This window comes from Megalops cyprinoides, chromosome 18 (assembly GCF_013368585.1).
Source record: "Megalops cyprinoides isolate fMegCyp1 chromosome 18, fMegCyp1.pri, whole genome shotgun sequence".
NCBI classification, from domain to species: Eukaryota; Metazoa; Chordata; class Actinopteri; order Elopiformes; family Megalopidae; genus Megalops; species Megalops cyprinoides.
Window position 1 is genome coordinate 17,511,236 of NC_050600.1, and position 109,424 is coordinate 17,620,659.

The 109,424-nt window shown below is 42.8% G+C and overlaps 5 protein-coding genes across 6 annotated transcripts; 3 read left to right on the forward strand and 2 right to left on the reverse strand.

The window, feature by feature from the left end:
- Positions 1-6,040: 6,040 nt before the first annotated feature.
- Positions 6,041-13,660, forward strand: LOC118793698 (protein phosphatase methylesterase 1-like). The gene is made up of 15 exons (XM_036551951.1): positions 6,041-6,069; positions 6,520-6,619; positions 6,979-7,071; positions 7,436-7,493; positions 7,839-7,890; positions 8,033-8,187; positions 8,441-8,531; positions 8,808-8,873; positions 9,542-9,668; positions 10,403-10,526; positions 10,695-10,739; positions 11,770-11,834; positions 12,777-12,844; positions 13,328-13,361; positions 13,622-13,660. Exons 1-14 carry the CDS (start codon positions 6,041-6,043, stop codon positions 13,350-13,352), a joined length of 1,098 nt encoding a protein of 365 aa, XP_036407844.1. The 3' UTR covers positions 13,353-13,361; positions 13,622-13,660.
- A 564-nt stretch (positions 13,661-14,224) lies between these two features.
- Positions 14,225-43,979, reverse strand: tbc1d9 (TBC1 domain family, member 9 (with GRAM domain)). The gene is made up of 22 exons (XM_036551187.1): positions 43,581-43,979; positions 42,964-43,148; positions 35,153-35,263; positions 32,584-32,702; positions 32,104-32,332; positions 30,717-30,978; positions 30,357-30,564; positions 29,291-29,497; positions 28,711-28,881; positions 27,753-27,903; positions 25,729-25,943; positions 25,261-25,378; positions 24,516-24,801; positions 24,037-24,166; positions 21,953-22,051; positions 21,679-21,747; positions 20,162-20,402; positions 19,536-19,601; positions 18,204-18,290; positions 17,850-17,918; positions 15,907-16,010; positions 14,225-15,617 (listed from the first exon to the last, which is right to left on the reverse strand). The coding sequence occupies exons 2-22, from the start codon at positions 43,082-43,084 to the stop codon at positions 14,877-14,879; spliced, it is 3,804 nt and encodes a 1,267-aa protein (XP_036407080.1). The 5' UTR covers positions 43,085-43,148; positions 43,581-43,979; the 3' UTR covers positions 14,225-14,876.
- A 5,498-nt stretch (positions 43,980-49,477) lies between these two features.
- Positions 49,478-76,843, reverse strand: rnf150a (ring finger protein 150a). Its single transcript, XM_036550702.1, has 7 exons — positions 76,121-76,843; positions 66,662-66,912; positions 64,610-64,681; positions 63,924-64,006; positions 63,227-63,323; positions 62,514-62,721; positions 49,478-54,544 (listed from the first exon to the last, which is right to left on the reverse strand). The coding sequence occupies exons 1-7, from the start codon at positions 76,572-76,574 to the stop codon at positions 54,426-54,428; spliced, it is 1,284 nt and encodes a 427-aa protein (XP_036406595.1). The 5' UTR covers positions 76,575-76,843; the 3' UTR covers positions 49,478-54,425.
- On the forward strand, positions 76,364-84,184 carry znf330 (zinc finger protein 330). Of its 2 annotated transcripts, none has more exons than XM_036550704.1 (10): positions 76,364-76,430; positions 78,682-78,844; positions 79,704-79,723; positions 79,983-80,053; positions 80,483-80,559; positions 80,756-80,882; positions 81,569-81,673; positions 82,265-82,311; positions 82,509-82,626; positions 83,401-84,184. In XM_036550704.1, exons 2-10 carry the CDS (start codon positions 78,725-78,727, stop codon positions 83,685-83,687), a joined length of 972 nt encoding a protein of 323 aa, XP_036406597.1. In that variant the 5' UTR covers positions 76,364-76,430; positions 78,682-78,724; the 3' UTR covers positions 83,688-84,184. The 2 variants fall into 2 exon arrangements, with proteins under 2 accessions (XP_036406597.1, XP_036406596.1); XM_036550703.1 differs by lacking the exon at positions 76,364-76,430 and adding an exon at positions 77,571-77,639.
- Positions 84,185-85,909: 1,725 nt separating this feature from the next.
- il15 (interleukin 15) lies at positions 85,910-106,135 on the forward strand. The gene is made up of 7 exons (XM_036551870.1): positions 85,910-85,931; positions 87,380-87,411; positions 96,062-96,156; positions 96,758-96,845; positions 102,738-102,782; positions 103,533-103,646; positions 103,989-106,135. Exons 1-7 carry the CDS (start codon positions 85,910-85,912, stop codon positions 104,103-104,105), a joined length of 513 nt encoding a protein of 170 aa, XP_036407763.1. The 3' UTR covers positions 104,106-106,135.
- Positions 106,136-109,424: the final 3,289 nt, after the last annotated feature.

The following is a 109,424-nucleotide window of genomic DNA, read 5'->3' on the forward strand; positions in this document are numbered from 1 at the left end:
TCAGTGCTGAAGGTAGCAGTGTGTTTTGTACAGTTTGCAAAAGGTGTGTAGTAATGAAAAGACCAATGTATAAACTCAGTTCAGCATCCCAAACCAGTTCCAAATGCCAAATAATATACTGTTGTTTTCTCTGTGTACTGTCATAGTTACCAAGCTGAAGCTCCCTTGGCTGGATTGGAGCCAGAGATTCTTGCTGATTCCGTCACACCACAATGGCTCAGATGATACCAGTGTCCCCAGCTGCAGGGGCTCGACTTGCTGCAGCCAATAGAAGTGAAGGCGTGTGCTTAACCCATTAAAGGCAGGATGCTTTTAGGTCAGGGTAACTCTTCATCTTCTGCATAGATGGTTTCCTTGGGGTAATAGAAGTTTTTGTATTGACAATCAAATGCATTTCGAACATGATTATGACCCACATTTTAATGCTTGATGCTTTCATTTTGGTAGATGTTAAATTCATTATTAATTTTTCTCCCTTGTTTTTGGTTGGTTTGGTCAAATACTGGCCCAGTATATATGTATTGGTTTTTTTTTATATTTTATATATCCGTTACACTGTAGTACCTTTTGAACCCCAGGTTCTGCAAGCCTGTTTGGGGTTTGCAGACACATTGCTTGCAGGTATTGTTTTCAGAATCCAATGTAGTTCCTGGAATGGCTCCCTGCACAGGAAAAACCATGTCTTCATCTCACAAAACGGAAGAATTCTAAATTCAAGAGACTGACACAAAGGTTTTAATGTTCCCATCAAGGAGTCTCTTGGATATCTGCTTTTTAATGCTGAGACTGCTCACTAAAGTAGTTGTTAACAGTGAGTTCTAAACACCAGAAGCTAATTAGGAGACGATTCAGTAATTGTAATTACTGAGTGAATGTAAAATAGCTTAATTAATCACCCTATTCACTGTAATCTTCTGCTTCATTCAAGGACAACTGGTGTGCTCTGAAATCAATGCCATATATTACTATTATCAGTTTGTGACTGATTTGATTTAAAGTGAATATTTCCCTTTTAAAATAAGTCTTTGCGAAAATGTTTTGTCCCTTCCAGTGTGATTTATGTTGTCCAACAAATTACTTTTCCTGAGGGAATTTATGAAGCTCCTATTGATCATAGGTTATCGTTGAGGTAGAAAATTGTATCCATAGAGTTTTTCATGACACAGATGTGATAGTTGTGTGTTACTTTACATTGAGAGATATGAAACTGATTGTCATCAACTGCACTAGGGAGTATTGTATGGTGAAAATGTCATAAGAGCCTCTCAAAATGATCAGGATGAACAAGATACAGTACTGCCCAATGCAATTGTATGGTGAATATGTCATAATAAGAGCCTCTTTAAATTATCAGGATGAACAGGATACCACACTTCAGCCATCAATCACATACGAAAGTCTGCTTCAGTGGGTGGTTCCATTGCAGTTTAAGGGAGGGCATGATGTTTATGACCACAGTTCAAAGGAGCACAGATAACAGCGTTGCCTCACAATGGCCCTACATATTATGTAATACCTTCAAAATCTTGCAGTCAAAAGCAGGAATGCCCAAACTGCTAGTATCAGATGTGTCACACAACCAAAGTAATTCTCAAGGAGCAGAGGCAAAGTTGTCTATCATGATCTTTGTAAGAACCAGCGATGTATGTGCTAGTGTATGAGCTTAACACCCTATGACAGCAGTCAACAAGAAAATAGAGACAATTGCTGGAGTCCTTTGCTTGACAAATTCTGCATTTAAAGGAATGGTGGTGCTAGTCCCTTTTTTCCTGACCATTGAGCAAATGTCTCTGATTTGTCTTTGTATAAGTTCTCCTCCTGGAAGACAAAATTTACTAGGAAAGGAAGAACGACTTACACAGAAACCAGCCTCATTTTGCTTCACTAGTTTATTATTTGGTTACATCAGGCAAAAAAAAAAAAAAAAAACATGCCAATGCGTTTTGGCAGCAGCCTTCATCAGGTCGAGACGTTTCGCCTTGGCTCTGTGAGTTGCTGTCGAAATGAATTCGATCCCTTTTATTTTTCTCTGTCACGCTGCTCTGTTGTGCCCCGCGTCACACCTGATGGACCGAGAGCCGTGGTCGTCAGAGAGCCGAGCCAGTGACGGCAGTGGGGAAGGCTGGCACGCCGCTCATCCCACAGGGACGGCCTTATCAGTCTGCACAGGTTCACAGCAGCAGAGCGGGATAAGCTTTCTGTCGAGGCAGGGAAAAAAGAGTGCCAGATGACGAGAGCTGGTTAAGGATTACCCCTGGTTGTAAAAATAATAGGAAAGGATAGAACAGCACACAGTTAGCAGTCTAGAGGTTCTGTGAGTGACATTTGTTGGGAAGGAATGCACTATTTTCTACTGTATGTCATGGAACAATTGAGTTCTCATGCTTATATATGTGCATTCTTACAATGGTACTGTATAACAGATTCAATTATTACCATGTGTAAAATGCATGCTAAGTAGATTGTTTCCTTTTATTGCATGGGCCAAGTGAATGCAGTGAAACCTTTTGACCCAAGCATACTGTGCAGGGATGCATGATTATACAGTATCAGCCCTGCTGTAACTGTTAACCAGAAGTTGTGCAATATTACAGTGAACATCATGAACAGACAAAAAAACATCAAGATAAGAGCTTATATCAACCGCCCCACACACTAAAGCATTTTATATACTCTGCCAGGTCTGCTCTTGAATGGACCAGTTTTTTCCACATTACACAACGGCCCATTGATTAAACCAGCTGCAGAACTCTGAGTATGCAATATTCTCTGAACCTGGTTAGATTAGGTCATAAATTAGAGGTGTGATTAGTGTGAAGTTACGTGTTAGATTGAACATGACTGACACACTACATTGTAATGCTGATTGATAAATGTTCACCCAGACATCTCCCAGGATTAATTAGTGCCCTGTACATGCAGATGATGGTTACTGTAAGGACATCTCTCTCTAGTAACAGGAATATAAATTATGTTTCCCACATCTAGTGTCTTCTACCGAGGATAGCATCAGTGACAATGTCTGTTAAGCTAACTCCATGCCGGCCTCCATATCAATATCTTAGATCCACTGTAGAAGTGTGAGAAGCTCTTCAGCTGAGACACATTTAGAAATAATTTTAAAAATAAAAAAAAATAAAATAACAACAAAGTAGCAGCAATATCTTTGCAAGTTTCACATTAACAGTATCAAATCAAAATGTATGTGTACCTCATTATTCAGCTATTTTGTTAGTCACTAATTTTTATTAGTGTTGCCATGTTCCTTTACAATCCTTGAAAGTCTGTTCATCCTGGAAAGTCATGGTAAGTGATCCTATTGTCCTTAAGCAGTCACGGAATATTACCCAAATCTAAAATAAATCTATTCTTACTCTTTTTTCAGCATGAAAAATATGTTTTTATTTTTCTTGTCAACTTGTTTGCTTGGTGTCATTCCCTTGCAAGTCTATTAATATCAGTGATATTGCTGATAAATGAGGTAGCTCATTAGTTAGTACATTAATCCCAGTACAAAGAGAAATTTGTGACTAGCAATGGCTGCCAAGAATGGTCAAAAGTGTGTGTCCCCACAGGCCCCAAATATTTTGAAAGTAGTGTCTCAAAGTTAAATAAAACTCTTATCCCCCTTTGTAAATCCACTTTCAACACAGCCTAATACCACAGGAATTTTACTATTAAAAAAACATAATCCTTGCAAATATCACATTTAAAATACTGAAAAGGCATTGGGTATAGAAATCTGATTTGAGTGGGAAACCTGTTTTGTGCTGATAGGAATAACCTGTTCTTTTCAGAGGTGCGGGGTGGAGGGGAATGACGCACTTGGTTCATACAAACAAGGCAACCACCAGGGCCTACACCAGCTCCCATTGGCTGGCCTCACCCCAGCACTCCTCCTCCCCAGTAGATAGGTAGGTGAAAAACCGCTTCAAGATGACAAAGTGTATTCCACTGCATAATACTTTGGACCTGTGATGTACAGGTCAAAAGTGGTGGAGCTCTGCCAGGTTTAAAGCTGCCCTACTGCCACTTTACCACAGTACAGGACTTAGAGAACATTGTGGGAACTGTGTAATGAATACATATTTCACATCAATAAATAATCCTTTTTAGTGATTATATCCTCCCAGATAATTCCCAGTTCTTCTTTTTTTTTCTTTAACATTTTCGTGTGACAGAGAATAGTGCTTACAATCAAAGCTGTTACTGGTTCATTTTTAATGTGGTATCCTCTGTTTCTCCCGAAAATGTTTTTGTGCAAGGAACTAATCTAGATGGCCTAACCAGTCATCTTAAGAGGACAGCAGAAACATAGTTTATTGTATACTGTATATATACAAGCATAATGTACAAAGAAGATGTTAAACTCTCTTCAGGGGAATGTTTTCTGAACCATTTCAGCACTTACCACCAGCACAATGGAGAATTTTTATCACAATTGAAAAACCTTGGTCACTACTGTTTTAGGTACACAAACTGAAAAATATCTTGGCCTAGTGGCTTTTTTTGCTTTCTTGTTTATGTAAAAATGAGTGGTGGTATCTAAGAACAGATATGATCAAGGATGTTCAGCCATCAGACATCTTTTTAGCAAAGTTGAAGCATATATCATTCAGGTTTTGAAACAGAAGTTTTGATGTGACAATTCCTGTGAGTGTTGTATTACTTTATGTGGATAAAAGCTAAGCTTACCAAAGAAGCAAGTTCACAAGCTTGTCTGAACTAACAGGTACCTTAGGTAAACCACTGTATCACTCTCGCAGTTCTCGCAGTTCTCTCAGATCTCTCCTTGTCATTTTCATGGCTCTGGGGGCTGGGTTGGCGACTCTGTTTCCTGTTGTAGAGTACAGGCCGGGCCAGGTCCAGGTTTCCTGCCAGGTCCAGCTTATGTCAACCCCTGGGTGCGTTCCCAAGTCTCTCTGATAAACCACAGCACCATTGCTCTCAGGGAAATGTGTAACAGAGAGCGGCAGGAGAGGCAGCGGTGGCAGGTAAACACGACAAGATAAACATGACAAGATCTCATAATCGTGGAATCAATGTGGTAACCTTCACAGATCAGCTCATTAAACAGAATAGAAGGGAGGCGGTGTTAGACACCAATCAGCCGTGCGAATAATGGTAATGCTCGAGCGTGGATTTTCTCACGTTTTCGACAAAAGACTGGCCTAATCCATTTCACATTGTTTATAATGGGTTCAGTTGCTAGGAAACTAATAATGACTGTCACCGCCACCTGAGTCGACAGAGAGGGCTTGCAGAGGGCAGGGATCTGAGGTTGCAAACATTTGCCCCGTAACAAACTGCCCCTTGTCACAAGAACCTAGACCTAACACTCACCACAAAATTTCACAATTAGCTGCCAAACAAGAGATGCTTGATGTTTCCTGGTCATTTAAATCTAATAAATTCTGGGTAGGGATGCTTAAATTTCAGAAGGTAATTTTTGAGAGAAAAAAAAGCAAAAAGTAAACAAACGATGCATAGTGGATTTAGTATTTTTAGTGATTTGGATTTAAAGTTTATTTCATGTGTGACCTTTTTTATTTTTTCCAGAAAGTCCTTAATATGAAAGGGGAGAAAACGAGAGCAATGCAGTGCTGTAATGTTGTGCATGCGTAACAGAGGGAGTGTCTTTTTATGCATGGCAACAGCAGCACTGCAAGATTCCATTATGATTGCACAACTCCGCTAGCATAAAAGGATTATACTGATCTCTAAATCTGCTGGTGTCAGATGAATTGACTGAATATTTGCTCATATCACATCGTACACTTTGATACAATACCCCAGGGTGTCCCGCCATTGCACGCCTGACTGGCAGCTCTGAAACCAGCCAGCGGCCAATCCAGTGTCTTCGCCATGTTAACTGTCCGCTCCATCTGTCCGCTCTTTGTCCACACAGCCACTTGACATGTACTTAGGAGACGGGGGCTCTTAGCAGGTTTCACTTTTACATGGCATTTGGGTGCGCCTCAGTGGAAAGTGGTCTTGTTTGCCTGACTCTTGAATAGACTCTGTCTGCCTCCTGTTGAAGATGTGGGAAGAAAATTTTGACACAGAGAAGTAAGTGATTTCTTTATGTCCTACAGAACTACATATGCTGTTCATACGTAAGATATGACTGACCCCTGATCAGAGCGTTGAACTGTTTGAACTGCAAGGTGCGACATTGCAGATCAGATATTATTTTTACATAATACATGCAAGTACACATACAAAAATAGTCTTGTGTATTGAAGGATCTAAGACCTTCTGTTGTTGTTGTTATTCTTATTACTATTACTGGTGATATTACATGGTCTGACTGAATGTATTTTATACTTTAGTTTGAATGTTTGAATTGCATAAAAGTGGGAAAAAAGTGCTTTGCTGATTTGATCAATACCTTCACACAGTATAATATAATATGTGGAATTATTGATGAAGAATAATTGTTTCTGTTCAGTGTAAGGTTAAAACAAGGCGCCCGCATGAACAGCGGCTTCTCAATGTGTGGACTTGTTTCCCTGACAGTCACGGCGTTGGAAGAAAGCGGGACTACTCCCCCGTGTCCTGGAGTGAATACTTTGAGATGATGGATGATGTTGTCGTGGGATCGGCGGAAAACAAAGACATATCCTTCTTGTGGATCTGAGGCCGTCTCTCTCGCGCCTGTCCTGGTTTCACGTAGCCACTTCTGACAGATCTAAATTACAACAGGACCTCAAAATGTTTGACTTACACTTTCATTTCAAAACCCGATAATTACAGTAAACTGTATTTATTGCTGGTAGCGATTGCAGAATGTGCGGTACTTCAGGATTCATTTGCAAAGGTTTCACAAGGCAACAGTCGATGCAAAACATTGCATATTCTAGGATCATTCTAGAATGGCCTTTCACTTTTACATTGTAATTCAAGTTGCTTGCAGTTGATTATGTCATAGCAGTGACTGGCTGAGTCTGAATGGATTGCTCCTTAATGCACGGTCACATCTTCCGGGTGTATAAGAGCGGGGTGGATGGGCCACTGCTGGTTCTGCTCCATGGAGGGGGTCACTCTGCCCTGTCCTGGGCCGTCTTTACGGTACACCCGCTCTTAAGCCTCCCCGCTCTTTGTGCTCACTCTCTACACTGTTTGTAGTGCGTCGCAAACACAGCGAACTTGTCAGTTTTGATAGGCGTAGTCATTTTTGCCTGTAGATTGTATTTTTCATATTGACAATATTTGGAGTTTATCTTTATCTCAGCGCGTAGGTATGATCAATAAGAATGCTTCATATGGGTTTCCCAATGGCGTGTTCATAGAAACATACCCTGTGTTTATGATTACATCTTTAAAACTATGGTTACGTACTTAAGGACGTTAATGGCTGGAAGTTAAACCGTGATGAGACCACAGTGGCTTTTCGGTTGTGTTGAAATTAGTTAAAAATCCCTGTGTTCCCCAGGCTGCCATGACAAGCAGGGTAACCTGCAGGGTGTTAGCCATGGACCTGAGAGGTCACGGTAAGGGCAAATCTCCACAGGCAGCCTAGCACGCATTCACTGCAGTGTGTGTGGGACAGCCTCCAAGGCTGCACAAAGTGTAGCCCACTTTTTAATAGTTTGGCCCACAACATATGCCAGCTTGCTTTTCGTTTGTAGTTATTGTATTGCTTGCGATTGGATTAATTCAGTTCAAAGTTTTCTGAATAAGTATGAAGTTTATATTGCTTTATAGTGTCATTTTTACTCTTAAATTACACGTTGGACAGTGATATCTTACTACAGGTGTCCTAGAATCATCAGACGTTTGATAATTTCAGTGGTTTTTGGTACTTGTTGGTCTGTGTTTATGTCCTTGTGGCACAGGCGCCACTCAAGTCCGGCACTCAGATGACCTTTCAACACAGACAATGTCCAGGTAAGACCTGCAGCCCTCACCGGAATCATTCCCACACACCCTCCTCACTCTCCTGCTGTCTCATGCTGACAGTGCTTGAGGGAGGGCTCTAAAGCATGTGCCGTGTGTGTGTGTGTGTGTGTGTGTGTGTGTGTGCACACAGAGACGTGGCCAACGTGGTGCGGGCGACCTACGGAGAGATCCCACCTCCCGTGATCCTGGTGGGGCACAGCATGGGCGGGGCCATCGCTGTCCACACCGCCAGCAGCACCCTCCTCCCCTCTGTGGTGGGGCTGGTGGTCATCGATGTGGTGGAAGGTGACAAGAGCAATACCGTGGAAATGCTCACAGTCTCGTAATGCACGCTGCTTTGAGACAGCACCCATCCTATAATTCCAATGTAATCTGCTCTTGAATAGTCAAGTCATCATGACTAATACACACGCACATCCTTTCGAATGAAAACATTTTTCTTACACAATCATTTACTGTAAAACACATATCTTGTCATTTGGTGTCACTGGACTGCTTGTGGTTTGTATGACACATACATAAGCCCCTCCTCTTCCAGGAAGTGCCATGGATGTGCTGCACAGCATGCAGAACTTCCTGAGGGGGAGGCCCAAGTCTTTCAAGTCCATTGACCATGCCATTGAGTGGAGGTGCGTCCCATTGGTACTGGAACTGTAGTCTCAGCCACATGGTTTGGGCCTACATGTAGTGTTGGATTCTGTCACCTAGTGATGTATGGTTTTACACTCGGCTTCCATTGCCTAGCTGGGTTCTGGGAGTGTTGTTAGCCTGGTCTGACACGGTTGCTCATTCAACTTGAATGGATATATTTATGTTCTACTGTGCTGCAAGTTGCTCTGGGTAAGAGAGTCTGATTGATGAATGTAACGTAATGTGATGTTGTCACTGTTTCCCTTTTTTTTTAGTGTCAAAAGCGGGCAGATCAGAAACCTTGAGTCAGCAAAAGTGTCAATGGTTGGTCAAGTACGGAGGTACGCTATTTTATGTATATTCATTGCAGTATGTCTTATATGAAAAGTTTTGTGCTGGCCCCTGACCACTGGCACTTCTGAACAGATTATTAAGACTTACTAACACATGAACACATTTAGACTTAACCTAGAGCATTTGATTTATATAACAAAACAAATAAAACTAAACTTCCATAATGAAGTCATTAATTAAATAGTTAAGCTTTTCCAGCATAATTACCCTCCACGTCCTGAAATATCCAAACTTATAAAACTAAACTTAAATAATGAAATCATTAATTAAATAGTTAAGCTTTTCTAGCATAATTGTGCTCCACCTCCTGAAATATTCAAACACAACAGCAAAAGTTCATTAGGCCCACTCGGCACACGGATAGACTCCCTGGGTGTTTGCGAATGGGGGCGGCAGCCACAGATGCTGTCTGCCACGCTTCTCGCTAATGGCTTCATTTATTACACAAATTAAACTTAGTCCTGAGAGGAAGCTGCGGTGGCAAGTGACCACGCCAGCTATGAGCGTACACCACATGTTCAGTTAGAACCCGTTCGAGGCTGTAACGAGGACCGCTGAGTCGGATAATGACCAAGCGCCGCCGCGACCAAGCCGCTGGCGCGGGGACTCGCCGACGACTTGCGGCCCAGGCGTGCGGTGTCTGTCTCCCCCGCAGGTGCGAGGGGGAGGAGGGGGACTCCTCGGAGCAGGTCAGTCCCGTCAGCGACGTGGTTGCCGAGGGCCACGAGGAGTTTTATGACCTGAATTACGTCACCGATAAGGCCGAGAGTGCGGCATCAGAGGTGAGCCTCACTGAGCAGGAGGTAAGAACCCAAGATTTACTACACCTTCTACCTGTTGATCATCTATTGATGTATACAGTGGGGACAGTCAAGGAACTGTATTGATCGTACCTGATGAAAATGGCTCAGCTTGATAAAGTACATCGAAATGAAGCAGAACTAGATGGATAGGCAGGGAATGTGACCATGATATCTGATTTATTCTCTCAACAAGTTCATGATTGGAAGCTGAATTCAAAAAATACTGACTATATGGAATAACTTGAGCATTTTACAGGCATGCATGCTGAAAAACACTTCTCAGGATGACTTTATTTAGTATGGTGAAAGCCTGAATAGAAACGGCACCTAGCTCATAACCAGCCGGTTACGAAGTCATCCAGGGTTAAATAATCTCTAACCAATAATCTGTCCTGTGCAATAAATGTCTCCTGTGTAAGATTTAATAACTAACGTTAATGATTTATGCATTTATCCTGTTGACGAAAGATCAGATTATTGCACATAAATCATGCTTTCATTAATTAAATCTGACATATGTCTAACCTCTGTTTGTCTGCATCAATATTTTTGATGAATTTCACGTGTATGCTAAGTGTATGCTAAGCTGTGGAGAGCAGTCAGAGAGAACGGGACTGCAGCAAAATAGAGGGGATTTAAACAACCTTGACGGATATGGCAGCTTATTAATGCTGGTGAAGGATGAAATATTTGAAATGTGCTGCTGATCGTAGCCACTGAGTGTGTACAGCTGGAGGATTGACCTCTCCAAAGCAGAGAAGTACTGGGACGGCTGGTTCAGAGGAATCTCCAATCTCTTCCTTGGCTGTAACGTGCCAAAACTATTATTACTGGCAGGTATGTGATTTCTCTGTAATCAATACGGAGGTATGGCTGCAATTTTCTGTGACATTGCATGTGATTTTGTTACAACATCACAGGGGCATCAGCACATTTGTAATCATTATTAACCAATCCTGGTTTAGTTCATGCCAATATACTTACAAAGCATTTTATCTTTTGCAGGTATTGATCGCTTGGACAGAGACCTGACTATAGGCCAAATGCAAGGTAAGATGGTTTGCAGTGTGTGTGTGTGTGTGTGTGTGTAACATCGTGTGCTCGTGGGTATATATGAGTGTGTGTATGTGTGTGTGTTCGTGTGTGTGAGTGTGCACGTGGGTGTATGTGTGTGTGTATGTATGTGTGTGTGTGCTTGCAGATGTATGTGTGTGTGTGAGCGGCGTCGGGAGATGAGCAGTGTGCCCTCATTGCCACAGAGACAGTTGGCATCGCGCTGCGGTGGAGTACTCGCTGAGAGTCATCTGGCCCTGTCAGTCAGGACTCTGTGTTCCTGACGGCCCACAATGCCCCAGTGCCTCCCGGCTCCGCTGCTGTCTGACACTCTGGAAGTGACAGGCTGCAGTTCAGCTGGACAAGGTCTGTGCCCTTTGAAAAGGCTCAGCCGGTCTTCAAACACATTTTCTCAGTGGGAAAATATCCACAGTGCATTCATCATAGGATCATGCATGTAGAGGGGTTTTAAACATTATTCTTTGATCTGTTTCAGTTATTATTAAACATGCATATGATTGACAGCCACAGCCAAGTAACCACTGGAATATAAACATGCAAATGAAATTATATTAAATATTTTAATTATTTTAAGTATTGACTCTGTTAAAAGAACATTTTTGGTTAGCCCATTCTTATCAAGCCAAGCAGAGGAAACAGAAACCGCCAGACCACAGTCAACCTTTGCAGAAAGCTGATTACTTTTTCCCTTGGCAGCTTTAGGTCTTATTTTTAAGCTGATTGGAATAAACAGATTGCATACTTGTGTTCTTGTTCTAACGTGCAATTTTGTCATCTAGCAATTTTTTTGTTCTAGTAACAGCGCATCCTTGATTTTGTTTGATGTTAATTACCATCCCATACAGGGCAAGTCACCTCAGAATTTGAATGCCTGCTAAATTTGATCATGATAATAACAGTGAAGATGAGGATGTAAAGTATGCAGTGTAATTATATGACTGGCTGTAATGTTGTGTTAAAGCAGCGCTGCGGCAGTGGCCTGACGACTGACATGTCTGGTTTGCAGGAAAATTCATGATGCAGGTGCTGCCCCCTTGTGGCCATGCTGTTCATGAGGACACACCAGACAAAGTAAGCTTCCTGACTGCCTTTAGGCTTTGATGTCTGTGTATATGAATGCGACGTAAATGCAGCATAAAGGGTTTTTGTCCCACCCTGGTTCAATCTGATCAACACGTTGTTCTTGGCCTCTGGTTTTTGTCAGGCTGAAAAACTCTCCCAGAAAGGAATACAATGATCACTTTATAGGTACACAGTCAGTGCAGAATTAAAGGCCATCCTTTGCTATTTTGAGAAAATGTCAAATCCTTTTACCTTCTAGCTTAACTGTCTTTGTTCAGAGTAAATCCAAAAGAAAAAAAAATGTTGGCATGTGACAGATTGTAATGTTGTAAATACAGTCAAAGGGTACGGATGAATGGAGTGGCTTTGCATTAGAACTGTCCTGAAAAGAAGGTCATAAAATTTACTAAAGGTCCGTAGTGCTGTTGGAAAAAATCCATAATTTTTCATAATGTCTGAAATTGAATGAAAATCCAGACCTTATTATTTGTACTGTAAAGCTATACCCACTTCCTTGTCAGCTTGATATTAGTGTAATTAAATTGTGAATCCCACCATTATGTGAAAATGGCACAGAAGATAATAAGGTGATATTACCTGATATTACTCCGATATAAGACAATAGCCCTTATCAGCACCAGGTCGAAAAAGGGTTGCTCTTTTAAACTCCTAAAATGTGAGAATTCTTTTTGAATGTTGGCCATTAATATGTAATATGTGGGGCGATAATGCTTTTGCGCGCCATTGGAGAGATCTAGACACCTACACTAAGTAAGCAGTTTAAATGTGTAGCGCATGCGCAGCTTACATTTCTAATGGAGAAGCTGTTGCAGCGTGTTTGCTGAGATCTCATGCCTGCTCAGACCACACTGGGTAACACGCGCACCGCATCAGCTGTGTGGCAAAGTCTTGTACCCACCTCTCGGCGCCTCCTCTCTCTCTCGGGTTTAGGTGGCAGACGCACTGGCGAGCTTCATGATCAGACACAAATTCGCAGAAGCGAGGAGTGAAACCAAGAGGTGCGTGCTCTCTTCCTCTTTAGCCAACTCTTCACCTTTAGCAAAGGCTAAACCCTGTCCGCTCTGCAGTCCTGACCACAGCTATTTGTACCCCATTCCTTAACAACTCCCAGTCTTGCAGGACTCTTAGCAGGACTCTTCCAGCACATTCCTTCTGCACATGAAAGCATCTTTGAATTCAGAGATTCTGGGTGACATCATGAATTGTGCATAGTATGAGAGATTTATATAATCATTACAACTGATAGTGGGACAACTTTGATAATTAAAAATATAGTAAAGAGGTCTGGACTGGATAACCGTCAAAAGAAACAGCCTAACCATGCCTTAGGGCAAATGCATTTTGTGCTTAACTGGAGAGTGTACAGTATGCCCAGACTTCAGTGATTTCCGAAATCATCCAAACTCCCTCTGAATGAAGTTGTGAAAATCACCAGTTATGATTCATGCTGGAATCTTGCTGTTTTTTTTTCTCGTTCCCAGCTCCTCCTATCCTTTCATGCGGTGAAACACCCAGGTGAGGTAGCGTTTCCTGTGAAGTCACACATTTCTACTTCTCTATCAACACTTCACACCACTCAGTTTAACTGAAGCGCACTCTGTGGTTGACACTGAGTGGCAAACTTCAGCAAGTGTCATGTTTTTTTCTTAGACATTATACTAAAGTTAATGAAGCATGCCAGAGGCAAAAAAATGTGCAAAATCCAATACTCAGATGTGCACTGTGGTTACATGCATTTATACATTATTTTAAACAACTTTGATTTCTGTTTTAAGGTCCTGCCAACATCACCCTCACCTCATCGTCCAACCAGCTGCTCCGAGATTTCAACCAAAATGGGTTTCTTCACCTTGGTTTCAAAGTTCTTATAGCTAAATTTTCTTGAGTTGTTGAAGAAGAACTTACATTGTTAAAAGTAGTAGTTCTGTAAGTATGTTTGGGGCTTTGCATTTAGACTGTGTGCTGTATTCTCTGGCCAAGTTCAGAGACAAATGATGTTTGTTAAAGCATTACTGTACACATAACCATGACTGCTTAAACAATTATAACATGGAATTTTTTTTTTTTAATTCAACACCAAGAACAAAAACTCTGGACGCCATTTTGTAGATGTAGCATTGAATCATTCCTTCTACATTCTTTAATTAGTTGAAGAGGTTTTAAAACCATATACATGTTTAAAATATTCACAACAGAACAAAAACAACAGCTTAAAATACAGCAAAAAAGACCAGCTGATTTCACTATGAGTGTACAGATTTGGAATAAAAGTCTGAAATTGAAACGACAAGCAAAGCAATCGTCTTTCAGAGGCATAATAAAAAGAGAGAAATGTAAACCTTTTCTGATGAAAAAAAAAACTGTGAATCAAAGTGCAGGTGCTCCAGTTTAAAACAGAACATTTCAGTTGACGGCTAACACATTAAATCTATACAAAGTAGATATGTAGTCAAATCACAGAAGTACATTTCACATTAGATGCAGCTGTGAACATCATTACAGGTTTGTATCTTTGCAGTTAAGAGTAAGTGTAGATCACAACGACAGAATACATAGCCGGACATGTTCAAAGAGGTTATTAGTATTGGACTGTACATTACTCCATATAAAGTAGAGCAAGCTCAATTAGTATAGTGAAGACACATTTAAAAGGATTGCACTTCCAGCTCTAAGTCAACAACAAACCCTTTTTCTACTCTATGGCTATGTGTCCAACTGCTGGGTCCTTCATGTGAAACTTTAACAGTCTAAGAATAAAACTGCTATCTCACACACTTGATCAAGTAGAGAATCAAACCTTTTGTTCCTCTTGTTATAATTCTATGGAAATAAGTGAATTCCACATGACTATATATACATATATATAGTCCTCCTACGACCAGACAGTCGGATGAGATGCAACATGGTACACTTACACAAACAAATCACATTGTTTAGAGCTGACCTGCGTAAAGTTCTAACAGGTCTACAGGTCGAACGGAATGCAAGAAAATGCAGCTTCTAGTTTGATTTCGGAGCGAGGGCCTTCTTTTAGCCGGACAGGGAGGAGATCTCGTAGTCGCTGGCGGACATGAGGGGCCCCGCCTTCCGCATGTTCTTGGCGTTGGTGATGCGGGCGGCCACCTCCACGGGCTTCTCAAAGTAGAGGACCAGGGCCTGCTCGGTGAGCACCGAGGCCAGGAACTGCTCGAAGGTGATGGCCCAGTCCTTGTCGATACTGGCGCTGTGCGGGAGGCCGTCGCCGTGGTGACCGCTGCGCACCAGCACCGTGTCGTCGGCGATGTCCTCGCACTGCAGCTTGTCGTCCAGCTCGTGGGAGCCGGCGCTCAGCACCGAGTAGGAGGACATGGAGGTGTCGTCCTTGGTCTCGTCGTCGGAGATGAGCATGGCGGAGGACACGCCCGTCTCCTTCGGGGACGAGTCCTCCAGCTTGATGTCCTCCATCTGTGAGCAGGGGAGCTGCTCCCTGCCGGACCCCCCGCCACCCTCCTCCCCGACCCCCAGCCCCTGCAGGAAGGGGTCCCCCTGGCCCCCCTTCTGCGGGAAGGCGGCGCGCTCCTTCCCCTGGCCTCGGCCGCTCTCTCGGGCTCGGCCCTCCTCTTCCTCCTCCTCCTCCTCGTCCTTGCTGCTGGGGCTGCAGAAGAGTTTGCCCACCTCCCCCATCTCCAGCAGCAGGCTGGTGACGGTGGCTGTGGCGTGGTACAGCTCCTGCTCACTGGGGTCCTCACTGAACATGTTGTACAGAGTCTTACACAGCTCGATGAACTGGCCCTGAGAACACACACACACACAAACAGTTACCATTTTGAAACAAAGAGTAAAAAAGCCATCCATCCTGGACATCCTACAGTACTGAAAAAGTGGGTGTTTTTTAGTTGCAAAGGTATCCCTTGCCCAGTGCTTCTTCAAAGTAATACTTTGCTTCAAACAGATGTTCACTGCTTCAACGCTTCAGCCATAAAAACTTTACTTTACTTTACAATGTCGGCACCAAATTCTCAGACCACAGTCCCCACAGAAAAGGGAGAGGAGGAGGAAGGTGAGCGGGCTCAGAATTTACCTGGTTGAGTTTCGGCAGCTCCTTCATGTTCTCCAGCTTCGTCTTGGTCTCCTGGTTCCACAGGCGCAAGTAGGTGCGGTAGTCAGGAGTGTGCATCTTCTTCACTGTAGCGAGGAGCGAGAAACAGCATTCAAGCACAGGCGTTTCACGGCACAGACGTGGGACACAGCGACAAATCCCATACGATATGTAACTGTAAGAAAATATATAACACTGTATGTTGCAGGTTACACTGATATCTGTTGTGTGTTTCCTCTTGTCCCCCAGACCGATGAATTGCATCAATGCGGGAGTACAAACATGTTGGTTGGGTCATGTACTGTATCGTATTACCCATTTCAGAACCTCAACACGTTCCAACACTGGAAAAGTCACATGTGTTGAATTAAAAAGAAGCCCTAAAGAGATAAGCCACATCCTATCTACTGTCATCTAGTCAATTATATAATTTGCAGCACTTCACCACAAACATTATTTGAATTAGCTCAGACCCTTGGCTCCTGTCTTTACCCATATATGGGTTTTTGCTGGTAAACAGTCGGTTCCTAAGACAGGATTTCCTGTAAGGTGAATGCCTGTGAACTAAAGCGGCATGCCAGAGCATGTGCTAGGGTATTGGAAATATTAAGTGCTTTTGGTGTTTGGCAAAGGAACAAAAGCAACACTTTATATAAGCTGTGTGTTAGCAGTGAGGCTATTTTATAGACTTTTATAGAAAATGGCCTCAATAGTTTAGAAAGCTTTATATCTTTATCGGCAAGCTGTGTCCCTAACTCCTTGCAATTAGGGGTAATTAAGTCTGTTTTGACGGAACTGCATCTAGGCCCTTAGAAACTACTTGATTTTATAATCAATCTATCTCTTTTGAAATTCATATAAAAATACAAAAAAACCCCATTATATTCTGAGCTATTTTCACCTAAAAAACAAGTGAGGCCTTTCTTCTCTCTAGAAAGATGCAGAAAAACATCCATGGTATTGTTACATCACAGTGCCTGAATCAGTTCAAGGTCGCTGTCAATTCCCTGCAATGTGAACAAAATGAATTCTGCGAGGGTCCAAACCGAAACAAAAAAACACAATACCAACACCGCTTCTAGAACCGCTTCACTGGCTACTAATAAAGTGCTGGACTCATTTCAAACCGCTGGTCTTAATGTATAAAGCTGTAAATGGGCTTGCCCCAGCTTATTCACCAGATCTCCTAATCCTCTACAATCCCCTTTGATTGTTTCATTCACAAGTGGTTGGCTATTCGACTCTAAAAATAGAAAAAAATCAATCTGGCAGCAGAGCATTCCTATAGAGAGCTCCACTACTATAGAATAGCTCACCAAATGTTGCCTGGGCATCATATCTCTACCTATTAAAAACTTACCTGTAAAACTGGGTGCTGAGATGGCAGGTAGGTTCTGTTCCTGCCCTGTTTCCCTACTCTATGTGCCTGCCCACTGCTCTAGTTGGATCCCACTCTTGAAGGGGAGGGACAGTCCTGGACAGCCTTCATGTTCATGGTCACAGGTCCTATCCTTCTTCTCATCTGTTCTCTGTGCTGAACATAGTCAACTCCTGCTGAGGTTATGAAGTGTCTTTACTTCCTGCTATGTGCTGTGCTCTTCTGCCTTGCGATCTGATGCTTACCAGTCTCTCTCTCTCTCGGTCTCTACCCACCATGCCATCTGAGCAACAAATACACCTGCAACCCCGCTCCAGCTACCTGGTCCCAGATGTATCCATGAACATCATTAACCCTGCATTATAGTACCGCCCTGCATCACTGAATAGGGCACTCAGGCTATCATTGGATAGGAAGACCTTCACATCCCTTGCACAGTGAATGTAGGATAGAAAAACGCTGCCCTTCGCCCAATGTATCTCACCTGCAACCATTCAGTTAAGTCAGTGCAGTTTTATTTTGCAAGTGTGAAGGCCCTAGAGCTTACCTTTTTCAGTCTTGAAGGTGACTCTGACAAAACCATCGTCCTTATCGTTCTTTGACTTGGAATCAAGCCCTAGAGGAATGAGAAACAGAATTAGTAACTTGCACTGTGCAAGAGCAAACTGGGCTGCAATAAAAAAAGCTTTACCTTAAGGTCGTAATAACATGTCAGTTTGGAACTAAAATCAAATACATACCCCTGCATGGTATACATAACCTCATACAGGTAAAGTGGCCTTTCAAATCAAGCACTATCCTCTAGTACCCTTTTTGAAAGAACTACTCAAAGTGCCCTTGAAAACAGCTCTAGGGACATAACTTCTGGACATTATAAACTGCTGTCTTGTTCGAAACCCACCATGGGATGTCTCCGGGGTGATGTCCTCAAAGAAGTACTGGGTGGCTTCAAAGGCAGAGTCGGGTTCATCCTGTTCATGCGTCACCTCTGAATTCACACAGACATTTAACAGCGATTACATGGCCGTCCACACACCCATCAACTGCACGTGATTTGGTGAGCAGTGGCATGATTGTGTGTGTTGTGCAGGCAGCTGTGTATGTGTGTGTGTGTGTGTGTGTGTGTGTGCGTGCCCATGTTTTTATGTAGCCCTGACTGTACAGTGATTCTCACATGAGGCACCACACTAATGAGCTCTACTCTGAAAGTCCACTCCCTTCCAGCAGTGTTATCCTTTAGCCAGTCAATAGTAGCACAGTTCCCTTTCTCAGTTGTGCCCCCACCCAGTGTTAACGCCCGATAGATGTCTCCTGACCGCAGCAGTGCCTAGTTCCTCTTCTCCCTGATTGGGCAGCACTGCAGAGCAGCGGTCTCTAGGGGGCATGGGGCACTGCCCTGGTAAAATTCAAAGCTGCATGTAGAATATGTAAGATCTAACTTATGAACACGAACCATCCATAGATAAAGGCATCTTGCTAATTAATTACATACTGTATTAGAATAAATGAGATGGGCAGCAAGAGGAGCAGTCTAAAGCCAGCGATCATTAGAACATGAGAAGCACTCGTTCTCTTTGAGGGTCTCTTTGAGTGTCTGTAAAATATAGCCCACAGCACTGTGCTCTGAAACATGGAGACCCATCTCCACAAGCAGCTCATCTTTAAAGATCTGAGAGAATAATACAGACCTGGAAGGCCCAGATTCTGTAATGAAAGGGAAGGGTGTAACAGTCTGAACATGAAATGTCTAGCTGCAAGGGAACTGGGATGGCAGTTGATATAAAAAAAACGTATGACAAAAATAGCAGGGAAATTATTTGCACACTCTTTTTAAGAGTATTTCAGAGGAAAATACCATTTCTAAAATGTGGAACAGAATTTCATGCCATACCTAATTTCTTGTTCTAGGTCACAAGCTGCTTCTGAATCAATGGTGGTCATGAAATGTGCAAATACTGAGTAAAAAAAATTTCCTCACTAAGTTCTGAAAAAGAAATGACTTGTTTCGCTGACACCCGCAGTGTTGGAAGGGGAACCGTGCTCGTTCTGCTTAAGTAAAGCCGATTTTAAAAAAAAAACCTTCTCGTTTCTGTTTTCAGAGCCAAAGTCAGTCGTCTGTGCCTTAGAAACGTTGAGTGCACTGAGACACGGCGCGAATTAACACAATCCTGTTACCCATGTTCACCAGGGCCGGCAGAAAAAACCGCCATCAGCATGGCTGTCACGTACTTACCAGGCAACACATGCATCTTGTAGAGAAATTTCAGCTTCTCTGTCAGGTCTCCATGACAAAGCACACCTGCAAAACAAAACACGTCAAGGTAAGGCTCGCAGTGCTGTTTGGCATACTGGTCAGCGGCATGCCTATCTCAGAATAAATACAGTCCACATGGTTTAATGGGATAACGGAACACAGGCTGTGCGTCTTACAGCCCATTCTCTGCATTACCATGCAGAGAGGCTTTCCTGAGCTATAGCTCTATGTGTTTCACACATAAAAATTGGGAGCACTTGCACCACTGACAATGGAAACAGCTGGCACTGCAGTGTTGGCTGTTGAGAGGGGACTGTGTGCTCTGAGGGACAGCGATATTCCAGGCTACATCTGACCAGCTGACCAACACTAAAAGGAACAGAGAGCTGACACTTGCACTGCCATGTCTGATACTGGACCCTGCCCCATCGTCTATGTCCTCTGGGACGACCTCACACCTACACATATTCCACCCCCCTGTTAAGACTACTGAGGCCTCACTGCTGACTGCAAGGCTATCTCAGCAAGGCAGGCCTGAAGCGTGTCTGGCAGGTGTGGTTAAACCTCCACGCCGACCCTGGCACCGAGGAGGCCGTGGCACGTACTCAGTCCGGTGACGAACTCCCGGAAGTTGATGAGCGAGTCGCCGTTATGGTCCAGGAGTCGGAAGAAGCGCAGGGCCAGCGTGTCGGAGTTGGCGCCGCAGGCCCAGGGGAAGAGCAGGCTGAAGAGGGCCTTGAACTGCTCTAGGTCGATGCGGTACTGCTCCAGGTAGGGCAGGCTGGGGTCGTGCCTGTCCGTGGGGTTGCTGTTCCCGCCCCAGTAGCAGCTCGTCAGGTGCTCGGCCTGTGGCGTGAACACCAGCAGCGTTGAGACAGGAATTAGACTCTCTAAAACGCTGAGGGTAGAGACTGGGAGATTACGTTTCTATAGTAACAGCATGCCTTAGGCCAAAATACAAAATATATTCAATAACTATTCAGGCCAAGGAAAGAAGCAAGAGAAAACCATTGATAGAATAAAATCTGAATTATTTATTTACAACTGCCTGCCACATTTGTGGAATGTTTGCTCATTAATTGCTTGCTAGATTAGATAAACGCAAGTTAGAGGGTACCATTACAAAGCATTGTGTAGCCTATATAATTCCAGCAAAGCAAGATGGTGCATAACCTTCCCATATTGCTATTCATAAAGATCATTAATGTTTACTGTAGGTCATGCATTATTAATCTGGAGGCAATGTGCAGCTGTCGCAAGGTGCACATAAAGAGTATGTATACCTCCGAATAATGATACCCTTTAACTTAAGTGCCACGCAGTGCTGCATGGTCCTATTCACACGTACGCAGCAGCAGGAGGCAGAGAGTTTGCGCAGCGGGGCCGACGCGCTGAAACATGATCGCAGGCAGACGCAGCTCCCCGGCTCAGCTAATGAGGTAAAAGCACAGCGTATCGATCCTCTCCCAGACTGACAGATGGTGCAGGGAGAGCAAGTGCTTCCCAGCTCCCTCTCTCTGTAATCCCCTCCCACTGGCAGTGATCTGAGCAGCACCGCAACACACCCACAAAGACCCGCAGCCCCGGAGCGCCGGGCCGAACTGCCGGGCCGGCATCGGGGGCGTCTGAGGTTGTTTTCTGAATATTAAACCCGGGGGAAATATTTTGCTCTGCGTACTGAGCGATCACCAGTCAGCGCAGTGCAGGACACCAGAGACTGTACTGTGAGATATGAATCTCACATCTGAAGCAATCATGCTATGTGATGATTATTATGGTAATACAGCAATACTCAAGGTGATTTCTGAATGAGAAATGCTTCTTAGCGGCACTTAGAACCATTAAAAGGCATGTTATCCACTGGGGAAATTTTTAATATTTGTCCCATATTCTTAGGAGTGCTGTTCACACAGGCTTCCAATTAAGGACTGCATTACGATTAAACAATGTACTGTAAAGCTGACGTTGTCCTTTGAAAACAGTCAGACATCTCTCCCGGCGGTGTCGGATTTCACCCGCGGGTCAGCTCCCAAACCCTCCCCCACAACAAAGGTTTCAGGCCATGGGCCTGTCAGGCCGACTGGAAGTAACATCACACCGATGACCCACCCCCTCCGCTCACCTTAAACAGAACATAGAGCTCCTCAAGCTCGTCTATGCTGAAGGCCGTCTCAGTCACTATGGTCCGAACCTGCAGAAGAAACACAAATTGTTGTTGTGAGGCTACAAACCGATCAGGGCCTTTTTACCATCTGATGTTTGTTTACGACTGACATCACACTGATGATGTGTTAGAGCTGAAACTCGAACGAGTCCCTACGGGATCAGTGTACAGCTGTAAGTTCAGCTGTGTGACTCTTTCCTGTTTGGAGCTCAGAAAGGGCGCGGGTCTTTACCACGTTGCGTTTCGTAGTGTCTTCAATGGTCTGGATCACCCGCAGCCTCTGTTTGAAGCGCATCTGCTCGATAACATCCGCCCTGATGCTGCCAAATTTCTGCCAAAGAGTCAACATTAGACCAGATGAGCACAGGGACCCAGATGAACCACATTTCCTTTTAGAAAACGAAGAAAAGTGCAAAGCAAAACCAGCCAAGCTTGAACCACTTAGGGGGTAGCGGTATAGCATAGTGGTAAGAAGCAGAGATTGTAACCAAAAGGTTGCTGGTTCAATTCCCCACTGGGGCACTGCTGCTATGCCCTTGGGCAAGGTAGTTAACCCACAATTGCCTCAGTAAATATCCAGTTGTATAAACAGATGTGTAAAACCTGTAGCATATGCAAGTCACCCTGGATAAGAGCATCTGTTAAATGACAATAATGCAATGTAATGTAATCTTCTGAGTGAGAGGAAATCAAAAGAGTTTTACACCAAAGATGCAAATGGGCCATCTACAGGAAGTGACCACAAGACATCTCCTTCTCAGCAACCTTACTGAGTGGCATTAATGGGAGAATCTTATTGCTTTGCACAATTTCAAGGCCTAATTAGCCTAAAAAAACACAACAAAAGAGTCTTTAGCTATAAATACCTTCCAGTAGTAATTACACTGTGTGTGAATGCAGGGCTACATCACACTACCACGCTGTGCACAGAATGTTGCTGTCTGCACTGGAGGACAATAAAAGGAAATCCTCTACTGGCATGTGGAAATATGCGCCACGCACTGTGAGAGTTGATCAAAAAACCTTCACTTCCCCCACAATACCTCTGACCACTGTTAGAGCTACAGGAGAATTTTTGCCCTTTGTGATGGTCTAACAGCTGCAAAGCACCTTATGTAACAGGACGGCAAGGGCTTTGGCATGTGACTCATTAAATGAAAAGGGGGATATTACAGTACCACTGTGATCATGATTAGCAGCTTTGTCGCACTGTAAGTGTTTTACATGCATGACATCAGCCTAAATGTGGAAAAAACTGTACAAATCGGATAGAATGAAATACTCTAAGTCCCAGCTAAGCAGCCACACAGTATAATATGGTACCTAGTAAAATAATTCATGTCCTTCATTTGCTTATTCATTACAAATACACAGTGCTATTACTAAGCTATTACACAACTGAAGCTAAACAAAGTCAATCAATAAACAAATATTTGACTATATTAATATTAAATGTCTTCCGTACTTAATATTCTGGTGTTTGGAATTCTTTTCTTGGCAGCTTTATTTGGGGAGGATGATGTGGGACATTAGTGAACATTAATAACTTCATTTATGTTTATTTTCTGGAATATATTATAGTTACACAGTTAGTGAATAGCTGCATGCAAACTGACAGCATTCATAAATCATATTTTATGTACTGTAAATGTCACGACTGCCTCTGAATTACATGGTCCTTTACTAATGTCATTCCAGCTTGATGCTGTATGGAACAGCATGCCATTCCATCCGAGAAGTTATTTCATTTTAAAATCGACTTTGCTGATTACTGAAGAACCCAGTGAGGTGTGCAAACTGGAGGGAGCCCGAAAACAGCGCTCTCTGTGTTCATCAGTACAATAAATCAAGCACCATTTTGTTGTTCTTCTGTTCGTTCAGGCAACCACTGAGGTGTATGACATTGTTTCTTTGTCAGGAATGTCAATGTGATTCAGCACAACCTTGAGCATCTAAAGCAAAGCAGAATAATGAAGATTTTACAAAGCGGCCTCTACCCAGGCAGTCAATGGAGTCAAAAAAAAAAAAAAACTGTTACTGACCCACAGTGCCCTGTAAGCAAGTTATTCCACAAAGGATTCTGTGGAAGACTAATGGATAAAGACTTGAATTTAATAATACGACATCAAGAATGCTACTTAAAGAGATGTTAAACAACATAGGGATGAAGGCTATAAACTGATACAGGGATGAGGGCTATAAACAACAGGCCTAAAGTATCAATTTACCCCTGTGGAAAGCTCAGTCCAGGTCCGTCTTAACTAGCACAACAGTGTGGATATGGTGATCAGACTGTGGTGCAGGGCAATGGCGTACCTCGTAGGAGCTGCGGACCAGTTTGAAGATGTCCACCTCTGGGTGGGGCTCTCTGTCGTCTGTGAGCAGGGAGTGCAGGTGTGGGATCGGCGGCAAAGTGCTGTCTTTGTTAGTCACGCTGTCCAGGTACCTATGACACACAACACACACCCCAGAGGGTTACAGCTACAAGTCTGCTACTAGAAACCAAGGATTACCCCTTAAAATTTATACGGAAAACCAAAGGAGTATTGTTGTATGTCTATGTCTACTGTACATAGATACTGAAAGTTTTACTGCAACAACTCTACATGGGACCAATTCAGGAACTCAGACTCTGTTTGATAGTTCAGCAGTCTGGTTCAGCAACTTTAAGAGCTGTGATGTAGCATAACTTAATAGAAACACTAGAATTATTCAGCAGCATGTCCATATTTATAACAAATGTGCACATCACAGTTCCTCAGACACACGTCAGACACTCAAAAACCAGCTCTCACCTGCCCAGGACAGTCATGGCCTCCCCGTCATCTTTGCAGTTGAGCAGCTTCTCGATGTTGGCGTCGAGCACGGACAGGGCCAGCTGGAAGATCACCTTGATGCCCTCGTAGAAGAAGCAGTCGACCACGACCACGGCGCTCTCGAACGGCATGACGCTGAGGAAGAGCGTGAGGAACCAGGACAGCGAGATGGTGGAGATGACGCCCAGGTCCTGCATGCAGTCGTACAGCTGCGGCACGTACTCCCGGGCCAGCTCCTCGAACACGCCCTGGTCCACCAGCGCACCTGGGGGCGGCACGGACGACACAGCCAAAAACACACACACGCACACACACACACGCACAGGGACACACACACACGACACACAGTCACATATGCACACATAAGGCACACATTGAAAGAGGCATACACACACATGCACATGGAGGTACAGATATACATACACATTAAGAGGCGTGCGTACATAGACACGGGTACACAGACGCACAGACGCACAGATGCACGCGTGCACACACACACACACACACACACACACAGAAAGACGCACATAATGAGCACAGGCAGGGGAAATACACCTTTACAATAACAATCCTCCACTGACTGACTGGCCAGGATTTTTCACTGCTCTACTGAGATACTCCTTCTATTAAAATCTATTACACATAACAGCACATAATATGTTATGGCACATTAGCGCTTTTAATGCGTCTCTCTGGAGTGTCTCTCCCGGAACGCAGCACTGACCTACGACCCTGGTGTTGTAGTAGTCTGGCAGCATCCGCTCACACAGGGCCACCAGCAGCCAGAAAGCCTCCTCCTCTTTGGCATACAGCAGCAGCACGGAGGTGACGATGTTCATGGCCTGGTGGGCAGAGGACACTGTGATATTGAGCCTCACAGATCTCAGAAAACATACCGTAATTAGTTTTAGTTCTAATTGTTAATTGTACTTATTACCCCTTAAATCACTGCTTTACTGTACAGAAAATGCATTCGAATGCTGTAATCTTCTTTCAAATGAGGGCCTAACATCTGAAACATAGTTGTGGTAAACAGAACGACACCATAATTATCATATCATTTTCATTATTATCATTACTAAACAATGTGAAATGCATTTGCTTTCCGTGTTAACAAGAAAGCAATAATGCAGGACATTTTTTGGGTGTTGCACGCCCCCATCCTGAAGCCCCGCGTCCTGAGCCGCGGTACCTGGCAGTAGCCGATGTTGGGGTTGCGGAAGGCGTAGGCGGTGAGCACCCGCCGCAGGGCGGCGATGCCCATCTCGTTCTGGAAGGCAGGGTGCTCGGGCAGGGAGCGGTGCAGGTCCCTCTCGATCTCCTCCGTGGCCAGGTTGTACTTGCCCATGGACTTCTCCACCAGGTCCTCGTAGTACCCCGGGTGAGTGGTCATCTCATTGATGGCTCCTGGGGAAAGGATCATCATGATCAGCGCCACGGCTGGAATGTGTGCACCGTGACGACAGCACCGCGTCTTCAGTACACGAGCTGTGATGACATCACCCCACATTTTCAGTACACGAGACATGATGACATCACATCTGGGGTACTTGTACTGACTGCCCATTTATCATCATTCTTGTGAGAGCCGATTATGCAGTGAGTGTCCAGCACCCCCAGCTGAACATCCCTAGTATTCATTTTCACATAGTTTAAGAGCTTCTTCCTGGAGGGTTATAGTATCTGAGGCCTCATCAGGATATACTATTTATTTTAAATGAATCACTAAGGCTTTTTTATAGAACAACCCCATGAGTTCAATTGGAACACAGGCTGCATACTGTTTTCAGCTATTACAATAATATAAAATTGTTACGCACTGCTAGATTTAAGAAATTCATTTGGGTGCGGCATCCTAGACAAGTCACAAACTGGCAGGGAATATCTAAGAGAAAAAATCCCATTGAGAAAAAGATCACTGTCTCCCACGGTATCAGCTTACTTTAGGCAAAGCCTCCTTTAATGTCTGCTACGGTTACTCTGTGCTTCCATAATAGTGAAGTCACCATGAACCCCCATAGTGTTTCTTATTGCAAACTGCACAAAAAAATAAGCAAGAAATTATGAGAAAGCAGCATTTATTCGGGCTCATTTTTTGGTGCATGAAGTGCAGATGGAACGGTGAATGGAGGATAACCAACAAAGCGATCTGTGAACGAGCTTGCGATCTTGGGAAATCGGAGAAAACATGCTCTCTGCGTGAGTCCTGAAATACGGCCGAGGTTTTATTAAAAACAACAAGAGTCGCGCGCTTCCTGCCTGACAAAGGAGACAGGTGCTGTCAAGCTCCGTTAATCAAGCGCCGCTTCTCATGTGGCTTGTGGCATAAAAGGCAGTGAATTACTCCTCTTCTCTGTCGAACAATGCTCCGCTTTGAGGCCCTCCGCGCTCCCCCCAGCTGTGGAGTGGTGCGCGTGAGCCCTGAAACGGCAGCGGGAGACTCGCGCTCACTCTGCTGCTGCTGCTGCCTGAAGCGCGGACTAGAAAGTCAGCAGCTTTGCAAAATGCACAGGCGGTGTCGTTTAACAGGCAGCGCCCAATACAGAGGCAAGACCAGAGAGACCAGGCACTCCTTACTATCATATATTGCATTGTTATTTATCTTGCCTGGACCAGACAAAAGATAGATGAAAAAAGGAAATTTTACTGGTTCTAAATGGCCATGGAAGAAGCACAAACAGGACAATGAGGGAGTAGTGATATAAATCTTGTGTCATAAGTGTAAGTCTAAGCAGAACAATAAACGCCAGACTCACGGTGAGACTGCAGTGTTAGAGGATGTAAGCTGGGCGTCTGAGACCACACAGAGAGAGCTCAGTAATCTCACAGTGACACCTGCGAACCACACACCTCCGGCTGCAAACAGGAAGCCGCAGTATTGAGCGAACACAGCCGCGTGGCTCTGTGCGTTCGCCCTCCGAGCGGCTGCGCGTTTCAAATCAATCTGTGAAAATGGCCTTCGCGACAGCAAGCCGTGCTGCCTGTCTTCCTCTTGGACACTGTCTGTGCTGATCCGCCTTAAACGCGGTGGACTGGCGTATATTTAGAGGAAAAGAAGAGGATCGATGTTTAAGTGAAACCCCCGAGGTCAGCATTGTTCCGAGCGCTCCCTGACTGAAATCCGATCACGCCCGACACCGGATCCCTGACCAAATCGCAGGGGAGGTGGGGCGAAGGTACAGTGTACAGTGAGCGCCTGTGCTCCACGCAGCTCACCTGAGAACAGCAGCCAGAGCTCCCCCCTCATGTTCTCTGGGATGCCCTTCAGCACCAGCTCCTTGGTCTTCTGCGTGCGGTACATGCACACGCCCTGGCCGTACTCAGTGAAGTGGTTCCTCCACGCCTGCTCCTTCAGGAACTCTTTCGCCTACGGGGTCAAGGAGAAGCAGGGACCCCCGTAAGCACATTAAAAGCACTGTCAAGCTCCCTTCAGAGCTGGCAGAGTAAGACCTTTAACTATGAAGGGTAGTAGAATGAAGTAAGGCAGACATGTGTACTTTCAAATGGAGATCATCATAACACTCTGAGCCAGGGCAAACAGTAAAGTTCATGCAAAGTGCAAAACAGCACTCCACTGAACTCATTTTCGAGAAAACAATATCACCTCACAAAGAGGAAACATAGCTGATTGGCCTATATTAAGGCACTAGGATGCTTTTAAAACTTACTTTAGCATGTAAAAATGGGGGGAAGCAAGTCTGACCAGCTCAGAAAACAGGTTGATATACATACTAGGCCCCACTGCTGGATAACATACTGTAAATGAGAACTCGTCTGACTCGTCTCCCACATATTTACTACCATTATTCAGTCATTCATGAGAAACCACAAACATGTGAGGCACTCATGTGACACAACTGTCATTCCTACAACAGAACTATTGGAAGGATTATGTCTCTATTCCGATCAAAAGAAAACAGAATACTCATGTGCAAGTGAAGCATTGCTTTGTCTGAAGGCAGAAATGCTATTGGCTCTGCTGAGATTCAGTTGTCCGAGAATGTTAAGTAACTACTGTATGGCCCTGTGAATACTGCTCCATATGCCACACAGCATAAAACTGATCCAATAACAAACCCTTGCAACAAAAAGGGAACGATGTATGCTGAAAAGGTTGGACTCAGACTCTCTGCAGGGGTTCCCAGCCCCGGTGCACTCTGGGTCGGCTCTTTACCAGCTTGGGGTTGAACTCCTCGGGAGACCGCCTGCGGTACATGGTCATGAGCGCCTGGCTGGCGGTGGGGACGCTGTTGTGGTTGAGGTTGAAGTGACGGTCCCCCTCGGCGTCGGAGACCAGGCTGGCCTGGGGGCTGCAGGAGAGGAGGCTGCTGTGTCGGGAGTAGGCCTGGGGGAATGGAGACGTCACTGACAGGACTGGGTACACAGTGCACCTCCACTCAAATGCACACTTCCTTTCCTTCACCTCAGTCAGGATGGCAACACTCTGCACTTATCATGCATTGCACAATAACCTTGTATGCTACTTATTAGTGTAAACAAACAGGTCGTACAAGATAAGATGATAGCTACCTGACTCATTTGACCAATTACTTTATCTCAAAACTCACTACTAACAGTGTGAACACACTGGACAACTGCTGTCGTTCACAGTTTCACCTGCTGACGACCTGCTTTTATCTTATGAGGGACGTGCATTTTCAATGTAACAGTACGATGGCCTTAAAATGGGACTTTTCCAGAGGACTTCCCTGGCTTGGGAACATTAAGCATGACTGGTGAATCGGTGTTTGTACCTCCTCGTCAGAGCTGTTGAAGCTCCCCGTCAGCTCCCTTTCACAGTAGATCTTGGACGTGGTCTGCTGCAGGAAGTCCGAAATCCTCTGCACCAAGAAGTCCCGGTCTTTGAGGTTGGCGAAGAGGAAGGTCATTCTGTTTTTGGTGCTGATGGACAGGGGACTGGGAAGGACGTTGGAACTGTCTGCCTTCTCTACAATTGTCACCTGAGAGACAAGAGACAAACCACTTTTAAAAGCTGAACAAGCTGTTGTCATTCGTTAAAAATGGCATGGCAATAAAAATCATGCCAATCAGAAAACAAATTCCAGTGGTGGAACCTAAATGCTTGCATTGTCATTGATTATAAAAGGAATTGCGTTGAAATGTCTGTTTAATCCAGTTATAGTGATATCCCTTTAAGTATAAAGGGATATCACTACTTATCACTACAAATGCCCAGGACCAACTATGGTAAGTACCAGCCATGCCTGTCTCTGGGCAATGGATTTGCTTTGCAACCTGTGCAGGGCACATTGCTATTTGTAACCATCGCTGAAGCGGTTAAATCATTCAAACGGACTTCATATCTAGAAACTTGTGATGGCGGTCGTGGTGCGCGCAGACGAATGCGTTTCTTAGCAACCCCGGCAGTGACTAAAGCAGATTAAATGTGACAGCCTCAGCCTGGGCCGGTTTAATCAGCCTCTGCTCTTTCTGACTCCTACCCACGGTTCCCAGGGTCTTGGGCTCCTCTCTCCAACAGCGCAACGCGCTTCACGTTGCATTCCAAGTCAGAAAACATCTACCAGTAATACATCATGATCCCACGAACAGGACTGATAATAAGCTGCGAGATTGTTTTTCCAAGCACTCTGAAATAAGATCAATGTGCCTAAATATAGCTTGCTGCTCTGGTATTTTTCTTCTGTTTAACCCCGTGCTGATATCCAGCTGTATACTGTCTATATAGGACAGCAGTATTTGTTGTGTTGTTTTTGTCTTCATGCACAAGGCACTCGTTTATGACTGGCCCAGACACTTCACCTGGGACTTTGGGTGTTTAGAGTGCCCAAGGTTTCTTACCTCTCTCAGTGGGATGATGAGGCTGCACAGGGTCTCCTCTTTACTGGTGAAGCAGATGTAGTTGGTGGACACAAACATCTGGCCCACGATGTGCGTCTTGTTGAAGGGCGTCCAGAGGGTGCAATCTGTGTGTCCATCCAGCTTCTCGTCCTTCGGAAGCCTGAAGAGGGCTCTGTATCTCTCGCTCTTTGCTCGGGCGTCCAAGTCCCTGCCAGAACAAAATTACAGTTTGAGAAAAACAATCGAGTTCCAGTTTGACCTCTGCCTCCTGCGATGGATCAGTGGGCCTACAGCAGGGGAGGGGAGCACGGACACTGAAATAAGGTGAGAAACGTGCTTAGAGTAAACCAAGGGGCTTGCCTTTTCAGAGCAGACACTTTCTTGGGAGACTTCTTCTTGAGCTTGGGCAGAGAGCGGTCCTGCTCAAAGCCCTTGTTGTCCAGCAGCTGCCGCATAGCGATGTTGGCCAGCTGCTCCATCAGCTTGAAGGTCTCGTTGATGTTGAGGAAGACAGAGAAGACGTGCTCGTGAGACCTGGTGCTCACTTTAATGATGTCGGGCAGCAGCATGGTGCCGTTCTTCTCCAGCTGGGTGATGTCCGCCCACCGGATCACCAGTTTGGCTGAAACACAGAGGCAAAGGAACCATTCGGAGACTCATAGGGCATGAGGACACACTGTTTTTTCCACTGCTCTTTGAGCACCCCAGTCCCTGCGTGTATTATTAAAAGTTACAGAGGGAATCTCATTACCGGCTGACTTGTTCTGCTTCACTGATTCTAAAAAGGGAAATGTCGTTATGTTTTGTCCAAGCAAGCAGTTCCAATCTTTGCACACAAAGAGAAGAATTTTACTTGCACTTTGCTAAAAAGTGTTTATGGGGGGAAAACATATTCAGTTTTCCAGCACTTTAATCTCTGCTGATGCTGTTAAATTTGCTTTTTATGTAAAATCACCAAAGCACAGACTCATTCAAAGGTCGATTAGGTAGGCCTTTTTTCTCTTCAAGGAAAAAACGCTTTTTTCTCCATTCTGAACTGCAGTATACAATCTACCAGCCTGCAAGCAATCTACTGGCAAACAATGTTTGGTGAACTAGCCACTGAGGTATTCTAAGAACTGAGAGACAAATTCACCATCAGATAAACACTACTATAATTTAGCTTGCAAACTTGCTAATTAGCCTTCACTAGTTACAGATCTTGCTGGTCAACTACATGTATGAGATATTAACCATTGCTAACCAAAACTTTTACTGCTTACATGAAGTGATTGGACCTCATTTAGCTTTCTTAATCTAAGCTCTGTCTAATTCTAAAAAGATCACCTTACACGCACATTAGTTGTGCATATCTGCTTATTCATATTTACTTTTGCCCTTACTACTCGCCCTGAATCTGATTGGTTTCCTTCTTTTAGAAGCAATAGTTTCTCCCATACTTTCACTGGAAGTATATTATAAAGACATTTTTTCATTTTTATGATAAATTCAAATGATACAAGAACAGAAGGAAAATCTGAATAGTGTTGCTTTCTTACAGGAACAGATTCACTAATTTTACGGAGCTTGCCAAAATCAACAGTTTTTCTCCTCAACAGTCGTTAAATTAGGCAAATCTATGGATGTAAGTATTTGCATTTCAGCCCTAGCTGTAAATAGCCCTTGATGAGGCTGCCCCCGGAGAACTATAGATGAGGGAGCGCATCACTCGAGCATGTCTGTGTGTGGGCGAGTCCCTGGCCGTTACCTTCTTTGCCCAGCAGGAAGGAGTAGAAGCACAGGTGGTTGATGCTGAGGTAGACCCATCCCTGTCTGGGCACCTTGCCCTTCCAGTAGCTGCAGGAGTAGTAGTTCACCAGCTTCTCCTCCTCGGGCATTCCAAAGAGCTTGCGGAACTTGGCGATGGCCTCCTTGAATTTGTCCGTGTCGTCGTCCTCCTTGATGTCGTGGTTCTTGTTATACTCTGCAATGATACCCTAAGGAGAGAGGGCACGCCATGCTTACTTGCAAACTCTTTGCTGTGTTTAAATGCTAGAATAAGCTTCAGAGCCAACACAGAGGCATACAGTGCATAAAACATCACACTTCAGCTGACAAGATCCACCGCAGCTAGCTAAATCCCGAATGTATTTTGTCTAAACCTGTCTTCAAATGAAATTTGAGAACGTTTTTCAGTGAAACGCAGAAATGCATCCTTGAGGTACTGCAGAGAGATGCCACAACATACCTGAATCTTGCCCTTGACGAAGGTGGTGATGTCGTTCTCGTTCTCAAAGATGGAGAGCGTCTGCAGCAGGTTCTGCTCCAGCCACTCCCAGTGCTCTGTGATCTCCTTGCGGGAGCCTCCTGAGACAGACAACAGGGGGAAATGTCAGTTCACTGCGGCTGGAGCCCTGGGAGACCGCTGAGGAGGGGCGGGCTTAAGCCTCACAGACAGGCCAAATCCACACTTATGTCATCATTACTGTTTTAAATGGTACACACCCTTTTCTAGGGTAAGACTGGGACTATTAATACATCCTGATCTGCAACAGCAAAGCACTGATTAATTTATCAAGTAAAATGAAATCAATCAACACCCTTATGTACATGTTTTATTTCCATTTTTGATTTGCAGTACACAACAATGAAATGAGCAAACAGCTAGATGAAAGCTTGTGATTAATTTAAGATATTACAGAAAAAGCATGATTTTGGTTGTGCTAATGATTGTAAATTCATGCTATCTGCATTTGGCAGTTACAGATACCTTGCTTTCTAATTATGTATAAAGGACGTTAACTCTTTTCAATGAAAATTGAAGACTTAGTTCTCATGACATTAATGTACTTGTTGTGGCTGAGCTTGTCTCAGCCATCCCAGCCACATATTCATGGCACATACATGGTCTCTGCCTTTTTCCATTCATGTGTTACAAATGCACTTCATGTAAAATTAATTGTTATTACAAAGCTGAAATGGAGTTTCAGTGGAAGTATATTCAAGGAGCTTCCTCAACAGAAACAAACAGAAACAGAAAAATAGAGGTGAGAATGATACAATTTGTATAGAGATGCAGCTTCCTTTCTTTCTTCCCATCTCTGCAAGTACAAATTCTATCACTTAAACTAAACAAACACACAAAACAAAATGATTTTCAGTTTTTACACTGATGTTTTAAAATTCGGTGCACTGATTGATCACTGTATTTTCCCCAGCCTTAACACAGGCCAACTATCGCCATCTGTACCACAAGCTGTCTCTGTGTACGACCCCCGTCTTCCCCCCAGGACTACGCTACAGAGCCCTTTTGACTGCACTGTCAAAAATAAACGGGAAGCATATTGGTTAAAGAACTGGGCTCCAAACAACATGTCAGCTTAGATTTCCAGGTGGGGAACTGACACTGCGCCCTTGAGCGGGGGTTTTTTAACGAAAATTGTTTCAGTGAACATCCAACCGTGTGGATATTAGGTAAAAATGTAAGAAATGTCAGCAGCCCTGTGATAAGGGCATCTGCTAAGCATATTAATAATGCAACACAAACATCTACAGAGCTTCATTTATGCATTTACCTCCAGGGCCGGCATGCTTCACAATGTCAAATAACCATGACAAAATTACATTCCAAATATAATAATGCCTTTAATATAAAAGGGTACACTCCAATTCTACAGTATGATTTTAATACTGCAATGATCATATAAGCTAAACTGGTAATATGCCAGTAGGCATAAATACTTCCATTCTGTAAAGCAAGAAAATGGTAAATGAAAGGACAGTATTTACAAAAGTGAATTGCACATTTTTGCCCGTCGATTCTTGGTTTTCATTACAATAAACGGCACGGGTTACAGTACAGCAGACTGAAGAAAAACCCCCACCGCCCTGATCTATTTGCGCCTCCTTCCTAATCTCTGGCCCTCGGCCCACCGGAGAGTGACCATGCATTTAGCTGCATTAGCTATGCCCCCTCGCCCTGCAGGAGAGAGCTCAGCCTCCATTTTCAGCCTGACAGGGCCGCACAGGCACACACTCCTCAGCCTCCATCTGGGTCTGTGTGTGTGTGTGTATGTGTGCGTGTCTGCGCGTGTGTCTGAAAGAGGTCAAACGGGGAGCTCACACCAGCTGCACATCCATAAAGATACTGTACACTCACACAGGCCCCCAAGATGGCCTCCGTAATGCAGCCTTGCCGTATGTACTGAAAGTAGACCACAGGGGTGTTTAAAATCGCAAGACATGTCCCCCCTTAAAGGCTACCACCCCCACACAGGGACAGTGGCCATTTGAAAAGGTTTTACACTTTAATATAGCAATATTCCCATGATAACGGGACTCCTATGTACTGAAAAGGTATGTGCAGGAGACTGACCTTTAGTGACCTGACAGGGACAATAAAAGGAACCTGCATATTAGCAATGTGAGAATGTAGCCAGGGTGGAGCAGTTAAGTGAAAGACTTCATTAGGGCACACCCCTGCAATAAAGCTGTGTGACAACAGGCTTCCTCTTACTGGGGATTCATATAAAGATCATTTCTTTCCCATCCAGCGTGGCTTGATTGAGTTGACACAAAGGACAAGGCAAACAGTGTCAGGTAAAACTAGGAGAGGGGCACATTCAGTGCTGTGGGACGAGAACAGTTTTTCCTGTCATTTCCCCAACTGCATGGAATCCAGTTTCAGGAACTTGAGTCATGCTCATATTCCGCTTTGAGACTGTTGGCATATGATGTCATGTTTTTCATTCTCAACGGGGAAAAGGACAGCCCGGATGTGGGAGCTTGGTGGGTGGGGTTATGTAAGCGATACCCACCGTGGGCAATTGTCCAGTACACCAGGGAGTCGGGGGACTGGTACAGGATTCTGTAAGGAGCGACCCGGGCGCTGGAGTCCAGCACGACGTCGAGCGTTCCCACAAGCAGCCCTGGAGGAGAAACAGACAACACACTCAGTCACTTTCAGTCAGTTTACTCAGTTACTTTGCCTACATGCAGTAAATCATGACACGAAAGACCTTCTAACACCACTCCCAAATCAAAACCTGCCCGCAAAGACTCATTTATGATAGCCATAATTATTGAACCGTGCTTGACCTGACTAGAATTGCGCCGATCATGTGAATTTGCAGCAAGGGGTGATTGTTTGAGCAGCTACTTGCTTTCCTACCTCGGTTGGGTAGAAATTGCACTGAGCTGGGCGATCACGCAGAAGAGAAGAAGTCATGTGGAGATGGCGGGGGCGGCGCAGAAGACTCTACTGACTGCAACGGAATGCAATTGTACCTTTTTTTAAACCCTGCGAAAATCGCCTGTTGCTGCGGAAAGCACGTAATCCATTTTGAAACCTTAGGCACACAAGGCATTGCCGAGACAAGACGAGGACTCTCTCACTCCAGCTTTGATGCTCTCCATTTTGGCAATCATGAGGGCCGACTCGCCACCTGCTCCCCTTGGCTGTCCCGTTGGTGAGGGTCAGACCCAGAGGAGTCAGAGAGTCATGGGTCTATAGTAAACCACTTAAACCACACAAGATTATGAAACAGACAATGCTTTCTGGGAGAATTCAAACCACCTTCTTTTTCAATAAATATTATCTTATTACTGTCAAGCACTTGTTTGCCAGATATGATACTTGCAACACACTTACTTCCACACATAACAGGCGTGCGCTGGCATAACAACACATTAAAAATGTTAAAATAACAGGGATGAAAGCGATCTGCAGCACACCTCAGCTCGGTGACAGAGTGCCAGTCTGCAGGATCAAGACGCAGCCTGCGTGACTAACTCTGGGTGAAACAAGATCAAAAGATGACTAAAAAGAATAAATTGGGCCTGTGCCTTTATGGAAATGGCCTGCTTACAAGATTTCCCATCTAAGAGAGGGAGGTCCTCCACGGCCTGAAAACAAGCTGATGCTATCTTCACCAGAGGACATAAAAACACACAGACTGCCCGGTTTAATTGCAGGGCCTACAGAATAAATCTACGCATGGTCTCCAGTTCCCTTAAAGTACATAAAATCAATAGACTGTTTGAGTTATTCATCTCCTAGAGTGAGGAGTAAAAGTGTGCTGCTACTGGCATTGCACTCACATATCCCTGTCCAGTTGGTACACCAGACAGGAAAGCTGAGTATTATAAAAATGATTCTTATTCTTCTTCTTTCCACCATGCTGGCTTGAAGAAAAGACTTCCAGGCTTAACAGAAAAATACATTTAATCTCTCCAGTACTGATACGAAATACATATTTCAAATGCAATAATGCGGAGCACTGTCATTCCCACTGTTCTGTTCCCAAAACTTCGCCCCCGGATGCGGTCGGACAGGCTTCAGTGGCTGACAAGGCCCTGCACATGTGACACAGACTCCTCCAGCTCTGTTGAGGCGAGAGGTGTCCCCTCACAGACCGCTTGAGCTTCCAACGTGTCGATGAAATTCAAATCAGACGCTAACACGGGCCTGATTGCAGCTACACCTGACCGCGGCTGGGGCCGCTACGGCACTCACACACGGCAAGTGTACCTGTCCACAGGTGATGAAGATTCCCCCAGCTCAGTCTGCAATATGACACTGACTGTGGCCAGGCAGACGCGGGCATGTTTGTGATACTTTGGATTTTTACTTTGCACATGCCATCCACAAGCAAACAGTGCAGTAAACACGTGCCTAGTTTTTGCTTGACTGCATGACGGGGAGAAATTTTGCTCTAATAAAAATGGCCAGGCAAAGTTCTTGGTTGCTTTGGGAAAAGGAGAGGGGGTAACTGCCCTCATTAATACCCAACAGAGGAGTGGGCAAAATTATGGAGACAAACATCACATTATTGGAATTTAGCAGATGCTCTTATCCAGCACAACTTACAAGTTGTTTTTTTTTTTTACACATTACCCATTTAGACAGCTGGATATTTCCTGAGGCAATTCTGAGTTAAGTACCTTGCCCAAGGGTACAGCAGCAGTGTCCCAGAGGAGAATCGAACTGGCAACCTTTTTGGTTACAAGTCCTGCTCCTTACCACTGTGCTACACTGCCACCCACAGCAGGGCATTGGTGTTTATTTTGTCTCCTGTTTCGTTCGTGTAGATGCTAGTTTCTGCACACATACAATTGTGAGTTGTATGCAGGAATGGACAAAATAAAAAGAAATTCGTAAGCATCAGTCTATCACGCCTTTTAAACAGCCGGCATGTAAGGCCAGCATGATGGACAGCTGATCCTTCACACTTATATAAATCGCTATCACATATATATAACTCCTGCTGGAACTGGGCAGGAGTTATATATATGAGATAGCGATTTACATTTTCCCTCAAGTACTATACCTGAGGAAAATTTAAATCACTATGCTGAGCAGCCTCAGGCTAACACTGCGTACCCCACACACACTTGAATGTAGCCTGCAAGAAGGAGGCAAAAATCTCACAAAAGGTCGCCTGGGCTGACATTTGCAATGCTGGAAACTACTGAGACCGGCTCAGAATATTGATTGGGAGATGGTCCATCTCTTGCACCTACACCCACTGTCCTACAAAGCTGATGGAGTTCGAGTCTCCTCAGAGTTTGTGCAAAGAGACCCGAGCTGTCTTCACCATATCATGACTCACCCGAAGGTGCTATTTTTGACTCACATCCTCTTGGAAGTAACAACATCCACTTCTGCATTTAAACGCAGAGAGCCTCATCCAGGCTTATTGTTCCGACAACCACAGGCATGCAAAATACACCGAGTAAAAACACACAATCTCATTTGTGCATCACAATGGAATTTACCTTCTGAAACAGAGAATCCCAGCTTGGAGACGAAAAACTCCAGCATTGGGACACAATACTAGTAGCTTGCACACCTACATAGCCATTAGCCATGTGAACTTGATGATGTACAAGATGCCACTCCTCAAACTCAGCAGCAGAAGAGTATTTGTGGGGGTGGGGGTGCAGATTTTTAATTATTAAATATGCATTGCGTGGATGTGAAAAAAGTGGATGCGAAAAACAAAGGACACTTGGCAAAGAAATCACATTTATAATGCCTGTGTTGACATGAAACAAATATTTAACAAAGTCAATCTTTAGGTAGCCCTGGAAAAGAGCCGAGCTGAACATACTGAGTGCTTTATGGAAACACAAGATTAAATTAAGCAGGCCTGCAGGCCAAAGCATGGGAGAGCATCACTACAACTCATGTCCTTATATTTTATAAAATGGTGTGTCTATGAGTGCCACAGTTTTGCCAAAAACAAAGTTTAGAACCCCCGCTTTATAATAATCTTAAAAGTCAACTTAAGTTGGCCTTGAGATTGGATTGGATTGTGATGACTCAGAATGTCTTTCGGACATTGTTGATATTAGGTGTTTCTCTGGATGACAAAAAATGCAAGTGTACTGTACTTTTCTAAACCAAAACTGCAGCATGTATTGCATTTCTACATACCTTCACCAAAATGTAGGTTGGTTTTAGGAAATCAGAGGCCACATGCAACAAGCCTGCTGTTTCCACCCTCCGCAGTGTGGTTGCATGTGGAACGGGCCTTTCTCTCCATTGCGCTCAGCACACAAACACAGCTCGCTTGCTGCGGTCTGAGGGCTATGAGCTGTAACCCACTTTCTCTCCAGACCAGCAAGATAAACAGCTAAGATGAACGGCTCACTTTGGCCGCCCATTCTTGACCCCCCCTCCCCTTCCCCCCCGCACAGACACGCTCAAAAAACTTTTCGGGGGGGAGTCTTCAGACCTCGACCGCGTCATCTCGCACCTGAACCGCTCACGGTGATAAACAGGAAGAGGAGGGGACCTGTCTGAGCCTAACAGCGACGCATGCAGGTCAGCGTTTTTGGAAAACAGCAGCAGCTAATAAAGCTCTCACCCTCTGCCTCAACACACTCACAAACCGCACAGAGGGCAACCTCTATCTCCGCCGCCCACAGCTGACCTTATTCATGCACTTCTAATGTTAAAAAACACACTGAACGCAGATGCACCATCTCTATCAAAACAAGCAATGAACTTGACAAAGAGAGGCCGTGTTGGTTGTACTGTACCTGCAAAAAACTGTTTGTATTCTACATGTGAAGCATTAAGTCATGTTTTTTTGCATTCCAAAGTTAATTTCACTACATCTGACTGTAAGCATTCTACATACATGAAATCAAAGCAGCTCCAACGGGAATCTCTTTGGTAAGAGCAGAAATCCCTGACATGTCATCTGACATCTAATAACAAAAAAAGGTAAGCACAGGAGGAAGTTTGTATTCAAACAAGCAGAGCCGAAAGGATTGCTTCTCCTTTTTTTCCCCTGCAGATACGAGTTCTGTCAAGAGAAACTGAGAGTGAACCGTCGTCGTCTTACGGGATGGGAAACAATGGAGCCATGGGGTCCAGGAAACAGAGCACCTCTTTCCTTAAGGTTGCCAGCACCTCAGGGCAAACAGTAGGCAAACAGGCCTCTAAAATCCATTTTGCTTCCACAAGTGGCAGGGGACTCTAGATGGAAATGGACTTTGCAGAATTTCCTCATCATAAACGTGGATAAAATGAGTGTAACTGGCAACGCATCTTGGCTCACCAATATCACTGAATCATGACTATGAATCCTGACGATATTGACTTGCTAACAAAATTTGTGGTGCCGTCTACAGTTGTCTACTACTGATTCACCTGAAATGCAGGCTACAGTTTTGGGTTGTATTTCTTGCAAATAGGCATACAGTTTAGGTTAAGATCTCCAACTACATTTTTTCAGCTTGATTATTTCTATAAAACCATAACAGTCCACAACACAACAAATCATGTGGTCTTGGGTTGTTTTCGGTTGACTAATATCATCTCCCACATGGGATCATACTCCATGCATGTCATAAGTCTTGAAGCTTTGCATTACAAGGGTTTCACAGCATGCGCCTGACCATTCAGGCTAGTCACCTAGTTCCTTGTTCTTTTGGTTTTTAAGAAAAAAAGAAACTGGATACTAATGAGCAAGGATCACAGGGGAAGCAGGACTCAAATAGAGAAGTACATGAAAAACTCTCCTTTGGTTAAGTAAGACAATACAACACAACCGGAGCGAAAAACATGTACAAACAACAGGATGTACACTATAACTTTTCTGTACAAGGGGTCAAGTTGCAGCTATACATTCTAGTTGGCAAACATACAGGCTGTGCTTCATTTCCTCTATGACAGGACAACTGAGTCAAAGTGCAAAACAACAGTTAGATGCTTGATTGCTTCTTTTCTTTTAATTTGCAGCCTGTTTTGTCTCTATTTCATACTGCCTGGTTTGGTGTTACACTGGCTGTTGTCGTTACAGCAGAGTACAAAGGTCATACAGGCAGACCTTTAGGGAGAGACAAGTTAAGGACAGAAGCCCAGCGTACGTGCTGCATTAGAGGCTTGCCAACCATTGCTCAACTCTGTAACTCTCTTGTTGTCACAGATTCATGAGATGCTTTCTGAAATAGAACCACCTTCCCACCCTTCCCCCTACTGATACATACGTCTCTGAGCAAATGGATAGATTGTTCACGTTATCGTTATCACAATGTCGTCAAAAACATGAACAATGTTTCAGTGAATTAAGAAAAAAATTCACATTCGAAAAGAACCACTTCAGGCTAATTGGACTTGTCTAGGTAAGGCATCTTGTACAAGGAGACAAAGCCAGACTCAGTGTAAACACTCTACTGAGGACCAGGCCAGAACACTCTCCGATATTCAGGGTTGTGCTCCAGTGAATTGTTTCAGCCAGAGATAACCCCATAACCCAGCATTCAAAAATCTCACTGTGGCACTGGCAGGTCCCATAAGGTGAATCCAACAAAAATATCATTGTTGTTTCCTTTGCCATAAACAAACCCATTGATGGGCTAACGAGCGCTCACAGTGCAGAATTTCCCAGGCTGCTTCTCTGCGTTTTGGTCAGTACCAGTGTCCCCTGCAGCCTCCACTCTCTCCAGAGCAAAGCTGGCATGCTGATACTGCTGCGCCCTGTGCCCAGACAGCCTGGGCCACATTTACATAACCATTACATCATCCACAGCGCTGTGCCATGCTCTACAGCTAGTGCCGGGCCCTCGTGAACACGCTGGACAAAAAAAACCCCTACGAGTCACGCTCAAAATTCCATCTTTTCCCTCAGAGGCTCCTGGGAAATGAAATAGCTGGCCTTTGAACATGACCTGTCAAATGTCAATAGGCACAACTTCTATCTAATGAATATACGCGCCCACTGCCATGCAGTACATTGGTCAACTTGGCGGGTGGGAGGCAAAACCGTTGTTTTTGTTTTGGGTCCTGCTCCCCAACACTGACCATACAAGCACATGAGATGGCAGACTCAGACACCTTCCATAACAACAGTGACCCAGAGAGGACAGCAGATGAATCAGGGCGATAAGAATGACTCTGCATGGTCACATGGTCTTCTACTGATGCCAGGTTGCAAATGCAAGTCAGCATAACAATGGCTTGCAAACAAAGCCTGAAGACTACACTCCCATGGAGAGGCCTATATGCATTGGGAAATAGACCATCTGAGCAAGCATGCGCATCCTACCTATGCACAGATTACTGCATAGTGTAATTATTACTCTTGACCTAATAGCTTCCATCTGCTTTTCTTTGCTCACCATTTTATTGAGTGATACATTTACATTTATTCATTTGGTAGACGCTTTTATTCAAAGGGACAAGTGAGGCAGACTACAACACAAGCGAAATACACACATAGAGTCGCAATATTAGACATGCTGCATGACCAAGTTTCAATAGTTGGCCAATCTGGCGATGCAATGATACATCTTCCTCTAGTATTTTCTTGATTCTAGCCACTACTGAATACTCCAACCATGCATTTGTCCTTCAAAAAAGAATCAACTCAAGTGCTTTGTCTTGGTTCATTGCAGACTAGTCATTGTTTACATGTGTCTTCACTGAATGTTTACACACATTTTTGGTAAATTTCCAGTGGGCCTTCAAGGTTTCAAATGTAAAGCATTAAATTACCTTCCTTATACAAAACTGCTGAGGAAGACAATCCTTCATAACAGAACAACCTTCCACAATGATTACTCTCACAAAGTTCAATGCCCCAATTTCGCCGTAATTTCATCAATAGGTAGTGAGTCTTCCTGACGCATACAATGAAAATGAGGTTGTTCACATGAACGAATGGCACTCACAACGCGAGCCAAAACGTCATTTGCCATTACAGTTCCTTGTCATAATCTACCTGATCGACGTTGTCAATACACGTGTTACGCTTCAATTGCGGCCAGCAAGCTGGAATTGACTTGCTCCAGCGCCAGTTATAGATGAGCCTGTTTGACAACAATTCATAAGGAAGCAATAGCTGCGGGCATATCAGGCATCACAAGCTTGTGACATTGAAATTAGCAACCCGACACCGCAATTATCCGGTAAAACGCAGAGCAACAATCCCGGGATGTTATCATCACATGGCTCTTGACACCTTTCACTTCCTGACACCTTGATATCAAGCAGCAGCGTATCCGAAATGGGTGTGTATATAACAGCAAGCAATAGTGTTTTTATAGGACATTAGCTAGCTACTTGCATAAGTTGGCATCATTAAATAATTAATGCGCAGAGGCCGTTTGTACTCACCCGCGAGCCCTCCACCTCCATCTCCATGTCCCTTCCTCTTCTGAAGGATGAAATAGGGATTTGCTCTTTCCGTGATCCACAGCGCGCTGGCCAACAAAACCTCCTCCGGGTTGACCCACATCTTCACATTAATTTCGTTAGGAGGACATCAAAGACAGGTCACTCATCCACCGTTCAGTTAATCACTGCCAGGGACAATAAGGATACATCAGTGATGGAAACGGAGCTAGCTGCCTAGTATTTTTCATCATGATGAGGAGATTTCAGCAAGGCATCGCCCGATTCGGGTTATCCAATCGTTAGCTACAACTAGCTAGCTGTCAACCTGCTACCTGACTAAGCGGGACGTAATGCATTTAAAGCAATTGCAGTTAGCCTGCCAGCTATCTTTCCTAATGCATTAACCAGGCACTGCAGAAATACACCAAGTGTGCATTGACTGCAGCCAACTTCGAGGTGTTAACAACGTCGTTAGCTAGCTAGATAGCCAGCTGTCTAACTCGCTAGTCAGATAGATAGCCATCTCGCTACACCGTATGCGAAGGAGCTTGAATCCCAGTTGTCAGTTCTAATCCCAGCCGCTAGCTAGCCATTTTACGTAAAATTATAGCACCCACCTTTTTAAGACTCGGCACTATGGAAGTAGTACCGAGATGCTATTTCTTTAAAAATACGCTAATACGCTCCGCGAACATCTGAACGATGTGTCGGCGATGTAAGGCTAACAAAATCCGGAACGTTTCCCACAATAGAGCAGCACGATGGAGCAGCGCTGTTGTTGATTCTGCGCTGGGAAGAGATGTCAGGTGTGACACGACGCTGTCTCGGCTTTGCTGGCAGAACAATCACTAGTTAAGACATTACACGATGATCGTTAAAATAATGTTAATCCACCTGCATTCTCCGTTCATTGTTCCGTGTAGACCAGTCCACCGCTAAAGCTACTTTCCAAAGCAATAGAAAACCACACAAAGCAATCCTGGCTATTACAACACAATGCGACCCACTCAGCAGCGCCGCACAGTCGCGCAATATCAACAACAAGCGTCATGGGGAGGGCAGATCGTTCCGTCACCATTGTGGGAGGTATAGTGTAGAAGGTGGGTGGACGAGACAACCAAGAGTAGAGTAGCAAGGTGTCTTTTACCTTCAGCTCGATATCTAACACGCCAGTGGACAGAAATATGAAAATCGCTACGTAGCGTTTAAATCCCAAACAGGTTCCTTGACCCATTAACTTCTTTCCAAAACATGCTTTTTCCCCATTTTTTTTATTTCTGTTAAATTTTTAGATCCTCATACATTACATGTTTCAAGCAAGCCTGGATAGTGGCATACAGTAAATTCTACATTGTTTTATGGATTTGGAGAAATATATATGGAGAAATATGGAGAAATTTCTACAAATCCCCCAAACATAGGTTACCTCTCGTATCCTTATTCTAAGCAAAACTCCCCCCTCCACCAAAAATACAGAAATGATAGTTCCATTTTCCAGACCAAAAAAAATGTCAATGACTCAAGTGGAAAGAACCAAATAAAAACAGGGAAAGCTAGTGGCCTCGTACTCATACAATCGTTAAAAATCTGCCATGTTCATCTCATGATTTGAGAGTGTCTTTCTGCAGCACATATCGAACTGAATGAGGTCATGCAGAATATCATTGAGAAATAAAGAGACCTGCGGCTGGATTGTGATTCAAAAAGATGGTGATAATGAATGGTGAATTGGAGATGAATATATTAGCATTAAATTAAACCTGGGCCAACTGCAATACAATACCTACAAAGCCCATCTTTTGTACACAGACATGTTGAATGATGTTCACGTGTCAGTCGACCACCACTCTGTGTTTTTAACAGGTAGGACCACACAGATCCATGTTCATTGATTATACTCTTGCATAAAGCTGTTTGTGTGACTTAGTATTTATGAAAGGATGAGAAGAGGTCAAATATACAATGAGGAATGCAAAGTACTGCCATGACACTGTAGAAACATAGGGTAGAACCAAACATATATGGTTTCACATTGACAAAGGTCCTGTGTAGCAAGGGGATCTCCCCCGGCATGCACTTTTACCATTCAAAATACAATACCACAAGCAGGGGGTTTTGTTTACTTGAAAAATGGTTTGATCTGAAACTTTCCAAGGGGACTGTACTTTTGGTGATACATTTTGAAAGATGACTCACTTTCTGCTGGTTTCAATTTATATGGAAGGGCAGCTGAGACCACAGTGTTGCTCCATGCATATTGTGTCCCCAAGTGCTAAACTAGGATCCGCTAACTCTATCTGTGAAATAACTTGCACATCAGACTGAACCATAGGTAGTGCTGAGACACATTAACTCTGAGGCTCCTTAAAATCTCATGGGCAGCCTTTACCACTCTTACTAGTAATTTCGCATAGCATGAAAAAGGTCACTGTTGCCTACAGCATTCATTCTCTCAAACCTCACCGTACAGAGGTTTTTTTCTTCCTGGGCTCTACTGTGTCTGGAAAACCTTCTAGATTGTAAATTAGCAACATCTCCATGCTAAATAAACCACAGACCGTACATATTGAAGCTATACAGTTTACTGCTGTTTCAGCACTTGAAAACACAAACCTGTGTTGTGGATCAAACCAGTGACTTGGTGTGAATCCTAAAAGGTGTTGCACCAAACCACAAAGCAGCATTTTTGTCACTAGCTGTTTCAGGAGCTCGGAGGCAAACACAGAACTGTGTGGGTTTATCCTCTAGACTTTCCTCTGAACAGTGAGACACAATATCACACTGGTCTCAGTGTCCATGCTAGTGCACACCTTCGCCGGTTGATTCTGCAGTGTACACAACAGATAGCACAACACTTTTAGTCATTTTCCATTTTCTGCTCAGCATCTGTAATGTTAGTAAATTTGATATGCAGCATCTTGTAACACATTACCTCAGAGGGAGCTATTTATAAATAGACAGGCAATGTGTTGTAGTTAACCAGAGAAGACAACTTGCATTTATTTATAAAGTTACACATTAGCTGGACCAGTTAACCAGGTTATCAAGGGTAGTGCCCCACCTGGGAGTCACCTACTTTTCCTGCCTGATGGTCTTGCAGACTCCTCTCTCTGTGAAGGTTTGCCTTCTGTGTGGAATGTGAGACCATTCACTGGTTAATTGTGTCTCACACTGAGGACAGACCCATAGGAAAGCCAATAGAATAAAAGTGTGGAAAAATAAGCCTATGGTAAGAAGTGGTTTGCACTGACCCCTGCTGATGATAAGAACAGCTGCATGCGGGTGTCATACTTTCCTCTTCTGGCTGTGTTCACATACCAGGAACTCATTGGAAGCTGGATATCATGTGACCACAGCCATGTCTCATTCATATGTTGTGCATCTTTGCATGCATGAAACACCCACCCCCTCCTCCCACCAACACCACCACCACCACCGCCACCACCACTTCAGATTTTCTTGCTGTAAAACAGGACAATCCTGTTCCGATCTCATTGAAAAGCATTCAGCCCATCCTTACAAACAGGAGTCTTTTGTTTGGATGTCTCTGAGGTAAAGACAGGGTACTGTAGCTGCTCTTTGGTGGCTAACAACTTGTGCTCATCAATTGTTTGACAGTTATCCCCTATTATCAACTTTTGTAGTTTAGATTATATGTTTCAATATGATTACCACCAAATATTATTACAATGTTATACATCAAATGTTTAGTGATGTCTTGGCATTGTTCTCTTGCTTTTTGTTTAGTAATTTCATTACTGTTTATTACTGTTGTGGCAATTATGAGAAAATACAAGGGGAAAAGAATCAGGTCGTATGCTATCATATCTTTGATCATTATTCACAGGTTATCCCATGGCCACCAGACGGCACTGTTAGGCTTCCTCCTCCATGAACATAAATTCAGTGCTTGTCTTCCAAGAACTAATATTTAGTTTTTGAAAATTGCCTACCTTTATTTTTCAGCCATAACATAGAATTCCTACTAACATACCTACTTACAATGTTACACAATACCTAATTTGCAATACAGAGATTTATTCTGAGCTTTCATGTGTGTTCAGCAGCTTTGAGCAACTGGGAAATATATGCGCTAATCAAGACACAGAATTATGGACAGTGGGCTTCTGATGTCACGTACAGTACAGTGTCATGCTGACAGAGTCCTCCGTCTACAATGACCACATATTTTGACAAAGGCATTTTTCCTGCACTTTGGGAATAATTAACAGGTCACAACTGGGGTTTATTTCTGACTCTGTAATCATGTACTCTCTGGTCTAAATGAAGGGTCATGTTAATCCGTGCATGCAACACAATGGGCCAGTGGTCACGTTCATTTCCTCCACATCCCAGCTGGTCTCTCCGTTGAGTTACAGACGATTGTACTGGATACCCTTTAGACTAGTGCTTATGCCACCCCCCCCCCCCCCCAAACTGAGCTGAGACCCAGAGACTCATGGATCCATGGGCCATTGTTCTCGCCTGTACAATGACACCCCAGTGTGTTGCGGTTTATGACCCACACCAACAGCTGTGTTGTCAGTGCAGTGGCCAGGTGGCACGCACTTCCCCGGCTACCGCAGCGCTCCCGCCCACCGGTCGCCAGGGCAACCGGACATCTCAGCCCGATGGGGTCGGTTCAAATGGCGCAGACCCAAACACATGTCGCAGGGGCCAGTTTCTGAGAAGTCTGTGCAATATTACACCGGGGTGGCACTGACTGCATGGAAACGTTGACATAACCGCTGGCCCGGCTGTGTTTGATTTAGACAGGAGCCATAAAACGGCAACTTACATAATGCGTGGGTTGCTCGCAAATATTTGGAACATGGTGCCTCTAATAAACTATGAAACCCGAGCAGAAATGTACCAGACAACAGAGAGTCAACAGTACCAGTGATGACCATTCTCTTCGTGGCTAATGTCAGTATTTGTTGCCTCCGAAATCAACTTGATACAAATGCACATTGTGATACAGTACGATCACACCACTAATTTCTTACCTTGGTAAGCAAATGTAGCAGGACAAACGTTGCTGGATTTCCCCCCTCCCCAAATTAAGCATTGACATACTTGTTCAAACCACTCCCCTTTGTCAAGCCAGAGGGGGCAATAAATAAAACAGACCCAGGTATGAAAAACTTGCAATAAAATTTATTGTAACTCACAGTCATTGTTTGAGTCATACACGTGCAACATTGTACTATAACAGTAGATCAACACGGCTGCACATTATTTACAGGTTCTTCTATGTAACAAAATAGCAATATAACTCTGCTGGATAGTGTACTTAACGTTAACATTAGTAACAACCCCCCCCACCAAGACCCAATTTGGATAAACACAGAGGACAGGCTCTTTGTATCCACCATTACCCCGGCTGTGTTAGCTGGGAAGCAAATGAAAAGCGGTGCATTCTGCAGCCTGCCCCCTTTAACACGCAGTAACATTCTCCAAAATGATTGAGTTTTTTTTTTTTTCCTTTTACTTTTTGTCTGCTTTCCTCTTTCAAGGTATAAAGTGCATTATGGGAAGGTGTGTACAACCAGTTTAAAAAAGAATGCAAAAGAAAAAAAAAAAAAAAGAAAGATGGGTCAAAGGACAAGCTGAAATGCGTTTTCTTTTTTAGGAACTGAAATAATTTAATACTTTACAAAAATCAATACTGGGAAGAACACACACCCTAGAAGACAGACAAGTGCATTAGCTAAGCCGAGTGTTTGTTTAGCAGCAGATGAAATGCTAAATTATCCAACATCAAAGTCACTTAGAAACATCTCTGTCACTTAAATAACCAGTTTTCACTAAACTATATATCTGCACACATTTGTTTAGTCCTATTAAAAATGAGCACTATATACTTCTCCAAGTGTGATTTGGCTAAGCTAAGCAAAGGTTAACTCGGGTTATTTAAATTAGGAACACAGATACCAAGGTACGGCAAGCCAACGAGCTTAAAAAGCATTGACAAAATTCACTCGCCTCAACTGACATCATTCAGATCCCACTTCTCTTGGCTGCGCCGTTATACAGGGCAGCACACTAAGATGAACAGATCTGTAGGCCACTGACGGACATTTCCTCTAATGTCATTATAAAATGAACACAAGTTCAGATAACAGCACAGAGAACGCAGCGATGAAATTACAGAGCAAGGAGGTTTTTTCCCCCCTAATAAATGAAGGAGCTGTCAAAGGAGTGAAATAAATATGACCCATGTGTTTTGTATAAATACTTGAAAACCTCTCTGTTTTCTCAGTTCTTTATCCAAACAACCTGTGGTCTATCTGGCAGATAACCAGATTATAAAAAATACAAATGATTCCTAAACATGCTGGGTATAATTATTTCATCTTCCCCGCGTGCAGTGAAACAGAGTAGTCCATCAGGAGGAGAGATTGATGACACAAGATAACCTGAGGCTCCAGAGCAAGGCTACTCAATTCCCAGGTTTTCCAGTTTTCTGTAAACCGCTGCCAATCTCAACCAATTAAGCTCGGGAGAGGTTGAATTAGCTGGATAATTGCTTGGCTTGGATGAAAGCCTCCAAACACTGCAGCCCCCGGGGACCAGGGTTGAGTATCCCTGCATTAAAGCCATCAAATAGTCATCAAAACTTCTTCACCTATGAATATTAACGGCACAGGAATCCACACAGACGAACCCTGCCATCTTTGCATTGCTGCTCTTGCCTGAGAACCCTCTTACAGTACTTTGGGGGAGGCATCCCTTGGGGGGTGCTCTCTACTAGCTCCGGTGAGTCTTGCCTCAAACACACACCGGACAACTAGGGGAGGCAAAGCTCATTTTACATGGTCACCTCATTTGTACCACAATGCCATGTTAGTGTCGGTCACGCAAGCTCCTAGATATAACCTGCGAGGAAAAGGCCAGCTCTGCTCTGTCCCCTCTCTGATTAACCGCTCATCAGGATTCAGCACCTTTCATTGGCACGTGTCGCTACAGTGCACATCTACAGGACCACAGAGAAGGGAGATTCATTCCGCAGTATCGGTTTCAGGAGGGTTTGTATTTTTGGACCAGCTTTTGCACTGCTCACAAAATTACTTTCTAGAATGAATGGAATTGGCCGGGTTCAAGATGTAATTTGTGTGGGCGAGGGAAAAAAGGGAAAACAGATCATTAATCTACCTTTACCTATCTTTAGCAAAACTTGCAGTTCCCTATAATCCACTAAGACCACCCAGTAAAATCAAGATGTACGCTGTTAGTGTTATGGTAGAAGAGAGGTCTGCCTGGAAATGCATGGCATTCTTATACGCTGCAGCCAGAGACAGGAGGAGAAGGAAGAGAGAGAGGACTGCACATGGCAAACGTGGGAGTGAGACTTTAAACAAAGCCAAAAGGCAACTTAAAACACAAAGAAAAAAAAAATCGATACTGATACTGTGCTTGTGTTTCAAGTGGGTGCTCCCCGCAAGGAAGAAGGAAACGTCAATAAATATGTGCTTCATTGGTCGGAAATTCCATTAAATGCTCTCAGGTATACACAGGCAGATTCATTGAAGAGTTTTGCTTTGATCAAGCAAAGTTCAGCTAGGCCAAAGGGGGACAGACTTGACAGAGGCAGGGTCTTCACCCTATCACCACTCTTCAAAAAAACTGAAGGGCCTTCGAGTGAGTCCACACAAGAGAATATGATAAGAAATAGCTTTTAAATGTAAACAAGGGGGGGGGGGGGGTAACTCCTACAGTCAGGACTACAGTCAGGAAGGATAGCCTTGATCTGGAACCTGCAAACTAACGTAATATACGCATGAATGAAAGTTTATTTACTAAGCAAAGTAAACAACATCTAGACCATAATGTAGTCTAAGACCACACTGCGGTCAAAGCATTCTCAATGTGTTTGCTCACATGTAAAAGTCACTCACTGGGAGCCTTTTATCAGTGGGCAGGTACGGTTTCATTTTTTATTAGCAGAAAAAAAAACAGCGGCTAAGCTTGTATCTATTGAGTAAGACTGTGGAAACTCACACCCCCAGAGTGGTACTCTCTGGAAGGACAGAAAGGGTAGGCCCAGCAAACAGAAGGAATAAAAACAACCTATACATATAAATGTTATATGGAAACAGCATGACTGCTCGTTCTGGATAAGAACAGCACTAAAACATCTTGGACTGAAGGTTCAAGCTCAAATCTAGCCGATCTTTTAGGCGCTGATGGAGATGCACCTGCATATATGAGCCATGACCTTTATCAGCCACGTGATGCAGTTCATGTAGTTAGCCTCATTCTAACAGACAGGCCAGCCTTCACTGCAGTGGCTGCTGTTCAGGGCAGACCTTGAAGAGTGACAGGACAAATGTCACTCTGCACTCCTTATCTGAACTGAACTGTGTATCTGTGTGGTTCATTCCGTTATCTCACAACTTTGTCTCTGGTACAACTGAGCATGTTCAAATAACAACAACAGAAAATGAATTACCAAGTACACTACATTAAAATATGTAAAAATGCATAAACTACTACTAATGAGAATAAATATCTAATGTAGGAGAAAGAAAGGTTTAGCTTTGGTTAGTGTATTCAGCATTCTCCAGACATTCTCATCTTTAATGGTAGCATTTACCCCCCAGCGCTCTTACCAAGGACAGCATAAGGAAGAATGTGTGTGTATACAGTACACAACCAGCGTGCTGAACCAGCACAGAAGAAACCCCACGGTTTTTTAAAGAATCACAAGGAAATGAGACAGAATCAAATCATTTGATGAGCCATTTCTAATGCTGTTGGGAAAACAAATGATCTGTGTGTTTAAGCTGCACGCACATCATTGCATTGACTTAGGCAAATCACATCTTTTCTAAGCATTCTGGTGATCGCTCAAATAAAATCTGTATTTACACAACTGGAAATGTGCCAGAATGAATGGTTCGGTTGAGGAACGTGATCTGAAATGGGAAGACAGTCTGCTGTCAATGTGTCAAATTAATATCATGGCGAGGGCGAGAAAAATATAGTTGAAGCTAGTTGCAATGCATCACCTTAGAAGTGTGTTTCCTAGCAACCAAATATAAGGCAAAGAGTGCCTGTGGTGTATATGACTGTACAGAAAGCTAGCTTTACTGCAAATTTCAGCTACATCTTGTGAAATATTACAGTCTGTGCTGTATGCGGTGCATGGATTTTTTTCCTGGAAAGTGTCAAAAGAGGCTCTGCTACAAAACTGCAAGACTGCAATGTACTGTCCTTCTCTGAGGGGCTTTCCACCAAATTAGAATTGATGTCGTCCATACTAAACTAACATAAAACTGGCAAATTAAGATTTTTCTTTTGCTGAAACTACACGAGTATTTTTGACCCCTGACCTCACTTTGATGACTAGGGTCACTACAAAAAAATGTTTCATATCTTCAAATCATGCACTGTAAACTACTTCTTTGGTAATGTGCACAAAAAGACAATGGGGGGAGGGGGTAAAGTACAAAAAGTGTTTTCATTTACAGATGACCCCTAAATACACTAATAGGATTCACTTTACCAAATTGTTCTGTGACTGCATATACAATAGTCCTCCTCTTTCTTTACAAAAATAAAACTCCGTACTAAAATAAATGTCATCTGTCTGCTTCTTCCCTGACTCATACAGGATGTAACGTGCAGAGACCGGCCATTTCTACACACTACATTTTCTTTAGTCAAATTTCTTCCCAAATGCAATGCATGAGGACCATTTAAACATGATGCTCATCAAGGCCCAAGAGTCCAATATTATGACTCTCGATTCTTCCTTTTAAAAAAAAAAAAATAAAGTAAAAATCTGCAGATGTCAGTAAAATGTATTAAAAAAAATTTAGTTCTGTAACCGGGGTAAGTCGAGTTGTCACAATTTCAACAAATTTGAGAGAAGATCGAACTGAAAACTCAGCTTCCATGAACACATATTGAACCAAAAAATTGTGACGTGACATACTTCTAAATACAGATTGATGCCTCTACGGTTCAAATTGCAATGGGGGATGTCTCTCTGATTTTATATGCATCCAATAATCTAACATCTTTTGTTTGTATCTTTATAAAACGACCTTAATTTGATATCTGAGGGGCGTTCACCCAAACCCAATACCTCATAACCCAACACCCTAATAACTTATTCAACTTACTCCCACAACCACAACTGGACTCCTTAAACTGCATGGCAGCCATCTTGATGCAGCTGTCATTAAAATCTTAAAATTCAGTAAGGATTACTCTTCATCATTCTTAAAGGAGAGAAGAAAGCTCGGTATTTATGTGGCCACTAGAACCTCGTCTCCAGGCACACGCACCCTCTGGGAATGGCACAGGACTCTCGTGACTTCCCTTTCATTTTCAGAGGGAAATCTCCACGCTAGCCATTCAATCCACCACATGGAAGCTGCTGACCTCACAGAGTGCTCTGTGAATTACAGCTGCGCACACTGTGGGTTCTCTCTCCCACTGGCTCTGACAGCCGGCCTGGTTTAGGGTTGTCTGGTTTTGTTTGCTGGACATTAGAATAATGGACACAGGAGCAAGGAGTAATGACTGGACAGTATTGAACAAAACACCCATGAATGATGAGGGCACTGACCACCAAATAGGGCTCTGACAGGTTCTTAAATGGGTCAGGACAAGCAAGGAAAAATAAAAAAAACTGAATTTTGTTTTCACACTAAATAAAATAGAGGAATAGGCTATAGCTCACAAGGTGCACTTTAACTTTGAGGGCCTGTATTTTCTGTCAGAATTAGAAATGAACGGGAAAGCAGACTGGTGAACCAAGGGTCAGGGATTGTTGGACAGTAGTGTGTATAGAAACAGTTCAAAGTCTACAAAGCACTGTTGAAAGCCAAAAGAAACACGTGTGGTATAATACCGCGGCTCCCGCAGGTCAGTGAACACCAGAAGCCATCTGTAATCCTAACGCTTGGAATTTGCTGATGCTGGTATACACAGGCACTCATTTTGACACTCAAAGCAAATACTGTGTACAGAAAGAGTCGAGTTTTTCGATCTGGAACATTTTGGCAGTGACGTTTCGGATAAGGAAATCGAAACGATTGCGTTTCCATGCCGACAAGGGAGGAAAAGTGGAAATAAATGACACCAAGAGCTCAGAACTACAGTCCCCCTTCGAGGAACTAAACAATCTCCTTTTCTTCTGTCCACAATGTCCAGTCGGTAGAGGAAAGCTTGAAAACAAAAGGAGAAATCAGGCATGGTTGAAGTCAGACATACTGTGTGCAATTCCAGTGAGGACAGAGCTAAGGTATCTCATTGCTGCAGAGGCCATGATGAAAGAAATAATATAGCACTGTGTTTCTATTGCTTTTCCCAGTCCAGAGGGCGCTGTTGAGTTCACAGCCACCCCTTTCCTTTGTGATAACATACACCGCCCTCACGTAAACAATGTCTCGCTCCCACTCACGGACGGGCTGGGGAGGCCCGGCTCCGCCCGGCCCAATTCGGCCTGCTCAGGACTTCACCTCCTCGTGGGCGTGGTCCGAGGACAGCTCCACGTCAGACAGTCCCACGTCCACCGGCAGGATGAGGGAGGTGCTGGAGTCGCTGCTTGCTGTGGGTTGCAGATCACCTGGGGACACAAAGTAGCAGGGCAGAGACAGGGGAAGAGACTATAAGTACACACACGCCCAGACACACACATGCTCGCGCGCATGTACATATGCAGATACTGACACAAACAGATACACAAACATACATAAACACATTGAGACAGACACACACACACACACATACATGCAAACACACAGACAAGAATACTACCAGCGCACACACACACGCACACATAAACACATACACATACAATAGATCCTATAAGCACAGATGACCAGATCATCAGCAAAGACAGACAAACACACCAACAACACAGAGAAGCAAACAGTCAGCAAGACCAGACTATCAGCTCCCAGTGAGCCACAAAGCATGATGGGACTATCAGCACACAGAGAGACAGACAGACTGCAGGACCAGACAATCAGCACATGGGTCCTGCTGGGATGTGACTGAAAAGATTCTCTCCTGAAAGAAAAGGTATTGTGACTGTTGTCAGCACGCACATGCACACTACACACTGTTCGGAAACACAGCAGCCATTTCCTCAAATTTTCTCTGTTACCATAAAACATGATAAGGCCTCTGTTGGTCTGGCTCGCAGCTGCCAGTGAATAAAAACACCAAACTAGACGACTGCTGTGGCAGTCCACAGATACAATATAAGTAGGTGTCTATCAAACAGAACGCTTGAATGTGTTAAGTGGGGGAGCTGCATTTGAGGGGGTCAAATCGTTCAAACTTTCCAGTGAAAGTATGCGGACAGCGGTGCAGTTCTACATCAAACACACTCACTGTGGTAATTCCAGAACTAACGGCCGTCATTCCATGTGTATCTTTCAAGCTGGAATTCCATACTGATTGTGACTGTGCTTGATCATCACATTATGAGTAATTACATGCATTCCACTGAGTAATTATATTTTCATACATACAGGAGAACCTGACTTTTTTTAAAAGGGCGAGGAGAGTGATTAACATGGGAAGCAGGCTGCCCAGCCCTGTGAAAGTCAATGCATACAGAGAGCCTCTGTTCTGGCTTAAGGCTGATGAGGGACCATCAGCACAGCGCCGTGCAGGAGAGATCCTAAGGATATCTGCACTCTCCGGGTCACTCCAACTCACCTCCACCTCCTAATATTTATTTTTCTTTTGACGGTTGGCAGCCCGTGCCTACACTCTGTGATAACCCTACACAATCTGCACACAGATCAACAGCAAAGCCACGCAGCAACGAGATTTCCCTAATGTGCACTTCACAGCAAGCGCCGAAATACGTCTCAACCGATTAGACTCAAGCAAGATGTACCATGGACAACTCACAGCATGCTTTAAAAAAAAAAAAAAAAAACTCTGATGCACCTTCATTGATAAACAGCTTATACTTAAATACTGCCAGCTGTTCACCCTGAAAATTCACTCAGATCCAGAGGACTGACTTGATTCTCCAGACATCCTTTCTGGACATTCTGTGCCTGAGATCTCCATCTCGGTGAGGGTAGTGTGGAGAATCGGGTGAAGATGTCAAGGGGTTATCACATGGTCGAGGTTGGAAGGAATGGCATCTAATCATGTGGGGGGTTTATGAGTTTTACAATGTGGAAGGGGAGAGCAGGCATTATACACTTAATGTTTGATGTAAAGCTAAGAAAGAATTAGCATTCAAGAATTATTTGATGCCAATGCTTCTTGGAAAAGATATCTTTATTGAATTGATTTTCTTCAGATTATTTCAGAAAGACTTTATCTGCCATTTGGTCAGGAGCAGAATGACAGACTGCCACACGTGAGAAACCCAGGCAGCGCACACTAAGGGCAGGAGTGAGAAACAGAGACACTAACACACACATGTGCTATAGAGAGGAGGGGGGCTTCACAAAGAGGTTTTTAATGGCTTACGAAATTGGTAACCATGTTTGTAGACAGGGAATACATCAATGCCAATACGGAGCAGGGGTTTACAGGAAGAAAGCAATTACAGTTCACCTTTTTTTAGAAGAAACAAAACGGATAATAAAAGGTACACGTGTTATTTTCAGGCGCGGGAACGCTATTATGTTATACTGACAATTCAATTTGCTGATGCCCCTTACATAATGCAGGTCCCTTTGTGGTCGCCTAATGCTAGTATTTTTGTTGCGTTTACATTCAGGATCTGAAAGGTTACAGATTAGCGTGGGTGCAAATGTCACTCGCTTCCATTACTGTGAATTACAGCTAGATATTGTTTAAAATGTGATTGTTATTTGAGTGCAGCGCCCGTGTTTTGAATTACGAGCCGGCTCCGTTTGACAGAGGCAATTCTCAGGGAGCTGCGGTTCTGGGACTAATTAGGGGTCAAGGGAGAGGAGACAGAGTGACAAAGTGGGGGAGGCGAGGGGAAGAGGGGGAGGAGCTAACAGAGGTGCTTGTGAAAGGATGGGGAGGGGCCGATGAAACGAGAGATGTGGAGGAAGAGGAGGGCTGAGTGGAGAACTCGCTGCCTTTCTCCTCATGCGCAGCTTTGACTCATCTGAACAGTTGTTGATGTGATGCCTGAGGGGTTTAACCCAGCATAAGTAGACTGTGCATTGTCACCAACACGCGAAACTGACACGCTGAAACTAACACATCCAGACATGTGCCATTTCAATAATACGATGTCACCCATTACATTACATGGATTTAGCAGACACTCTTATCTAGTGTATCTATTCAAATTAAAGATGTAACCCAATCATTTCCCCAACTGTTTAGTTGTATTTTTGATAACCTACAAAGGCTAGACTTGCATTCATTTGTGCTTTCTGGCAGAAAAAATGTAACTGATATCACCAATATTTCACTGACGGCTGTATGTGGACACTGAGTAGACTGAATACAGCTGTGTATTAGACTTCATGTTTTTTTTTTTTTTTGCTGTTGTCAGCTAATTAAAAATGCATTCGAGTGTAACCTGAGAGATTGATTACAACAGTCAACGCAGAGTATCTGTGTTGTTAACCATTTGTCTTAATCTGAACCATGCAGTGTCGTTAAAGGACTGGGACCAAACACACTTCACACATACTTGCTACTGTGAACAACTAAATGCTGAAACATCAGAATGCTTATAATCAGCTTGAAACTGTTGTCTATGCTGTGCACACATAACCATGAGAGACCCAAGTAAACTGTTTACAAATCACACCAAGGAGACCACTGAAAATGAAACCTGATCAGAGAAACTAGTTCAGTCTTTGCATGGCTGCACACCAGTTTCCTCACTCGATGACACCCGCGTTAATTTCAGACAAAAGCCATTTTTCATGCTCGCTATCGAGCGCGCATTGTACCTGTCAATACTGTCTCGTTCCGCTGCGCTGATAGCTCTCTCTCCTCATTTACCTCACTGTGCTGGTTAGCAATCATGCTAATAGAGGAAGATTCAATCTGACAGCAAGACGAAAATCCCCAATTAGCGATGCCCGCTACAGTGTAGCTGCACCAACTGTGTGGCACCAACAATTGTTCCTCCCTGTACCTGACTCTATCTGAGTTCGGTTACAGACTGTGCTGCACAACTGGAGAATATAAACCCAAAGATCATCTTTCATACATACTAACAGGGCCAACTTGCCGTGCACTTTAACTACTTCCAGTTAGCTAGTTACCAAGCTAACTACACTAAGACAGCTAGCAAGCAACAAATGTATAGCTGGGAAGATGAAAGTTGAAGGATGTTACAAATTTAGAAAATATTTTTTCATTGCTAGTTTTGTGGTCTAATTTTTCCATTCTCTGCTTTTACTCCAAAGACCATTACTGCTGCTTATCTGCTTATTAAATAAAGTACTGGTATTTTATATCTGCATATGAATATATATTTTTTTCATTTCTTGTGCTGTTCATCTGGCCTGTTACAAAGGCTTGTGTACACATTTTTCTGAACTGAAGTTTCAGTGCAAGTATACTCCAGGGGCTTATTTCTAACTCCAAACACAGTCATTTCAATAAACACAACTGTAACCAGCCCTTGACATTAGAAGGTATGATTTGTGTGGTGTTCTTTAAGCAACACAAATCATACTCTCCAGTGTCATGGGCAGTTTACAGTTGTGTTTGTTGAAATGACCTTTTCATTTAGCCCCCCAGTTGGAGTACGATTTTGGGTTTACTTACAAAAATAAATAAATGAAAATTGATGTTTGGCGCATGGATGGTTTTTGAATTTTGATTTACTGATGGGAATGCATTTTGCCTCAGCCCTAAAAATGTTATCAATTCATGTGACATTAAAAGGACCATGACTGATGATAAGCAGATCCAGCGATATTGCATATCTTAAATAATAGATGTTAGAATCACATTTTAAAAGCCCATCTGGCTTTCCCTCAAAGGCTCCAAATTACCCTTTGTGTGATAATTTGAGGACCCTACACATCTCATAATTAGTTTATTATGAATACCATTAAAATAATATGAATGAAATGTTAGGTAAATGCACTTTGAAAATGCCTTCTTACATTAAAAAATGTTTGATTTGGTCAGACCTCCTGTTGTCTCAGCTTCTACCGCCTGCCCTGACTCCACAGGCGCCCGGGCCTCTGCGGAACGCCCCTTCAGCAATGTCAGACCAGCTGATACAAATGATATTAAAGGGGGGCTCCGACCACGTGGCTTTGCAGTAATTACAGTCCCTCTCTCCTGGCGCCGGAGTCAGTGGGTGCGTTGCCATGGCAACCGTTCCAGATGGCGGGAGTTAGGTTGAGTCCGGCGGGCCGATGGCGGCAGGAGCGGTTCTCGACCGTTCAGAGGGTCTCCATTAAGTGGCGTGATCTCCCGGTGGGAACGCACCGGCCTGGTGCTCCCTCTCTTGTGACCTCGGTCGAGAGCCGCAATCACGTTGTGCAAAGGCCGCGGCCATGTGAGGCCTTACTCTGTGCGATATCCGTCAAAGGGCAGCTCTAAAGACCCTTCCAGAGCACATCGTGGTACGAATATTCTCGTTTTCTAATCGCTCCCATTTCTAAAAGCGGGACAGCCGGTGCCGTGTCGGTCCACCGGGATGTCATGGCCACTAGGTGTCGCTGTGACAGCAATTTCTTCCTCCGCTGCTTGTAGCACGTCTTGTAAACACTGCCAACAGCACGACCTCTGACAGTTAGCAAAGGCACAGAAACACACCACATCGTTCTACTGGATTTGCTTAACAAAGGCATGATATATCCACCACCCATTTCAACTACCAGACACGTTAATCATACGCTGATTCACTTTTGCATGACAGGATTATATTTCCTGTAGCCGCTGGCAGCGCAACAGAACCACTATTGATGGCTGTCACATCAGAAAAAATTCCCAGTAACATCTATCGGCTTTGCTGCTTATTCGGTTGATTAATAAGGAAATGGAGCTGCAGCAACGGTCACAGCCACAACAGAGATAGCGATTGGCTGGAACAGCAGCTGATCATTATCGTGCTGGTGAACAACAGCAACAGCAGCACCCTGAGGCAGGGGCCAGCGGAGGGAGGGAGCTTCCTCCAGACCCCTGACCTCTGACCCTAGTCACAGGCAGCAACCAGAACATCAAAGCTACCATCGTCGGACCACCTTGGTTCAATCTGCCACAGGCAGCCTAGACATCTAATAACGGTCTTTCTTTGAGTTTTAAGGCCATAGCCTGAATGCAATACGACCAATGAGTTAAACACAGCTGAACAGGAAAATTTATTCATTCAGTCTAAGTACTTCTGCAGTACAAACTCTATACACATATTTGAAATGCAGCTTCATACAAAATATATTTCACACAAGCACTGCAGTAAATATACAGGGGTACCAGTACTGCAGTAAATATACAGGGGTACTAGTACTGCAGTAAATATACAGGGGTACTAGTACTAGTACGTGTTTGGACATGTTTGCTTGTGCGTTTGTTCATCCTGAGAATGTAAGGTTGAGCTACATGTTAAACAACAAACGAACACCCTCGAACACGGTTCAAATCGGACTTCCTCTGACAGTTCTGGACGCAGTTCAGACAAACAGCTCAGGGCTAATATTTAGCATAAGGTTGGAGCTACAAAGATTAGTTAGCTGGCCGAAGATTACTCTGCCGGATTACATCTTTGCCATGTAAACAAAAATACAGGCGAGTGTATAACAGGAGAATTACACAAGAGCATTAGTGCTGCGCGGAGCCTGCGTAAGGTCAGGGAGGCTGCATTCTGTCTCAGGTGTCGCTGAGCTGTACTGCAAGGACAAGATCTGGTCCCCAGGGCTGGGACATCCATGCATCTCTGGGCTTCCACAACTGCTGCTGCAGCAGCCCTGCTTCAAGTCCAGAGGTTTTATGCACATAAGCAGCACCAGTGGTACAACTGAGCAGATATTCAGTATGATTCTGCATATCAAGCAAAGGCAAAATAGCATGCCGTGCAGTTTTTTTTTTTTTTTTAATTCCCAGAAGTACAAAGCCATTGCCTTCTGTCAGGCGTTATATCCATTTGATCATTTTAAATGGGACGCTGAAATGCAAAGTACGCCTTTCTGCCAAAGACCATTTGTGCATGTGTTCAAATACCTGTGAAAAATCCATTCAAATATTTATGAAAACTATCTGGGGGATGGGAAAGCCTTGAATGTAGCAAAATGCTAAATGCTGGGTTATTTGCTTTGATGGGCACGGGAATAATTAACGACAAGTTACTGACACGAATGGGTGGAATTAACACTACATTTGAGAGAGCTGGGGTTGACATTGCAAAATAATTTTTTTTACATTACTATTAATATCCAATTTCAAGCACAGATTTCAACAGGCACACATATTTCTTAGTATGGTATTGACATCCAAAGACACATTACCCACTGCCCTGAAGTGTGCTCAAACAAGAGAAAGCTGTCAATTCATACTTTACAAACACTGTTGAAGCTTGTTAACCCTAAAATGCATGGCATGGTTCTATGGCTCATGTCTTTCAAACAGCGCAAATTAACGAACACCTCTCTGAGAGGACGGCTCTGGATCGGAGAGAAAATTGACTGCGCTCACAAAACCTGCCTTTACTTTTTCCATTGGCTGAATGTTCCCCAAGAAATCATACCGCAAGCGATAGTCCAAGACCCGCTGGAATTTCAGCTCAGGCACCAGGAAATGGGCTGTGCCAAAATAAATACTTCACTGCCATTTGCCAAAATAATGTACCTGTATCATAGCTCTGATGAGGTCTGTAGAGCAGCGTGCCCACTGCCCTCTCGAAACAAGCCTGTAATCTACAGAGCACAGTGCCATGTGAAATGCTAAAATTAAATGCGTAAGTAAGCAGGCAACAACCAACAAGGATTTCCTTGCAGAAAAACAAGCTAATCCCTCAAAAAAACAAAACAAAAATGCCCCAGTAAATGTAGCCAATATCTGGATTTACCTGCAACCTGCAAACCAACAAATTTAATTTGCAGAAGCCTTGTTGCCAGAGAAATACTGCAGCTGGGGACACTGAGCAGGTGACTACAGCACACCGAAAAGGCAGGGAGTGGCCTTTACTGCACATAACGAGCTGGAGACGATGGCACACTGCTGAGTGCCTGCGTGCGTCGCTGATGCACGGGTACACACACACACACACACACACACACACACAGGCACGCTCAAACAAACAAACACACACACACACACACACACAGGCACGCTCAAACACACACACACACACACACACACACACACAGGCACGCTCAAACAAACACACACATACACACACACAGGTACGCTCAAACACACACACACACACACACACACACAGGCACGCTCAAACAAACACACACATACACACACACACAGGTACGCTCAAACACACACACACACACACACACACACACACACACACACACACACACACACGGGTACGCTCAAACACACACACACACAGGCACGCTCAAACAAACACACACACACACACACACACACACACACACACAGGTACGCTAAAACACACACACACAAGCACACACACGTTCTCTCTCCCTTACTGTCCATGTTGTGGCTCTCTCTTGCCGGGGCCAGGCTCTCTGCGTCTGGAAACACCTGAGGAAGAGCCACCATGCGCAGGGCTGAGTCCAGCACCAGCGAGCTCTCGTTCACCGTGATGTCGCTGGCTCCTGTCACCGCGTTGGTGGGCGGGCCCCCGATGGAGACCTCGTAGTCCGGCGGGATGTCGTCGATACAGTCCGCGTTGGGCTGCGAAGAGCGGACAGTAACCAACCGCACGTGTTCAGATGCTCGGGTGGGGGGGGGGGGGCATGGGGCTGCAGGAATGCCAGCCGCTGAGGGGTCACATTGTCAGCTGTTCACCAGCATCGACAGGCTGCCAGCAAAACCGCAAACTAAGATCATCCACAGCAGTGGTCCGCTGCTTGCAGTGATCTCTGAGCACCAATGCACTGGATATAAAAACTGGAGGAGACTCAGTCATGACGGCTGAACAATGCTACAGAATCAGGCCCAGAAAGTAAAGCATGCCCCCAGTAACGAAAAAGTATATGCTGCAGTTAGGTTTTCACTGGAATTTGACCTGACATGCGACAGTTCTGTAGTAAATTCTGTATTTTCATTCAGTATTGAGTTTCACCTCGGTGTAATTTAACTACCAATTATATTCTATCGTATTATCCTTTGATTTTATTGTGTTTCTCTGACATGTTCGGCAGTGAAAGGCGCTATACTGATGCGGGCAGACACTTACCGGGATACCCAGCGCTTTCAGAATGTTCATCTTGCACATGGGACACGTCCGATGGTCCAGCAGCCAGGGGTCCACGCAGATCTTGTGGAAGAGGTGTCTGGCACAAACAACACACAGCAAACATGAAGAGACGCTCCACAAAGCACCCCTCCTGCATGTCACTATTATTACCATAAACAACAGGTGCTTCACACTGAAAAGCTGTACAAATTACTATGCAGTGTGATGTTTTAAGGGGATATGAGACCACTTGAATACCGAACTTACAGGATCAATTTCCAATTACCAGCCATTGTGCAGAAAGGCCGTATCATACCGTGTGATCTTTTGTGGGTATAGAGCATAAACAGTCAAATATAGGTCAGCTGACACAATTCTGATATAGGGCAGCACATGGCCAATCGATTACACCACTGCTCCAACATGTATCCAGCGGTGAAAATGCATTATAGAATGTGCAAAGCGAAAAAAAGGTCTTCCAAGATACTGAAACCTGCCAAGCAAATAAATATTTTTATTAGTAGTAATATTTCCAACTCAAATAAATATCTTATGCAAACCGAATGAATTATAGTTGTATAACCCCACTGGAGTCCCCGCAAGTCTCAAGGCAGAAAAATTTGCCAGGATACACATCGGCCCTCTGAGATGCAGAGCGAAGTGTCGAAGCATACAGAAATAATCACTCCTGTCTTACCTGCATGGTAAAATTCGGACAACATCGTTGGGCTTATAGCCTTCAATGCAAACAGCACAGTTGTCAAAATCTGACTCAGTTTCCTAAAAGAATGCACAAAAGGTACAATATCAACAGAAAAGAAGGTGTATAAAATCACAGTATAAAACCTGATTAACACACTTAATCACATTTCCACACAGTAGATCTGCTCATTCTTTGTCATTCAAACACAACATGAGAAAAAACATCAATACTTCAAATACAACAACTTCTAAGCATCAATTCTAAATACATGCTTAACGTTCTCTTGAAACAATACGGTCATTGAATTTGCTTATTTTTTCTGGACACTTTACAACAAAGTCCACGAGACTCACTTACACTACCTCACCAATTGATTAATGCTGCATGAAATACATGTGATATGCAGATTAAAATGTAAACCTAACTGTTCAACTGAAACAACAGAAATGACACACTGTTAGCTACGTTCTGTTTCGAGAAGATTACGAAAAGCTCATATGGCTCTGGTGAATTCACATGTAACTGGACAAAAGCACATTCACTGCAGCGTCATCTTGGAAGCGATGAGTCTGGTCAGTGCACATTTTGGGAAACCCGGTGTTTCTGGCTGCCGCTGGAGCCTTTGGCCCTGGCTGCGGCTCGGGGTGTCTGGAAGCGTTGCGCTGTGCCCGCTGCTCTACCTTGTCTCCTTTCCTGATGGTTCGCACTTGCAGCTTGCTGATGGCTTTCTTGGCCGCGTCTCCGAGGCGTCTCTGCAAAGACAGGACGAGAGCGAGCGGTAAACACGGCTGGCGATACGCAGAGTCTTTTTGCGGGCCGCGTATAACGCAGCGGCGGCGATCGATTGCTAACGGCAAACACTCCTTGACACAAATGCACGGGCACATACACACTGACACGGATGCGCCCATAATACTACTTTACGACTTCTTCCATATTTGGATCTAGGTCAATGGTGTTTCCATGTGACTGAATGTTTGAGCCTGAGACATGCCCGCAATGTCTTTTAATCAATGCTAACTTGCTGCTGGGGTCTTCTCTGACATTTGCCATTCCGAAGCACAAAGCAAGGCATGTCTGACCAGCTCGCTCGCACAGTGAATGTGACCGTGTGAATGCAGAGGCATTTACATCCTGTTAAACGCAGAAGTGGGGTAGCCCTGAAGGAAGCCCCCGCAGGAGCTGGCAGAGGGAGAGAGAGGGACTGTGGAAGTGCCGCTTGGGCAAAAAATCAACACCCAGCGATTTACCATTAATTACAAAGGTGTTTTCTGATCGATCTCTGGAGAAGGCTTTATTGAGATTATTGACTCTGGGCTGTTTGCCAAATTTATTCAGAAAACACAGTTAATAAAAGGCGGAGCTACACTGTTTGCTTACAGTCGCATGGAGCCCTTTTCATATTTTTTAACCAACAGTGACTTCACAATTCAAGATCCTACATTGATGATCCTAATATTGATGACTCTGGGAGGTTAACTTCTTACAGCAGCAGGTTAAACAAGCTAAGCAAGAGGCTTGATAAGTTTTAGCATGAAAACTCTTTCAATTACAGCTGCCTCACGGTTCATCGTCTCCAAGACCTTAAGTTAGATCACGTTTCAAATCTCAGGACTGCTTCCCGGACGGGTTCCAGCGCAGTCCTACCTCTCCTGGCCGTGCCGCCCCTTGCGTGACTTGCATTTTGGAGCAGCCTCTGCGAGCACTGTTTAAATAGCATTCTGGATTTTTTGTTATTTTTGTTGGGGTGTGTTTCCAAACGTGCCATAACCGTGGTATAATTTCGACTATGAAAAGATGCAACTTGGCGTAACACAAGATTTGCTGAAGACGGGTTCATGGTTTGAGTGACAGCGATCTTTTTAAAACACCACCTGTGCACATCATTGTATCCAAGTCAGTGCAAAATGCATTTTCAGACAAGAAAAATGAGTCACCGCTGAAATGAATCCCAGATGTGGCAGGTTCATATCTATGCAGTGCAAACTGCTTAAAAGCGTCTTTATGTGCCTCATTTTGTAGGATAAAGCAGAACGTCTTTCTGTGCATAATGAATGTGTGATTCTGGGACACATATAGACGCATTTTGTATCATGACAGACGGAGAAAGACGCTGTTGTTGCAGTTTGGTAGGAGGAAACACTGGCTGTGTTGGCCACAGGCACAGAGACCCTGGCTGCGAGGGGGTCAGGAATGCCCCTGAGGCAGTCCCACGCACGCCATCACCACCACACAGCTGCGAGAAAACCCCGAGATGAAGCCCTCGGGGCTGACAAGTCACACTCTGTGGTCAGCTCTCAACACAGCCATAGTTTCCTGTTCCCATGGTCAGGGACGTGTTCCCATGCCGCTGCAGTTTCCAGCTGAGCCCTGCTTGCAGGAACACAGGAAGTGTAATGATGAGGGCAGGCCATTCAGCCCAACCGGGGTCATCATTTCACCCACAGTCTGTCTGTGCATCAATCCGAGCATCCAAAGGAGCTCTAAAGGTCTCTGCTTCCACTATAAATCCTGGTAAACTATTCCATGTATTTTTGCTCTGAAATAATACTCCCTATGAGCAGTGTGATATTCACCTTTAACTAAATTCTCCCCATGGCCTCTCACTGTGCTGACAGAATGTGATCACCATGTGCTGTTTTCTGTTACCGCAGGGTGATTGTGTCCCTCAGAGCTGACGAGGAAGGGGGGGGGGGGGGGCGATGGGGGAGCACAGACTGACCGAGCCGTACCTGGTTCCTATCCCGCGCGTTGGCGTAGCGGAACCTCTGGATGTAGTAGAAGACCAGCCAGGCGAGGGAGATGATCATCAGCACGATGAAGGAGATGGAGACGAAGACCACGGAGGTGCGGCTGACGTACTTCTGCAGGTTGCGTGTGCCGATGGTGATGTGCATGGTGACCGTGATGTTGCGCTCTAGCAGGGCTACCACCTCCCGGCCCTTGGGCTCCGGGATCATGATGGCCACAATGTCCCCGGCACCTGTGGTCAGGGGAAGGGGGGGGGGGGTCATTTACTTCCTGTGGGACACCACAGTCTGACCGCTCCTCCTCTGAGGTCAACACCAGTCTCCGCGACCATTAAAAAGGGACTGGACATCTAAATAGGCCACAGATGAACTGACCCAAATCTAACAGCTGATATGTGGATCCATCACCTGTACCCTCTCTGCGATCTGAAAGTAGGTCTGTCTGGAAGATAGTTTTAAGGTATTTTATGTTATTACATGAAAGATTTCACTTCTAATTTAACAGTCCAGCATAGCTTGTTACTGTGTGTCAATCCACTGTGTGTCAATCCTTTTTTTTCCCCCCTCTCCCTTCCCCTGCTCTTCACACAAGCACCACACTGACCAATCGGCCTTTTCTTCCCACTGACACTCCCGCAGCACAATTGGCCCCCAAATTCACAGTTGGCTCTCCTGCTACACGAGTCACCGGCTCTGAGTCACTCGGCCACGGTGTGGCAGCTGTAGCTGGCGCATCCGTGACGGAGACTAACAGCAGGCCGGCTACCGGGCTCATCACCCCGGTTCTGGAGCGCTGCGGAATGAGAGCACGACGCCTGCATGACCGAGTCCACCTATCAATTAGGTCAGCAGCTACGCTGTCTTGTGACTCAGACATCTGACTGGTGGCTGGGGCAGTGTGTGATGCACTCCCGCGACGCAACCTGGAGCAAGCTGCGCGCAGAACACTCCCAGACTGCAGGGAACCGGCCTCTTAAAGGGACAGGAGCAACGCACTATACATTTCGGGGGAACAGGTTTCTTGAAGGGACAGTCACTCTGATCTTATACACTGCAGGGGACCCAGTCTCTCAAAAAAACCGTAACTGTGCTCATACATGTTGCAGGACACAACAGCTAACGAGCTATGGCTACTTACATTACACTACACTATTATAACATTATTGGCATTTAGCAGACACTCTTGTCCAGAGCGATTGTCCAGTTTCTTACAAGGTTATCCATTTATATAGCTGGATATTTACTGAGGAAATTGATGGTTAAGTACCTTGCCCAAGGGTACAGCAGCAGTGCCCCAATGGGGAATCCAACCGCAGTCACGAGTTCTGCTCCTTAACCACTATGCTACACTGCCTTGCCATCTTACATCAGTTGCAACAGCTGTACACGTATGAAATGCACGGCATGCAACCTGTGACTTGACGATTATAATGGTCCAGATTCAGACTGCAGGAAACCATCTGTAAAACTACAATCAATTGCAAATAATAGACAATCCTGAATAGGTGAGTTTGCAGACACACTTCAGAGTGTCTAAGTATCTATGCACTTGAGATAAATGCATTAATGCATGGAGCTGCTGAGAAAATTAGTGACCCATAAAGGTTGACATTTACCAACACGCCAAGATGGAAAATTAGTCTTGGTATGCCATAGGCCTACATGCAATTAGGCTATTTGTGTCCTCTGTAACAACAACAAAGACAAATAGGAGGTAGGTGGCTACAAAAGGTAGTTACAATATTGAACCACCAAGTTGAAATGTACTAAAATGTTGCTTCAACATTTTTTTTTACTTTGTCAATAGAACAACACCTTAATGGGCCATTATATAAGACTGAGATGGGCATCAACGGCTTGGAAAGCCCTAGGAGTGCCTTTGGCGCCTGTACTGCGCATTGATTTTATGGCCACATGGTAACACTTTGCATTCTAGACTACCTCTTACAGTGGCCTCAGCAAGGAGCCCAGGAATTCAAGGACCAGGCGAGCGCTGAAAGACCGAGCGCTCCCTCTCCTTCACCCACTGAGTCACTCATTCGCTCGCTCTCCCACCTACCCACCCACTCACTCATTCACTCTTCCACCCACCCACTCACTCACTCACTCATTCACTCACTCACTCACTACCCCCCCCCCCCCTTTTCTCTTGCTGAGGAGTGTTTCTGTGTTCCTCCGGGCACGCGGCCAGATTCCCTGCCTCCAGGCCGCCACCCTCCCCCTTGTGGCCGGAGCCATTAGCCCCGACCCCGCACCCCTCCTCCGGTGTGCCTAACATCCCCGACGCCTTACACCGTCCGGAATGCTGCGGGCCGCAGGAAAAACAGGCGAACAAATAGCGTGGTAAATGATGTGATTGTCGAGCGTCGGGGCGGCCGAAAGGATTCCAGGGCGTCTGGAACAGATTATTAGGCTGTGTTGCTGCTATTTCAGCGCACGCCCTCAGCCAGCACCACTTACACGGGTCTGCATTTCTACGCAGCAGGGCAGCAGCGTGGCGGTAAGGAGCAGGGCTCATAAACAAAAGGCTGCTGGTTCAATTCCCTACTGGGGGACTGCTGATGTACCCTAGGGCAAGGTACTTAACTGCTCACAACTGCTTCTGTAAATACCTGGTTGTATAAAAGGATAAAAATTGTAACCTATGCAAGTCACTGTGGATAAGTACTCACTGACAGTAATGTAATGTAATGTACATGGTGTCCATCTACACAGTTCCAAGTTAGGTTGAGCGCCTTGCTCAAGGGCATAGCAGTGGTACTGATTCTGACTTGAACCAGTAACCGTCTGGTGCTCTGACAGTCCTGAAATGGAATGCATAGAAAGCAGAGGGAAGAGGGGAAAGGAAGAAACAGCCACTGACACAGTTAACAGGAAAGGCTTTTTCCCCCCGGCACAGGGACTGAGGTAGGTGTCACTAATCTTCCGAGTGTCTGACAGTGGCCTGGAATCTATATTTAAGCACTACGGGGACATTGCGGCTTGATCCCCTTGGTAACGGCAGGGCTAGGTCCGAAAGCCACCGGTCCGCCGCCTGCGCGCAGCAGGGATGACTCCAGGCGCCACGCCGCACGCTGCCGCCCCCGCGCCGCACGCCGCCATCTTCATTAACCCCCAAACAGCAGGCTAAAGATGGGGGCAGGAGGGATGGCCTCAGCCACCTGCCTGCTCAGCAAAACACCACATTCCCTTTTAATGTTTTGCAGAGAACTGTTCATAAGGGTGACAAAGGTGCGGCCTGCTATAGGCTCCTGTGCACTTGGGAACGAACAGATGTCATGACCACAACACAGGCCCCGGCGCTAACACCCCTTCTGGATGTCAGCCAACCAATCACAGAGCAGCCTGGACCCTCCTGTGTCATGATTCTGATCATGTTACTGTAAACAACATGACCAAGCTGTGCACTGAGCCCCTCCCCCTCTAATGTAATTCCACAAATAACTGCAATCGTATCAATTCTACTTGTCTAGTATTTACCATCCACTGTGGCTGATTCTCATGAAGGCTTTCAATCCTTCTGGTGCAAAAATCATAAAAGCACTCTAACATAATGCAAATAAAATACCAACTTTCATCACACTAGGTGGTAGAAATGACCCAAGTCAACACAAGCTCTTTGCAAAAGCCATTGCACCGGGCCATGTTCCTGTGCAAGATTAATCTCACGCCTACTGAGTATTCCATTTACGGAGCTAGTGCTGTCATAGTAGCGTGCCACAAGCAGCACTGAGGGCCCCACCCAAGATCTATCCCATAACCCTCTGGGGCAGGGTTCAGACCTCTGAGAAGCTACCTTTACCACACAGCACAGGGCCCCGATCAGCACAGACTGCCCACACAGCACAGAGCTCTCATCAGCATAGGCTGGTCACAGAGCTCTGTATAAATCTGGTACAGCATCAGGTAAAACCATGTACAGCACAAAGCACCACAAACAGAACACAAAGACCTAATCCAGGCAGGGGATAAATGCCTAGAGTAACTATGGCATCTTATGTAACAGTTGCTGTTCCGTGTGTTTTGTTGTTAGCTTCTGAAGGGGACTCCAAACCAAACCAGCTGGAGAAGCGGTATCTGCAGCAGGCAAGATTTCCGTCGGTTAACAGAATCAGAAATAACCATTTCCTTTAGGCTTTCCCCGGACCTACAGCGCACACAAACACAGATTCTACCCTCTGTTCTTTGGGGATCAATAACGATGGATCAAAACCAAACTGAAGATGTATAAAAATAATACTCTAAAAAATAAGATTCCCTGATGTGTGATACTTTCTCTCAGATGCTTCCATTTTCTCACTATATGCATCCAGCTAACTTAAAAATCAGGATTAAGCCCCCCATTGAGAAATCCCTTCTGCACTGAGGTAATTCAGGCTGCAGTGTAGCCCTCTCTATTTTATATTACAACGCACCCAACAGCGGCTTTGCCTTTAACGTATTAAAAACCTAAAGCAGCATAGATTAAATGTTCTTACTAATGTGCCCATCTGGTGCACTCTGAGGGATTACTTTGGGGTGAAAACCTATGGCCAACAGAAAACCCCTATACAAGCGTAACCATTGTTTTTCAATTACCCTTACATCTCGAGGGAATTTTCCATCCTAGAAGTCGTGTATACGATCGACACAATATATTCAGAACCCCATTACCATGACTACTCAAGATTGGCCAGCATTTGGGTGGCCAGGTAAATGTACGAAAGCACGTGAAACCAAAAGCCAGAAATCACCACCCGTAGCCAAATAGTTTGCTCCTTGACAGGAAACATACACACAATGGAGCCTCATTACAGCCTCTGTCAAAACGAAAAAATGTTTAAAACCAACAAAGGCTGCGAGTCATTTTCCACATCTTCTGACTTTTCCAAGACGTTTTTTTTTTTTCCCCAAGGATTTTCAAGGCTGGTGGGGAGAGCATTGTGGGCTGCTATGTTAGCATTTCTCAGCACAGGTGACACCTGCGAGGCAGCTGCTGCGTTTTGAATTAAAAACCTGCAGCTCAACTAACCTCTACCGTCTTCCCAAAGCGCTGCGGCAGGCAGAGGTGCAGCATGAGCGACACGCGGCCCAATGCTTTCACTACACATCTTGCCAGTCCGGGCCCATGCGAGTGGGAATTGACAATGCAGTTAATTTTGGAAGTGGATTAGCACTTTACTGCTGAGCGCTGTCTTTTTCTGGCAGGCTGCGGGGCACGGGCACTGCACAGCCCAGCAGAGGCTGCAGGGAAGTTGAATTATACAGTTTCAGTCTTTCGGTGCTCGGCTGCACCAAGATGGCCAACTGCTCAGAGGCTGCAAAGCAGCCCCTTGCACGTGGTCCCTGTCTGAGCTAAGATGGCTGTATTCTTCACTACCTACCATCACGCTGCAGTGGTTTACATGCCTGACCTGAAGAACGTAAGAAAGCCAATTACGTATATAACTTCTAAAGTATCTGCCTGTGCTAAACATAAAGGACGATCTTTAAAACAAGATGAGAGATATTCATAAAACGCTGCCTTGAAAATGTCTGTGCCTTTGCATAATGTCATACATTATGGACGCTTCCAAAATTAGCCATCAAACAAGCTTTTGGTAGAATCACCGTGTACTTTTGCTGAGTTTTGGGAAAGAATGGGCAAAGTTTTTGAGGTAATGGATGCTTGGTGTTCCATTAACCACAGTATCTTGAGGATTCGTAACACACTGTGGTTGATGAGAGAGCCGTATATTGCCAAATTTACAATTTACAAAAATGCCTCTGGAGAACGAATCGTTGACTGGAGGGTTTCAGGTTTTAGAACTGACCGAACTCACAATTATTAGCCAATGTTGTGAAATCATAAATGCACATGAGAGTAGAAATCTGAAATCTTGGAACAGATTTCTAGCATCTTCAGATTAAGAATCTCAAACTGACCTATTAACCTACAGGCTCATTTTGCCATGAAGAGCCACTATAGGCAAAATTGAACAGCATTTTCATTGGAAGTTCATTTCCATTTGGCATTGCTTTGTTTGCAGTGTAGTATGCACTTCCTAGAATAAAGAACTTAAAAAAAGACCTACTCCTACCCAATTTTATTTGTCACACAATGTTATTAGCTGGTCGCAAGAAAGTGAACAACACTTGATTATATTTGTTACTCAAAGTGAAGCACAATCGCATTGTTGGTTAGCTTGTGGAGGCCCCAGTGTTTTCCTGAGTTCTGAACCATTCAGTGAGGAACCTGCATTCCACAGGAGCGCTTAACTCTGGGGTTCTGCTGTTAAATGCAGCAGCGGATTGAAGGGAGTAAATCCCAAGGTTACTCCCAAAGAGGTGGGGAGGGAGCCAGCTGGTTTCCATCACCATTAAACACGCCATGTTCCTTTCCCACTGTCTCCTGCGGCGGGCCCAGGCTTCACCTACCACAACTCCTGAAACTGGGCCTCTGCTACAAAATAAAAATGATACAGGCTGAGACAACTCAAGGAACTAACAACTCAATGGCACAAAACTAAAAAAAAAAAAAACCAAACCCAACAAATTGGCAGGAAAAAAGTACTAAACATGTGCAGGGGCTTAGAAATCTATGCCAAAAATGGAAACCAATGGCTTAGCTACAAACGCAATTTGTTCTATAAATCTTAAGAATAACAGTGAGTGACCATGGGGAGGTACTGGTACATCTTCAAGGGCACCTGGGGTTGCTCATGAAAAAACATGCAGCCTGTAATTAAATGCATCAACAAAGTAACAATCAGCTTTCCAAAGAGTATCTACTCTATGTAAGGTGTGCTTGGTGTTCTCGGTTGTTCAAACTTTTTAAACGTACTTTTTCCAAGAATTTAAAACTAAGTTAAATTAAGCCTTCATGCATAATGGTAAAGCTGACTATTGCTAACATTACTGAGAAAAACAGCTTCGAAGCACCGTAGTCACAGCATGTCTTGACTCATTACCACACTGTGGCATCTAAATTTCCCCAGGACACTACAGTATGTCCAGTCTTCAACCAAGATTATACCTTTTCCATTATACTCATTTGCTACCATGTCTATTGGCATTTCTCTCCTCTCTACCATGAGGCTTTGCCACCACAGCAATAGCAAAGACATACTCTGTCATACAGTAAGCGTCAAAGCACACAAACCTCATGGGTTTTACCAATCGTTTATGCACTCTATGTCAGCAAACACACACTGAACACAATACTATTCTGAGAAGAGCTGCATTTGTCTTCGAGTGAATTAGGATGTGCTGATGCGAGGCAAAGAACTCAAACCTCTTGATCATTCTGTGAGAGTAATCTAATACGGACCACTGCATCTCAGATCTCTCAGTTAATACTCAACACAGACCTGCCCATGTGACACACTCCCCTGTGCATGCTCTCATTGAGTACCCTTCCATACAATGTAAAGCACGGGCTCTTGCTTGTCTTTGGCCCATGTGTTGTTTTATATCCATCAAACATTATTTTCTATGGTAACATCACTACAGAGGAATTAAAGCACAATCTGTACTACTGCTATGTATAGTGGGATAAATTTCAGTTTCAGTGTGTAATTCTGAGGCAACAACTTCCCGTATTAAATGTCTCATTGGCAGAGTTGCACTAAGTGTGATGTCATTCTCTTAACTCAGAACAGGGCTGTTTTTGCTCAAGAAAATGGGGCTCTTGACCAGATGGAATTTGTGCTGGTGTTACACTCTGAAATTATCTACATTCGAACAGGACCTGCTGCCTGCTACTTCATTATGCTGTCACATCAGTTGCTACAACTATGGCATTCTCAGCTATACGGTATTCCTATCGAAACATAAATAAGAACCTGACATACCAAAATCTGAGTAAAAAAAAACAACCCTAAGAGAAAACACTATGATAATAAGTGACAGCTATACTATCAGAGTCAAGATCTTTTGACGCGCCAGCCAAGTTCACTGAACTATTTCTGAACCCTATATAGACCACAGATGGTAAATGGTCAGACCTCACAAACACAGCCAAGAGGCGCATATGTTACCACCAACTCACACAAAACCACACCTACTTGCAAAAGATGACAAATAAGTGTGCTATATACTAAACAACACCACAGGGACAGAGTTAAGGAGGAGAAGCCAGTATGAATGTCCATCTCAAGCCTTGACATCAGACATGAGGTCAGGTTAAAAATAAGAGCCAGCTTAAAAGGCATGTCCAAAATACAGCGGCATGCACTTCAATTTCCCCAAAAATAGCCAGGCGAGAAAACAATCACAGCGAAGTATGGCATTTGTGTGTGCTTTAGAAATAGCCATGCACAGCCGCCACCCAACACACACACACACATTTTAAATATGAATCAAACAAGATCACTGTATGCAATACAGTTTCATAACCAATGTTAGAGTGTGAAATATGTGTGACATCAATTTTACATTATAATTTAGTTATTAAGAAATAATTTTGTGCGCTTGGTGCATTAGTGCAATCTGCTACAACTATCTGCACAATAAACAGACCAACAGAACTCCCAAAGGGTTTCAGGCATGCCTGTTGTGGAGACATTGGAATGTTAGTATGCAATCAGCAATACAATGGAATTTCCACGTAATTTATTGCATTTTAAACACTAGATATAAACATAAACATTACACACATATACAGACACAGGGACAACTGTTGCTGAGTCGTAACAACTAGGTGTAAGAAAACTAGTTTTACATGTTGCAACAAGAACACAAGTAATGTATGGGTTTGGCCTTCGAAGGACGTATACTGTTATTACAATTACGTGCAAGTGTATACTTGTCTGAGCCACACAGCCAAGGAACAGCACAGAAAGAATCACTAGTTAACACAAGCGTACACCTTAACATAGCTTACATAAACTGCGAGGGAAACGTCACTAGCTAAAATCTAAATATACATAACCGCCCACCCCCCAATTAGTGGGGTGTCGTGCCAACGATGACGTTGGGAAAACACACGTTGAATTCATTTCTTAAAGCTTAAATCAGTGCGGCCAGTGTTTTCACAGACAGTAAATTTAGCAAAAGTGGGTCCTGCAACAGGTACAGCTATCGTAGCTAGCTAGCTGTCTGTGCTTTGGTTATGATGTCACCACAGGGCCCCATCCCCCCGCGCTTAAAATTGATACAATGTTATGTTTGACCTGGTTAGCTATAACGAATTGCTTTTCTCTCAGTCTGACTGCAGTGCAAAACTGGCGGTTGCTTCTAAATACAATTAAAACAAACAAAAACAACATGGACATGGAACGAAGCACCTAGCTATCTAGATATTATATGTTGATAGCAAGCTACCTATCAGTAAAGGCCCTGGTGCCAGAGCAGAGGACATTGTGCCTGCTAGCTAGCTTGCAACAACTTCGTTTAAACGATATAAAGACACCTAAGATTTCTTGGTAGCTACGCTGGTAGTATAAATTGTGGTACCTAGCTAGCTAATGGTGTGGTACTTACCTTGATGGGGCATTGTGATCGTTTCATTGGCATTACTGGAGCCCACGTTAAATATGACCACCGCAGACGCATTTTGGATAGCAGCGTGACGAATTTTCTCTTTGTACGTGCAGTTCCCCTTTGTTATTAAAGCTATCCATGAACTAGCATTAGCAGGGATGGCAAATCTAGTGTTCGGGTCGCACGCCTGTCTGTCGTGCAAAAAATAGGGCATTACCACTACCCCCTTGGCATCCTGCTTCAGTGAGTGTTCGCCATAGCGGCCACACTCGGTCTTCTCTGTTTTGATTTCTGAAGTCACAGGATCTAGGTAAGTAATGTTCACAAATGCGGTGTACCACTCCTCTTTTTCCGCGACGGTAAAGTCCAGGCATAGCAAATGTACAAAACAAAAAGACAGCAGCCATGTTGACAGAGCCAGGCTGCGGCAGGCTTGAATAAGGGACATAGCCATATCAATTCCGAGGCTGTCGGATGTTCCCCTCTCTGCCGAGCAGACTCCTGCTCCGTTGTCTCGGTTTGTTTTCCTTGTCTCTCTGTGTACTCCTTTTTTCCAGGTAATGTAGTTCTGCGTTTTCAAAAAAGACACTGAATAGATCAATAATGTTACTGAATAGTAAGCTAAAACAAGCAAGTGCCGCGAATGTCTGTTTCCCTCATGAGACGTTATTTCTGAACTGCTGATTGCGCAGGAGGTGCTTTGTGGTGTCGGTGCTAGCTTGCTACTGTCTTGTGTGTTTGGCCTGCAATGGTGCGAGCCTGTACGGATAACGATTTTTTAAAAAAATATTGATAGAATAGCGCCATCTTCTGGATCTCTTGTTTCTCTGAAGTCGAACGGTTCCAGACATTGAAAAAAAAAATCCTCGGTCTAGTTCACTGTAAGCCCCACTTATTTTACTGTTCCAATCTTTCGCTTAACAAAAGGTTAATCGAGGTGCAACCGAAAATGATCTAGCTAATCATGGGATAGTCGTCAACTTTATTTTCTTAATTTACATTTTTGCTGTCGTTAGTCATGATAAACTAACTAGATTTAGACTAACTAGCTATGCGTTGAATGAAAGAATATATATTATATATCCTGAAATGTAACATTTCTTCCAGATAAATTATAGCGCTTCCCACACGAGCCACGAGGACTCCTATAGACATTGACCGCTAGCCAAACGACCAATTAACAATTATAGATGAAAGTCTTAAGATCCTAACTTAAACTAACTTTAAGACAGCATTTGCGTAATCTTGACCGCACAAAATGCAGGTTACTGCAATATGTTGCCATCTACAAAACTTTAACATTTGTTCGACGATGTGCCGTGTGTACAAAATATTTTCATGGCTTTTCCATGACTTGCTAACTAACGGGACCAGCAACAAGTACCCGTATGATATTTTGGTATGGCCACTGTGTAGGTAGGAACCAAAGTGTGTAAATTATTTGTCAGGCCGGAACGTGTTTAAATCGGACCGGACATCTATAACGCGATTCACTTCGTTGATGATCTCAGCTTGCCGGGTATGGGTCAACTTGAATAATTGGCAATAGTTAGCTACCTAGGTATTATGATGTTTATTTATTAGAGAGACGATTTTATGCAAGATGATTCATTGATTTTCTGTGGCTAAATTGCTACAAGCTCAGAGGTATAGATTACGTCGATAATTTAGTTGCTAGCTGGCTCGTCTAGCACATTACAGCCAGCTAACAGCGGTAAGATCGTACACAGTTATGCAGAAGTAAAGTCTTAAAGTTTCAGGACAGTCACCTAACAATACAGATCAGTTTCTGGAATGTCACGGGAGTTGGTGCGGTTATAATTTTACATTACTAGCAAACAGGATTATTCCACCTATGAGGGATCGTGTCATGGTAGAGGGGAGAGACAGCCAGCGTTGAAAAAGCGGAGGGCATGTGCAGGGTGTGGACAAACCGAAAATAACGAAGCACCGATGTAATATGCTTGCATAGAATATAGTGTAACATAATGAGCTGGTTACTTATGGTAACTAGCGGAGACCAGCTAAATTAACTACACATAGCCCGCTCGCCAGCGCCGAATTGGATAGATAAATGACCAATAAGTGTGCTGTATACTGAATAAAAATATATGCATAATGCACAACACTGCTAAAATCGCTTCAAGTCAAAATGTTGTTTAAGTAAGTCTGCCTCATCCTTTTGTACATCCATCACCGTATGGAAAGGCAACATGTACGGTAACGCATGTCTCCGTGCGACTTGTATAACTGCAGATCATAAAATCTTGCTCCTCCGGGCATTTACGCTACCATTTCTTGTTTCAATAAAAAAACTGTACTAATCTAGCACATGCCATTTACAAGCATGTTAGTCCTGACAAATAACCCCTGTCTTACCAAGGAACACAATGTATTTTAATTAAGAGGTCATTCCAAGTGACGTTGGAAAAACTGAGTAGGCGACGATGCCTGCATAGCTCCTTAACCTAAGCGCATCGCACTTAGAATAAGTAGAGGCATAAAAATGTGGAGAGCACAAATATTCCATCCACTAATTCTTCTGTCTGTTTTTTAAACAGGAGTAGACTCTCTGTGCCGAAGGGCTTTGTGCAGCATTGAGAGATGCCCAAAAAGAAGACAGGAGCTCGCAAGAAAGCGGAAAACCGCAAGGAGAGAGAGAAGCAGAGTCGTGCCAACAGGGAACATGTGGATGTCGCAAAGCACCCTTGCAATGCTGCCATGGTACACTTTACTCCATTTATAGAATACCTTTAAGACAGCTTACCCAAGTTAACAGTCAAATTAATGTCACTCACAGTTCCTGAATGCTGTGAATGTAAGTGTGATGTCAGGTGCTTTAGTTACCAGGACATACTCCAAACTGCTTCAGTGACATTACAGCATCACAAAAGCATTAGAACTGAGGTTGCAAGAATCTGTAGGCTTAGGTGGTATTGGTGTTTTACACATCCAGTCCATTTGGTTATCTACCTTGATCAACCCATGTAGGAGGCGAACCTGGTATTGATATGGCGTTCGGCTAAGCTGATGTGACAGTTCAATCACACAGTTCAGCAATTTTGTTGGATTTGGAGTTAACTGTAAATATTTCCCGCTGTAATGGCTGACCCACATGTGTGCATTTAGATGCACAGTGGATTTCAGCACAGACACGTCCTCTAGCTTCTGTCAAAAAATTACAGCACCAGTTATTTCACTCTTTTCCAGTTTCTATAATACTTATTGTCATAGCATATGATGGTAACGTTCATTTTTTAGATATAGCCACAAATGTAGTTATTTTATTGTCCGCATTTCAGAAGATTATCATTTTGTGCAGATAATATACTTTTCATATACTGCATATATCAGATGAAGATGGGTTGTGTATAAAAATTGGTCAGTGTATCCATTGACCAATTTGTGTGTGTGTCTATGTGAGCCATCTCTACAGTTGCAGAATTCTTGTATTAGGTTTATACTCAGACACAGTCTGAGCTTTGAATGCTGGGCAAGCGTAATGTAAATCTTTTTCATGCTGGTGGAGAAGTTGAATTTAATGTTAAATCATTATGGTAACAGACAGCATTTTGTTTTACAGGAATGTGACAAGTGCCTAAGGTAAGCATTGGTTTGGAGATTCATTTTAAATTTCATATTGTGTAATATGATGAGAAGGATTGCAAGATGGAATATATTTTGTGCGTAATGTCACCAGGTTCCTGGAATGTAGCTTGTATTAACTGTAGGTCTGTGTCCTTATTGTGAGGTGGCTGCATTAAATGAAGAGAGTAATAAAATTCACTGTTCAGTGTAAGCTTCATTGTTTCACAACTAAACATTCTCTCCCTGACTTTTTGTTTCTTTGTGTGACACACAGACGCCAGAAGAACAGAGCCTTCTGCTACTTCTGTGCTGCTGTGCAGAAGCTACCCATGTGTGCACAATGTGGTGAGGCTTTGTCACCTGGATTTTATCCTCAGAGCTAATATTTTGCACCCACACTTATCTTTGCGTTTATTGATATATCTGTTATGGTCTTCAGAAGCATTACTGTATATTTACAAAGGGAAAAACCAACCTCTGCACATTTTTGACAATTTTTTTTTGCTTTACTTTCAGTTTTCTCTTTTTCCTTTTTACATTACAATTCTGCCTGTTCCAGCCAAACATTGCCTTTCCAAGCTGTAATAATTCATTAGTAAATTTCTTTAAAACCAGTAGAACACTATATAACAGATAATATGTGCTCTGCATGAAACCTCTGAAACCTGAAAATGATGCAAGCAATTGTTGAGTGAATGTCATGACATATCAAACATATTTGTTTGTTTGGGGCTGTTAACCATTATTTCTGTGTGATTCTGTATTTTTCAAAAGGAAAAACAAAGTGTATGAAGGCTTCTGACTGCGTGATTAAGCACCCTGGGGTCCATAGCACTGGTCTGGCCATGGTGGTAAGACATCATACTGGATAGCCTTCAAATAATGAGAAAACGTGGAAAAGGAAAGAAACTGAAAATTTCTGTAATATATTGAGTGTGATAGACATATGTGTTCACATCAGTCGATCCGAGTCTGACTATCTTAAAGTTTGAACTACTTTGGGTTGATGTGTATGTTATTGTTTGCACTTCCATGTTTTTCCATCAGGGGGCGGTATGTGACTTTTGTGAAGCCTGGGTCTGCCATGGGAGGAAGTGCCTGAGCACCCACGCCTGCACATGCCCTCTTTCAGATGCAGACTGCATTGAGTGTGAAAGGAGTGTCTGGGAGCATGGTAAGGGATGAACGGAAAGATGTCAGGAAATCTGAGGAGAAACTCAGCAGCCTACCCAGGCTGATGTTCTGTGCATCATGTTTTTGTTCGTGCGGGACAAACTGAATATCGTGAATGGTGTGAATGATTGCTTTGTCTGATGTAATGGAAAATGAAGAAAACTGAGGATGGCTGCCATGTGATCTGTGATGTCAAAATGAGCTTCTTTTCCTTACAAAAATTAAAATCTGGACAAAGTTTTTAATAAATGCTACTTCATCATAATTACTCTCTCACAGGAGCTTAATAACAGCCAGTCGCAGAACAACAGATACTGAGAACTAACATTATCCACATTTTCACTGTTTTCTGAATACTGAACATTACTGTATCAATAATATTAAACCTCCACTGCTAGGACCCTGCTAGGTTTATAATTGTTTTTCATCTAGGTACAACAAAAGACTTGTCTTTTTACAGATGTAATTACTCTGTGACAACTAAAGTGGCAGTGCCTTCTCCTCTTGTACTGGCTAACTCTACTGTGTATCTCTGCAGAAAGCAGGAAAACAATGAATATTGCTATTGCTGCCAGCCTTGCTATGTGGCACCAGCCAGATGCAGCCCTTGCATTAGTATAGCATGCATTTCCCCTAAGCACCTTATCCACATTCCTCATCTGTTTGTTATTGTATTATTTCCTGCAGGGGGACGGATATTCCGCTGCTCTTTCTGTCACAACTTTTTGTGTGAGGACGATCAGTTTGAGCATCAAGCTAGCTGTCAGGTTTTGGAGGCGGAGACGTTCAAATGTAAGTGGCATAGACTGCTTTGTCACTGCTAAGCTGTCATTGCTCTTGTGACTACTACTGAGCCCTTTAGCAATAAATCTTACTTTTGGTAACTGATGGTTTATGACATTAATACATTTTGGGACTCAGATTTAGGCAAGCACTGTCAACCACTTTATCAAAACACCACAGAGGTGTGAAATAAAGAATGTTATCACTAGAGGTTGGTTGGTGTTTTTACTTTAACTAAGTACTATTACTCTTTAATTAAGAAATGGCGAGCTTAGTTGGGCCGAATGGCCTGTTCTTGTCTTATATTCTTATGTTCTTTACAAATCAGCTGTGTGCTTTCATAACATAGTCATTATATTGTTGTGCATATTTCAGTAAATTCAGTAAGATCAGTCTGTAAGTTGAACTTATATTTGTTCAGTTTTCCTAGGCACTTTCCTTTTGATATGATTGAAGTATCAATAGCTTTCAAACTGTCACAAAAACACGAGAAATTATTACCTTATATGGCATTTCATTGACCCAATATGAGTTCTGTTGTGGAATGCAAGACTTGGGAAATATTGTGGAAATGCAGAAAATGCAATCTCATCTTTACAGGCATCTCCTGCAACCGCCTAGGACAACACTCTTGTCTCCGCTGCAAGGTTAGTGATAGTAAATGACATAGTAAATAGTTCTAAACAAATTTTCTAGTAAATGTCTTAATTGGGGCAACCCCTCTGCATATTCTGTGTAAGAGAGCCAAAGTTTGTGACTTGTTGTTTTTGAGGTACGCTGGCTGTGGTCACACCATGGTCATGCTATGGCCATGTGATGATTGCCTTCCTTTGTTTCTCCCTAGGCATGCTTTTGTGATGACCACACTCGAAGTAAAGTCTTCAAACAGGAAAAGGGCAAAGCGCCTCCCTGCCCAAAATGTGGCCATGAAACCCAGGAAACCAAAGACCTCAGCATGTCCAGTAAGTTTCTGTTGGAAGACTGTTAGAGGATCTTCTGGTCCTCCTTTGTAAAGGAATCCATGTTCAGTCCATGTGTACAAGTAAAGCAAGTGTAGGGTAGGCCATGTTGCTGTTGTAGCAGTGCATTGAGGAACTTTTGGACCATCTGTATATGTTACCAGTGTACCACTGAACAAGCAAAAAATGGCCTCTGCTTCAGTCTACCATTAGTCCTTTTCAGAGTTTGTTAAAATTAGCACAGTTAGCTCCACTCTCCAGATTGCAAGGTAACATTTGAATTATTCGCTGGATTTGTGGATTATTTATTTTTAATATTGGACTTAAGAATAATAAGTTATGGATGGAAGTGTGCAAATAACATGCAGCCAAATAAATACAAAAAGATTTGGATTTATTGTATGAAAGACAGCCTGAACATACTTTTAAAGCAGACAATATATGCATTGAACCGTACCAGAGAGTAACAAAAAGCTGTTAGACTGATGGGGTTTTCAGGAATTTGTCAGATGGGAATTTGCTCATTGTTCTACAGTGCATTCTGTCTTAGAAATAATTTAGATGGATGATGTTCTGAAACCTCCGCTATTTACACTGCAAAAAAATTCCAAGCAGGTTAACTAATCTTTATCCTGTGTGGATATCCAGATGTGGTGGGCTTTGTTGAATGGGACAATCCATGCAGGAGATGTGAATCTGTGCAGACTATTGCACAGCACAGTGTCTGCCTGTTGGTTCTGTGATGGGCTGATGTGCTGTTCTCTTTTCGCCCCGCAGCCCGCTCTGTGAAGTTCGGCCGTCAGAGCGGCGCAGACGAGGGTGATGGAGCCTCTGGGTACCACTCCTACTGGAAGAGCATCGCGTCCGGAGGAGGCGGGGAGCAGGAAGACGAATATGGAGATGAAGAGGACGACGAGGATGAGGAGGAGGAGGAGGAGGAGGAGGAGGAGGAAGACGAGGAGGAGGATGAAGAAGAGGACGTAGACACCGAGGTGGCTGGGTCCATCTCTGATCTCAGTCTGGGGAGGACCGCAGCCACTGGTCACTCTCCCTGTGGAGAATAAACAGTGGAAGGGCATTGGTTTGGTTTGCTTGGCAGTGGTTTTCAGCATTTTAAACCCAGATGTCATAAACACTGTAAGAGTAGGCAAACCATATAACTCACAGTGGTGTCCGTATATGTATGTTACCAGAATATATTTTAACTCATCAGTTATTTTGCGTCATGCTGTTTGGAGGACGAAGTCTTGTTCAGAAGTACTGCACTACTGCATAGTAAGTATCCATTCCAATGGAGTAGTCAGCTTTCTCAAAGTAATCGTAGTAGAATTCATTCATGGAAGTGGCATTGTGCTACTTGTTTTATTTGACAGGAATGATACCTGATTAAGGTCAGCAGCAGATAGAAGTCTGTGTGATGGGTCATACTCTGTAATCCAGCAATTTAAAACCAGCTCACCCGATCAGGGAACATGACTGAAAAACAGTGTAGTCCAAATCTGGAGTGATATGACTTCTGTTCAGCCACTTGTACCTAGATTTTTTTTTTGCTATGGGTCTATGGGAGTTATAGCATATAGAGTAGTAATATTATCAACAACTATTACTACTAATAATAATCATAATAATTATAATAATTGTATAACTTCCATCCATTATTGTATAATAATAATTGTATGTAGTAACAATAGCAATTGCTTTTATTATACATATATTTATGTATAATAAAAACAATTGTAATTGCTTTCCAGTTTCTTTAAAAAAAAAAAATTGGATTGTTCATTTTACAACGGTGAAAACTGGGTAAAATCTGTTTTTGAAATGAAAATGTAAAAGTACATGACAAAATTGGGCTTTGTCATGGAAAACCAGATGTATGCAATTCCCTTTCCTGTTGTAGTACTGACACATAAAACCAGCCAGTGGATGGTTGCAATACAGTAGTTACAGTAATTAGGACCTAGATAAGCCACTCTTGCTGTTTGCCTGTGCGACACATAAAAATGGAGAGCATACTTGCGTAATGGAAATGATCCTGAATTCCTAGTTTGCCCTTCAAGTTTTATTTGAATTGTATAAACAGCAGTCATTTTATCATTTATGGAAAATACAAAAAAATATTACAACTGTTTTTTTGCTTTATTTTGCTTTATTTTTCTTTTGATGATTACATTTTCCAGTAACAGTTTGTTTAAACTGAAAACGATTGGGTTTAAAGATACTCCACTCGGTTTAAACCGACTTCATGAAATGGCATTTCTGGTTTAGGTGTCCTAACCTAAAGTAACCACCCATGGAGTAACTACCCATCTATGACATATGTTTGATTTGTCATAATTTATGATGGCATGCTTCAGAAGGTTAATGTAAATGACCATCTTTGTTTCCTTCTCCACAAGAGGACTGCGTACCACCCAGGAAACGGGTGTCTCTCCCCCCAGAAAGGTATATGAATACATCAATAATGAAATTGGCAGAAATACTGTTTCATGCAGCCAGTGTAAGACTTTCTGCGAAGACTCGAGTTTCATTCTCACTGCTTAACTAAACAACCTGCTGTCATGTTCATGTACACAGAGGAACTTCTCAGTAGAGATTTGATACCTGAAGTGTGATTTTTTTTCTTTCTAACTGCACAAGCATAAGGAAACTGTCACCAAATGTAAAACTTTAACTATTTTGTCACCACTGAAGTGTCAGTAAATTAAATTCATAAGTACTTGTTGTGATTTATTTCAATTTTAGCGGCCATCAAATAAAATTCTAAAATTCAAACTATTCAGAATAGGCAGTGGTTTGGCTATCATAATCATTTACATTTTACATTTATTCATTTAGCATACGCCTTTATCCAAAGCGACGTACAAAAGTGCATATAGTGGGCAAACAACAGGCACAGGGACAAGATGTGTACAGATCATACAATGAATATAATGTGATGATATAATAATATAATGAATATAACATATAGCCATGAATTCATGGTTGAAATTAGAGATGTCTTTTCAACTTTAACTTTGCAACCAAATTTAGACGTCTTTTTATAAACGTCTTTTCACCTTTCACTTTTCAACCAAATCTCACCGTCGTTGAGACGCCTGGCAAAGTTGTCTTTTCAACGAGTTTAGGTGAGATACAGTAGTCAGGACAACATTTACAACATTACAGTTTTTCTTTTCCTGAGCTTGTCAGTAGAGGGAGCAACTGTGAGTACAGCGCGAATAGTCAGTTGTAGCTCATTGCCGTGCGTCATCATGCATTTGGTTCGGCTGTGCCAGAGTAGACCATGTCAGTCCGGAGTCGGCAGAGTCCGCAAGTGCACACAGCGTTGTGGAATTTATGAAGGAACGGTGTTTTTGCGTAGAGAAAGTATTACTGTAATGGAAACTTATCTTATGCGCGCAGTTGTTATTGATATACTTGTGGAACGACAAAGTTGTTCAAATGTGAGTCCTTAAAGCTTGTCGTTATCTAATGGTGGAGTAAACAATATTTTCGGATGAGCGCATTTTTGATATTGTTGGCCCTCATTTTCTTAAAGCTTTGCATCTGGAACCGGCATTCTAAAGACAAGGTAGGCTAATGATCTGGTAATGCTTTGTTCACCTGTGGTTATGTTTTACCTAGCTCACTGTCTACCGTGTACCGAACAGGTTTTTGTCCGGGTAGATCTAGCCAACAAGTTGTAAAACAGTCAAGGTGGCCAGTTCGAGTCTTTCCTCGTATTTAAATTAGGCTAAGTGCTACGTCAGTTCAGTAGAAATTTGCTCTAAATCATGTGTCGCTGATGGTTAGTTCACTTAGCTAGCTGGTTAGTTCACTCCATTGGCTTCAAACGCCAGATGTTTTTAATGTGAATTTTAGCGAGACAATTCATGGTGTAATTGCTACATCTACAATCAGCTTGCGAGTGCGTATGATCGAGTGACATTTCTCATCTGGAAATATTTCCCATGCAGACGATATTCTCGCTGTCTGTAAAACATAATGCAGATGTATATGATTCATCTATCGAATCAATTTGTGGAACCACTGTACTTTTAAGTTAAGGAAAAAAACAAAAACAAAACCGAGATACAAACCCCTCTAAAGGATGCAACCCTCAAAACAATTCTCCATCGGATAGGGTGTGTCTTGTACGACAATATAGCTCACTTGTGTCAAATCGCTATATTGTTTGAGATGTGATACCAGACTTACTTCTGGCATATTGCTAGGTGTAGGTACTTGCTTGCATGTTGTTGGTTCTCTAATCAGCACTCTGATATAATGATTTTCTCTCGCAATACGTTGACTAGGACAAGGCCATGGACCAAACAGAAACAAACATTTCGGATTTGCTTCACACGCCTTTCCTTTCTGACACGTGCTGTACTGGCATTACGCAAGGAGCCGTCCTTTCCAAACAGTTTTCACTTGCCTGTGCAGTAGCTATGTAGCTAACGCAGTCATTTCTGTCTGATTAGACTGCCGGGATAGCCACTTCAAACCTTTAGGCAGTCATGCGTATTTTACTGTGCAACTACGTCCTTGTGTTGTTACTGTCAGTTTGCGCATTGTATACAGTGTAGCCAGTTATGATGTTTTTGTTGCCAGCACTGGAATGTGATTTCCCCGATTTCCGGGAAAAGAAAGTAGTTAACACGTTTGACATCAGCTGACAGGGCAAAAGCAAAAGTAACTGTATATCTCTTTGAGCGGAACGAGATATAAGAACTGGAGCCAACTGAATCACCGAACTTCATTTGAATCGGAGCCGAGGGAATACCGAGCAGTTCGATTTTTCAGGTAATAGTTCAGTGGTCAGTAATTTCTTTTTCCTTGGCAACGGCGACAGTAGTTTTAGTACCTATCCAATACTGGACCTTTGCTAAATAAAGTAGGTTCAGTTTGATTCGTGTTTCATTTTGATGCACAGCAGTTGGCGAACTGAAACGCTGTAAAAGCTGCCGTTTTTAATTGGTTTGTAAGACACCGTTTCCGCAATTGGCTAGACAGAAAGACAACGAATTTAAAGTGAAAAAATTCTCTGTTCAGAATTTTCATCAACTGCCTGTAAGAGCAGTATGTTAATAAAGAACAGAATCAAGTGCGTAATTTTGAGTTGAACAAAAGGGGGGGGGGGGGGGGAGTTGAGGTCTCCACCCATGTAGGGGGATCCGGGGGCATGCCCCCGAAGGAGATTTTTTTTTTTTTTTTTTCAAAAAGGCTGATAAATGGCTGTTTCGCATGAATTTTAAGCGGAAGAGGCATACCAAAACAACATGATCTACATATCCCAAGTAGTGCAGTGGAATAGCATTAAAATCATTAACTTTGTGATAAAAGCACCAAATTTGTAACACATCAATTTGTTGTTCCAGTATTAGTAAAATGGATATTTATAACTTTCGGAACTAGGGTTGGGACGATGGACGTGATTTAAACATCCCCTCCCCCTCCCCTGTCCACACAGACAGCGGGGCGCACCCTGCTGCACACACACTATAATTCCAGTGTCTCTGCTATAACGTAGAATAATATATTTATTACTTATTTGCAGGGATTTCCCGGGGACGAAATTGAGCCGTAGAACTGATTAATATATTTCAAGGAGTGTCAGCCAGAGAGCGCAAAAATGAAGGATGGGTTATTCTTATTATTATATTAGCTCCTTGCGCCTGATTTAAAGGAAAAACAGCTTATTTAATCACGCTATACCGCCCGGTGAAAGCATGTTTTAATTTAGGCACAAACATAAAAATTATTTTTGTATCTACCTGGATTGCACCTGCTGCAGGGGCGAGTCTTCATTTGTATCGCAAAACTGAGGATTAAAATTGACCTACAGAGCGAACTCTCCCGTTCTCTCCTATACCTGTCTTAAATAATTCCTAATCGTTATATTGCTATTAACCCTTTTTCACCATGTCTCGCTTTGCACATTTAACTATGTTTCATGTTTAGGAAAAATATAATCAAAGACTTTGTTTCACTAGACATAGTGACATAGTGATAATTATTGCAACATTGATAGCTGTCAAGACCCTGGCAGCTGTCACACCCACCCTTCCTTTGCACCGTTATGTATTCATGTAAAAAACAGTCTCAAAGCTTTAAAGATGAATCAACTGTATTGACATCACAACTATACAAGACTTGCAAGCACAACAATTCATTACAACACATTAGGCTACATGACAATACACATTACATTTCATTATGATTCAAATAAACATACAGGACGGTAGACTGGACTGAACAGGGTTCTAATTACAGGTCAGGCCCTCCCCAAAGACAGGCTCAATGACAGGCCAGCATAATGGAACTTCCCTTTAACCCCTTAACAATAGAAAATTACAGAAAGCCACGTTAGATACTAACATTAGTTCAGTCAAGGTATCTTTATGTAACGTCAACTAACTAGGTTTGCTGGCTAACATAACTTAATTCAGTACATGAATATCTGTGTAAGTTAGCTAGGTTAGCAATTTCTTTAGTTGTAAAATAGGCTACATTAGTTATATCTTCTCTCTATCTGCTATCGCTGTTGTTAACAATCACAAGAATTACTCCCTAACAAAAAAAGTTTATACTTCATTTATTCTTTGTTGAGGCTTAATTACCTTATCGATGGCTTGCAACTTGCTTATCCGAGTCGATGGTTGTAACTACCATCCTGAGTTGACAGTACAGAGAAATATCCAATCAGCTGTTTGGTTAGCTTGGCGATGAGCATCTGTCACACACCAATCACAGAAACGTTCGTCCAAACACTGATTGTTGATTGGCAGGTCATTCCTGTTGCCAGTTTCCATTGAGATCAAGCCACCTTGCCGTTTTTTTTAGTCAGCGCATAAAACTTTCACCGTTGTTTTTACATTCATTCTGATATGTCGCCTAAATGCCTTTTTACCTTCATTAGGCTTAAGGCGCTCCGCAAAACCACTTAGGCGCAGCGCCTAAGCCTTTCTATCATAGGGAAAACCCTGCACTTGTCAACCTGAAAGTAAAAACAGGCTGTTTGCATCAGCACTTTTGTCTCTAGCTTCCTGTGTGTGAAGCAGAGTGCTGGAATCTCCCTCATATGTACTTGAGTTTCCTGAAACTTATTGACTACTAGACGAGGTCCCTGGAGTCTGTCTTGAGCAGGTGGAAGCTTGCAGTCCTGTACTGTATTCCATTGTGAGAGTTCTTACACTTGTTTGATATTGGCACTCATTTTCACTTTCATTTTCACCATTTTTGTTTTGTATTGTAAGGTGGGGCCACTTCTCTGTTTTCCTAAATGGAAAAGGAAGTTTGGTGTGCAGTTCCACAATCACAGAAAAGCAGGCGCCCGAGTAGTATGCAGAATGTGCTGGATTAGTCCAGTTGAGCTGGTTTACAGTCATGAAGTCTGAAGACTTCTGATATTTGTAAAAAGAAGTTCTAGTCATGGTACAGTGATGTCAACCTGTTAAATTATGTGGCTGGATTTAGCGCAACTTCAGTCAGCCTCTGGCAGCTAAAGATCACCTCGGGGGTTTGCAGTTTATTCTTTGTTATTTTGACAAATTGAATTACATGAACTATATTATCAACAGTCCTGCTTGGAGGAAGATCCAAATATTGTGTTAAGTTAATATGCTGAAGATGATAGATCTCTGTGCTCTCTGTGTGTATTCACAACCCTGATTAGCTAGTAGTCACAAAGACATGATACAACAGAAACACATTCATTCACACTCCCATAGCTTAAGCATTATAATGTAATAATTGTATAAATAAATAATTAAATAAATGTATAATTATAATGTAAATCCTCCTCTTGCATCTATCAAACCTGCAGCTACCTGTAGAGTTTTGTGAGGTTCTGGATCTTCTGAAGGGCAGTCATTGACCATGGCCTCCTGACAGAATTGCTCTAGGTTCTTCAGATATTTTGGTTGGAATTACAAATGGCAGGTGGGATCAAGGCCCGGAAATTAGGATGAACAGCTGTGACCATTTTTGTGTTCAGCTGTGTTTTTTAGGAGGTCTCAAACTATTGCCTTTGAATTTATGGCTGCTCCCTGAACCATTCCCTGAACACTGAATGACAAAAATGGGAAGGGCTCTGTATGATGAGAGTGTCCATAAACCCTCTGTTTGTCTTAGTGTTCCTGCAAGGTCTGAGAAATTAAAGAACAGTCCCACCTGTCTGTCAAAGACAGTACCCACAGATATTTGTTTAGCCAATAGTTACTTTTTGGTTCATCTGGAGAGTGCCTTGCACTGTATTCTGATCATAGGGATAATATGAAATGCCTCCTGCAGAGATATGCTTTCTTATTTCATGATGCACTTGGTGTGTCATCTCATTTAGTTCATAGTGTAGATACTACTCCTATTAGTCATATAAATCTTGATAAACTGGCTTAGATCACAGTGCCAGAACCTAACGTGCCATTGATCTTATACATACATTATGGGAAGGTCAAGTCAGTAACCAGAAATGATCCATCATCTGTTCTGATCTTGGCAGATTGTGTTGACAGGGCTGATGCTGCTGCCAAACACATATTCATTTTTGATGTTATGCCAGATCAAGCCAAGGATCAGCTATATTATCTCCAGATGGTTCATTGTAAAGTTTCATTTTCTGTTTGGTTTGAAAAATAAATTGAGCCTTGTCTGAGAGGCTTATGAAACAACTTGCTGCTGATGTGAAAAAAAAAACAGGTGGTCTGTCACAAGACCCAGCACTGTGGCAACCCAGATGACACTACGGCATCACTGCATTCTCCAAGATTTGCTCATCTGCTGATGTCACTGGAGCTATGAGAAGGTGCAGGATCTTGTTGTAAACAGCTGCTGTTAGTGTTTTCCTGTGTCCCAGTATGTCTTTATACTCATCCTTAAAAACATCAAACATACGACATGATTGATTTTTACTGCAGTTGATCTTTTGAGTTACACACTCTATATATTATATATCATTTTTTGCTGTTCCCATGAAATTCTTGACATTTTTGTGTTTTATATTGGTTTGCCCAAATATATAAAAGCCAAAACAGTCTTTCTGAGGAATTTGCTGGTAGGGATTCAGAAATGATTTTTTTTTTTTTACGTGTCCATTCCGTCATAGATTTGAAAGTTCCTCAAAAGGTTTCAGTTTGCAAGGACATGTGGAATATCTGAAACAAGCCTTCTTCGGGCAAAGAAGTGCTGTTTTACTGACTGGATCTTCACTTAGCTGTTTATTGACTGGGATAGCCTTCATGATGACAATGATTCTATTTCCATGTCTTAAAATGAAGAGACCTGCAGAGTGAATTAACTGAGTAGAATGGTCTGGAGCAGAGTAAAGTCAGCCATAATTGAGGACCAATGTACTTGATATTTTAAAATCTGTAAACAAAAATTGAATGCATTATCTAATATTCTTTCATTTGACATGTTGTCTGATGGTGGTCTGTCTTTACAACCATGATCCAAGAGTAGTTACTAAATTGTAACTCTTGGAAAATCCCCTTGTAAATATTTATTCTTCATGTCTGTCTGTGTACAGAAAAGAAATGCTGACACTAAACACAAAGGAAGATATGGGTGGCAGTGTAGCATACGGTAAGGAGCAGGACTTGTGACCGAAAGGTTGCCGGTCCAATTCCCTGCTGGGGCACTGCTGTTGTACCCTTGGGCAGGTTACCCAAGAATTGTCTCAATAAATATCCAGCTATATAAATGGATAACATGCAAAAACATGCAACTATATAAGTTGCTCTGGATAAGACCGTCTGCTAAAAATGTCATTAATAAGATATGCTGGGAAAACCGTGCTATGGTTTATACTGAATCATTTTCAAAGAAAGGGGGACATTATATGAAATTATTAAAAAAGTTCAACCGATCACATAGACATACTTGAATTGAGAAACACATTGGTGTTTAGTATTGGAACAGTCCATGCAGGTCCATGCAATGCATGTTAAAACATTGATTGTATGTGTAAGACTATCCAGTAAATTCTGAGAATAAAGGTTTCTGTGCCAGCCTTTTTTGTCTCACAGGACAGTAATAAGGGTCTTGTTTTCAATAAATTGCTTGTAAGGAACAGTTTGTTCTTGTAAGAATTCCAGCTTGCAAGACAAAAGCGTGGTTGTGGTATAACAAAGTTTCATTGCAAAACAAAAGCAGAATAGCTTAGATTGCATACTGTAGCGAAGGGCGAGAGCGGTCACCCCACCCGGCCTCAAACCCAGGTCTACGGGGTACCAAGCATGCGACTTCGACTACAGCGCCAAAGAGTCTGGCTCGTTGGTATGGCAGTCAGAGCGCATACTCAACCATAGTGACGGCACTCCGTCACACATACCCAAAGCAAAAATAGAATAGCTTTGATAGAAATCATGACCGCTCCAGGACGCTCACAACTAAAAATGGAATTTGTCAGCTCTCATGTTCATTCCTTTGGTGGGTCCTGCTTTGGAGAATTGGGATCTAACAAAATATGCCAGAAGCTGGGTGCTGAGAAGAGGGTCAGCTGATCACCTAGCATGCAGAAAAAGGAATAATGTATCAGAGAGTTCATCATTTCAACCTATTTTGAAATAATTTTGAGTTGAGACACTGATGTTGTTGTGTTAATTTATTTTACCTTCCCAACTACTATACCTTTCCAGGTCTCATGGTTTCCCCACCTCCCAATACCCAGTATAACCCCTGACGGTAATGACCACATTAGGAAGTCATTCTCAGTCTGCCCAAAAAGTGTTTAGAAAAAGCTCCTGTGCAAACCACCAGACAAAGAGGGAGGCAGGGAATAAGCTGGCTTATTCACTAGGGTCTCCTACAGTACACTGATTGAATACTAGTATACAAAACTCCACTGCTCAACACTTTACTACAAGGTCATTTTGTGTATAGGCATGCTTTTCTGTAGTTTTCACAGATTAAAATTAACTAAGGTTGATGGTTCTCTTAATGGTTAATAGGTTAAGGTTAATATTTTCTTTTTCCCCCACAACTGTTGGGACAAAGCCAGTTTTGTCCTATCAGCTGCCAGCTCCCAGTCATAAGGGGGTATTTTAATAAGCGCTGAATTACTACATGGCTTGTCAAAATGTCTGTGTGCAAAGGGTTCTCACTTTAGTGGGACATTTACTAACAGTACTGATGTATATGAAGATATGAAAATATATTACAAATGGTTCAATTGCTGCTAATGGTAGAATTTTGCAATCTTCGCTGGGTTCAGAATGGATGTCAGGAAATGGGAGCGTAAGGGGTAGACACAGTTAGCCATGTAAACCATATTAGTACAGACACGTAAATAAAGACTGCTGTGAAAGGAACAAGAGCACAAAAGAGGAACCCCCCCCCCCCATGCATTGTACAATGTAATGATTACACAGCATTTTTCATGAAAACATTTACCAAACAGTCAGTCTTCCATATAGAACCTTGTCTCTCACCTTTGAAAATTAATGGTGGTTCCTGGAGGCATGTACAAATAACCTGCACATTCATGATGTGGGTGTGCTTCAGGGTTCTCTTTTCATTTATTTACTAGCCTACTCTCTTCTCAATGTTCTGTGGTCTCGTATTGGGACCCCGCCCCCAAAACACAAATGCAATATGTGTCAGTTTAGGACATATGCTTTACACCCCCTGCTAATGTTGTCCCCAGAAAACAGAATCTGGGCTATTTTAAAAACTATATAAGTAATTTTACTTATAAATAAGTAAAAAATAAATGTTTTTTACTGGGGATTTTTGTGACATTTGTTATATTTTGAAGTTAAAACCTTGCAGAGGTGTCTTTTTTTATCCCCAGAAAGTTCTTGTCACAAAAGTAATTCTTTCTCAAACTGTCTGTATATGCATAGCAATCATGTTCAGTGCATAGCATAAATTAGTGTGTTTAAAGGTATCGGGTACTCAACATTTTAGATTGTACGATGGCATATGATAAAAAAATAATCACGATGAAAAGGATGCAGCTTACCAGAGAACTGGTGGGTCTCAAAAATGAAAACCAACATTGTGAACACATCACTACAACCTACCTGTTATGACAGTGTTTAGTGAGGCAGGGAAGAGTATTTAACATCTCTATATTCTCTACATTCTTACCTAGGAATGAGCTGTGTCACTGTTGAAACTGGTGTTTCTGGATAGTTTAGTGCTCATAGGGTATTCTTCTGGAAAATCATCCTGTTTCATCCCACCATGGTAATTTTATATTTATGTGTAATTAGGGGTTCGCAATTTCCTTTAACAGTAAGTGTTGGAAGATTGAGCTCAAAAAATGTGCTTGGTAGAATACACTTAAGTATGTAATTTGTATATGCTTTGCACATCCAGTGATACACTAGGTTTTTCTTTTCTCTGTATATTCAATGCTTGTGAATTCATTTTATCCATGTGCAGTTTAGTGAGCTTGATGCTCTCTATGGTAATCAGAGACAGGACAAAATTATGTGGTTTTTGCTGCTAGGAATGACGGTTGATGACTTAACCCTCTATGGTATGCATTATGATATATAAAAGATGGGATATTTTTTAGAAAATTGTATACAACTCTAGAGTCAGTTTCATAAGTTCTATTTTCATATTTGTAGGTAACCATGATGAGCAAAGTCCCATACATGACAGTGCCATAAGGCGTCTTTTTTTTTCTTTAAAACTCAATATATAACGGTATGTAAAAATGCATTTTTCCAGCCAAGAAAGTGATTTCATAGACATGAAATTCGTTTTCTGGTATTAATATAAACCTATTATGGCTGAGATAAAATTCAAAGCTCTGGTTCTGTATTATGAGGCATTACATTACATTATTGGCATTTGGCAGACACTTTATCCAGGTTACAGTTTTTACATGTTATCCATTTATATAGCTGGATATTCACTGAGGAAATTCAAGGCTAAGTACCTTGCCCCGGAGCAGTACCCGAGCAGGGAATCAAACTAGCAACCTTTCAGTTACAAGTCCTGCTCCTTATCAAAATGCTACACTGCCACCACAGGAGCAGTTATAAGAACAACACCTTCATAGATATCGTTAAATCCTACTCTCCCGTCAGACTCCTCTACCTTTGATCATGTAGTTGCCCTTTCTCGGAAAGGGTGCTCATCTCATTCACACCCCTCTTCTACACTTGCTCCCAAGTGGGGGAATAAACTCCGCACAAAAGTCAGGACAGTGGGTAAATTGTTATCTCTCCATCCTAATGATACATAAGTAGTAACTTCAACTGTCTTTTTCATTGAAAAAATCCTGCTACAATCATTAGCCTTGATGAAAAGCTGCCTTGACAAGTTGACAATGGTGCTTGTGCTTGACTAAATTGCATATAAATTTACATACCCTGCAAGCATCAGGATTGCTAAATGCCCTCACATTATGTTAAATACAGTGGATATTGTTTACATGAGCATGTAGGAGAGCAGCTTGCTCATCGCCCTTCGGGAATCGTTGTGTGGTCTTTTTCAGAACGTCGTGAGACATGCCTGTTTCATCAGCTGCTTTCAGTATTGCCAGGGCAGCCCCACTGGCAGCGAGAAGTGGATTTCTTTCTGTCTTCTGAGGTATGCCGTTATCTTAAAACAACATCAAAAGCTCAATTTTACAGCACATACTGTCGGAAATAAGTTTAGTCTCAGTGCCATACATGTGTAAGTAAACATCTTTGTGGAATTCTGTATTTATGTCAATATTGTATTTTCAAAGATGTTAAAATGAGTGTATTGGCTCTTCAAGGTTACACTAATTTGAGCCAAACAATTTCTCCAGAATGTTGACTGAGAACCCATCCATAATGAATAGATTTATGGAATATACAATAAAATTGATAACATCCATTATTTTATTTTTTTTATCCTGGTAGTGTTTACACAAATGAATTATACCCATAGAGTGTGTGTGGTGGAACCTCTTCTGTCTGTAGTTTGGCTCTTTTCCTTGATGGTTAAATTATGTGGCCAATGTTTTGCTATTAAGCAGAAGTGAAATTTTGGTCACTTAATTCTGTCCATTCTAATCTATCGAGGTCAAGGGGAAAACCTAGTTTAACTGCTGTGGAGTTTTGCACTTAACACTGAGTAACAAATTTTAAATTGAATGTTCCTCTATGTTATTGAAAGGTTACTGTACAACCATTGAATAATCATTTCACACGTTTTCCTTCAGCTTCCTGAGTGCATACGTACCCATTGCAGAAGCACAACTACAGTCTCAACTTGAATTACTTCAGTTCTTACGTGATCACAAGCTGCATGTAAGCTAATGGTCTTTTCCTTGTTTTCAGAGAATGTTCTAAAATCCTATTTTGCGGATACTGTTACTATAAAACCTATGCTCATTTAAAACAAGGCGCAAAAGAGGAGACAGGAATATGATGCACGCAAGACACACCAGGTACACACAAGCAAGACACGTCTAAGACACTTATGAGTCACACAGACAAAACATGCCAGAAACAGAAGTGAGATAGAGTGCATTCAGAAAGTATTCAGACCCCTTCACTTTTTTTTTTTTTACGTTTTGTTATGTTGCAGCATTTGCTAAAATTGTTTAAATTCGTTTTTTCCCTCATCTACACTCAATACCCCATAATGACAAAACAAAAACAAGATTTTAGAATTTTTTGCAAATCTGTTAAAAATAAAAAACTTTTTAAAAATCACATTGACATAAGTATTTAAATTCTTGGCTATGACACCTGTAATTTAGCTCAGGTGCATTCCATTTCTCTTGATCATCTTTGAGATGTTTTCAAAGATGAAGGCGTCTGAATACTAGGGCTGCCCCTGATCAAAGATTTTCCTAGTCAACTAGTAGTCATTAGTTCAAGCCATTAGTCGACTAGTCGTCACACTTTATGACATTAATTATTTGGTGTTTACATACATCCACTGATGCACTTGGACACATCATCAGTGAAGTACCTGGCGTCCTCGGGGGTTTCGGGTCTTTCAACTTCAGACCCCCTCTGCCAGGCTGCAAGTAGCATTAAACCACGGCTTGTCCCTCATGATCCACAGCCACCTTGAGGCCTTCTCCGCGGCTTCTGAGGCTCTCCTGATGGCTTTATTTCTGCGGGCACTGGTTATGCCCAGGTGAGAGTAGACCTTCCCTGCAAAGCCCCTCCCTCCCACTTCTATGGGCATACACCGTGCTCGCCACCCCCTCTTGTGGCATTCCTCCACGAGCTCAGTGTATTTCCCCCTCTTTCTCTCACTGGCCTCCTCCATCCTCTCCTCCCATGGAACCGTGAGTTCCAGCAAGACTACTTGCTTTGTTGTTCCTGAGCTCAGGACGATGTCTGGTCTCAACGACGTCTCCATGATGTACTCGGGGAATTTAAGTTGCTTCCCAAGATCCACCCTCATCTGCCAGTCCTGAGCTGTACTTAGGAGGCCTCCTTGGACTTTGGGACGAGGAATGGGAGGGTCGCCTGCTCGAATAAACGTGATTACACGTCTTGCTGGTTGGAGCCGTTTGACCTGGTCGATGGTGCTAAAGATGGATTCAGCGATTACCCTGAGTACCTGGTCATGACGCCACCTATAGCGTCCCTCCACGAGGCTTTTGGACAGCTGCTGAGGATGTGTTCCAAGCTCCCTTTTCCTGGGCACAGGGGGCATGATGGTGATTCCGCCCTGCCCCAGCAGAAGAGGTTACCTGGGCTGGGCAAAACGTCATAGACAGACTGAATGAGGAATTTCACACGGGAGGACTCTGCCTTCCGTAGTTCTGACCAAGAGATGTTACGGTCCATCACCTCTTCCCATCTAGTCCAGGCCCCTTGTTGCCGCAGGCCCACAGACTTGCTCATGCGCAGATCCTCAACTGTAGCTCTTACTTCTTGCTGGACCAGGTCTCGCCTTTCTTTGCCCTTGGCTTTGGCGTAGTTAGGAGTTGGTATCATGCCTAGCCCAGCACGGCCTGTTGCCACGGGCCCCACCACCACTCTGTGCCTTAATCGGGCTTCTGCTTGGTCCACTGCATGTTCGGCGCTCCACTTCCTTCCGCTTCTCACTTCGATCCCTGCCTTCGAGATTTTCGGGTCACTTGACTCCCTAAATAGCAGCACCTCCCTAGCACGAGTCACCATGAAATATGGTCACCATTTAAATATATATATTTTTTGGGACATCAGAAAATGGTTTGAGTTCCAGGGCTGAGGAAGAATGTTATAAGTAACATTGTTAACGCTGTGCTACGTTTCAGAGAAATACAAAACTGTAATAATGGGTCTTTAAAATATAAATTTTACAAGCGCACGCACGAAGCGAGCCGTCTATTAATGACAATGCTAACGGTAAAATCGGTAATGATTCTGAATGTGTCGGAACAACCAGCAAGGAGATTGAACATTTTGTTAATTTATTTCAACACAGTATAACATAATACAACTTATGAACTTGTAACACCAACACAATGACTTCTAAAACAAATGATAAATGAAAAACAGAACATGAAGTTAAACATGCAGTAAGCGAGGTAATTTAGCTTCCCCAGTCCCACCGAACACTTGGATAAGCCTAATAGCACATATGACAACATATTTATTTAGCTGCATATAGCCTTAACTTTGCATTTTGTTAATGTTAATTAGGCCATTGATTATTTAGCCTAATGGAATAACCCTTTCGCGCATATGGTCACACCGGTGTGATTAGCCATTTAGCGCGTATACTAAAACCGGTACGATTAGAACACTAGATTGGATTAGGCATAACAGACTTGTATGAGCTCAGAGAAAATCGCCGTGTTACTTTCGTCCCGTGTTAGTTTTGTACTGGCTTTCCCCTACATGTTTCAGATGATAAGTCATGTTTGAGGTTGACAAATGATAGGCGAATCTTTGCATGCAGAGTTTGCATGTCACATTCTTGAGGTCGTCCTTTACACGCTGGAAATGATTCCACACTTTGGATGATTTCCTGCCCGACATAGTCTAATAACTTTTTAATGACAAGGCGCAGCTCCCGAATGGAGTTCGACGGTTTTTTTCTTCGACTAGCGACCACTGAAAACCTGGTCCGCCAAGACTCTTCTCATCGACAGGGGGGGGCAGGGGGGCAGCCCTACTGAATACTTTCTGAATGCACTGTATCTCACAGAAATATGTCGGAGACCCTTGAGCAAGATACATGTGAGATATACCAGACACACCCCAGCAAAGCACATGCAAGGCAAAGGAGACAGAGGGAAACCACGAATGCCTCCATTGCAGTGGAAGAGGAAGTGCTGCACAACCCGAGCTAACAGTGGATCTGGTTTTCTGAACATGGCTCAATGGAATGCAGTGTTTAGCTGTTTTTGATCTTAATCCAAATTCGATTTTTGTTTCAGTTTCGTTTCATTATAATGCTCCAGCTATTTCGCAGAAGAGGACGCGGTAACCCGATGCCAAGTTGTGGGAGTGTGCAGATTTACATACATGAACTTTGTTGAAACTATGTTGAAAAGAAGAAATCTATATTTAGAACTGTACCCATTTCTAACCACAGCAATAAGAGGAATTTTGTATATATATAAGTTAGTTTCAGCTTCCACAAGGCTTTATTTTGCATAGATGAAATTGTGATGAAGCCAGTGACTAGCATGCTGCAGGCACACATAGCTGTTTCTTGTGCCAGTAAAAAATACTTTGTGCTACTGGTTGAACACATGAGACCAGGCGAGCATAAATATATTTTGAGAAATTATTATTATTACCTTGGAAGGTCATGTGAGCTGCAGAGATGGCACTGTTGTTCTACCCTCTGTTGCTTTTTCATTGTTGATACAACAAACAAGGTGACTTTTGTCAATTTGTTTAACCCATTTGTGCGTGACTTATTTTATTCTATGTAGTGCACGTGTTACGTTACATGGTTCATTATGTTTTCATTAGCGTTATTAAGCTTCTCATAGTTTTCGCCGTCGCATTTGCTATGCTTTGTAACGTTAAATCACTGTTTCCTCAAAGCTAATGATAGCTAGAATTTTTCCAATCTAGTCTTCTAATCATACTGGTTTGACCGCATGCGCGAAAGGGCTAATCACACCGGTGTGACCATACGCGCGAAAGGGTTTCTCATCAAAGATGTCAAAACAAAGAATGCATTGCAAATTGAACCAGAGCCTCCAGAAGAGGACCACCTGCCAGTGATCCAGTGATTTACTTATCGAGTTACTTATCCTTGTGTGCCTACTGGCCTGTTAAGTGCATTAGGAGGAGACAGGACCTTTCCACTTCTACCTATCTGTTTTGCAGCCTCATCCCAACTCAGTTTCACTTCTTTCAGCTCTCCCTCCGCTGTTCTTCTCCATGCTGTTTTCGGTGGTCCACATTTGCGTCTTTCAAATGAGGATCAAATTAGCTTTAAAAAAAAAAAAACAATGTATATAACTCAAAGGTGATACTCCACTTGGACACACGGTTCTATCACTGGTAGAAAACTCACATCTCCAATTGCTGCACAATCTGATTGGACAATGGGAGCCCATGTAGACAACTGTATGACCTGAGAATCACCGTTAAAGTCTCAATGAGCCCTGTTGGAGCTCTCCTTTGAAGTGCCCAGAGCCTTAGAGGCATTACATGCTACACATGCATGGCAGCGCCAGGATTGTTGTGATTATATTAAATCAAGAGCAACAGAGCAGCAAATCCCTTTGCCAATTGCATAGTGTTGTTTTGTGGCCTAATAAGGATGAGGAATCGAGTCGAGTAAAAGTGTCGAGCAAAATCCTCTCCTTACCACATTTCCAGGGCCAGGTATCATACATTTTGAAATGTGAGCATAAGCATTGTAATAAACTTGGTTTTGGTTGCAAATGTGTCCATATCCCCTACATGTAAATTGAGGTGCAGTTTGTAGACCGTCAGACCAGACTGGACTCTATTCAGGCAGATATGACTCGTTGTTCAGACGACTCAGCACAGTGAATTGCATGTAACAGTCTACCGAGGCATCTACCTGTCAAGGCCATGCTAGTCTACAGCAATGCAAGGCAAGGTTTTTGGAGTTGGACAACTGTGACCATTGATAGGGCTACCAGAGGGCACTGAGGGCCCCAATGCCTTAAGATACATTACAACATCTTTATCAGTTTCCCAACTGGTTGGTTTACTAACCTTGATGGTGAGAAAATTAAAGTGGTGAGAGCCCACCTCATCGACACCATGTCCCAATTCAAACAGACCCAGAGCTCTGATTTAAAACCCACCCCATTTCACGTACAGATATCACATTCATACATTGTGTGATGCTGTAAAAGATTGCATCAAAATCCCATCAGTGGCATTTGCATCGCACTTTAATAAAACCAGACTGAGGAAAACAAAAGAACTTCAAACTTTAATAGAACTCTTGGAGCAAACCCAAAAGAACTCTCAGTGTGATGATAAAAAAAAGAGTTGCGATATCTCTTGATGCTCTACTTAGAGGACTGAAGCCACAGAACAAGACAGAACTATTACATTAGTGACGTAAAACTCCCATTTGCTCTCATTAAGGCTGAGCAGTAATGAAAAGAATTCTTGTAATGACTATTGACTACAATGTGCATATACGTGCGAGTGTACACACACACACACACACACACCTTACTATACTATATCTTATATGATGACATAATTGACTATGATAAGCACTGATGCTCTTGAGATCAGTGCAGCGTCCAGAGTTATGGTTTCATTGTGTTCCATGACTGGCGTGTAACTGTGACATGGCTGTAACTCTGGCATGTCACTTGTCATTCAGCTGTTGCTCATTCAGCTTCAGTGGATACACTTCTGTTTCGTGTGCTGCAAGCCACTCTGGATAAGAACGTCTGCTAAATGAACATATTGTAACGTTATTCAATATCATAGATAAATTTTGATAGAGATAGAACCCTTACTTTCCCTGTCCATTTATTGTTATTGTTAGTGGTCTGTACCCATATGAAACAATCACAAAACATTGAAAAAATCTTCACATAACTAGTTATACAGCATTTTTAGACCATTCTTGTGCAAAGTTCATTTGAGCTCTTGAACTGAAGCCCCTGGTTAAGTATATATGAGTGCCAAAACCATTTCTTAGAACATGTTATATCATTTTTTATTTTATTTTTTATAAACATTATGAATGAAACTTTGTCAGGTTGAATTTATATTTTTTTCCCCCAGAGTGCCCATGGAAAGTATTACACACCTGGATATGCAGATGTCTCTGTAAGTATTCTTCAAATTATTTTGCATGTTGGTTAAATGAGGAGTTTTAGTAATTGGTGTCATTTGTGTTCAGTATTCAGAGTGCTGGATGATAAACAAGGGCATTAATTTCTAAGACCGCTGGGTTCAGACCATTTCATTTTTATTAAATTCTCACTTCCCCAACACTAACGTGCTTCCTCATTGTGTTAACCCTGCACATCACATGTTTGTGAAGTAACTACTTTTTTTGTTTTATGACTATTCAGTAGCACTAATTAATACAACTCCATCTGACCCATTGTGGTTAGCAAGAAGATCCAGCAAGCATGGCCTGATTACAGTTAAAAATAATTCCTCAGACACTATTCTGTAATGTAAGTATAGCAAATAGAAACAGATATTGAAACTAATTGATGTTGCAGGAACTTACAATTTGTTAAATATCAAAATATTTTCCCTTCCTCCTGAATGCTGACACTTCTTAGCTAATTTGTTGCTGAAGTGTATACATTTTATAGGAACAAAATATAACAGATATCTAACCTGCTTGCAAACCCAGTAAAATGGATCTCAGAATTTATTTTTTAATGCCCGTGGTTTATTATTTGCCATGATCTTTAATGGTCCTGTTTGTCTCCAGTTCCATACATGCTCACTTAAGATTATTCTGCTGAATGAATCTTCTTTGAGCCAATGGCCAGATGGCCATCCTACCTCATATTTCAGAACTATATGGTGTAATTGTGTATTTCTTCTGTTTTTCCACAGACCTGTACAAATGAAACACTGCTGTGTTATATTTTGGAGATGCAGGTTATGATGTATGAGGAGGATGCCAAATCCGAACATTTACTTGACCTAATGAAACTTCACATTCAAGAGGTGGGCCTTGTGAAAACCTCTGTAGACAACTCTGTGTTATTATGTAATGTATTTGGGTTAAGTTTTAGTTTTGGGTTAGGTTATAGTTATTCAGTCAAACTGTGTGATTACTGTAAGGATCTTTTCCACCTGAGTAAATGTGTGACCAGACACAAACATCAGAATTACACAATGCTAATTATGAATGCAAAACATGTTACCACATTTTATATTGTAGCAAAGGCACTACCTCACATGTAAATAGGTGTTTTGTAACAAGCGTTCTTATACACAATCTGATACAGTGAGGCCATTAAAGATGACATGAGTTGAGTTTTTTTTTTTTTCTGACTGCTTTTTTAGAACAGCTTATCCATGAGGCAGTGCTTACCTTGTGAAGCCTATGAAGAAACCGACTCTACAACGTTTGTGGAGAGCTTTCGCACATTTGTACAAAGACTGTTAAATGAAGCTTCATGAAACCAAGGATGATGATGAGATTTTTTGATATATTGTGATGGTGTTAAAATTAGATGTGCATTTTTACTACTTCTTTTTAAATAAATGTGAATATTTGTATTTTGACTAAAGCTGTGCATAACATGTGCAGATTACTGAATACACCTATACAGACAATCCTTTGCAGTATCCCCTTTGGTATTCTAACTATTCCTCACTTTCTATTTCGTGACACCTGTTAAACATCACAGCTTCTTTAATACACCCTTTTTATCAGTTGCCTTGGCAGTAAAGGGAATGTATTCACTAGGCTCGCCTGTAATTACCATGGTATGGTGACACACTCATTATTAAGTTATTTTATTTCTAGACCACCATCTGCTAGAAAATAAATCAATGTTTGGATATTAATTTTGATCAGTTAAACCCACCAAACAGTTTTTCCTCATTTAAAAGCTAATAAAACTTCTTAAGTACAGGCAGTGCCCATTTTTACAATACAATGTATGGGTGGAAGCGATGCTGCCTCACTGACCGTCCTGAATTTAACCATATAATCAGATTTTCTGCAGTGTTCTGCATGGGGTTGTGTTTCTGAGTATAGGATAGAAATCAGATTTTTCAAAGAGGGGCTGGGTAAATGTAGGATCATGTCAAAAAATTTGCAACATATTAATGTTTTATAAACATTTGTACATTTATACTTACTCATAAAGTATTATATATATGTTCAGTATTGTGAAACACAGCATGGCATCCAGAATTGACAAAAAAAGAGAAATCAAGAAAGATATGACAGTCTTTGGACTAGCGTTTTTTTTTGTTTTTTTTTTTTTGGTTATTTTTTACTACAGGGCAATGAGGACAGTGCACACAATCAGGATAAAATGAATAAATCTTGTTCATCCTCCCCCCCTCAGAAGTGAATGAAAACATACTAAATAAAGAAGGACCACACACACATAGAGACCAATGCTGCCTTGCGAGTTACTCTTGCTGTCGCTGCCCATCACTGTACCGTCTTCGTGTCATGAAACAGTGGCATCATTTTTATAAGACTTTAAAATGCGGATCATCTTAAATTGCATTGTCAATTTAAGGCGCTGCTTGTATATCCGTGTTATACTGCAATCATCAAGGCACTGACATGGAGTGGCTTCTTTGGTATTACCATTGGTATTTAATTTACACCTTTCAAATATAATGCTTGACATATATTCAGATCTGTTTTTTTACTATCAAGGTTTACTCATGCTCTTTATATGATGTAATGTTGAGATCTCGGCTTTAGTTATGTGAAAGAACATTTCACATCTCTCAGTGAAATGCACTGATAACACATTTGCACGCTTCATGTGGACGGTGCCACTTCAGTGCAGTAGCATCCAGTGTAATCTTTGAAAACGTTCCCAAGGAAGATCTGCCTTCACACTTCAGCAGGAAACATTTCCTGTTTCCTCAAGCATAGGAGAAAGCAGAATCCACCTTGTGAATATATATCCTGTCAGGCCTTGTGCAGAGAAAGTGTACTTCCTAAGACCAACTTGCAAGAACAGAGTGCTTGGGTGGGGCTACAATGCTGCCATGGTGTATAAATACAGTCATTCCCCTGTCCATGACATACCATTGAAAGATTGGTATCTGACTCCATGACGTGGCTTGAGTTTGGAACAATCACATTCACCTTAAGTTCATTTTCAGACAGTTGCCTTAGTATAAAGAAAAGGGTAAAATCTGTTTGTTTTCAAGCTTCCAATAAAGGTGCATGTCATATAATCTTAAAGGAGTTTTTTTTTTTCTTTTAGAGAGCAGCACTGGGTATATTTTAATCTTGACAGTTACTTTGGCTAATTTTGGGATTTAGAATAGTTGCTTTCAGAGTAAAAGCTGATAGTGTTTCATTGCTGAAGTATTCACACCAGGGGAGTATAATTTTCTTTTCTTTGTGATTGCCTATGATTCACTTCCCATTATTTATTCTGGGTTTATCCAGGGTGTGAAATACAGGGGCTCCTTGGTTGAATCGCTCACCAAGTATTCATCGCTAACGATGCTAGTTGCTTGTCTCTTGTCTCTGTGTTGGCAAGAAAAATAATTTCAAATTTACATAAAATTTAATCATAGTTACAATCTGCATACAGCTCTGCATCCATTACAGCTCTGCATCCAAGCTAACTAATTGAATTGGAATTAGGTGTATAACTTGTTAGCTAACAAGTTAAAATTTGAATTAGATAGGTAGCATGGAATCTAGGTAATCCATGAGTTGGCTGTCTAGCAAGCACATTAGCTAGCAAGCTAATGGACTGAAGTAACATTGGCTGTCTACTATGGAGCTACCAGTTTAGCTAAATTGAAGTAGTCACACTCACCATGGTCAGAGTAGGTAGCTAGCTGACTATCTTGTGGCTCCTTTTAACCCAGAGATGGGCTTGCAGCACACCAAAAATCCAGATTGTCAAGGCCAACATTTTAATCTTGCTACCTGCTATGAAGGTGAGAGAATATATTTTAGAAAAGTTTTTGCCACCTATTGAGATTATTTTGCTATATTAGCAGTGCTATTTTGGTTATTTTTTACATGTCCCTGGATATGAGTGTCTGATAAATGATGAAAATGTAAAATGTAAATTTAAATATCCCATCGGCTGAAATAGAATCACGTGTACATTCTTATTAGACTATAGTTGAAAGAGTTGTTATGGCAGAGCTGGTACAGAAACTTCCTGCCCTTGACAACATATCTAGGATTAGTTTACCCACCCCAAGTCCTGACTTATGAAATTGAATGTAAAATGTTGATTCTGATCCAGGATCATGAACTGAGAAAGTGCCTACACTGAGCTGCTACACTGAGATGTTTCTACAGGTGAAAATAGGTGAGACTTACCACAGGTGCTATGAAAGGATCTGCAACATTGTAATGCAGGAATACTCAGATGGAGATGAAAAAGATATTGAAAATGGTCCATGTGTGGTTATTTATTGGGTCACTGTATGAAACTGTGTCTGGATTGTGTGTGTTAAAATAAGGTTAGATGGTAAATAAATGTTCGAAAGGATACAGGCCTCAGGGTCAGAAAGCCTGGCAATGCCTGACTCTTATTGGATGGGGTATGCCCCACCAACCATAATTGTTATTAATAACAATGCTTATATTATTGTGTGTGTGTATATATATACTTGTATTGAAAGAAATAATTTTAATAAATGATGATAGCACCTATAACGTCTATAATTGCTCATTTAAGCCATACTACTGTATATGCAACCTCAGTACAGATATACTGTATTATTAATAAAATATGACTTAAATCACTATATTGCTGCAGCAAGCATTTCTTTCATCATGAATACTACACTAAGTCTGTTGCACAAGGGAAAAGGTTTGCAGGTCATTAGTATGAACTGTTCTAATATGTACTGTATAGCAACAAATTTACATAAATTGTCTCCGACAATCAAGTGGAGCTGAGTGGAGCCTTCCATTGACTCTTTCCTGCAGTATTACCAGTTCATTACAGCAATATCTACGCATGTACCCTATTGTGGTTGTAGTTTCATAATTCAAAAATGCACTTGCCTATATACTGTTCTCCTGACCTCTGCACAACAGTTCCCAACTGTTCAACTACATTCCACATCTGCAACACATGTCTGACCAGTATGCAAATGCATGTCATGGTATTATCACAAGTGAGGTGACTGACTACAGCTAAATCTAATATAAATCTAACAGATCACTTCCTAATACAATTCAAGAGAAGAGTTACAGTTAAACCCATGGCCACAATCAAAGATAAGCTTTCCCTCTGATATTACACATTTAAAGGAGATGATCATTTCCTACTATGCTATCTTTTAATGATACAAGTATAATATGTACTGCATGATTTATTATGTGCTGACATGTGCTTGATTGAGTATTTGAAATAAATTTCATTCTCTTTCAGTCAATGAGGGACGCTGGACTCAGTGACATCTATAGCTTTTCCTCTGAGTGAATGAAGACATTGAAAACTGTTGAAAAAACTAACATTTAAAAATAAAGTTTCTCTGTTATTCAAATTTTGAGCTGTTTCTGTGAGACATTGGGCCATTTTTCAAGAAGGAAAGCCTCTGTTTCTTTGAGAAATGAAGGAGGTAGACAGATACTCTGCACTCCACATTCCAGGACTTCTCATAAACATTCAATGATGCTTAGATTCAGTGATAGAGGAGGCCATGGAAGATGTTTGACTTAATCCTGGTGTTCCTGAAACCACTGTTTGATCCATTTAGCAGTGTGTATAGAGTCATGATGGTATTGAAAGGATGATGTTTAACAATGTGGTGAATGTGGGTTCAACGCCTCCTTATGACATTCCACTGCTCAGAAATCCAGGTTATGTGGTCATTACACCAGCATATGCTTTGTTATGCATTAGCTGTGCATACAAGCTGTTTCTGAATGGCAGCCCTACCCTACATAACAGCTTTGTGAAGCTCAGAAGGTTCAGTTGCTGACACCAGGCTACAGAAGTGTAGATTCAGTTCTGTAATCATTTTTGAGGCTGTTGTTGTTTTTTTACTATCCCCTTAAGTGTCTGCCTAACCTTGCTGATTTTCCCCACTGTTCCCAGTAACATATTAAATCATTTTGCTGTTAGATCTGTCAGGTTGCTGTAGAAACCCACAGCAGACACATATTTCTATTTAGTATTTACATTAATATGACATATATGTGGAGATGCCTTTTTATTTGTCATTACTTACTTCAAAATGTGATTTGGTGTTTCAATTATTGTGTCTATCCCCTGTACATAGATAATGTAGTGTTAGCAGCCTTGCTAAATTACCTAAATTACCTAATTGAAAAAATACTATATATTTTTCCATGCCCTCCTCTTAAGAGCAGGCTGATCGCACACCATGCCAAGGCCACCTCAACAACAGGTGTGGTCAGACCAATCATCGAATTCCCACTTGAAGAACCTGAGGAACTCAGTTACATTGATTCCTCTGAGCTGGAAGAAAGGGGGGAAAAACATGACTGTCAATAAAGAGTGACATCAGCATTTCAAATTCAAACCCACCTGCAGATTTGGATCTGAGAGTGAGGTCCTGTTACAACTGAGACAATGCAGGTAGGAGAGAGTCCTTATTAACTTATTATCTTATTATTATTATAATAATAAAAACTGTTAAGTCAAATCTTAATGACTCCAAGGCAACAGACTGGTCATTCAGTAAATCCAACAGTGGCAACTCAAAATAAGCTCAGAATAACACCAGCATATTTCTTTAGTCAAAGGCCCACAATGGAACCTACAGAGTGAGACTAAATTGCCAACTAACTGG

Coding starts and splice junctions, on each gene's coding strand:
- LOC118793698 (XM_036551951.1), top strand. CDS start 6,041: ATGTGGGAAGAAAATTTTGACACAGAGAA. Junction 8,188..8,440: donor GGTCATCGATGTGGTGGAAG/GTGACAAGAGCA, acceptor CTCCTCTTCCAG/GAAGTGCCATGGATGTGCTG. Junction 9,669..10,402: donor CCGAGAGTGCGGCATCAGAG/GTGAGCCTCACT, acceptor TGCTGATCGTAG/CCACTGAGTGTGTACAGCTG.
- tbc1d9 (XM_036551187.1), bottom strand. CDS start 43,084: ATGTGGGTCAACCCGGAGGAGGTTTTGTTGGCCAGCGCGCTGTGGATC. Junction 32,703..35,152: donor GTACTGGACAATTGCCCACG/GTGGGTATCGCT, acceptor TGTCTGTCTCAG/GAGGCTCCCGCAAGGAGATC. Junction 16,011..17,849: donor CACCTTCAAGACTGAAAAAG/GTAAGCTCTAGG, acceptor TCCTCGCTACAG/TGAAGAAGATGCACACTCCT.
- rnf150a (XM_036550702.1), bottom strand. CDS start 76,574: ATGGCTATGTCCCTTATTCAAGCCTGCCGCAGCCTGGCTCTGTCAACA. Junction 64,682..66,661: donor ACGCGCGGGATAGGAACCAG/GTACGGCTCGGT, acceptor CTGTCTTTGCAG/AGACGCCTCGGAGACGCGGC. Junction 54,545..62,513: donor AGAGAGCCACAACATGGACA/GTAAGGGAGAGA, acceptor TTGTGTCCCCAG/GTGATCTGCAACCCACAGCA.
- znf330 (XM_036550704.1), top strand. CDS start 78,725: ATGCCCAAAAAGAAGACAGGAGCTCGCAAGAAAGCGGAAAACCGCAAG. Junction 80,883..81,568: donor AAGGAGTGTCTGGGAGCATG/GTAAGGGATGAA, acceptor TATTTCCTGCAG/GGGGACGGATATTCCGCTGC. Junction 82,627..83,400: donor CAAAGACCTCAGCATGTCCA/GTAAGTTTCTGT, acceptor TTCGCCCCGCAG/CCCGCTCTGTGAAGTTCGGC.
- il15 (XM_036551870.1), top strand. CDS start 85,910: ATGTCAGTCCGGAGTCGGCAGA. Junction 102,783..103,532: donor CTGGATATGCAGATGTCTCT/GTAAGTATTCTT, acceptor GTTTTTCCACAG/ACCTGTACAAATGAAACACT. Junction 103,647..103,988: donor TGAAACTTCACATTCAAGAG/GTGGGCCTTGTG, acceptor CTGCTTTTTTAG/AACAGCTTATCCATGAGGCA.